Source organism: Mustela erminea, chromosome 12 (genome assembly GCF_009829155.1).
Source record: "Mustela erminea isolate mMusErm1 chromosome 12, mMusErm1.Pri, whole genome shotgun sequence".
Classification (NCBI taxonomy): domain Eukaryota; kingdom Metazoa; phylum Chordata; class Mammalia; order Carnivora; family Mustelidae; genus Mustela; species Mustela erminea.
In genome coordinates, this window is record NC_045625.1 from 28,298,690 (window position 1) to 28,442,868 (window position 144,179).

Below are 144,179 nucleotides of genomic sequence, written 5' to 3' on the forward strand. Positions count from 1 at the left end.
AGTCTGAAGACCTTTGATCAAGAAAGGATGCTATTCTTTGTCAAATGCTTTTTCAGCATCTATTGAGAGTATCATATGGTTCTTGTTTTTTCTTTTATTAATGTATTATATTACATTGATTGATTTGCAGATGTTGAACCAACCTTGTAGCCCAGGAATAAATTGCACTTGGTCATGATGAATAACCCTTTTAATGTACTGTTGGATCCTATTGGATAGTATTTTGGTGAGAATTTTCAAATCTGTGTTCATCAAGGATATTGGTCTGTAATTCTCTTTTTTGATGGGATCCTTGTCTGATTTTGGGATCAAGGTGATGCTGGCCTCATAAAATGATTTTGGAAGTTTTCCTTCCATTTCCATTTTATAGAACAGTATCAGGAAAATAGGTATTGGTAGAATTCCCCCTGGAAGCCTTCTGGCTCTGGGCTTTTGTTTGTTTGGAGATTTTTGATGACTGTTTCAATCGCCTTACTGGTTATGGGTGTGTTCAGGTTTTCTATTTCTTCCTGGTTCAGTTGTGGTAGTTTATACGTCTGTAGGAATGCATCCATTTCTTCCAGATTGTCAAATTTGTTTGTGTAGAGTTGCTCATACTATGTTCTTATAATTGTTTGTGTTTCTTTGGTGTTGGTTGTGATCTCTCCTCTTTCATTCATGATTTTATTTATTTGGGTCCTTTTTCTTTTCTTTTTGATAAGTCTGGCCAGGGGTTTATCAATCTTATTAATTCTTTCAAAGAACCAGCTCCTAATTTCCTTGATTTATTCTATTGGTTTTTGTGGTTTCTTTTTCATTGATTTCTGCTCTGATCTTTATGATTTCTCTTGTCCTGCTGGGTTTAGGCTTTCTTTCTTGTTCTTTCTCCAGTTCTTTTAGGTGTAGGGTTAGGTTGTATATTTGAGACCCTTCTTATTTCATGAGAAAGGCTTGTACTGCTATATGTTTTCCTCTAAGGACTGCCTTTCCTGTGTCCCACAGATTTTGAACCATTGTGTTTTATCATTTGTTTCCATGAATTTTTTCAATTCTTCTTTAATTTCCTGGTTGACCCATTCATTCTTTAGAAGGATGCTGTTTAGTCTCCATGTATTTGGGTTCTTTCCAAATTTCCTCTTATGATTGAGTTCTAGCTTCAGAGCATTGTGGTCTGAAAATATGCAGGGAATGATCCCAATCTTTTGATAATGGTTGAGACCTGATTTAGGACCCAGGATGTGATCTCTTCTGGAGAATATTCCATGTGCACTAAAGAAGAATGTGTATTCTGTTGCTTTGGGATGAAATGTTCTGAATATACCTGTGATGTCCATCTGGTCCAGTGTGTCATTTAAGGCCTTTATTTCCTTGTTGATCTTTTGCTTGGATGATCTGTCCATTTCAGTGAGGTAGGTGTTCAAGTCCCCTACTATTATTGTATTATTGTCGATGTGTTTCTTTGATTTTGTGATTAGTTGGTTTATATAGTTGGCTGCTCCCACGTTAGGGGCATAGATATTTAAAATTGTTAGATCTTCTTGTTGGACAGACCCTTTGAGTATGATAGTGTCCTTCCTCATCTCTTATTATAGTCTTTGGCTGTAAATCTAATTGATCTGATATAAGGCTTGCCACCCCAGCTTTCTCTTGATGTCCATTAGCATGATAAATTGTTTTCCACCCCCTCACTTTAAATCTGGAGGTGTCTTTGGGTCTAAAATGAGTTTCTTGTAGGCAGTATATAGATGGTTTTTTTTTTTTAATCCATTCTGATACTCTGTGTCTCTTGATTGGAGCATTTAGCCCGTTAACATTCAGGGTAACTATTGAGAGATATGAATTTAGTGCCATTATATTGCCTGTAAGGTGACTGTTACTGTATATTGTCTCTGTGCCTTTCTGATCTACTACTTTTAGGCTCTCTCTTTGCTTAGAGGACCCCTTTCAATATTTCCTGTAGAGCTGGTTTGGTGTTTGTAAATTCTTTCAGTTTTTGTTTGTCCTGGAAGCTTTTTATCTCTCCTTCTATTTTCAATGATAGCCTAGCTGAATATAGTATTCTTGGCTGCATGTTTTTCTCATTTTGTGCTCTGAATATATCATGCCAGTTCTTTCTGGCCTGCCAGGTCTCTGTGGATAAGTCCGCTGCCAATCCAATATTTTTATCATTGTATGTTACAGACTTCTTTCCCGGGCTGCTTTCAGGATTTTCTCTTTGTTGCTAAGACTTGTAAATTTTACTCTTAGGTGATGGGGTGTGGACCTATTCTTGTTGATCTTGAGGGGGGATCGGGGTGTGGACCTATTCTTGTTGATCTTGAGGGGGGGTTCTCTGCACCTCCTGGATTTTGATGGTTCCCTTTGCAATATTAGGGAAATTTTCTCCAATATTTCTCTCCAATATACCTTCTGCTCCCCTCTCTCTTTCTTCTTCTTCTAGGATCCCAATTATTCTAATGTTGTTTCGTCTTATGGTGCCACTTATCTCTCGAATTCTCCCCTCGTAGTCCAGTAGCTGTTTGTCCCTCTTTTGCTCAGCTTCTTTATTCTCTGTCATTTGGTCTTCTATATAACTAATTCTTTCTTCTGCCTCATTTATCCTAGCAGTAAGAGCCTCCATTTTTTATTGCACCTCATTAATAGCTTTTTTGATTTCAACTTGGTTAGATATTAGTTCTTTTATTTCTCCAGAAAGGACTTTTATCTCTCCAGAGAGGGTTTCTCTAATATCTTTCATGCCTTTTTTGAGCCCGGCTAGAACCTTGAGAATCGTCATTCTGAACTCTAGATATGACATATTACCAATGTCCATATTGATTAGGTCCCAAGCCTTCAGTACTGCCTCTTTTTCTTTTTTTTTGTGGTGATTTTTTTCCGTCTTGTCATTTTGTCCAGATAAGAGTAAATGAAGAAGCAAATAAAATATTTAATGGGTGGCAAAGACCCCAGGAAAATGTGCTTTAACCAAATCAGAAGAGGCCCAAATCGTGAAGGGGAGAAAGGGGAAAAAAAGAAGTTCAGAAAAAAATTTTTAAAAATGATAAACTAGTTAAAAATGTTAAAAAAGAAAAGGGTAAAAGTTAAAAAAAATTTAGCAGAAGAAAAAAAAATTAAATTAAAAAAATTAAATTAACCAGAAGACCAAAGAATCATGGGGAGAAAGCCATGAGTTCCGTGCTTTGCTTTCTCCTCCACTGGAATTCTGCTGCTCTCCTTGGTAGGTGAACTTTTTCTTCGCTGGATTCTTGTTGATCTTCTGGGGGAGGGGCCTGTTGTAGTGATTCTCAAGTGTCTTTGCCCCAGTCGGAATTGCACCGCCCTTACCAGGGACTGGGCTAAGTAATCTGCTCAGGTTTGCTTCGGGAGCTTTTGTCCCCTGAATGCTTTCCATAGAGTTCCGGAGGATGGGAATGAAAATGGCGGCCTCCCAGTCTCCGACCAGGAGGAGCTGAGAGCTCAGGGCCCCACTCCTCAGTGCGCCCTCAGAGAAAAGAGCCCAATCACTCCGTCTCCCTGGCCTCTGGCCGTGCTCCGAGCTCACCCACCCTGCGATCGGTTCAAGGTAACCCTGAGCTGCGAGCTCACTCCTCGGCTCTGTCTCTGTAGCGGGCTTCCCCACTCTAATACCTGCGAGCTCTGCGACACTCAGACACACCCAATCCTTCTGTGACCCTGCGGGACCTAAGGCCACACTGACCCCGCGTGGGCTTCACCCCGGTTTAGCCTCTAGAGCGATGTCCCTCAGTGGAGCAGATTTTTAAAAGTCCTGATTTTGTGCTCCATTGCTCCACCATTTGCCGGGAGCCGGCCCCTCCCCCCGCGGTCTATCTTCCTGTCGCTTTGGATTCACTTCGCCGCCGGTCCCACCTTTCAGAAAGTGGTCGATTTTCTGTTTCTAGAATTGCTGTTCTTCTTCTCTTCACTCTCTTGTTGGATTTGTAGATGTTTGCAATGGTTTGATAAGCTATCTAGCTGATCTCCTGCTACCTGATGTAGTCTCAGGCAGCTACTTCTCTGCTATCTTGACTCTTCCCTCTCAATTCTTCTTTAATTTCCTGGTTGACCCATTCATTCTTAGTAGGATGCTCCTTAGCCTCCATATATTTGGGTTCTTTCCGAATTTCCTCTTGTGATTGAGTTCTAGCTTCAGAGCATTGTGGTCTGAAAAGATGCAGGGAATAATTCAAATCTTTTGGTACCAGTTGAGACCTGATTTGTGACCCAGGATGTGATCTATTCTGGAGAATGTTCCATGTACACTAAAGAAGAATGTGTATTCTGTTGCTTTTGGATGGAATGTTCTGAATATATCTGTGATGTCCATCTGGTCCGGTTTGTCATTTAAGGCCTTTATTTCCTTGTTACTTGGATGATCTGTCCATTTCAGTGAGGGAGGTGTTCAAGTCCCCTACTATTATTGTATTATTGTTGATGTGTTTCTTTGATTTTGTTATAATTGGTGTATGTATTTGGCTGCTCCCATGTTAGGGGTATAGATATATAAAATTGTTAGATCTTCTTGTTGGACAGACCCTTTGAGTATGAGAGTGTCCTCCCTCATCTCTTATTATAGTCTTTGGCTTAAAATCTAATTGATCTGATATAAGGATTGCCACCCCAGCTTTCTTCTGATGGCCATTAGCATGGTAAATTGTTTTTCACCCCTTCACTTTAAATCTGGAGGTGTCTTTGGGTTTAAAATGAGTTTCTTGTAGACTTCATAGTGATGGATTTTGGTTTATTATCCATTCTGATACTCTGTGTCTTTTGACTGGGGCATTTAGCCCATTTGCATTCCAGGTAACTATTGAAAGGGATTCACTTTTCCTCAGGACCCACCTTTCAGAAAGTGATCAATTTTCTCTTTCTGGAATTGCTGCTCTTCTTCTCTTCAATCTCCTGTTGGATTTGTAGGTGTTCGGAATGGTTTGATAAGCTATCTAGTCTATCTCTTGCTACCTCATGTCATCTCAGCCTGCTACTCCTCTGCCATCTTGACTCCTCCTCCTAAAGATAATTTTTTTTTTTTTTTAAGAATAAAAATTTTAGGGACGCCTGGGTGGCTCAGTGGGTTAAGCCGCTGCTTTCGGCTCAGGTCATGATTCCGGGGTCCTGGGATCGAGTCCCACATCGGGCTCTCTGCTCAGCAGGGGGCCTGCTTCCCTTCCTCTCTCTCTGCCTGCCTCTCTGCCTACTTGTGATTTCTCTCTGTCAAATAAATAAATAAAATCTTTAAAAAAAAAAAGAATAAAAATTTTAAGGTAAAATTTCATGGTTAATTTATTTGGATTATTTAATGTCTTTTTAAAAATTTTAAATTAAATTCAACCTATATCCTTTATGACTTGTAGTTTGCCATTTGATAACAAAGGGAAATAAATAGAAAGTAAGATAACAACAGATAGATATTCTGAATGCAAAATCAGCCATGTAACTTATTGAATCTCCTCCCTTTAAAAGAAAAGTTATATCTAGAGAAGTAAAAGAACAGAAATATGAAACTATTTGAATAGAGTAAAACCACTAACCAAGTACATGTACAAGTGCATATTCCAATGGGATAAGTAAAAATAACTTTGCTACAAATGCCTGATATTCCTTTTCATCAAAAATTCTATAAGTTTTCCATTTGATCTGATTATAGAAAGGGAATTATAACTTATACAGAAATATGCAGGCATTCATTACTAGTGATATAAAAAGAAAAGAAGAAAGATTATTTAAAACCATCAACAATAGGGGTACCTGGGTGGCTCAGTGGGTTAAAGCCTCTGCCTTCAGCTCAGGTCATGATCTCAGGGTCCTGGGATCGAGCCCCACATCAGGCTCTCTGCTCAGTGGGGAGCCTGCTTCCCTTTCTCTCTCTCTGTCTGCCTCTCTGCCTACTTGTGATCTCTGTCTGTCAAATGTCAAAATAAAATCTTAAAAAAACCATCAACAATAATAACTAATATTTAAAGAGTGTTCTGATGTTTACAAATCACTCTTTACATACACTGTTTCTTTAATTATCTAGTTAACCTTTAATTAATGATTTTCCCCAAAAAAGTTTCAACTGATCACCCACCCACTGTTCTCCCCTTGTAATATTATGAAAGTAACATTAAAAAATTAAGAGAGCCTACTGGAGTATTACAAAGCCAATGAAGATATAAAATACATTAATTAAAATGTAAGAACTATAAAGAAACGTAACCCAAAACCACTGAAATCTAATATATAAGCAAGGTATTATGTCTCTGGAATTCACTTAGAGTACACCTCTTCATATATATACAATTAAAGGAAGAAATCTTTTAGAAAATATACTTAATTGTAATCATAACTATATATAAAAAAAGAACTTTATGCCAGTTAATATATCAAACAGAACTGAAGGCAAATAATAGAATAAGAATACCTGCAACACATATAAAGACAATTTATATGTAATTTATAAATTACAAAAATTTGTAATATTAGCTTTTATTTGTATTATGCTTTAACTTATGCTTGATTTTCTCCTCAAAATAGGAGTGCAACGGCCTTAATGTATAAGTAACTTCAACAAAAAACAAAAGTATACTAAACTAATATTCCAGGGAAGAAAGTTATTAGACATGAACAGGAAATATAATAAAAATAAGAGAAATGCTGATAATATATTTTAAAAAGTTCAATCAACCAATAATTAAATACATGAAAATAAATCACTAATAATATATAGATTTCTACTGTAATTATGGAAAAATATCTTATTTTATTTATTTTTTAAAGGTTTTTATTTATTTATTTTACAGAGATCACAAGGAGGCAGAGAGGCAGGCAGAGAGAGAGAGAGAGGGAAGCAGGCCCCCTGCTGAGCAGAGAGCCAGATGTGGGGCTTGATCCCAGGACCCTGGGATCATGACCCGAGCCAAAGGCAGAGGCTTTAACCCACTGAGCCACCCAGGCACTCCAAAATGCTTATTTTAGAATTTAAAAAATACTTCATTTTTTAGAAGATGTATTTATTTATTATTTGAGAGAGAGTAGGGGGGAGGGGCAAGGCAGAAGGAGAAACAATCTCAAGCAGACTCCCCACTGGGCATGGAGTCCATTGAGGGGCTCGGTCTTATGACCCTGAGATCATTACCTAAGTGGAAATAAAGAGATGTTTAACCAACCCTTACAAGGACATTATTGGTTTAAAAAATGAGGAAATAAATCAGGATTTGAAATGTTTAGTAACTTATGACATTGAAATAACAAAAGTTAAGTGAACACAGCACTAAGTAAAATGTTGTCAATAACACAATTTATGTATGTTTATATGTATATGTAGTATATTTAATGTACAGTATCTCATTCATATATATCCCATTATTTATATATTTATAATATATATTATATTTAATATATAGTATGTCATTCATAATACATAGTATCTCATTCATATGTAAATATGTATCAAATACTAGAAGGAAACAAAATCATAAATTTGTATTAAACTAAAAATTTTACTTGAAAAACTCATATATGCTCATTATGACATTCATTTTTATAGTGAATTTTAAACAGTTTCTAAAAGTATAGAGAAAAATAAAATTTATTAATTATTTATTTTAGGGAGCGAATGAGGGGGGAGGGGCAGAAGGAGAGAGAGAGAGAAATTTAAGTAGCCAGTCATGGGGCTGGATCTTACAACCCTGACCCATGACCTGAGCTGAAATCAAGACTCAGATGCTTAACCAACTGAGCCACTCAGGTGCCCCAGATTTATTAATTTTAATCACAAAAGTATAAAAAATACTTTTTAGTATGAATTTGATTAAGATGACACTTTGAAACCTTTAATCCCTTAATTGGTGTTTAAATAAATTAAAAAAAAACCCCAAGATTGGAACATAAATGTCACAAGGTTACCAATTATCCTTTCAAAACATACGGTAGAACCTCAAATATAAGAACAGCTTTTTCTCACATTTTATGTTAATCTTCAAATTGGAAGGCAGAGAAAATGCTAAGTAGAAAAATGCTAAGTAGAAAATGCTCTATAGAAAAACTGACAAGGTAAATAGAAGAACAGATTACAGAATTTAATTTATGCATCTGCAGGTGCTTTAACTGCTATCTGACAGATATCACATTTAAATCTGTTGGAAAGAACTGGCTGAATATCTAAAAGAAAAAAATTTGTTAAATGCATATTTTTTCTGTTAAACACAATAGCTATAGTGTATTTGTGGTTTAGAGCAAAGATTTTTAAATCCTCCATGTCATTATGTTACCTTCAAAAATATTCTTAGAAAACTATATTTATTTTTCTTGTACCAAACTCCAACAGCAAAATGCTGCCACAATTCAAATGGCATATTTTAAAAATAATTCCACAAATAAGCCCAACATGAGCATCTTACAAAAAGTTTTTTCTTGGCTTTAGTGCTAGATTCACTGAGCTGAAGTCTTTTTTCAAACACAATTTATATCCACACTGATTATTCAGAAACAGATTACCTAGTTTATGGGTTTTCCAGGTGTTTGACTTCTTTCTTTTTATAGGTATTTCTCTCTCTCTCTCTCTCTTTCTTTTTCCTTTTTAGGTTGGCCAATAAAAGCTATACTATTGCCCTAAGATGCAGCTGAAACCAAGCATAAATTCTGAGGTTCAAATAGATCTTGTTGAAAGTGTTAAACAGGTCATAAATTAGATGTGATATCTTCAATAATGATTTTGTAGAATTTTATTTGTAAAAAATGGAGTATCTAAGAGATAAAAATAGTAATTATTTATTGATACTTGCCATGTGCTGGTCACTCTACTAAGTATGCTAGGTTAATTCAATAGTCTTCACATGCATGATATTGTCCTCCTTTTTTAGAGATGAGGACAACAAAACAGAGAGTCAATGCCTTGCCAAGGTCACAGGGTAGTAGGTGTTAGTAATGTTTCAAGGTCAGGAAGTCTGACTGAGAACATGATCTCTTTATCATTAAACCTCTTAATTAACATTTACATGGCTGAATGGAAAGCACAAACAACAAATGCAAAAACAGAAAAATCTGACTTCATCAACATTAAAATTTGTGATTCAAAGAACACCATCAAAAGAGTGAAAGATAACCCACAGCATGAGAGAAAATATTTACAATTAATATATCTGGTAGAGATTAGCACCCAAAATATGTAAATGCTCCTAAAACTCAACAACAAGAAAGAAAACTATTCAATTCAAAAATGGGCAAAGGATTTGAATAGACATCTATCCAAAAAGATAAACAAATGGCCAATAACATAAAAAAATGTGCAACATGACCAGTCATTAGGGGAATGAAAATCAAAACCACAGGGGGATATCACCTCATACTCATTATGATAGCTATTATAAAACAAAACTAAAGAAAACAAAAAGCAAATAGAAAATAGTAAGTGTTGGCAAGGATGTATACAAATAAGAAAGCTTGTGCATTATTGGTAAGAATGCAAAATAATGCAGCTGCCATGAGAAACAATTTGGCACTTTCTAAAGAAGTTAAAAGTAGAACTACCATATGATCCAGCATTTCCACTTCTCCATTTATACACAAAAGAATTAAAAGGAGAGGATCAAACAGATGCTGGTAAAACAATCTTCACAGAAGTATTATTTACAATAGCAAAATGTGGAAAGAACTCAAACATTTATCAACAGATGAATAGATAATTAAAATATAGTATATAAGTACAGCGGAATATTATTTAGCTCTAAAATGTAAATTTTGATATGTGCTACAACAACTCTTGAAAACACTGTTAACTAAAGTAAACCAGACACAAAAGTATAAACACTATATTGTTCTACTTATACAAGGAACATACAACAGGCAAATTTACAGAGATAGTGGAGTAGAAAGTATCAGGGGATGGTCAGGGAGATGGAAGTTATTGTTTAATGACTACAAAACTTCGATTTGATGATGAAAAGGTTCTGGAAATGGACATTGGTCATAATTCCAACATATTGGGGATGTACTTAATGGTAATGAATTATACATTTCAAAGCAGTTAAAATGATAAACTTATGTATATTTGACCACAGTAAAGAATAGCTTCTCCTCAAAATCACCCTCAGAATTGTAATTCTCTAAATATTCTCTAAATTCTCTAAATTTTCTAAATTGTTCTAAAAACATCATTTCTCCCTGTCTTATCATTTGCCACCTTACTCCATGGCACTATCATCTTTAATCCACATTTTTTGCAATTAGCCCTAATTGATCTATTTCTATCCTTGGTCATTTAATTCTATTCTCCACACAATATCTAGAGCCAACCACTGAAAATACAAGACAGACCATGTTACTCCTGCTTGAAATCCTCCAGTGACTATTTAATGCAGAGTAGCCCCCAAAGACCTTTCAGTAGTTTTTAAGAACTTACCTGATCTGATTTCCCCATTAACTTTTGATCTCAAATATTACCAGGGTCATACCAAAAAGTAAAAGTGATGGAGGTGGTCTGTGCTGGGGGAGAGAAAAGTATTATCACTGACATTTAGTATCACCAGGTGAAAGTTAAAAGCAAAACCACTTTTGGTTAGTTTTATTATAATTTATACATTTTCTATAGAAAATATACCTCTTTATACTTTCAGCTGGGATTGGGAATGTGTCATGGACTCCTTGATCTCTCATTGGACCCATTCTTCCTTTCATCATTGCATCTTAATCTGTTGATTAAATTCACTAAGCAATGTATGACTCAAAGTCTTTGCATCTGGAATTTAATAAGCTGAAACAAAGGTATCAGTCTGAGTGGCCAGCTCCCTCATGTACATCAGCTATTAACTCATTAATCACAACCTTTATGTGGCCTTTCCTGACTACTCTATTGCAAAGTACAATCACTCTGTCACCACCATATACCATATTCTTCCCATCTTCATTTCTCAGCACTTTTTACTATCTAACATGTATTTTTCACTAATTTATTATGGTTATTGCTTGTCTCTTTCACAGGTATAAATGCTTCCTGAGTTTGAAGATTTTTCATCTGGTGGTTCAATGTTGTGAATCCAACAGAAAGCACTGGCTGGCTCACAGTGAACATTTAATTAATTCTTGCTCAATGAGTGAATGAATGCTTGACTATATATACTGAATACATGCAAATGTCATTATCTGCCTAGCCAGAACCCATATAAAAATGTTTATCATCGCTAGTAATTGAGACAAAGCAAAGTTAAATATGCCTCTGTTTTATCAGTTACAAATCGAGAAACACACAGGTGACCCTTGAACAACATGGGGGTTAGCAGGGCAGACTCCTGCAGAGTTGAAAATCCACATATAATTTCTGAATTCCCCAAAACTGAACTACTAAAACACTACTGTTGACTGGAAGCCTTATCAAAACACAAAGTTTATTAACACATACTTTGCATGTTACATGTATTATATACTGTATTCTTATAATAAAGTAAGCTAGAGAAAAGAAAATGTTACTAAGATAATCATAAGGAAAAGGAAATACATTTACAGTACTATACTGTAAAAAATCCACATATAAGTGGAACCACACAGGTCAAGGGTCAACTGTATATTTTTACAAAAGGGTTAGCAAAGGAAAATGAAACAGTTCTCTTTATACTATTTGTGACAATGATAAATGATAAATTCTGAGGGAAATTAAAAAAGTTTTAAGATGGCTAAAAATATTACTCAAAACTTAATACTCATTTTTAAATTAAAAAACATGAATACTATATTTAATACATTCATATATACATACATACTTGCGTGTGTGTGTATGTATGCCTATGGGCAATGAAGATATATCCTTTCCAAGAGACCCTTCAGTAGTACTCTTTTCATCTTTTCGTACATTTTTGTGTACTAATTATGGAGGTCACCACTAGTTCCTAATGAAAAATACATGCTGTATTCAAGAGTAATTTGATTACCTACAAAGCACTCCATCGTTGACTAAATCAGACCTCTGAGGAACCAACTATTCAGTTCAGTTGCAAAGGGAACCTATGAATGATGACATCAGGAGAAGTTGGACATCTGGAATTCTTCAGCATATTATTTGGCTAGTGCAGTATCCTAGACACCATAAAGACCTGATTCAGACATACCTTTAAATCAAACTGTGTGAGAGGTGTACATCATGTTGATGTGTTTCCCCACATTATTAATGTAGGCAAAAATTTTAGTCACGTGATACTACTTACTTTCTAAGGGCACTGCTTTTGTTTATCTGAGATATTACTGAAATATTTCTAAGTAAGGATAAACTGAAATAATTTAATTACAGATTCAAATAAGATACATGAATGATCTTTGGGACTAGAAAGCTTATGTAAAAATGAAAGTAATTGTTCCAGAAATAAGAGAAAAAGTTCAAAGAGTCAACCAGATAAGAATAAATGAAAACAGGTATTAAAAAATGTATTAATTCCAGTGAAAGATCTCCTTCCAATTAAATACCTTGTGCTTAATAGATACTTGGCAAAGGTAGAGGTCCCTGATCTATGAAATGATCTGGACAAACCAAAACTGAGCCTAACTTATAAAGCACCATACAGAAGGAAAGGAATATTCTACAAATCAGCACAAAGGTACTCTGACTCACAACTGTTAGTATTTAGCAACAATAATTATGTGATTATAAATGATGCCCATATACCATTATAAAGGCCAAGAAATGAGATTGGACCCTTTCAAAAATCTTCAAATAGATTTTAGATGGCCTTTTTGTGGCTTTTTAAAAATTATAGTACTGATGGGTCATTAAGATTGATTTAATTTTGCAAAAATTCCACTTAGAAGCAAATGGTGGACTCACGCTGAATGAATGGATGAATGAATGAATTCATTAATAATCAAATAACAGTGCTATACGAAATTGCCATAGGTCAGGTGGTTTATAAACAACATAACTCATTTCTCACAATTTTGGATTAAAGAAGTCCAAGATCACAACACCAGCATGGTTGGATGAGGAGGGCCCTCCTTGGGCTTGCAGATTTCTCACTGTATCCTCCAATAGCAAAAAGGAAAAGTCAGTTCTCTGGGGTCTCTTTGATAAGGGAACTAATCCCAATCATTAGGGCTCCATCCTTATGACATAATCACTTACCAAAGGCCCCACCTCCTAACACTGTCATCCTTGGGGGTTAGGATTTCAACATATGTATTTTGGGGAAACACATTCAAACTATAGTGATACTTTATCTTTTTTTTTTTTTTTAACAAAGTACTTTTCTGTTCTTTCACAACATAAAATATCACCAATAAGCCTATTAGAGAAGATTCATCCTCTTTCTCTGTTAAAGAAATAGAGGCTTGGAAATGCATCCCCAAAAAACTTCCAGATATTTAAAGGTCTTCTATAGTTTTTGTCATTTAAAATTATTATGATGGTCATTATATTCCATGATTTTCAGAATCTATCCCTGCCTCTGTTAATGACATTATTTATTCCACCACTTATACAATGTAGAACTTTTTCAATTGTTTAAAATTATTTCTAGTTTAGAGGTCCCTGGGTAGCTGTTGATTAAGCATCTGCCTTTGGCTTAGGTCATAATCTCAGAGTCCCGGGATCAAGCCCCACAAGATGTGTGTGGGGGGGTCCCTGCTCAGTGGGGAGTCTGTTTCTCCCTCCCCTCTATCCCTTCCCCCCTGCTCTTGCTTTCTCTCTTAAATAAATAGAGAAAATCTTTTAAAAAGATACTTTAAAATTATTTTTAGTCTAAAATATCATCTTGCCAGGAAATCCTGGTGCTGCCTCTCCAATTCCCACTAAACTATTTGAAAATGAGAAACAAATTAAAATAAATAATTCCAGAAGAGAAGTCTGAAAACCAGCATAGTGCCTGAAATTTTCAATAACTACAAGATAATGGTATCAAAGTCAGAATTCTCAATGATGGATGCAGTTTTTACCACCTAAAAAGAACAAGTTTGTTCAGCTGGAAAAAAAAAAGGAGTGCTGATTCATCTTTCTGCTTCTCCCTGATACCTGGTACAGGCATTCTGAGTCTGAATCAAAGAGATAACTGGGTAGTCAGCCATCAACTTCACAGCTATTCCTCAGATGGCTAGAGTTTGCTCTTCCACCGTAATGAATACTGCTCTTTCTACATGGATTTACTGCCCGAAGTTCTTAAGGAAACAACTGCATAGAAAGTGAATGAAAGGATCAAAAGGAACAAAGTGCATCCTAAGTTGCTAATGCAGAGCGATGTGTATATAGTTCTAACAAGCATATCATTTAGGTAAGGTTGAAATTAGAATGTGCCTATAGCCTTGCAGGCATCCTAAAAATTTTCAAGTGTCAGTCACACTTGCTATAAAGAAAATTTATTGTTTAATTTTAATTATTAAAAAATTCCATACATTACTCAGTGCTTACCGTGATAAGTGTACTCTTAATCCCTTTCACTTATTTTACTCATCTCCCAATCAACTCTCCTCTGGCAACCAATAGTTTGTTCTCTTATTTGAGACTCTTTTTTTTTTTGTGTTTGTTGTTATTTTGTTTTTTTTTTTTTTTTTTTTTTTTGGTATTTTCTTGCCTTTTTCTTCTTTTGTTCATTTGTTTTGTTTCTTAAGTTCCACATATGAGTGAACCCCTATGGTATTTGTCCTGCTCTGAGTAATTTCACTTAGCATAATACCCTTTAGTTTCATGAGTGTTGTTGCAACTAGTGAAATATCATTTTTAATGGCTAGTATTCCATTGTATATATCTACCACATCTTTATCTATTCATTTATGAACACTTGGGTTGCTTCCATATTCTGACTATTGTAAATGCCACAATAAGCACAGAGGTGCGTTTATCTTTTTGAATTAGTGTTTTCATTTTCTTTGGGTAAATACCCAGTAGTAGAGTGGTTGGGTCATATGTTAACTCTAACTCTAATCTTAAGTTTCTGAGGAACCTACATCCTGTTTCCCACAGGATGCATCAGCTTGCATTCCCATAGTTCCTATTTTCTTCACACCCTCACCAACACTTGTTATTTCTCATGTTTTTGGTTTTAGTCATTCTGACAGATGTGAGGTGGTTTCTGGTTATTGTTTTGATTTGAATTTCTCTAATGATTAGTGATACTGCACATCTTTTTATGTGTCTTTTGGCCATCTGTATCTCTTCTTTGGAAAAATGTCCATTGAGGTCCTCTCCCATTTTTGAATCTATTTGTGGGTTTTTTGGTATTGGGTTGTATAAGTTCTTTAAATATTTTAGATATTAACTCCTTACCAGATATATCATTTATAAATATCTTCTCCAGTTCAGGTTTTTGTTTTGTTATGGCTTCCTTCACTGTGTAAAAACTTTTAATCTTGATGTAGAATTAACGGTTTAATATTGCTTTGTTTCCCTTACCAGAGGAAGCATAGCTAAAAAAATGTTTCTATGGCTGATGTCAAACAGATTATTGCTTATGTTTTCTTCTAGGAATTTTATGGTTTCAGGTCTCACATTTAGATATTTAATCCATTTTGAGTTTATTTTTGTATATGGTGTAAGAAAGTGGTCTAGTTTCATTCCTTTGCATGTAGCTAACAAGTTTTCCCCAATACCATTTGTTAAGGAGACTGTCTTGGGATGCCTGGGTGGCTCAGTCAATTAAGGATCTACCTTTGGCTCAGGACATGATCCTGGGGTCCTGGGATTGAGCCCCACAGAGGGTTCCCTGCTCAGTGGGGAGTCTGGTTCTCCCTCTGTGTCTGCTTCTCCCCTCCCCTCATTTGTGTGTGTACTCTCTCAAATAAAATAAATAAAATCTTTAAAAACTAAAGAGCCCGTCTTTCTCTTATTGTATATTCATTTTTATTTTTATTTTTTTAAGGGGACAGAGAGAGAGAGAGAGAGTCCCCCAGTGCAGAGCCCAATATGGGGCTTGATCTCATAGCCCTGAGATCATGACCTGAGCCAAAATCATGAGTCAGACAATCGACTGTGCCATACAGGCACATCCCTTTCATTGTATATTCTTGCCTCCTTTTTTACAGATTAATTGATCATAAAAGTGTGGGTTTATTTCTGGACTCCCTATTTTGTTCCATTGATCTATGTGTCTATTTTTATGCCAGTATCAGATAAGAACATTACAAAAAAGATACCTACAGGGCAAGATTTCTGATGTACATGGTTGCAAAAACCTTCAACAAAATTATTAGCAAAAGTGTGATTTATTCCTGAGATGCAAAGGTGTTTCAATATTTGCAAAACAATCAACATGATATCTCACATCAATAAGAGAAAGGATAAAAATCATATGATCATTTCAACAGATGCAGAAAAAGCATTTAAGAGGAAGAGGAGTAACAGTCAATTCTCCCCACAGTAAAAATGAGAGATTTGATTTCACCTGAGGAAGATAAAAAAGAACTGAAAAGGAAAGCAAAGAGAAGCATGAGATAATCCAGTAAATTTTAGGATACAGGAAGTTTAAATAGGTATTAAAGGTCCTCAGTGGCCAAAGGCTCTTTGTGAAGAGGATTGCTAATACAATCCAAAGGTATTTACTTTGATGTGGTATGACATTCACTATCCCATCTTTTCCCAAATCTTCATCAACATCATTAACAAGTCCACTTCTTGGGTTTGAAAAGGGTGTGAGTGCATGTGCTTGCCTGTGCACAGGTGCATATATGGTTGCAGTAACAGTATTTTGTGTCTTTTTTTCCCTCAAAAGCAAGAGGTTGGCTCATTTTCAAGTCCTTGTTGACATTGTGCAAATCAAGTACTGCATATGTTGGATGGCAAGAAAGCATATCAACTGAGGAAGTGTTTGCACCATGAGAGTATGAACATTTTTACCACCCTCTAACACACTTTAAAATACTTGGGGACAATTTCAGAGCATGAAAATTTCAGTTTAAGTAATCATATCTAGATTTCAAGCTGGCAGAAGGATCTAGGATCCAGATACCTCATGAGTTATAATAAATGAATTGATCAATATTTATATCATTATAGAGACCAGCAAAATCATATAGACCATTCTTGCATTTTACACAAAGGAAGAAGTAAAAAAGATGCGATCCAATTAAATATATCAGCAGGAAAGGGGCAACACCAAAAATATAAACCAGGATCACTGCTTTATAGTATTTAACAAGACCAGAGCTCTTTCTAATATTCCATGATTCAAATCCCTCTTGTTTAATAAGGTTACACACTCTGAATTTGCTTTAGATAAGGGACAGGTTTCAGACTTCCTATTTGAACACATTTAAATGTATAAATGGATTTGAATATTAAAGTCGTATTTCAAAAATCATGCTCAGAGTCCAGTGTTTTTTATACACATTTATACTGGGTTTATATGACACATGTTTAATTATCATATCAACATGGATAGAAATGTTCTTCCCTAGATCTTTTAATATTTGTAGATATTTCTGACCTCTGTTGTTAAATAAAATAATAAATCCAAAATAGCTTTTCTAAACTACTGCTTCCTAAGTTTTAACTTATGCCTTCCTTAGGCAATAAAATTATAAGTAGCTGAAAAGGGAACTAGAGTATAAGTTCTATTATTGGAAATGTTGAAATACAGATAGGGCTATGTTTGATTCTTTCAGAATTACTCATTTTTATATTTTTGCTTCCATTCTTTTTCCAAGCATTAGATTCAGGAATGCTAAGAATAGTATTAGTTATAGCATTTTCCATGAGTGAAAGCGGACCAGATTTCTTTAAATAATGCATTTTAAATTAACTAGCAGGAAGATCCTTGACTTAGAAAATACTTCCTGGTTATCAGTTCCAGATGGCAAATGTGTGTACAAAATATAATCACCACCATGCATTACTACCAAAGAACTTCATTCTCTCCCAATTGATTACTACCCAGTTTATACTAGGAAGTTGTTTAGTTATGGAGTTTGCAGTGTGTTCTTATTTAAATTTCTCATATTCATTTATATTATAGAGTATCAAAAATTCTCCCTTGGAGAAAAAAATTTGGTATCTATTTCTGAAATTATACAATCACTTGAACATTTCTGATACACTGAAAAAAATGAAATAAAACTAATGGATACAACCATGTCTATATCTATAAAGTTAGGGGTTTATAGGTCATAAACATTTTGGATATTTTTACTAGAAACTTAATTCTCTGAGATAAAAGCCCAGATGACTTAACTATCTTTTAATTGCTTCTTTCCTAAAGCCTCCAATCATTTTCTCTATACTTCCTATCTGTACTAAGATTGCAAACATTTGTAATTCTGATTAACCTAGTCCCACATTTCTTCTGTAAAGTAATACTTTAAAAGGTAAATTCTTACAAAGCTGAAGTGTTTTAAAAGTGCCTTGACGAGTAATCTAATTTAATCATTATGATATATTCAGGTATGATATGTTGATTTATAACAAGAATGGTATATTTTTAAAGCTTTTATTTATTTATTTAAGAAAGAATAGGAGGAGAAGGAGAGAGAGAATCTCAAGCAGACACAGCAGTAACCACAGAGCCCAGTGCTGGGCTCAATCCCAAGACCCTTAGATCACGACGTGAGTAGAAACCAAGTCTGGTGGTTAACTGACTGCGCCACCCGCGCACCTCAACAAGAACTATATATTTGGTCTTTTTCTGCTTTTCTGGCACAGAGCTCTTAAAACTCTTAAAATTTCCTAAGTGATTAAAGCAATAAAGGTCTTTTATTGTGTTAAGGAGTGACTTTTGGAACTCACCTAGGGATGGGGGCTGGATGCCAGGAGAACCAATCAAGTAATAAAATTGGAACTTTCAGTCTTTCCTCTGACCTCCCAGGAGGAGAGAGGGGCTGAAGGTTGAATCTGTTTCCAATGGTCAGTGATTTAATCAATTATGCCTAAGTAATGAAGCCTCCGTAAAATCCCAAAAGGAGTGGGTTTGGAGAGCTTCTGGATTGTTGAACACATGGAGATTTGGGAAGAATGGTGTGCTCTGAGAGGGCATGGACACTCTGCACTGTTTCTGTGCCTTGCCTTATGCATTTCTTCCTCCTGGCTGTTCCTGAGTTTTATCCTTTTACAATGAACCAGTTGTCTAGTAAGTAAAATGTTTCTTTGAGTTTTGTGAGCCACTCTAGCAAATTAATTGAACCGCCGACATGGTTGTGGTAACTTCTGGTCTACAGCCACTCAGTCAGAAGCATAGGTGACAACTTGGACTTGTGACTGGCCATCTAAAGTCCAAGGAAGTAGTTATAGGAAGCTCTAATTGTAGCTGGTTGGTCAGAACCTGGGCTTCTGACTGGTGTCCCAGGAGAGTGGGCAGTTATCTTATAGAATGGAACCTTAACCTGTGGAATCTGGTGCTATCTCCAGATATATTAGAATTGAGTTGAATGGTAGGACACCAACTGGTGTTAGTGAGAATTGCTTGTTGGTGGAATTGGCCCCCAAACATTCACTGAAATTGGTTTCAGGCCCCAGTAGGGGCAGGACACCATTTCATAAATGAGAAGATAGTTTTCTGTTTTTCAGTGAAATTTTCATGACCATTGGGTCTTCTGTTCTTGCTTTTCCATGGAAAGACAGAGATTTCGGTGACTCTGAATCATGAAACCCTAAGTTTGTTCAGCCTCCTCAGGTCACTAAAAGAAACACATGAAGGAGACATTCAGGGTGAAGGGCCAATTTATTTCTATAGGGCTTTTGGGAACTTATAATTTTGGTGTATTTAGCAGAAGCACATGAGTACAATGGTTGATTTTAAGATTCATCTTAACAAAAGCAGGCTAAACACTGCATCCCCCTGAGAACCATGGAAGAGTTTAAGGGCAAGTATTCTAAAGGCTGATGGTCTGTGTTCTATTCCCACCTTAAGCACTTGGCTCTATGCCCTTGAACCCACGTTAAAGCTCAGTTTGCTATACTTAAGTGAAAGATTTGATATGAAAGTTTAAGGAAATGAGGCTGAGAAGTGCCTACCAAGGCACGGAATAAGCATTCAACAGTAATTACTACCATTTTCATTTTCATGAACTTACCAGGTCTTAGGATTTGGATGGCAGAATAGAAGTATAAAAAGACACATCTAGGGGCACCTGGGTGCCTCAGTTGGTTAAGTGTCTGATTCTTTTTTTTTTTTTTAATTAAAAAAACTTTTTAAAAGATTTTATTTATTTATTTGACAGAGAGAGAGAGATCACAAGTAGGCAGAGAGGCAGGCAGAGAGAGAGGGGGAAGCAGGCTCCCTGCTGAGCAGAAAACCTGATGCGGGACCCTGAGATCATGACCTGAGCTGAAGGCAGAGGCTTAACCCACTGAGCCACGCAGGCGCCCCGTGTCTGATTCTTGATTTTGGCTCAGGTCATGATCTCAGGGTTATGAGACTGAGACCCACATGGGGCTCCACGCTCAGCAGGGAATCTGCTTGAGAATCTTTCCTTCTTCCTCTGCCCCTCTCCCTACTTGCATGCAGGTGCTCTCTTTCTCTCTCAAATCAATAAATAAATCTTAAAAAAAAAGACACACCTAAAAAAAACAAGGCCAAAGTCTTGAGTGCACATGAAATAACATGGCATTCTCTTGTTAGTTTTAGGACACATCTACTTTTATTCACTAAACAGCCCAAAAGAGTCCCATCACAATGTACCGTTATAGAGCAATCTGACCTCACATGGTAGAGCCAACTTCTGAAATATGGTTCATGGACCTGTCTCAAATTCACATAGAATTCTTGTTACAAAATATTAACTAGCAAACATAATATTATCAAGCAAATTTGGATAAGGAATACTTCAATTTCTCTCTCTGAATGAATTTGAATGTGTATGTGTGTGTGTGTGTGTGTGTGTGTGTGTGTATTTGAAAGTTATTTATACCTTAGGTCTCAATTCTAAACTTGGACAAACTGACAATTCTTATTCTCTCACACAAAAACACACACTCTTAAGTAAACTTAATTATTTCAACTCAGATTAATTTATTATATCTTAGTTATTTAAAGTATAAACCTAAACTAACTACTCTTCTGTCCAGATGGATTCCATATTCCAGTAAAAAGTGCCACTGGGAAAAGACTGTCTAGACCTAATTTGTGTTCTTCCAACAGGCCATCATCAGATAAAATGGATCTTATCATTTTGGACCCTGACATGTTCATATTTAATAGCCTTTAGTGACTCCCAATTTTCTACACAATGACACCTAAGTTCCTCAGTAAGACATATAAGGCCTAGCCTTGCCCTGCTTTCTTCTGTCTCCTTATTTCCTATGTCTCCCTGCTTCAGTTTCTGGGCTCCAGAAACACTTAACTCTTCTAAGATGAAAACACATACTTTTTTTGAATTTGTAACTCTGCTGATTTTTCTCTTTTTATTTATTTTATTTTTTATTTTTTTTAAGATTTTATTTATTTATTTGACAGAGAGAGATCACAAGTAGGCAGAGAGGCAGGCAGAGAGAGAGAGGAGGAAGCAGGCTCCCTGCTGAGCAGAGAGCCCGATGCGGGACTCGATCCCGGGAACTCGAGATCATGACCTGAGCCGAAGGCAGTGGCTTAACCCACTGAGCCACCCAGGTGCCCGATTTTTCTCTTTTTACTTGGGATATTTTTCTCTCGCCTCTTTAAGTGGCTCATTCCTATTCATTTTTAAGATTTAGAACAGAAGTCGGACTTCTTAAGGAATTTTCTCTGTATCCAACTGAATACATATACACAAAGGCATACCCTTGTTGAGATGGTGTTCCTCTCCTGGGTCTCCAATAATACTCTGCTACCAAATCTTCACTATGATTTTTAAATGATCAATTATCTTTTCCTGCCTGCCTGCTGGAGAAGAATCACATTAATGTCATTGTATAGGGCTCAACTCTCAGAAGGGTTCCACATTTGGGTTTCAATGGTCTGCAGTCATTGTCTTGAAATTTTTAATAATTTTAATAATTTTATCTTGAATTTGTGTTTTGTAAGTTAAGTCTTTAACTTAACTTAACTTTAACTTAACTTAATAATTTTATCTTGAATTTGTGTTTTGTAAGTTAAGTCTGATGGGACAATGGAGAATGTGTTGTGCGTGTGTGAGAGAGAGAGAAAAATGAGCAAGTGATGGGTAGGAGGTTTAGAGTCTGAGCTCCTAGATACCTTGCCTCCTATTGCTTCCCACTTCCCCTGAATGGATTCTCAACTGCCCACTCCTTTACCACCTGGTCTTCCCGCTACCCTGCCCCTCCCACACACAGACACACCACATTTCTGTGGTCCGAGTCAGGTATATGCTCTAGGGCATCTCATTTGGGGCAAAGTAGTTGTTTCCACCCCAGGGTTAGTACACCACTGTGTATTCAGAGGGTAACCACTCATCCCTGATCCAGGAATCAAACACTGCATGATGAGAGATTGTAACATGAGAGTAAAATGATCTGTGAAGGGTTAGGTAAGTGAGCCAGTAGAAACAGAGCAAAATTATTTCCAAGGCCACATTAAATAGCAAATTAAAAAAAAAATCCCAAATTAAGAAATATACTGTGAAAAGTGAAAGCCTTTTATATTTTATTATTTTAAAAGGCATCTCTTTCCTATTTTTGAACAAAGGTCCCAGCATTTTTGTTTTGCCTGAGACCTGCATGTTATATATCCAACCCTGCCTGTCTAAGTCTATGAAATCCTTAAGTTTGGGACTCTTCTATTTACCTCTTTAAATGGAGCATATGGCATGGTACCTACTACATAATGAGAACTCATTTATATTTGTTAAATGAGTGAGCAAATGAATAATTATTGTATAATACAATATACCACCTTCCATAAGAAGGTGTGCTTGAATAGTAATAAACTCTGTGATGATGAGATACTTGTAAAAAACTTCTGACTTGTTCATCATAACACATAACAAATAACATATAAAAGCTGTAAAAAACTGAAATAACATTTTCCGCACACTAATAAAATTGACTTCATGCCCTGCCTCTTTTCAAAATATTTTTTTCCAAAACAGTTTTGCTGTCTGCCATATTTTAGTAAAAAAAAAAAAAAAGGGCAAAAAAAAAAAGCTATAAATGTCTTCTCTTTGATTTCGTACTGTGATTAAAGAAGTGATTTTCATTTGTTTGTTTGTTTGTTTTTAACAGTAAAGGGCTTTGAAATTATACCAAGCAACAGTACACCAAGTACTTGGGAGAAAAATGCATTCAGTAAAGAAATACATACCTATACCAACACATGGATAGATTAAATTAATCAAGAGATGAACTACTTTGTGTACTATAGTATCTAAGTCATTTGGCAATCTACTGTGCTTATGATGTCTATTTTAATATTATATATGTTGATTTCAGTCTTGTAGAAAGGGTAAGAAAAAGCTTGAGGGTAGAATGCTTTTGTAAATAAAGTATGTACTATATGGCTAGATAAACCCAGGTGAATGTTAATTTGCATTCATTCAATTTTTGAATACCAGATGCCAACAATAGAATATAGAAAGATATTACAGTTTGGTCTTATATGGAAAAATTCAGGAGTATTACAGAAGTAGGTATTTTGATAAAATGATTTAAATATAAAGAGACCTCTGTTAGAGAAGATAATCTTTATTCAGTAAGTCAACCATTTTTTAAAAAAAGATTTTGTTTATTCATTTGAGAGAGAGATGGTGCAAGCAGGAGGAGGGGCAGAGGGAGAGAGACAAGTAGACTCTCCATTGAGCAGGGGTCCGATATAGGGCTCCATCCCAGGACTCTGAGATCATGATCTGAGCAGTCAGATGCTTAACTGACTGAGCCACCGAAGTGCCCCAAGTCAACCATTTTTTAAAAACATTTTTATATTCCAGGAAGGGAATGAGGTACTGGAGTTGGTGTTACAAAGCAATATAGATTCTGCCCTTACAGAACATATGAAAGGAATTAGGCAATTTATTATAAATACTTTCGGTAAACAGCTAAATGTGTAATATAGAATCTATCCTAATATAAAGAATGAGTGGTACCAGAAAAGGTTTACCTGAGGAAATTATGTTTAACTAGGAACCTGAAGAATAAGGATGACTTAGGTAGGCTTAAAGAGAATACGGAGCAGCATTCCCAACTTTGCAATTTTTACTAACAGATAACAAATCCATTCTTACGTTTATTTACACATTTTTAAAAAGGATCTATACAAAGTTTAAAAAGCAGAATTATTAATTTGTAATGTGTGATAGCTTAAAGAAATTATCCAACTGCCTTTGTACTCATCTGTCAAGAAAGATTTCGCTTACCAAAGTAAAAGGGAAAAAAACTACTTGTAACTGGACCTTATTTAAGAATGTTTTAGTAATTGGAACAGTTAACTACTAAAAAAGAAAAAAAATCAAGATATTTAAAAATTTTTTTAAGTATTTAAGATTGGTTTTCTTAAAATTTACTCCAAATTAGTGAGATACTACATTACATTTAAAAGGGTGTTTGCACAGTTTAGAAGCAGCTTAGTCAAGAGCTCTTCTAAATCACACACCAGCTGTCTTATGTTGGACAAATAATTTAATCTCTCAGACATCTGCCCCTTCATCTGTACTGTAAGGAAGAAATATTACCCCTGGACACATGTGAATTAAATAATTAAATATAAACACAATGTTTAAGATTCTAATTCTAAACCACATAGTAGATAAACAATAAATTTTACTTTTTAAAATCAAGTTATTTATTCTTTTATTCTTCTACCGAACACACAAACAATATCAACTATTTGAATAGCAAAGAATATAATATAAATATTTTAGTGCCTAATTTAGTTTTAAGTAGCAACTGAAACTCTTATTTGTGTTATTATGCATAACTACCTAAAATCATTAGTATCTGGATATATGAAATAGAAAAAACTATCTTTCAGAAATATTTAAAAGCAAAAGGCTTTATTATCCAAAATGTCCATTAACTAAAGAACAGTAGACACTCAACAAATGTTTGTGTTCTCTTCTCCATTATTACATACTAGATACTGTGATACGTACAATGGGGGAAAAACTGATTATAATCTCTTCATGGAATTGATGTTCTTAGATATGGAAATGACATACAGAAATAATATGAATATATCCTATTATATACACTCTCTACTAAGAAAAACACAAGATGAAATTAAGATATTATAAGAATTCAAAAGATGGAATAACTAAAACTAAGAAATAAATTAATACTATCTTCTAGAAATATACGTAAATATTTTAAAGATATTTATTTATCTTATTTGTATTACTATTTTTTCTATAATATCTTTTAAACAAAATGAGTTATACTTCATTAAACTATGCTTGATACAAAGTAGTGTTGTTAATTTAATATGATTTATGATATTTTGCTGCAAATTAAATTGGTGAATTTAAAATGTAATTGTAGAAACATGTATTTAGATATTTTACATTTCACTTGTCAGCTTATTTTTATGTTATTGTCAAATAAAAAGGATCTTCATTTCAATTTTACCAAAAAGCATTAATTTCTTTCTTTATTAAAAATGAACTTCGGGGGTTCCTGGATGGTGCAGTTGGTTAAGCATCAGCCTTCAGCTCAGGTCATTATCTAAAGTCCTGGGACCAAGCCCCAGGTCCAGCTTTCTGCTCAGTGAGGAGTCTGCTTATTTGCCTTTCCCTCTGCCCCTCCTCCCGGCTTGTACTCTCTCTCAAATAAAAAAAAAAAAGAAAGAAAGAAAAAAGGAACAATTTCTACTTCTAGCTGTGGTGTAATAAAATATGGTAGGACAATGCAGTTAATAAGAACTGAAATACAGTGGAGAAATTACAAAATCACACTTTAAAGTCCTAAGAGAACTGTGTAAGCAACAAGAATCTCTACAGTGGAAAGCAGCTTTTAGAAATGAACTGAGAATTTCTAATCCCTTTTTTCTTGGGAGGAATTTATGTACTGTTATAGCAAGCTATGGATTTGGGTTAGCTCTCCTGGAGAAAAGAGAAACTGGGAAATTTTTTGGTGGTCAGGAAGTTATAAAGTAAGAAGTGTAACATTTGAAAGGTCTAGAAAGCATGGCCAACTTTCTCCACAGGTTTTTTTTTTTTTTTTTTTTTAAATGAATCTTGGGGCTGAATGAATGGGAACACAGAGAGCTAGAAAGAAACCCTCTGAAGAAACAGTGAAAGAAATAGTGAAATCTCAGTCTTGTGTTGTACCTATATTTAACCATTTTGGATTGCCTGTATTACTATATATATATATATATATATACATATATATATGTATATATATATATACATATATATATGTATATATATATATACATATATATATATATATGATTTAAACGAAACCAAAAGCCTCATAGCATAATATTCAAAACGTCCAGAAAGAAAATTACTTAGAACACTAAATACCACCTACACTTCTGCTAAAAATGTAAAGGTAATCAACAGATACAAACACAGATCGGACAAACACTTTAAAGTAGCTATTATAAAAACGCACAAATGAGCAACCAGGAACACTCATACTACAAATGTTAGAATGTTACAACAAAGAGAGAGAAGATATAAAGAAGAAAATAAAAATTTAGAACTTAAAAAATGCAACAGCAGAAGTTTTAAAAATCACTGGATAGGCTTAATAGTAGAATAGACATAGTGGAAGAAAGAGTCTACGAACTGAAAAATATATCAATAAAAATTATCCTATGTGAACAACAGAGACAGGGGAAGGGGGGAACATTAGGAAAAAAAGAAAAAGAAAGCCTAATTTACCTGTGAATCCATGACAGAAGCTCTTGTAATTGGAATCTCAGAAGTAGGGAAGAGAGACTGCTGTTCTGAAAAGCTAGTTCAAGAACTAATGGTCCTAAACTTCCCCAGGTTGGGAAAAGACATACATTTTGAAATTCAAGAGACTGACTGAACCTCTAACTGAATAAATCTAAAGAAGTACAGATCTAGATATATTATAATCAAACCTGAGAAAGCTAAAGACAAAGACAAAATCTTTAAAGACGCCAGAAGAAAAAATATATATATACAACTATAGGAGAAAAATGATTTGAGTGATTGCATATTTTTCATCAGAAAATGTAGAGTCCAGAAGGATATGGCACATTTTAAAGGACTTAAAGAAAAAAATATATATATATATTCACTACTAATACCCTTGGAAATGAAATAACATTCTCAGATGAAGGACAACAGATAAGGGCAATGACACAGGAAAGAAGAAGGAACAGAAATGACAAATAATTTGATAAATATAATAAACTGTTCTTTCCTTTTTTGAGTTTTTAAAAATGTTTCTGATGGTTGAAAACAAAAATTGCAAGTTCTGCTGGAGTTTTCAATGTGAATAGATGTATTATACAAGGCAATTACAGAATGAATGGCCTAGTACGGTAGCAACATTTCTGCGTCATAATACTGTTGCTTAGCAAACTGTGAAAGGTTAGGTATGTCTTTTGTAATTCCTAGAGCAACTGTAACCAAAGAAAAACATTAAATATAGTCAAAATCATGATAAATAAATTAAATGGAATTCTAAAAAAGGCTAAACAACATTTTTCTTCCAAAAAAGAAGAATGTGGTAGATCTAAATCCATACATATCATTAATTACATTAAATGTAAAGAGTATATACACACTAAGAAACAGAGATTATCAAAAGGGAAAAAAATATGTTCCATTTATATGATATTTTAAAAATTCACATCAAATTAACAATGCAAATAGATTCCAAGATCTGTCCAAGGACACAAAACAGCTGGTCCAAAAGCCCTAAAACAAACTTAGCATGTGAATGATATGTTAAATGTTTATGACTGTGTATAAAGAACCAGAGTTTATACATGAATATTTTAAAGTCAACTAATTTCAAATAATGGGATTGGAGACCATTTTTATTTTGCTTGAACTTATTTGCAATTTTTACATTTTCTTAAAATAAGCATTACTAAATTATTCCTGAAATAGGTTCTAATAAATGCATTGGGAGAGTAGATGAGAAACAAACATTATTTGTAGTTGAAGTAAGTAGATTTTAGGGACCCACTAAAGAAGCTGAGGGGATATGAGGATAGATAAAATTTGTTTTTTGTTTTTTTTTAGATTTATTTGAGCGAGAAAAAGAGAGAGTGAGCACAAGCATGCACATGGCAGGGGGAGGGGCTATGGGAGAGGGATAGAGTAGACTCCCTGCCAAGCATGGAGCCCAACCCAGGGTTGGATCTCATGACCTTGAGATCATGACTTGAGCTGAAATCAAGAGGTAGATGTCCAAACAACAGAGACACCCATGCACCCTGATAAAATTCGTGTTTTAGAAGATGGTAACACTCTACATGTATATCAAGAATTCATGAGAAAGAAAAGATATATTGGAGAGAGAAAGCTCAATTTATAAAATTGTGATGGATACTTCTGACTGAGAAGTTAGTGATATGAAGTTGGAAGTTTAGGTATGAATTTCAAAAATGCTAGAGCTAGAATATAGAATGGGGAATATATGTAGATAAATGGAGTGTAGCTTTAAAGGGCATAGATTAAAAATCTGTTTATGGAAAGCTTATTTGTTTAAATGGCTGAGTATACATCATGCAGTTTTGCATTCTGAAGGGGTGGCAAGTGAAGATTTATTACTAGCATTAAGCGGGAAAGGCTGATGTTATAACATAAGGGCAGTGGTGTTAATATGCATATTTATAAGAACAAGTAGGTCTTTCTCTATATTTTACCACTTAAATACACTTCTGATTGCTACAGTAATTTAACCTTTCCCTAATTTCACTAAATTACTTGTAAACACCAGCTAGTAAAAGTTAATTGAAGAAAATGTAATTGTGTATTTGAGTATGGCCCTACTATACAATTAGGCAATTCTTTGTGACTGATAGTTTTAATGAGACATCAGTTCCAAGTAAAAGCGTGGAAAATAAAGACTTTCATTGGGCTTCAAATGAAGCAAATCCTAATGGTCAAATAGATTTATGTTTTTTAGTCAAGAAATACTTATTGAGTAACTATAAGGAAGACAGGCATCATTCATTTGTGACATTTTAAAAAAATAAATTGTCATTGATAGTTAAAAATAAATAGTACTAAGAAAGTTAATGAAATATGGGGGGGGTCAAATACTTGTTTAGATGGAATTATTGTTTTTACAGTGTCAAACCTCAAACTCAGGGAAACAGCCCCTCTAATTCATACCTATCAGCTCTAAACTGGGTAATATTCACAGTAGGACCTTGAAAAGATATCCTTTGAACCAAGCTCTCTGGCTGCAATTCCCTTAAATGTAAGACTTTAAATACAGCATCTGCATTGATTGTATTTCTCTCTGTCTGGGCTATATACTCCTTCCATTTAGGACTTTCATCTTATCTTAACCCTTCACTTGCCTTATTCTGTCCTACTCCAAACTACACAATGAAGCAATTCTTTGTAACTGATACTTTTTAAAATCTGAATTCAATTCCTCAACATAGAGTGTATTATCAATTTCAGAGGTAGAGTTTAGGGATACATCAGTTGAATATAACACCCAGTACTCATCACATCATGTGCCTTCCTTAATGTCCATCACCCAGTTACCCCATTCTCCCATCCTCCTCCCCTCCAGCAACCCTCAGTTTGTAACTGATACTTTTTTTTTTTAAAGATTTTATTTATTTATCAGAGAGAGAGAGGGGGAGAGAGCGAGCACAGGCAGACAGAATGGCAGGCAGAGGCAGAGGGAGAAGCAGGCTCCCTGCTGAGCAAGGAGCCCGATGTGGGACTCGATCCCAGGACGCTGGGATCATGACCTGAGCCGAAGGCAGCTGCTTAACCAACTGAGCCACCCAGGCGTCCCTGTAACTGATACTTTTAATGAGACATCAGTTCCTTTAAGAATTGGCGCTGAGATGGACCAAACATTTATTTTTGGTCATATGCGAAAGACAGTTTCACTAATTCCAATGAAGGAGAATTAAAATCACAGTGTATTATTTGCTTTTTGATATGTTAATATTTTTGCCAAACAAATGTGGTTTTCATTACTTACTACAAATGGATTATGATTTGATTCATTATAAAGTCCAGTATTTGTTTTAATTTTTGATTTAAAAATTTCTGTATTTATTAAAATTATCCACATTGAACATTAATGAATTTGCATAAATTAAACATATTGATTAATATAAAAAAGTTTTTTTTAAATTGAAGTTTCAACTGGTTTGTAATCGTAAGTCTAGACATATTTAAACTTGTTTCAAATTATTACTGAAGATAGAAAAAAAAGGGCAGTGAACCTATTAACATTCCAGAAAAAAAATGATGGAATAAAAATCCCACTTTATACCTGTAGAAAAAATTCTCAGTAGAAATTTAAACAAAGTATCTTTTGGGAACCAGGGCAGTAAGGCTTTATAAACAAAAGGCTCATATTTTTCTTCTATAGTTCTAAATAACTGAATAAAGGGGAAATTTGCAGTGGGTTATAAAGAAGAAATACTACATATCTATAATTTTATATCAGCCAATTGGTTTTTCTCTATGAGATAGCAGGTTAACAGTCTTGGATATAAACCAGCTTATTTATACCTCTTAAATAGTTGTCATTCAACAGTGAGTGATTAATTGTAAAAGAAAATCTACCCTGTAAGAGTCTTAATGTAAAGTATCTGCTATTCTTTTTTTTTTTTTTTTGAAGATTTTATTTATTTATCAGAGAGAGGGGGAGAGAGTGAGCACAGGCAGACAGAATGGCAGGCAGAGGCAGAGGGAGAAGCAGGCTCCCTGCTGAGCAAGGAGCCCGATATGGGACTCGATCCCAGGACACTGGGATCATGACCTGAGCCGAAGGCAGCTGCTTAACCAACTGAGCCACCCAGGCGTCCCAAGTATCTGGTATTCTTTTAAAGCATTGAATGCTGCCAAGTGGAAACATGTATCATGAATAATACAAGTCTAGGAACTGAATTTCAACTCTGTAATTTTGAACAAATTACTTAACTTCATTTAATTTCATGATTTATGCAATCATATATCAATGTCACATTCTTCTAAGTTTTATCTCAACGTGAAAGAGACTTTTTTTTTTTAAAAATTGTTTATTATTTATTTATTTGGCAGAGAGAACACAAGCCAGCAAAATCTTAGGCACAGAGAGAGGGAGAAGCTAGTTCCTCACTGAGCAGAGAGCCTGACCTAAGCTGAAGGCAGACACTTAACAACTGAGCTACCAGGTGCCCCTCAATGTGAAAGAGACTTTAAAAATGCTATAAAGATAATAACTACAGTATTTATATGTCACTTAGTAAGGTTGCAGGTAGTGTTCTAATGACTTATATAATTAACTTAGTCCTGCAACAGTACCGTAAGCGTAAGATAGTTATTACTATTACTATTTTATTATTAACTATTTTGCAGGTAATGAATCTCTGGTATAGAAAGGTTGTTTTTAAAGTCACGGGGCAGGAAAGTGACAGAACCAGTATTCAGTCCCAGGCAATTTGGACCTGGATTCCATGTTTTGAACCTTTGTCTATCAAGGAATTACTAACACTGATACAGGAATTTACAAATTACAAAGGAGAAAAAAAAAGAAAATTTTTAGCAATTTTTATAGTTTTTTTTTACATACATTTTACAAATTTATTTTCTTCTTTATCACTACTTAACATAGTATAAACTCTATCAATGAAACTACTATATCTGGATTAAACTAATGAAACAACTGTATCTCACATTTATAAAAAAGTAAACTTTTTTCTCTTAAATTTTGAATCTGATGCTGAAACACTTCAAATTTCCTTCTCCTTATAATATAGTAGACATGGTATTCCCTTCTTTTCTGTTTTCCCTATGTGGTAGGTAGAATTCAAAACTGAACACACAACTCCCATCCCCTGATGTATTAACTCTGCATAGTCTCATTTCCTTGAGTTTAGGAGGAAACTGAATACTATGGGGTATTGCTCCAATAACTGGATAACCTCATACAGTAAATGTGTAGGGATTTTGAAGATATAATTAATGTCCCTAATACATTGACTTTGGGTGAATGAAAAGGGACTTTATCTTAGGTGGGCCTGACCTAATCAGGTGAGCCATCAGAAATTAGTACTACCTACTTCTTCCTATTGCAAAATTGAGACATTTTCTATTTTGTATGAATGGTATTACCAACTATTCTCAATCTGGGTAAGGTTGATGTTCAACATACACAGTTTTATTATATAGTGTTTTAGTGTGGTCTTCACTGTCTAAGCATAAATAATACATAAAAGAGGTATCTATGTAAATTACCATGTAATGCATAGTTCAATACATGATAAATTATATATGGATGCATACACATGGATAAAAGATGTCTGAATGAATGGTCACCAAACTGTGGCTGATGGTTATCAGTATAATGCAATTTGAGGTGATTTTTATTTTCTTCGTAACAGTCGTAGGTATATAGGCTTCATATTATTTACAGTAAACCATTTATTATTTTACAATCAAGGCAGTTCCCTTGTGAAAAAATAGAAGAAAAACTGTGAGGAAAAAATATACTAAAATATTGATAGCGATTATCTTTGATTTATGGGAAAATGAATAGTGTTGTTTTCTATTTTTATTATTGAAATTTTAAATTATAATTTGAGTATATGCTCTATGGTAACAATTTAAACAACAGAGGGTACATAGTTAAGCAATTAAAAATATACTAACACTAGTATCTCTGAACTCAATCCCAGTGAGACTCTTCTTTCTAAATAAAATACAATTCTGAAGTGATTTAATGCAACTTGACTTGTTATAAAATTGGTTTCTTCATTATTCATTTAGGTCCCAGGAAGAGGAAAGGAAGAAATGCTTAGCTAAACTGTACATAAACGTACTGTAATATGTATACATTTATAAAATTACTGTTAAAATTGCGTACAGAGTATTTCCATCATCAGCTGTTACTTTGTACCACTTTACAATCCTTTTCACACTATTTCCTGTCACTATAGATTGGTTTTCTTTTTCTAAATTATATATTCTAACTTCTTTCATTCAGTGTAATGATTTTAAGATTTGTAATCCTTGTTTTTTTTTTGTATCAGTGGCATATTCATCTTTATTGTTAAATAGTTTTTTTTTTTTTTTAAGATCTAAAGATTATTTATTTGTCAGAGAGAGAGCACAAGCAGGGAGAGTGGCAGGCAGAGGGAGAAGCAGGCTCCCCGCTGAGCAAGGAGTCCCATGAAGACTGGATCCCAGCACCCTGGGATCATGACCTAAGCCGAAGGCAGTTGCTTAACAGACTGAATCACCCAGGTGTCCCTTGCTAAGTAGCATTCTTTTTCATGGATGTTCCACATTTTACTTAGACATTCACCAGTTTGATGAACACTTCTGTTATTTTCAGTTTTCTACTAGTATGAATAAGGTTACTATGAATATTCTTTTTTTTTTTTTTCGAGATTTTGTTTATTTATTTGACAGAGAGGGAGAGAAAGAGCACAAGCAGGGGGAGCAGCAGACAGAAAGGGAGAAGCAAGCTCTTTGCTGAGCAGGGAGCCCAATGTGGGGCTCAGTCCCAGTACCTTGGTCACCTGAGTCAAAGGCAGATGTTTAACTAACTAAGCCACCCAGGCACCCCTACTATGAATATTCTTGCCCTGTTTCTTATGTGGACATGTGTTTTCATTTCTTTGGAGTAAATAATGGAATGGCTGAATTTCCTGATAGGTGGATATTTAACTTTTAAAGAAACTTCTAGACAGATTTCCAAAGTGGTTGTACCATTTCATAATCCCACCAGCAGGATCTCAGAGTTCAAGCTGTTCCACTTCTTCACCAATAAATGTGAACTTTAGTCTCTTTAATTTCAGCCATTTTAAGATTTGTGCATTAGTATCACCATGTGTTCTTAGTTTGTAATTTCCTCATGATTAATGATGTTGAGAATGTATGCTTATTAGACATTTGTATATGTTCTCTTATCAATCATCTGTTCAAGTCATTTGTCAATTTTTTTTCTGTATCTACATACATATAATCTATATCATTTTCAATATTTTACTGTTTTAAGAGTTCCTTATGTATTATGGATATAAATCTTTTGTCAGATTTATTAATAATATTTTATTCCAATCTGTGCCTTGATATTTATTTTCATTATGGCATCTTTCAAAAATCAAATGTTTCTGTGAAAAATTCAATTCATCACTTATTGCTTTAACTTTATGTTTCTTGTTTTGTATTACTCTCTAAGAAATAAATATTTGATAATGTCAAAGTCATAAACATTTTTATAGAAATTTTATAATTTTAGCCTTTAAATTTATATCCAGGACTCATTTTATGTTTAGTTTTATGTATGGTATGAGGTAAAACTTAAGTTTCCTTTTTTTTTTTTTTAAAGTAAGCTGTATGGCCAATGTAGGGCTTGAACTCAAAAAGATCAAGCCACATGCTCTACCAACTGAGCTAGTGAGGCACCCCAAAGTTCAATTTTTTCCTATGAATATATACTTCTTTAAGCATCACTTGTTTACAAATCTTTGCATTCCACATTTAATTGCCTTGGAAACTTTAGCAAAAACCAATTAACAATATGTAGTGATTCTATTTCTACACTTTCTATTCTGTCCTCTTGATCTAGAGTCTATCCTCCTGCCAATACCACATTCTCTTAATTACTGTAGCTTTATAATAAGACTTGAAATCAGGTAACATAAGTTCTCCAACTTTTTCTTCTTTTAAAAAATTTTTCAGGATTAAAAAAAAATAGTAATTCTTTCAGAGACTTCCAGTCTGGGTAGGATGGTGTAGACCCATTTTCCCCTTGTGCTCACCATTTAAGTGCGACTATAAACCTAGAAATAGCACAAGAGACAAGAGGAAGCTGAGGAATGAAAGACTATCACAGTGGCAAGGTGTCTTGCATCCTCTCACTCAACAAAGGAAAGATGTAGATTGAATGTTTCTCACCTCCAAGGTAGCAACAGAAGGCAGCCCAGGTCGGCTTATTCTTTCATAATAAAGGGGAGTCCCTAGGGCAACGTCGAGTAACCTTGACCCCACTAGCAAGGAGTATCAATCAGGAGCCCCAAAAATAAGTGGCCAGGGAAAGCACTCTTTATCCCTTGGGGCTAAGACATCCCTTTTCTGTTAAGGGACAAAAAAGCGGGAGAGCAGAACTTCCAAGAGAAACAGATATGGTAGGTTTCTCAGTCTGGGAAGCCTGTTACCTCACAAGCCTGAGATTCTCCTCCCTTGCCAATGGACACAGAACAAGAAAAAGGGATGCACTCACACAAAGTGCCCTAGTCTGAGAAGCGCATTTATATCCATAGGCTCAGATATTTCTTTCCACACTCGGGCTATTAGGGCAACCAGGGGCACTGATAAAACCATCCCAACACATGTTTTCCCCATAAAAAGCATTCATTCCTGTTCCGAGAAAACCTGTTCTGCCAATCAGGCAACATGAATAGAGACCAGTAGGAACCCAAGCCATACAACATAAGCCAAGCAGACCAAAATAAGATTGCAAAATCTCTAAAAATTAAACTGTTACTGGAAACACAGCCTCCTCACCTCAAACACATAATGATAAAAGGTCCAAAAGTAAAAGACATGATTCTAAATGCATACAAACCAAACAAAAAAAAGCTCAAACTGCATGAAAGAAAAACTGATAGCGCTGAAAGGAAAAAGAGACAATTCTGAGATTGTAGTTAGGGATTTTTCAACCCACCTATTCCCCCTTGAAAATTGAAGGAACTCTCAGAAAATCAACAAGGACATAAACGATCTGAACAATGCCATCAACCAAAAGAATATGTTTTATATAAATAAAATATTCCACTTAACATAAAAATGTACATTTTTTTCAAGGGCCCTTGAAGCATTCAATAAGATAAACTGTATCTTAGACTGTGAAACAAACTTTGGTACATTTAAAAGAACCGAAATCATAACAGAACATGTTTTCTGACCATAAATCAAATAAGAAATCAATAAAACAAGGACAACTGTAGGATGGTTTTGCATCTTGATTATAGTGGTGGACATATGATCTACATAAGTATTTAAACTAAATAGTTTTTAGGCACATGAACCAAGTCTAAATACTTGAATACAATGTTAAACAAGTGTGAGAAAAGACATTATTAATAGTCGCTGTTGTAGTAACCTTAGAAGAAAACCATTAAATATTTCAACATTAATCATGATATTAGTTTTATGTTTTCCTAGATGTCTTTTATCAGATTGAGGAAATGTCTCTCTCTCCCTTGTTTGCTGACATTTTATTTTTGTCATATTTTCTCCATCTATTGGAATAATATGTTTTGTGTACTTTACTCTGATAATATGATGAATCGCACTGATTAATTTAAGCAAGTTCAAATATCCTTCCATTCCTGGAATTGAATCTATTTGTTCATAATGTATTTTCCTCCTATATTTTTGGATTCAGTTTGATAATACTGTTAAATAGTTCTGTGCCCATGCTCATGGCGAATATTTGTCAGCAGTGTATCTTTCTAATTTCATTGTCAGGATACATCTTTGAGTTAGCGAGTCTCAAAAAATGACAGGGAGATTTCCATGCTCCTCTCATTTCTCTGAAAAACTTCAGGATCAAACGTTTGATAAAATCCTCGGTGAAAGCATCTGATCATAAAGTTGTTGCTTTTTTTTTTTTTTTAAAGAATGTTTTTATAATTCCATTTCTACCTCTGTTCCTTAGAGAGAGAAAAAGAGCAAGTGTGGGGGGTGAGAGAAACACGGAGAGATGGAAATGGGAATCAAAGATCTGCATTTGGAGTGAAAGCTAGAGCAGAGCCATTGGCAATTCAATGACCTGACGCTCTTTCAGCGGCTCCTGGAGCAGAAGCTCCTGATTCGTCTGGGCTCTAACTATGAAAACCTGGAGATGAGGCGCGAGTTCTGCTGGATGATAACTTCTGGAAGATTCCCGAGCCCACTATCATAAAAACCAGTAGTTTCGACACCGTCCCTGAACAAGCAAACCAGGCACACGCCTCAGCAGCGGAGCACAGCGACCCAGGCCGGTGGGAAGATAAGCACCAAAAGCGATGCCTCATGAGGTCAGAGCTAGCGTGAAAAATACAAGGGGCTACTTCCGGTCGAGCAGGCAGCCACGCCGTCACGGAAGGAGCTCAAGCCTCACAGCTCACAGGCACGCCTCAGCTCCCACCTCAGTTCCCGCCTCAGCCACAGCTCTGCCGTCCTGCACACCCAGGCTCTTGAAAGGCCCCAGCCCATGTCCCTCGGCCTCAAGTCCCAAAGACTTCTCTTTTGCTGAGGCCGAGCAGAAGGAAAACCAAAAGCAACTTGGCAGTGAGCCTCTCAGAACATGGCTGCCAGCAGTCGCTCAACGTTTGGGCTTTTGCGAGCCTGCAGGGGTGTCCTCCCAGGAGGGTGTCCTCCCATCGGGGCCTCCCACATGCACGGGGACGACACCTTCCATTCTCTGCTCCGCAGAGAGCCCACCTGTATCCGCAGGGTGAGCTTGTCGGAGAGGCCAGCTCCAGCGGCTCTCCGGGCCTCCGCGGCGTTCCAGTCAGCGGGTCCTGTGCGCCCGCCCGCCAGCGTGAGGCTGTGCCTGGAAGGGTCCAGAAACTGCACTGACACAAGAGCTTCTCCAGCAGACGCCACCCAGTGGAAGCTGCTTCTGGGTGGATCCCATTCGACGTCCTGGCGGATGAAAATGGTGTCCGGATTGCCTGGCTCCGCTGGCTGAGGTAAGACCTGCGACAGGGGCTTGAGGGGACGTGGGGGCACCGGTGCCCTGCCACCCCCGATTGGGGTCATTAATTTTAGACCTTAAACAATTTTGGTTTAGTAAGAGAGCTTCAAGGTAAAAATTTCCCTCTGATAATTTTTTAGTTGTTTCTCCAAATTTTTGTATGCCGTATTTGTGTACTCTTAGTTCAAACTATTCTGATTTCTCCTTTGATTCTCATCCTCCAGATTTGGATTATAAGTGTGTTGTTTAATTAAAAATATTTTCGGTTTTCCTAGATATGTTGTGGTTATTGATATCTAATTTAATTACTTTGTGATCAGAGAATTTATTTCCTCTGATTTCAATTCTGTTAAATTGATTCAGACTCTTTATGGCCCAGTTTATGGTCCGTTTTGGTAAATTAAGTATGAGCACGCAGAAAGAATGCGTGTCCTGACATTTTCATACGTAGTGTTCTATAATTATTAGATCAGGTTTTTTGTCTTAGGGTTTTTTTTTGTTTGTTTGTTTTTGTTTTTGTCTAGTGGTTCAATCAGTTGTTCAAGGAACTATTAAAATATTCTGTGATCGTGGAATTATCTAGTTCTTTAGTTTTGTAGTTTTCACACCATGTTTTAAAGGTTGGTTGTTGGGTCATACACATACTTATGCTTGTTTATGTTCCTGATGAATTGAGCCTTGTATCCTTCTTAAATAGCCTGCTTTGTCTCTGGCAACAATCTTTTCTTGATGTCTGTCTACTTTATCTTATTAAAGAAACTAATCCAGCTTTATGCTTAGGGTTTGTATATGTCATTTCTATCCATTTGCCCTCAACCTGTCTGAGCTTTAAATTTTATGACATATATAGCATAGAGTTAGGTCCTTTTTTTATTGATTCTTATAATCTTTGCCTTTTAATTATAATCTTTTTAATCCATAAACATCCTATGTAGTTTTTCATATTTGTTTTAGGTTTGCCATTAGGCAATTTCTGTATGTCCCCTCTACTTTCCCCATATGTTATTTTCTAGATTTCTTATTATGTGAATGAATTTAAGAACTCCATTTTAAGTTACCCATTGACACTTTTTTCAATAGTTGCTCTAGGATTAAGTTGTTGCGGTCTATATAAAGTTAAGATTGTAGTACTTCATATGCTATATAGAAAACTTGCAAACATGGACCCATGTACCACAACCTCAGCATTCTACATGTTTTCTCATGCTGTGGATGTTATAAGCCCCAAAAATAGCATTATAGGTTTTGCTTTAGTCATGTGTATTTTAGCTAAACTAAGAGAAAAAATTATTTTATATTAATACATAGGCTGTTCTTCATTTTTCCTTGATGATTCATTTTTATCCCCCCTCTGATTGTTTGTTATTCCCCCAGGTAGAAGAAATTCCTTTAGTATTCATTGGTGCAGTGTTCATGACAAAGTTCCTTTTTCTCGTATCTGAACATAATTCTGGGTTTGCTTTTTTTTTTTTCTTTTTTCCGCTTAATAATATGTTTTCACCCTCCTCTTGCCACCTCAGCTGCTCATATGAAGTTTTTGACAATATGAATTACTCTTTCCCTGTGTATGATATGTCACTTTCCCTAGCTAATTTTAAAAATTTCTCTTTGATTTTCATAACTCTTCTGTGCTGGGGTTTAGTTTTAGTTGTATTTTTCCTGCTTGGGATATACTACCCCTCTTGTTTGTATAAAATTATATGTTCCACACATCTGGGAAGTTTTTGACTGTTATTTCTTAATTTTTTTTCCTGCTCTATTCTCTTGTCAATACTTCTTGGGCTCAAATTATGTTTACTTTATACTGTTGGTAAGTTCCACAGATTCCTGAAGCTCTTTTTTATTTCCCAAACATTTTTCTTGGTCTTCTTCAGACTGAATTTTTTCTATTGATCTATCCTCAAGATCACTGATTTTCTTTCCTCCATCATTTCCATTCTTCTTTTCCAAAACAATGTTTCATTAGTTATTTTCCTGGAATGTTTATCAAGCTTTTGTTTTATCTTTTTATTTTCTTCAGAGATTTTTTAGGTTTTTATACATTATGTGTGTTTCTCCTTAATTACATCATATGTATGTGCATATACACATATTCACACATATATATGAGCTCTTTTAAAGTCTTTCTATGATGATTCCAACATTTGGATAACTCAGGGTTAAAGTCTGTTGATAATTTTTACTGTAAGAATGTCTAGCATGTTTTAAAATTTCTCATATCTAATTAATTTTAATTGTATTCCTTTCATTGTGAAGGTAGTAGTATATAATTTGCATTTAATTATATTTTTATAAAGAGTAGAGATTTTTTGTTGTTTTAACAGGCAATTTGGTTAGATTCAAATTTTAACATTTTACTAATCTCAAATCCCAGTTTACTTGTTATAGCATTCATTGAAAGCCACTTTGAGTCTGTACCATGCATGTATGATTCAGAAACCACCCAGAGATTCAGGTACGGTTTATACTCAAGATTTAGGGCTCCTTCTCTGTGGCTCTCTCCTTTCCATGATTCTTGTCTCAGTTTTTAGAAGTATAGATTTTTTTGAAATATGTTTTCTGGTTTTTAAGGTCAGGAAGTCTTCAGTTTCTCTAAGAGTTATAGCCATTTCACACATTGAAAATGTTGGCCTAACTTCAAACTAAAAGCCAGGGAGAAACCACATAGCTTTCATGGCAGTATTCTTTCTTAACAAGTGTCAGCTCAGCTCTAGAATGTGCCTGCATTTGATCACTATCCATTGCTTTGAAGTCATTGCTTTTTTTCTAGTTTGTCTGGACTTTATAGTTATGTACAAGAGCACTGGGTTCCAGTAGAAGCTATTTGACCATGCTGGAAGTAATAGCCCCTGTCGCCATTTTTTTTTTTTTTTTTTAAATTCTTTCATAACTCCATTCAAAGAGATAGGACATGAAGAGCCAGCAACAGCAGTGCTGGGGCTGGCTGGGTCTCCTGCTTGCCAGTGAATGATGTAGGCCCTGGTCTCCTGCTTCCCAGTGAATGATGTAGGCCCTCAGTTTCAGTCGATACTAAAATATATTTGCACATAGGATTTCATAATTTTCATGGTTTTTAAACATATATGGGAAAGGAGTTCTAAACAGTATCTCACAACATCTCTTTATAATTTTTTAAAGACTGGTGTATTTGAGAGAGATAGAGAGCACGTGTGAGTGCATGCATGCCCACTCACAGGAAGACGGGTAGAGGTAGAGAATCTCAGCTTAGTGTGGAGCCCTACCCAGGATTCCTACCCAGTATCTCAGGACTCTGTGATCATGACCTGGGCCAAAATCAAGAGTTAGATGCTTCATCAAGTGAGCCATCCATGCACCCCTTACAGCATCCCTTTATGGGCCTCTGTCCCCAATACATTACTTCTTGTTTAAACTGTGATTCATGGGAGAGTTGTAACTTGAATATATTTAAGTGCTCTGGAAAAAGAAAGACTTCCAATCAATCATGTCCTTTTGTCTCCTATTTTACTATTATTACATACAATTTAATAATAAGTAGTTAACTTTATTGAAATTATATAATGTTACTGTTTCATTATATAATTTTTAAATTTCAGTAAGCTCTTGCAAATGTATTCAGTGACAGTGCATTGTAGAAATGTTCAGAAACCATATGCTGGATTAGTTTAGATCTGTAGAATCAACAGAAAATTCAAAATTACTTTCATAAAAATTGAAAAGGAATTTCAAATTTTATAGGTCATCTTTATATTGCCATTTTATTCTTTAGAAATGCATGTGCTTGCTAATTTAAGATAAAATACATACGTTAAACTTGCTTGTGTGGGCAATTATAATCTGTGTGTCAGTTCCTATGGTGATTGATTGAATAACAGAAATTAAAGCACATACCTGTTTTAATTACTCGAGTTAAAGATGAATAGATAAACCAAATAAACTTTGCCAAATTTACTGATACAGGTATGTCATGCACAAAACAATTTATAGCTATCATTAAAAAAACACTGGTTCTGATTCTATCACATTTATGGGGCATTTAATATTCTATTAAAAATACCTGGTTTTAGTTCTTGAGTGAAACAGTGAAATAACTCCCTAAAAATTGAAAATGAGGGAAATAAAAATTTACTGACCTTTGACAGTTAAACTAGGGAACAAACATTTAACAGGGAAATTTGGTAAATTCTAAACTCCCAAATTTTTACAGTGAGATGTAGGAAAAGCTTATGGATTTCTCCTAATCAAGTTATCAAAATCTAGCTTTAATGCCAAGTAGGTCTAGAAGCAAGACAAAATTAGGCCATAGAAAATATTAATACAGAGGGAAAATTAAAGATATTCAGAGAGGATAAGGTACCCCAAAGACTATTTGATAAATATTGAAATTTTCCAATAAATACTGAAAACATTTTCAGTTGCATTGAAATTGCAGTATTCAATGCATATCGAACATAGTTAATGGGCAATCAGAAATTCAAAGAAACCATATTTGTAATTTTAATGTAACTAGAAAATAAGAAAAATGATAGTAACTGATACAAAGCTTTCAGTGTTTTAGGCTTCACATAAGAGGATCTCTCTCAATACTAATGGCATGCTTTTAAGTATGCTTTTTCTGACAATTCAGTAGCTCAGTGTTAACTAATATGTTGGGTTTCTGTTGTCTACTCTGGTATTGGTATCCATCTTTTTAGTTTAGATTATATTTGCTAGATTCGGGTCTTAAGGACCGATTATTCTAAGCATTGAACAACAAACCTAAACCTTTCAAACTAACTTTTATATTAGTGAACTTGTCTAACTAGTTGAGATAATGTTTTGTGTTGCTACTTAAATTCATCATTCCATTCCTTGCTGTTTAACTCACCACTGAAGCTTATTTAGAATATATACTAATGATATATAGGGCCTAAAATTGTATATTACTAACACATAAGTAAATCTGGAAATACGACTATATATGACTTGCCATTTATAGAATAAGCTAAATGGTGAATTCTGGAACACCAATAATGTCTAAAGTCATTAGCAATACTGTATAGAAGAGACAAATTAAAAAAATTAGAGGAGGGCAGAGAATTTCATTCTTTTGGAACAGGGACCACAACCAAAGGAGAAAATGAGAGGCAAAACTGAACTTTTTCTGAGGAGTTAGCTGAGGGAGGGGATGATGATACACTGAGAGGGAAATCTTCACTGGTTCTTGAAGGGAGATGGAGAACAAGCACTTGAGTAGAAGAAAGGGCCAGGGTCTGGGCACTGCATTTAGGTAAAGGAGTTATTTCCTTTAGCAAAGACAAATGATTTCCTAGGTAAATAGGATTAATCTTTCTTATAAGGAATGTAATTTTTTAAATTAATGAAGTATACTATATTAAATATAAATTATTCATCTAAAAGGGAGAGCTTGGCTGTTATTTTAATGCATATATCCTGCTGGAAAGAGAAACACAAACTTATGTTACTACTGCTAGGTAATTTTTATCAGTGAGGAATGATGATTATTAATCTTTCAAATTATATATGTACATATGTGTATATCTATGCAATCTGAGAACTGTTGATTTGTCCAAAATCACAGTTATCCAGGATTCACATTGAGAGCTTCTGACCTTTGTCTTCTTTTCAATTCTTTATAATGCAGTGGTAGTGTTAAATTGGATGGTTATTGACTAGGATATTAAAATATACTGATCCCTATCCTTCTTGAATTCTTAGTTTTTGTCTCTTGTAAGATGGCTGCAGAATATAGGTAATAATTTTGTCCTATGCAATGAAAAGGTGTGTCACTGTTTCTAAACATTTATATATTTGAGAAATTCTCTGTGTTCTCTATGTAGGGAAAACAATAGCTAGATTTAAGTTACTAGTTTATAATATTTTCATATCAGTTTATTAACAATTCATTTTACTCTTGAATATTGCAGAGGCAAAGTCTGAAACCAATTTAATAGCTGTTTTTTTGCATGTGACTTACTGTTAGGATATCATTAGTGTTATTGTTTGTTCTTCTTTACCCTGTTTTGGTTTTGTGGGTTTTTTGGTTTTTGGTTTTTTGGGTTCCTCTTTCTTTCTTTTTTCTTTCTCTTTCTTTCTTTCTTTGTTTTGTTTTTATTTATTTGCTTGTTTTTGCCCCCCTTCTTTGAGATTCTACTGCTTGTATTAAGCCATCATAAATTTCAGAACAAGTTTCAGTTTGTGGTCAAGTAAGTATACATAAAAACATTTCTTTTTTACTTTAAATTTATGCCATAAAATGGTCCCTGTAAACAAAAAGTTCATGAAGAATTAAGTTTTAAACTTTCTTGATACATAGCAACACTTAAATCCCTATTTCCTTACTACATACACATCTTTTTTCAATCTAAAACTGAAATTTTGTCTGCCAAGCCCAGGCCAGTCTCACATTATCTTGGAGGATTCTATTACAATTTCTGCACACTGATGGAGATACATATCAGATGCCCATTAAATTAAATAAAACCAATCTTTCTCTGAAATTAAGTTATTTGCAGCTAACACATGGATTTCTTGTACTTTGTCCCAGATAGAAGTTTTTTATAATCAGGAATTATACTAAATCATTTAAAATATCTCTAGAGCATTGTGCTTAATTAATCTATTTGTGTACATATGCATGCATAGATCATCTCATCTAAAATAATTAAAAATCTAAAAATATTTTTAAATGCATCGGGAACCATGGTATTGAAAGACATTAGCTAAATTTCTAGTAACTCACAGATGGGAGAGGAACAGAAGGTGAGCAGAGATTTAATGGTAAGGTTTTAAAAGAGGTGCAGATAAAGAATTATGGACTTGTAGGGGAGGATTATCATTTACTTGAAATGAGCAATTGTTTGCATGTCTTAAGCAAACTTTTCAATTTTAATATTACTAAAGAAAAAGATCTCTCATGGGAATTCAATATAATCCATTTACCTACCACAGAACTTACTAGAAATAATTTTTATTTATTTGCCTCCAATATTGAATTAAATTTCTATGTGATCTCTATTTTTGAGAATAAAGTAAAATGTGCCATTTACTTTTTTCTTTAAATGAAGTAAATTTTTAATAAATTCTATAGAGAAGGAATATATATACATATATGTGTGTATGTGTGTATACGCATATACACACATATATATATATTAAAGTTTTTTCCTTGAAAATCAATACTGATATAGTAAGAGGAAAGGCAGGGAGAGGATTCAAGACCTCTAGTCTAGTCTTCCCTCCCTGGGTTCATACAAGACCATACTGCCCAAATGCAAGCAGAAGTATCATTGTTAGTAATAACTCAGAATATAATGCAAAGTTCATCTATTTGTACATTTTCTTATTTCTTCATTTATTATTATTAATTTTATATTAGAAGTCATATTAAATTATATGAATACAAACCTAGATGCTTTATCTCTATTAATCCATGAATATATTAATTATAGTTCAATGTAAAACAAGCTATAGAAACATACAAAGCACTGTTTTAGCATTTTGGCTAGAGCTGTATTGTAGTAAATGCATGTGTTAGGAGTCAGGCAAACCTGGATTTAAATTCATATTTTAATTCCGTGACTTCCACTTTCTTATTTGTGAAGAGCACCTATCTAATTATGCTATTTTAGTAACATTAAAAATAAAAGGAAAATTAATTAGTATTACTGATGCTTGAATTAGGGTGCAAGGCCAAATCCACTAAGAAAAATATAAGTTCTTTCAGGTGAAATTGTTCATAGATAATTGACTACCAATTATTTATCCCCTTCTGGAGCATTTTAAAAGCAAATGTTGAGGGGACCCTTGGGTGGCTCAGTCAGTTAAGCATCCTACACTTGGTTTGTCTCAGGTCATCATCTTGGGGTGGTAAGATCAAGCCCTGTGTTAGGCTCTGGGCTCAGTGCAGAGTCTGCTTGAGATCCTCTCTCTTCCCTCTTCCCATTCCTGGCATGCATGTGTGCTCTCTCTTTCTCTCTCAGGTAAACAAATAAATAAAATCTTTAAAAAAAGCAAATGTTGAGAGTTAATTTGTATTTGTTTAGGTTGGACTCTATCAAAAAACAAAAGTCTACTTTAAATAGTCTAACTTTCCATGCTTCCTTCTTGAAAAATACAAGCCAAATCTGTCACCCACCTCTGGCAAATATGCAGGTTATTTTGGTCTGGCATATACCAGAAGCTTTATCCTACCTTCATCTGCATCTTTTGTCCTGGTAGTAGGATTTTAAATCACATAGACTCTGCTATAGTTCAGATTTGTCAGTTGACAGCTGTGTGAACTTCAGGTACTCAATTTCCTATCGGTAAAATAATGTTAACAATATCTACCTAGAAATATTTGTGAGGATTAAAATATACATATAAAATGCATAATGAAGTGTATAGTAGGCATTCAATAAATTGTTACCACATTTTAGGCATCTGCTACTTTATATCCTTATATTTATATTATGAAACCCTATCTTAAGGGACCAAATAGGTAACAGATGAATAAGTAAGCTCAATGTTATAATGATTTTACTTCAATTTGATATCATTCATAATTTTAAATAGTCATTTCTTTTTGACTCAGTCTATATTAAAATTCTTAATTTCACACAAAAACATTAGAGATCAATTATTTAGCTCAATATCTAAGGCTTTCCTGATACCTCTGGTTTCTGAACTTGAATAAGGCAAAAATTTCCTTTCCTCCCAAGCACTGAGAGCTAAATCTCTGAATGAAAGGAAGTAGGAACTAAATGAAAAGCCAAACTAATTTTACTTAAGCAGTTAAAGCTTTCACAGTGAATGATTTGGAGCTCTTCAGTGTTACTTAGTGAATGTAATCACACATATTTGTCTTGTTGAGAATTATATTGTGACATATGCATGGTAAGCAGGACTGCTATTATATAAATTACCCAAGATTTGTTGCTTGAAGTTGTAGGGTACAAAAAAGAAATCATGCATGAAGTTTTCTCAACAAAAATTTCCATTTAAAGAGAACTTAATGTAAGTTGTTAACCAGTAAGACTAACCACAATCTGATTAATATTTATACATTATTTGAGTTCAGTAACAGAAATGTAAAACGTCTAAAACAGAAGAGAAGAACTGGTTGGTACTCTGAAGAGTAGGATTCAAAAGATTCAACATTCTGAAGGACAGTATTTGAAGTTCTTAGACAAGTAGATGAAACACCAGTTTCTTCACGAGTATATACAAAAGGTTTCTTCTATTTCATTCTGCAGTTGTTTCTTTAGTTCTTTTCTTCCCAGTTCGAATGTGTATGTGTTTAAATAATATACACATTCCTTTTAGAGCTTTCAGGTGAGTGGGGGAGATAGATAATCAGACAAAACAATTTAAAGCTTATATAAGGGGGCTATAATAGTATGTAAGAGGAGGACTGATCTAGTTTGGATACATTAGGGAAAGCTTAACCAAGGATGTAGTTGAATGGAGATTTCAAGGGTAACCAGATTATATTTGGGTAAATGAATGGGAAGATGTTTAAGGTAGAGAAATACTTTATGGAAGTCCTAATAGGGAAATTAGCATGATACTTTTGAAGATCTGGAAAATCTCTAGATTTTTAGGCTAGTGTGGCCAGAGTGCAGATACATGAAGGATCAATGGTAGTATATGAATCCTCATAAAATATTTTTGAAATTTTATACCAAAATTACCCAAAGTATTGTAGAAATAAAATGTTAAATATTTTATGTTTTCAGAATCTTTACCATTCTGTAAAACATTTATTCCTGGAATAAATATTAATACCATGGAGATTTATATAGAAAAGCTCATGAAAGAGAAAAACATGACTCATCTCAACAGTCCTCTATATCCTAAAAATGTGACTTAGGATAGAATTCATTGTCAATTCAAATGGTAAGATCATTACAACCGCATGGTACAATTGTAGCAACTTTCATTAATCCTCAAATAGACTGTACTGTTGTCAAATTTTAATAGTTTATGAGAGAACGGTGTACTTATTGTTACATTGACCAAATCCTGCAAGTCAACTGTAGCTTGGCTGATGTGATCAAGGCAGTGAAACTTCTTCAAATTGCTTCAGAGCTGAGCTTGGTTTCAGCTGCAGTTTGGATTCAGGTCTCTTTGAAGTATCTCAACATTCTTTTTGTGCATAAGTGTAAACATCTGGTATCTCTTTAGACCTTGATCTTGAGCTGCCATTCTGTCACTTCTACCCACCCATATTCCACTGACCAAAAGCAAATCACATTGCCAAGCCCACCTTCAGTAGGGGTGAAGATTCTTCTGCACTGGTGAGAGGTACTGTAAAGATATAAAAGCTGAGAATGAATAATGCTAATACAAAAAGGATAAGAATTTTATGATTTGGTTCTCCTCAGAGGTAAAATTGAGGGAGCAGAAACTATAACCTCTGAAGCTGCTAGAACCCTGAATTAGGCAGCATGCAGTTTTAGTAGGTATTGCCCTTATGTCCTCAGAATTTGTAAACTATGTGGCAAAATCAAGGAGACCATGTTGCTTAAACACCATGTTCTAATTTTTTTTTTTTTTTTTTTTTTTTTAAATTAGAGGAGAGAGAATGAGCAGTAGGAGGGGCAGAGGGAGTTGGAGAAACAGGCTTCCGGCTGAGCAGGGACCTTCCTCCCATGCAGGACTGAATCCCAGGACCCTGTAATCATGACCTAAACCAAAAGCAGATGCTTAACAGACTGAACCACCAAGGCTAGAGCCCATCTTCTTTTTTTTTTTTCCTGACCCCATGCTCTTACTGCTGAAACTGTCAGTCAAAACCAATCAGAACTTCATTGGTCAATTATTTCAGATCCCTTATATTTTCCAGCGTATATTTTCACATTTCCTCTTGTATTTTCTTCTTGTTGCATTTTTCTTGTTAGGGTTACATTTTCTTTTAGGTGATGGTTCAGTGTTAATGCTTTTTTCTTGTGTTTGTGAAATGGCAGCTTTGGATGCAAGCAGAATGAGGAGTTTCCTGGAGTGGTGGTGGATTGAGAAAAATGATTTGAGTTATATTAGACACATAAAAGTACTACTCAGTTCCATGTTTGGTAGGAACACTAGCATACCTAAATCAGAAAAAAGGGAGTGGTGAAGAAAAAAAAAAAAGGGAGTGGTGAAAGGGGGTAAATAAGAGGAAGGTATTGCTATATTTTCTTGTTTTCCTTATGGTCTTTCAACTGATTTTTTTTCTTTCAGTGGTTAACTATGTCATTAATACTCATCAATGATGATTATATTTTAGCACAGTTGGTTCTATAACTATCTGAAAAAGATCCAGGATTTGGATGATAAGTAATGAGCAGTAATTAGGGATTTTTTTTTTTTTTGAACTAGTATTAATCTAGGGTGCCTGGGAAGCTCAGTCAGTTAAGCGTCTGCCTTTGGCTTAGGTCATGATTCCAGAGTCCTGAGATTGAGTCCTACATCAGGCTTCCTGCTCAGTGGGGAACTTAATGCTAGTAATTAAGGGGCAAGTAAGTATTTAACGGTAAGGTATCATCAGGGATTGGAGCTCACTTGTCAGTTTTAACTAGTAAATTGTTGGATTCATTGGTCCCATATAAATTCAGTTAATAGTTTGTTTACATATTTTAATAAGTGGGTGTTTAGAATAGATAGTTTCATTCTCAATAATATATTAGAAAATATATTCTTTGTACAGGGAACTGTTACTTCCTAGAAAAACCTCCAGAATGGGGTCACTGATATTTCCAAGGTTGAAAGTTTAGTCTATTATTTGTTATATTGCCTATTTTCTTGATTAAACTGATTAGCAGAATAGCTTAATGGCTGTAACTTTATAATCTTCTTTATATTCACAGGACCCTCTGAGCCAGGGAAGTAATATTATTTTCACTTTTCATGTGAGCAAAGTTTATCTTGGTAGTACATAAACATATATCTAAAATACTGGTGGGGTATAAATAAAATACAGGTTTTATGACATCTATGATATGTATGCCTTTCATAGTAAAACATACTTTTATCTGCTTATAGAATTAAGTCTTTTATTTTATAAAACCAATATCTTAGCACTCTGCTCAAGCAGTAAGTGTGTAGTTGATTTTGTACATATTCTGCAAATCACTTGGAATATCAAATCTCTACTTCTAAATGTGAAATTTCTTATAAAAAGGTTTACTTTTTAAATTTGCTACTTACTAGCTATGTAACCTTGAACACGTTACTTAAAATGTCTAAGTCTGTCTGTTTCCCCATCCCTAAAATGGAGATCATTTTTCCAGCTTCAGACAATTGCTGTGTACATTGTATGAATCATATATATAGCATACTTAGCATAGGGCCTGGCATGTACTATGTATTACATAAATGTTAGCTATTGCTAATATCATCATTAATCTTTTCTTTCTTGTTTTTTAAGCATGGTGTCAATGTTTGAATCAGGACTAAATGTTGACACTGTGTTTACCTGTTCTTTTAAGACCAAGAGTAATGAAGTCATGTAGGAAGTGAATAAAACTGGTTTCAGCAAAGGAATAAGAAAAAAGTTATTAAGGGTTAAATCTAGGCCTCAGCTCTCTGTCAGTAAATCAAAATTAGGAAACAAATTGTGTTTGTTAATGTCTGAAAAATAGAACGAAATCTAGTTTGAGAATGTTACCATAAAAGAAATTAAGTGAGGACCATTGCACAGTAAATACTAAAGTTCCTGTTTATATTTAATCTTTAGTCTCCAAATTGTACCCAAAGACAAGGGGAAATAACATCTGATATAGGTTGCTCCTAAGTCTTTACAGTAGATAAAAGATTGGCACAGTTATTTGAACTTTAAAATGAAAAAGGGAAATTACAGACTTCTTAGAGTTAGAACATAATCATAATCACAATTTCACTCTCTTTTCAGCTATAGTTGTACAGAGGCTTTGAAGGCTTATTGTCTTGGGTGCATTACAGTGATATCCAAATTTTTAATAAATTTCATGGCAATATCTGAATTGGGAGTAAACCTCTGCAGTTTTGGTAGTTTTAGGAAAAAGACTTTAAAGCCACTTCTATAGCTGTTCAAGAAAAAATTTCAAGCTTGAGCAATGCAGAAGAACCCAAGAGGATGAAGATGAGTTACAATAAAGAAAATAATTAAGGGGTACCTAGGTAACTCAGTGAGTTAAGGGTCTGACTCCTGGTTTCAGTTCAGGTCATGATCTCAGGGTCATGGGCTAGGGCCCTCTGTCAGAGCCCCTTGTTGAGCTCTATGCTAAGCAGGGAATCTGCTGGAGATTCTCCTTTTCCTTTTCCCTTTCCCCCAATCCCTGCTCTCTCTCTCATGTGCATGCTCTCGATCTCTCTCTCTCTCTCTCTCTCAAATAAGCAAATCTTTAAAAAAATAGAAATAAAGTTGAGCAGAACTCTGGAGGAATCTTAAAACAATGTCCATGAAGAATTCTTAATGTTGGCTTTCCGGAAAAAAAATCTTGGTTCTAGGTACAGGTTGTTTAACAGTTCATTTATTTTTCAGATTTTTTTCCATCAAATATTCAAGAGAGATCTCTAGGGTCATAAGTAAAATGGTTTTCTCTGAGAGTTGCACATGTGCTGCCTCTTGAGTTCAAGAATGTATCTTGTGCTCCTAGCTTTTGATCCATGGTCTTTCCAATTTTGATTACTTCTCTAGTAAACAGATCAATTACTTCAGTGATGTTATCCAGGATTTTGGTAATTGTTTTCACTATATCATACAAAACTCTGTGTACTTTGCATGTTCCTTTTATGAATAAAAGAGAACTAAAATAAGGCAGAGAACAGCATTTTTTTTTAAAGATTTTATTTATTTATTTGACAGACAGAGATCACAAGTAGGCAGAGAAGGCAGGCAGAGAGAGGGGGGAGCAGGCTTCCTGCTGAGCAGAGAACCCGATTTGGGGCTCGATCCCAGAACCCTGGAATCATGACCTGAGCCGAAGGTAGAGGCTTTAACCCACTGAGCTACCCAGGTGGCCCCAGAGAAGAGCATTTTAATATTTTCTGGCAGTGGCTAGTTTGCTCAAATTTTTATATAATCTTTTAGTCTTTCTTTTCCAAAGTTTGCTGGTTCTTATTAAAGAGAAATTTGTCTACCTTGCCATAATCTGAACTCTACATTGACATTGTAGCCAGAGGACTGTGAATCTTTAAGAAAAGTTTCAGAGATATTGAGAGTATAATGTTGGTTAAATGAACAAGAAGGAAAAAAACAAAACTCTTGAAGTTTCACTTGAGAAATTAAATAGTTCTCATGACCAAGTTTCACTTGAGAAATTAAATAGTTCTCATGACCAAGTGGAATCTTCCAGCTATTGTAAAGGTGGCCTGAAAAAGTAGATATTTTTATTAAGGATTTAAGATAGTTTAAGAAAATATTATCTTTTGTGTTCAAGTAATTAATATTTTTCAAAAGTATTTGCCTCTATTACACATAATTTCTTCATATATATACTCAAAAGTGAAAAACTTTTTTAGTTCTTGTTCTTAATCTACAAATGGCTTTGCAAACATTTTAGTAATTGTTTCCCTTAGCAGTTGATAAGATTGAGTACAATACCTCCACTGTTTCTTAGTTTCAGGTTTCCATATAATTTCAACATCAATTTATTATTTATGAAGTTGGCATGTCTCCAGACAAATGGATTTTTTAGAGATATCAATGTATTGCATCAATTTCCTAGCCAATTTCAGCCATGGAAAACACACAAAACATCTATAGCAATCAGTGCATACACAGATAATCATGTTATACATATATGTTAAATAATATATAAAAATATGTATATACTTTACACATAATTATTCAACAGAGTAAATAATATATTACTACATAGGTATTTTCTCCACAAATCTTGACCAAACACACTTAGCGATATTCAAAATTGGTTATAACTGTTCCTTCACATTGGTTGTTATTGGCCTATAGGAAGATGTGAATTTCATGCATATCGCCTAAATTTCTCTTTATTCATAACATACATAATAGATATAAATTCAATCATATAAATAGTAAAAATTCCATTCAAATGATTCTTTATTCATTATGTATTTTTTTGTCTATGTCCATTCATTACTGAAAAGGAAAGAGTTAGCATTAGGCCTATGACGTATTTCTCCTCTGTTTGGGACATTCAGGAAAAAAAGATGAGCTGTAAAATCTACCATAAACATGTTGATTACAGAAATTCTGAAAAACATACTAATAGGGCTTACTGGAAAGAGTGAACTTTCCTATGAAATGCTCTTAGCAGTATGCACCTGCATATTTGTTACTGTCAAGAATTTGAAATCCAAGGGAAAAAAAAGAAATTGGAATCCTTCTGGTCTAGAGAAGATAAGAAATATTAGCTTACATGTTGTTACTGTGCACCCTATGGAAGACCACGCCTCTAAGCTAGAAAAGCCCATTCGTGGTGGGAAATATGTGGACCAAACAATCAGTAAATGGAAGTGGAGGAAGTTGTGGAAAACAAAGGATGCTCATAAGTGAGTCATGATCTCAGGTAAGAAAGCAAGCACACTATTTCCACAGAAGTGTTTTAGAGCAGGAGAATAATACTGTTAGCTCTTTGTCAAATCTCGCATTCACTAGTGGCAGATTCTGGGAGAAACCTCTGAATCTCCTTTTAATCTCAATTCCAAAAGAGGAATTGGACTTTTGATTTATGAGCTCTGTTCTAAAGCTCCACCTAGATAATTTGGTGAAAAGATGTGACACAGCACTCATGATAACTCAACTTATCAGTAACTACCTACTACTATTTGATTCACATTTATAGTCTATATTTACCATTCTGGTTATTTTTCTGATGACTTGAGAAAAATACTACCAATGAATCATAGAGGGTGGAGAACGCTGAACAGCAGAGCTTCTGTCACTCTCTGTGGCTATTAATCAAGGTGATGCATTGCTAAGACAGCTGCCTGGGTGTGACAAAGGAGATTGCTGCTGCCTTCCCAGCATGTCAGAAGTTTATTTGCTACTTTGAATATATGGAATGTGAATGTCAATGGAATGCATTTAAAGAAGGTGCAAATGGAACCTGAAGAGCCTCAAGGGAGGTCAGTTTGGATGTGATTTATGTCTTGATATTACCAAAAATATCCTTCTGGAGATACGTAGGGGACATTTATGTGATACCTTATATCACACCCAGATGGGGATATAGTGTAGGACTGACAATACCTAGGTGACAGTTTCATGGGGCATATAATGTTTTTGGATGCATATAGTTTCTCAAATTGCACACAAACAATGAGTATTCAGTGGCAGTAATATAAGCTGTGGCTTTATCAGATCTATCCATGCGTTCTAAGATATTCCATGAAGATTCAAGGAATTGGTCTTGGAATTGCTCAGTGTGGCCAAAGCAACATTCCTAGAGCTTTGTCAACAAGAATAAAAGATATGCTAAACCAGATAGGAACACTAGAGGGACCTCTATCTCAAGAGGATGATCATGGCTGGACTCTATCTGGAAAATTTAATGAAGCGCTAAGCAAAGGAACTAATTGGACAATAGTTCTCATGGAAAATCATTAACAATGTTGAGAAAAGCTTTATATTCTCATACATAAAGACTAGTAGAAATTCTAATATTTATGGAATCTACTATTTTTTAAAGGTCAATGATTGAGAGTGCTAGATGGGAATAGGTTTTATTAATGGGATTTGTTACAAGTTTATAGCAGGTTGTCACTGGACAATTAAGCAAATATTGTTGTTCCCTAATGGCCTTGGTACACAAAATAACATGGAACTTCTCTGTACCGTTGGTTGGGATTGGAGAGATCAAAGAATGACACTGTGTTTTCACTGTTACAATATTACATAATGGCACCTGTACCTGTAAAACTTATACTAGGATATGTGGAATATGGTTATAAACACAAAGCAGACAGAGTCCAGAATTTACTAAAATATGGCCTCTGTCAGCACAGCTGTTAATGAGAATATGTGATACATTAAGAAAGATCATTTCTGTTGGAAAAGAAGGAATAATTCTGCTGGATTTTTTTTTTTTTTCTGTTGTATGATAAGTTAAACATTAATCCCTCTGCACAAACCTATGATGTTATAAAAGGGTTGGTAAGTTCATTGATAAAATGGAATGAAAACCAAATTTAAGTAGATGGTGGCTTTAAGAATGAGAAATAGTAGGGGAGATAGCTATTCCATCAATTTTGTGCTTTAGATTTATGAATTAGACCAGTAAAATTGACTTTGATCTTAGAAATAAAAAAGACACACATAAGTAAATGCTTCCATCAAAATATAAGATATTTTTTTGCATAGGATGTAGGAAGAACACCTGGAAAGACATCACTTCCAAACTAAAAACAGAAAGCACTAGATAATCTACAAAATCATAACCTTTCATGAACCCATAAGACAGCTGAAGGAACAGGGAAAATAGTTGGAATCCAGAGAGAAGTAAGATGGAAACACATGGTCATCTCTTACAGGATATAAGAGGAAGACATGCACACTACAAAAAAAAGAGAAACATAGAAAAAATTAAAAGCTAAGTCTGGTCTAGTGTATAGATATAGTACCCGTAAGAGTCAAAGAAACATGCATAGTTTAGGCTCACAGTTTGGCTTTTCTCTGTGGACCTCAAGAAGGCATTCAGGAGAAAGATTGGGGTTGGTTAGGGTGGAGGAATGAATAAATCATGTCAGTCTTGTGCTGGAGGAAGGTAACAATTGCTATTAAAAGATAGGAAGCCCCATCCAGACGCTGCTCTGCTATGAAGTTTTTAAGCCATTTTGAGAAGGGCAGTAAAACCTGTAAGCCCCAGAGCATAGGTGAAGACACATTGTGCCTGGAGGAAAGATTAAAAATAATCCCTCTATTTATTGAAGAGAGGAGGGAAAGCATCCCTTACCACCAGAAGAAGGTTTGGATCTCTGAAGAAGCACAGCCCTTGAGATTTAGGGAGATAATATTTTTTAAATCTTGTTTCCCACTGCCAGCTTAGCAAATATAGAAACAACTCTCAAGAATTTAGCTAAGCCTGATGTAGTTAAACTGCCAGGAGTCAAAGTCGGCAACTGAAACAGTATGTTCAAAGAAATAGTCAAAGATTTAATCACTTAATTTAGACAAGAAAACTGGAAAACGTTCTAACTCCTTGTTTCATTTTCCCACATGGAATGCTCACCTGCTGATAAGGTGAATCAACATAGATATGGGGGTCATTTCACTGTGGGGAGAGCCCTGAAAACAGTGCTTGTAGTTGTATGGACCTAGAGGCTGGAGGAGAGCAAGCTAGGATTAGAAAAGAAGTGAGTAAATTGCTTTTAAGGTTCTTGTCCTCCTCCTGTGCTCCAATAAAAGAGGTCTTGACAGAGGCAACGGTGAAAGGCTTTTGCCAAATGGCCCAGATAAAGAAGATTTTGAATGGGGGCTCTTAGGCTAAGAATGCAGATTTGTGTAAGAGCCTTGTTGCACAGGGGAGCCTGAGTCCTTGATTATATCTCTCTGCAGAAACTTTAGTGTATGGACTATGTCTCAAGTCTTGTATGGGGAAGACAGCTTTCCCCCATAAGCCTGCCAGATACTGTTACGCTGAAAAGAAATTAAAAAAAAAAAGAAAAAAAAAAAAGCCTCTGTAAGTGCTTGTGGTTGAGCCTGAAAAAGTACTTTATAGCCAGGAGCCAAACCCATCACTAACAAGTAGTAGTAGTTTATCATTGGTAGAATGGCAGTAGTATGAGGAGCGATCTCTGAGACCTACAAAATGAAAGCTGAACATGGAGGAGAAACTCTCTAGGAATCCAGCCCTTGCCTTAAGTGCAAGGTAACACTTGAAGAATTTGAAGACATTGATGCAATAAGAACAAGACCCAACAACAGTTGACAAAGTAACCCAGATGTACCCAGCTCAGTTTCAATCAGCCCACACACTAAGAATGGCTAGATGCCCAGTAACAGGATGCCCATTCCTAGAGAAAATGACTATTTCCTTTTTTTTTTTTTTTTTACTGTATTAATCATGTTTGACTTCTAATTAAAAAAAAATGACGAGACAAATGAAACAAAGCAAGAAAAAGCAATCCACTGTCAATAGAAAGAAGCTCAGAGATAATACCTATTAATCCTATCAGACAGGAAATATGAAATATTCATGACTGATATCCTAAAAGCTTCAGTGAAATAGGAAGACGCATGCACTAATAAATGGGAAACTTCAGTAGAAAGGTGAAAACTATAAGAAGAATTCAATTGAGGGGCGCCTGGGTGGCTCAGATGGTTAAGTGGCTGTCTTCGGCTCAGGTCATGATCCGAGGGGCCTGGGATTGGGCCCACCTTGGGCTCCCTACTCAGCAGGGAAGCCTGCTTCTCCCTCTCCCTCTGCTGTTTCCTCCACTTATGCTCTCTCGCACTATCATTCTATCAAATAAATAAATCTTAAAAAAAAAAAAAGGAAAGAAGAATTCACTAGGGAACACTAGTGATAAAGAATAGAGGAACAAAGATTAAGACTATGTTTTTTGATGGGCTTGTCAGTAATCTTGGCATTAGCCAAATAAAAAAATCTGTGTACTTAACAGTAGGTCAATAGTAGTTACCCACAGTGAAACTATCCATAGAAAACAGAACAGGGAGAGAAATAGAACACTGCATCCAAGAGCTGTGAGAAAATGCCACACAACTTAATATATGTGCCACTGGAATCTCACGAGGAGAGATGATGGGGTAGAGGAATATTGAGGGATAATGACTCAGAATTTACAAAATTGATAAAAAAAAAAACAACCCTACTGAAAAACAGAGCTAATAACTTTAGAGAACTTCAAGTAGGATAGATACTTGAAAATAAACACAAAGCATGTTATATTCAAATTGCTATTAAGCAAAGCGAAGGAAAAACTCTTAAAGGCAACCAGAGAAAGTAAGAAAGAGTACATAAAAAGAAAAGCGGTAATAAATAAATGTCCTTATATTGTCAGAATCTGCAAATGTGGTGGCCATGGCGTAACTAAAAGAATAGCAAAAAATCTGTCAACTAAAAATCCTATAACCTGTGAAGATATCTTTCAAAGTTAAAGGTGAAATAAGGGATTTTAAATAAATAGAAACAGAACTGAGACAATTCATTAGTAGATTAGCACTATTAGGAATATCTTAAAATATTTCAGACAGAAGGAGTAATATTTTAAGATACAATTTGAATCTATACAAAGAAATGAAGGTATCTGGAAATGATTCAATTAAAAATGAGTAGTTATTTTTAATTACTCTAAAACTGATTATATGGTCTAAATCAGGGATTGGCAAATTCTGTTGGGAGAGCAAGTATATATTTTAGATTTTGTGGACTGGCTGGCTTCTCTTGCAACTACTCAGCTCTGCTGTTTCAGTGTAAAATCAGTCACAGAGGATAGGTGAACAATGGGCATGGCTCTATTCTACTAAAACTTAAAACAGGTGGGAGACCAGATTTTGTCTATAGGCCATAGTTTGCCAACTTATCTCTAGTAAAACTCATTTCATTTAGATTTAGAGCATATTTAAAAAAATAAATGACAAGATTAATACAAAAGATGAAGTATACTCTATGTAAAGCAGTGTAATACTATGTAAAAGAAGACCCTGATTAGTTAAAATGTGTTTTTTAAACTCTGGGGAAACTACTATTTTTAAACAGGTATACAAACAGAACTCTAGTGGAGCTAAAATGGAAAGTGGAATCACAAACCTAAAACAACAAAGAGGAAACACTAAGAAATAATAAGGTCAAATAGAAAACAAGCCAAACCATAGATAGTCATGCATCCATATCAATGAGCACTTTATATGGAAATAGTCTAAATTACCAAATACAGAGATAGCTAGACTGGGTTAAAAAAATCAAACCCATGTTAAATAATAGAAATTCAAGTAAATTTTAAAGATCTAATAGGTATGGTAATCTATTCATGAGTCAGGCAGCATCCTGTTTAGCAAATACAGGGGAGCACCAAAGGGCTATAGAAAAGAAAAGGTTTTTAAAGGTACAGAGAAATGAAAAAGAAATTATTAGCGAAGAATCCTTCATTTTAGACAATGTCACCCATCCAAGGGGAACAGAAGCAGTCTAAATATCCTAGTGTCAATCAGGAAATTCCCATGTTACCTGGTTAAAGGTTATATTTATGGAGGGTTGAATCTTAGATATTAAGTCTTGGAGTGCTGTCTTGAGACCTTAACCTAAGTGACACCATTTTGGACTTTGGCTTTCTTTTTAACACCCAAATTACATGCTGTCTTTAAGTATCACACTTTTAATATAACAACATAATAATGTAAGAGTAAAGTTATAGACAAAAGTATATTACGTAAACATTACTCAGAAGTTCTTAATTATTTGGATTATAAAACTGCACATTTCTAAAAACTCAAGAGTTAAATAGAAAGTCCAAAGTAAGATAGTACCCCACTAACAAAGAATTACTTAGCACAAAATGTCAATCGTGCTGAGATTGAGAAACCCTCTTCTAGAAAATAGAAGGGTAGGAAATAATATAAAAATAATATTTTATATTCTAAAAAATTAATGCCATCAGTAGTACCAAAACTTAAAGGGGAAATCAGAAGAGAGCCAATAACTTTAAGAACATAGAGAAAAGGATGCTCAGTGAAATTATGAAAAATTTAATTTGGCATTATGAAAAATTAATCATGTCAATGCAGGGTTTATGGCAGGAATGCAAGATTAATTTGCCATTTAAAAATAAATCCAGAGGGACGCCTGGGTGGCTCAGTTGGTTGGACGACTGCCTTCGGCTCAGGTCATGATCCTGGAGTTCCGGGATCGAGTCCCACATCAGGCTCCCAGCTCCATGGAGAGTCTGCTTCGCTCTCTGACCTTCTCCTCGCTCATGTTCTCTCTCACTGTCTCTCTCTTAAATAAATAAATAAAATCTTTAAAAAAAAAAAAATAAAAAAAATAAAAAAAATAAAAATAAATCCAGAGGCATCTGGGTGGCTCAGTCCTTAAACCTCTGCCTTTGGCTCAGGTCATGATCCCAGGGTCCTGGGATGGAGCCCTGCATCTGGCTCCCTGCTCCATGGGAAGCCCACTTCTCCCTCTCCCACTTCCTCTGCTTGTGTTCTCTGTCTCACGGTGTTCTCACTGATGAAGTTCTAGAACCTAGGTGAGGTTAGGTGGGCTGAGGTCCGGAGCCGATGACCAAGAAAGAATTCTTGAGACATCTTTGGTGCAAAATGGAGGTTTATTAAAGCACGGGGACAGGACCCATGGGCAGGAAGAGCTGCTGCCCTGGGTTGTGAGGGATGGCAGGTTAAGTACCCTGTGGTTGGGGGAAAGTGAGGGGAAGGAAGGTTTCAACTGAGTTTTTGTATGCTAAAGAGGGCCTAGGAGGTGTCCAGAGACCAACATTGTCTTTTAGCAAGCCATTCACATTTTTGCTATCAAGCGTCTTTGTTAGTGAGATTTGGGTTTAGAAGAAATTTAACTTTTATTTAGGACTGAGGAACTCTGGAAATTGTGCTATTGATAAGGTAACTTCTTTGTTTATAGATCTCTAGGACATTTGTAAAGCAAGGGAGACTCCTGTCTAGCAGGATGTGATCTCTGCAAGTTAACTATTTCTTATGGCGGTCAGGGGTGCCTGAGGAATGTTACACATATTACCAAGGGGAGCGGGTGGAGAGGGGGTGCAAGGTGCCAGCTTTTGCTTTGTCCTCAGCCAGCCTCCTGCTCCCTCATCATCACTATTAGTGTTTCTCACTATTTATTCTATCAAATAAATAAATAAGGAAAGAAAGAATATTTCTTAGAAAAATAAAATATAAATAAATCCATATAATTTTCCATATACACAAACTAAATAAAAAAAACTGACAATTTTGGATATTTTATTGCTTATATGTTTAATTGGATACCTTTTGAACTAAGGCATAAGGCAGTCTACTTTCTGAATGGATGTCTTGAGCAAGACTTACAAAATGAGGATAAAATGGACTTTTAAGACCTCAGTGTTGAGCTTTAGCTAAAGTCCAGACTCAGTTTTTCTGATAACTTTATTTCAGGCAAGTTGTTGTTCTCCCCTATTTCTGTGCTTTTTCACAGACACTTTGGTCCACGATGATAGGCCTCCTTAACTTTAAATTTAAAAGGCAGAGTCTGGAGTTTTTATTCCTTACATCTCAAAAAGCCTGTGTCTGTGAAAGATGTTGCAGACTTTACGCTCTGGTCCCCAGGCCCCATAGCCAATGTTGAATATCAAGAAATATTTTGGCATCTCAGTAATGTCCTTGATGAATTCACCAGCCTCTTTTATATCTTTCTTTGTAAGTCAATGGATGCTGACTCACCCAACATTTACATAATTAAGGGGGAATGGGCTCAAGTGGATATTTACAAAACATATACAATCTCCTTCAAGGTGATTTCTGTCCTTGCTAAAAGATAAAAGCTAATGACAACTTGTAGCTAGTGGTTTCATTATCATAATCCTGAATGTCAAACAGGATGTTTTGTTATGGATTGGAAAGTTCAGAAGACAAGGTGAATGGTCTGAATTCAGTATATATTTGTTGAGCCACTAGTATGTATCAGGCACTGGTAATATGAAATTAATATATCAGGTCCATATTTTAGAAACATTATTCTGGAGAAAGTATGGAAAGCTAGTGTAAGAAACAAATTTAGGGCCACCTGGGTGGCTCATTGGGGTAAGCCTCTGCCTTCGCTCAGGTCATGATCTCAGGGTCCTGGGATCAACCCAGAGCACAGCTCCCTGCTGAGCAGGGAGCCTGCTTCCCCCTCTCTCTCTGCTTGCCTCTCAGAGAGCCTACTTGTGATATCTCTCTCTCTCTCAAATAAATAAGTAAAAATCTTTATTAAAAAAAAGAAACAAATTTAGAAAGCCTTTGCAGGTATCCGAGTAAGAGATGGTAGCAGGATAAACTATTACACTTAGTCTAGCCTTTCTTAGTTTTGACAGTGTAAGAAAATACAGTTTGGCTAAGTTTTGGGAATTAGAGTCAACATGATAGATAAATTGATATGACTGTTGTGGTAAACAGTCAATATAATCATATATTATGCAGTTATCATGGTTACATAATATGGAAGAAGGAACAAAGTTGGTTAAAAGAAGAAATAAGTTGTATTTTAAACAAGCTGAGTTTTACATATCTAAGTTTGGAACAAGTGCTAAAATTTTAGAGATACAGAATTAAGAGTAAGAATTAAAACCAAGATTACTACTATTAAGACATAAGAATGGAGAACATTTCAAGGCAGAGATTACAGAAAGAATGGGAAGGGTCACATACAGATCTCCTGGGAAATAGAAACCTTCACAGGACTAGATAAAGGGACATCCACAGAAGTACCAACAAATGTGCTTTAATGGAGTGGAATCTTCAAACCCAAGCCCCAAAAGAGGAGAGAGAAGGTTTGTTTTGTTTTGTTTTGTTTTTTAAAGATTTATTTGGGGGAAAGAGAGAGAGAGAGAGAGAGAGAGAGCATGAGTAGGGGAGGCACAGAGGGAGAAGCAGAATCCTTGCTGAAGAGGGAGCAAAATGCGGGGTCTCAGTCCCAGGATCCTGAGATCATGACCTGAGCTGAAAGCAGACGGTTAACCTACGGAGCCACCCAGGTACCCCAGGTTTGTTTTTTTGTTAGAGAAATGATATAAGACTTTTCAAAAGTCAAGGGGGATAAGAAATAAAAGTGGGAAATGTCTTTGAAAGTCAGGAAGTCTAGAATGACTTGCAGTAATGGCAGTTTTTTTGAATTTGAGGGTAACAACAGTGAAAATCTGGTTACATCATTAAACAAATTTCTTTTTCCTGCTCTCTCAGATCTGAAATTTTCAAGGTTTGTCTTTATTTTGGAAATAAAATGATTTTGAACAACCAAAAGACGAGGAAGAATGTAATCCAAATCACTAAAATTACAGAGAAAATTCATTTAAAAGAAAAACGTTTTAACATATGAATTTTCTATATATAAATAGTAAACTACAGTGCTGAAAGGAATAGTGCTGACCATCTTGAAAGTACATTAGAAATCTAGTTTTGCTAGTGTAGCAATTATAATCCTCAATTTGTGAAAATTTGCCAGCAAAAATACTTCAAGTATTTAAAATCATAGTCCTAGACAATTACCTCTGATTTCTTTTTTTCAAGCTACAATTTTAAGAGTGTGAAACACTTCTCAAAGAACTTTTTCTTTAATTTATCACACTTAAAAAGCAATTTATTTTCTTGTGAAGATAATTAGTGGGCAGATCACTCAAGCCCTTTCTGTAAGCAAAATTTTGAAGTAGACATATATAATGTCACCCTACTAATTTTAACATGATGGTAGAATTGTTTTACATTGATAATACTGATCAATTTGGTCCTGAGAATTTATTAAAAATTTAAACGAAGTAATATTTGTCTTTAACAAGAAAGAATAGTAATTAGTCACATATATACATTCACTTCAATCCCGTGTAACCATTGATAATTGAGAATATTCATTAACCCTTTTCCTAGAGGAGGAGAAAATCTTAATTTATGTATGAGTTGTTGGACATGGAGACTTTAAAGAAGATGGTAGGGGAAAGGGAGAAGGGAAATAATAATTTGATACTAAGATGCACACTCTGCCTGTTCTGGAAGAATCACTAAGTTACTGAAGGGAGGGGGATACAAAGCTAAGAATATGCCTTAAATGAGATAATTCTCAAAATTGTTATAAATGAGAGTATGGGTCACAAAGAACATGTAGGTAGCCATTCATAGAAGCCCCAAAAGATTTTCTTACCCTCAAAAGATGGATTGTAAGTAAGATATCAGATATTTGTGTGGCCTGATCTTCAGCGTAAGTATATCATCCTGCGTCTACATTTTGCCCTAAAGTTTTATTTTCCCTTAAACTATTGTCAGTTTTCTAAGTACTGTTTATGGAGTAGGTGTCTCTAGTTTTCTGGGTTATTGTGTGCCTCTCAGAATATTTGAATTGAAATAGGAAATACAGTTTGCAGTTATTTTTTATAATAGCATAGGTTGCATTTTCTCTAATGTGATCATTCACTGTGTAGGAGCTTTTTAGTTTGATGTAGTCCCACTTGTCCTCATAGAAACAGAGAATGAAGTGGTGTTTCTCAAGGGCTTGGAGAAGAGGGACATGTGGAGTTGCTATCCAATGGGTATAAAGTTTTGGTTATATAAAATGAGTAAGTTCTAGAGACCTGTTGTACAGTGTTGTCGTATAGTTAACAATATTGTATTGTGCATTTAAAAATTTAAGAGGGTAGATCTTGGGAAGTGTTCTTATCACAATATATGTAAGCACATAAATTAATTAAAATAAAAAAGACTTAGATCTAGACACCAGAAAAAAAAAAAAAAAATTGTTTTTTTTTTTTGCAAGGAAATAATCAGGCACGAAGATCTTATAACCTTTGTTCAAATGTGCTGAAGCCTAAAACTCAAGACTTCAATGAAAAAGTTGAATATTATGAGTAAACATTAATGATAAGATGAAAATTTGGAGAGGGAGACTAGTAAATAAAGGGATTGAACTCTGTAGATAGAAAAGGGATTTGGTATATGTGTATGCGAGCTCAAATCTGTGATGTCACTATAGTTTCTGTGGCTTTTGTGTAGGTAACCCTCACTGGATTCCCAACTTTGCATGCACTGTTTTGTGGAAGATTTTCTGTTTCATGCCTTCCCCTGCATTTCAGTAACTACTTCTTATCCCTTATCTTTTCCAAAGAGGTCTTAAATCTCAGATCATAATATATTTTTTTAAAAGATTTTATTTATTTATTTGACAGAGAGAGACACAACGAGAGAGGGAGCACAAGCAGGTGTAGTGGGAGAGGGAGAAGCAGGTTCCACCTGAGCAGAAAGCCCCATGCTGGTCAGGATCCCATTTCTTATGACAATATGAACTTTTCATTTTAACCTTATCATACTTTACTGTAGTTAGATTGTTTTAAATACTAATTCTGAAACTTTATTTTAATATTTTTGGGTGCTAATAATCATCTTACTCTTTATTCTTGTCCTAGTAGTAGCAAATTAGTGCTTAAGAAATAGAATTGAATAATTGAAGGAATTTAATGAAATAATTAAATTATTATCTACCTTTTTTTTTGACATGGAACATCAAACAGAACAACAAACTTCATACCAATAGAGGGAGTGAGTATATTATCTAAGATTACTTTAGTTTTGCAATAAATCTATTAAAATAAGGTATCAAAATTGGAGCAGATATAGGATGTCTTAAGGAATAATTGAAATTTAATCTTTGAATCTTCAGCTGTATGGTAATTGCTTATGGTTTATTTATCGGTTTGGCAATTTGTTGAATATTGGACAATTTTTGGTTTTCAGATATTTCCTGGATAGGAAATCAGAGCTGTTGAAAAATAAGTTATTGGAAAATCAATAGTATATTTATAACTAGAACATTCTATGTCAAGTCAATATTTTGGCCTCTTAAAAGATGATATTGTCATGTTCAAACTGTTGATTGCTCCCTGCCATAATCAGGTGTTCAAATAAGATGTTAAAACTTTCATCTTTGTATAAGAATTAACTTTGTAGAATAAATCATATTTGTATTGGTGGATGAAAAGGATGGGAAGTCTAACAAGAGTCGTGAAAGATAATTTCACATTCATCTTTTAAAATTCTATGAGGTGAAAGTTAGGGAAACAAAAACTGGGCCATCAGAGGACTTTTTGTTTGTTTGTTTTAATTTTAGCAATGAAAACAAAAGTAGCTAGAAAATATCCTGCTACTCAGTTTTGCTCAATTATTGGAACTCCATAATAAGTCGCATAAAATTTACTCTCTCTACCAGTGTCTACTTCCTGGGAAAGTCAGGCTAAGGTAATTTATATGAGAAGTGGGGTCCAGGAAAGCAGATGATAGGGTAATGTGTTGTAGTTGGATTACTTGCTGCCAGAGTGGCAATAAGGCTTCTTACTGATGTTTCTAGTTGGTGGAATACAGAGACCGTAGCACAAGATAAAAGTGCAGTTGTTTAAATTTTCACTTTCGGTGAATGGAATGATATACTGCTAGGAAGAAATGTATTAGTTGGTAGGAAATATACTTCATTTGAAAAATATGGGGAAAATAGTAACTATGTGGACTGGGGAATTGACTAGCTATGATGAGAATAATTAATTGGCAAGTGAAATCTAAGTGCAAAAGGCAAACAGTCTCTAGTTGCGTAGAAAAAGGCTTTCATCCCTTTAAAGGAAGATCAGAGAAAACTGAGGTCCTGCCCCAGATATATTAGGTGAGCTCCCGAAGAGGTAGGTGTGATACGCCAAAGTTAGAGTCATGTTTGGGAGAGAATGGGATCTGGATCCATGAAATAAGAAATTTGAATTGATGCTCTGAAAAGTCTTGGATGTACATATTTTTTTAGGGCTCCCGGACTTGTTCAAATGGCCCAATGTTTTCTATAAAATGCTGTCACTGAGACTTGGTTGAAGAAGACGAAGAGACTTCCCTAAGACAACGTGTGTGTCCCTCATCATATGTACTCACTTTCCCTCCTTGCCCAAATCCCAGAATTAAGTTACTTCTTATATTTAAGGATAATGGAGTCTGATAAGAAATGAAAAGAACTATAACCCAAAAAGGTATTACGACCTTGCTTGTGTACTTCTACAGAAGCTGGGAACATGTACAAGGGATACCAGGGGGTCTTGAAACTAAAGTTGGATAAGTTTGAGGTTTTCAAATTGTGAGGGTCTCCTAGGATACAAATTTAATACACTGCAAGAACCCTAGGAGATGGTATAGACCTGACACTGGGCTGGCTTTTAAAAACATGAGAAAAATGGCCCTATCACCCACAAACTTCCTAATTCAATAATTAGTTTTAACAGGTTATTTTATAGATTACCTTGGATTTTCTACTTCCTTGCTGTTAAAATATATATATAATAAACTCTCCTTTGATACCCAGATTTCATGATTCATCAAGTTAATTGTGATCTTTTCAAAACTAAATTCTCATTGCTTTCATTCTAAATTGTTTATTCTGTCCATTTTCTTTGAGTTGGGAATTTCTAATGTCTTAATTTTTCTGATTTACCTGGCTTTCATTTTATCCTTTTTTCTCATTTAACTCATTAACTAGGCTAAATCATACCTACTATCCTTTGAACAAATTTTCTCCTGCACAGAGATTACTCCCTCAGTCTTCTGAATATTCAACTACTCTTTCTAAAATGAATATTTCATAAAATGAATATTTCCCACTGGATTTTAAATACACCAACACTGCCCTTGGAAAGAAAATAAAGGAATTAAAAAAAAATTCCTCCCACCATCCTCTTATACCTTGATACTATTCTGTTTTTATCTGTTTTCTAGCAAAACTTCAAAAAATTGTTCTAAGCATTGCTTTAATTTATTTGCTATTCACTCACTCTTAAAAACTATAATTTTAGTTCCAAACCTCATCACTCCACCCAAATTATTCTCCTAAATTGGCAGTAAACCCTCATGTAACTAAATACAATGAGTCTGCTTTATTCCTTATCTTGATACTGCCTTGATACCTCCAACTCTTTCTCGCTAGGCTTTTATAAGGCAAACTACTCTCTAACAAATCATCTGCTGCCTTTTTAGAAGTGCATAGCTCTTTATCTAAATGCAAAACATTTAGGTTCTTCAATATTAACTTTCTGTCTACCCTCTTCTCATTTTGCAGTTTCCCTTGGAAATTTTTGTCCATGTCTAATATCAAATTTCTATATATACAAAGAAGCCATGCCTGTTTTCATTCCCAGCATCTATCTTTTCCCTTAGTTTGAGGCTCATATCCAGTTGTTTACTTGAGTTCTCTTAGATAAGGCAACTAAGTTTCAACATGTTCAAAAATTGAGTTCTCCTTTTTCACTCACATGATAGAGTTTTGTTTTTGTTTTTATTTTGTTCCTTATGTTCATTAATGGCACTACCATTCAACCAATAATACATAGAAATGATGTAAATATAGAGATCATTCTGAACTCCTACTTCTCCCATTAACCACCAAATTGTATGCATAAATTTGGTAGATTGAATTATTGTTCAAATTCTTTACTCCCCTATAATGGGATTATATATCCATAGCATTTCTTCTGTTATTTTACAGTATTTCCCTCATATCTTCCCATTCCACTGATGTGATTAAGCTATACCTCTTGCATTGTTTTGAACCACCATGAAAACAGCATGTCCCAGAATAGCTTCACACTCTCAATCCTAACCCTCAGAATAATAGCACATGGAGCACAGACCTGAAACCAGCCAGTAGCCTGGAGTACTTTAAGGGTCAGACAAGTCCCGTTTAGATAAAGTAAACGGTATATATTTGCACACCTGCAAATCTGAGGACTGTGAGCATTGAAAGCATGTATTTGTTGTAAGCCAGAAGGATTGTCAAGTTTTCTAATATGCTACAGGGCCTGATGATTAAGATGATCACTCCTATTAATTTTACCTTCTAAATATCTCTTGAGTTTATTTACTTTTCAACTTCTCTTCTGTCCTATCAAAGGTACTGTTATCTCTTGAATACTGAAATGATTGCCTAATGACTCTACCTGTGTCTATTCCTGTTTCTTTGTGTCTTGTCTCAATATTGCTTCCAGAGCCCTTCTTTTGAGTCATGAGTTTGATCAAAATACCTTCATTTTCTTCCAATGCTTCTTTATACTTAAACACTTCAAATGCTATTCTTTCCTTTTAAAAAGAGATAAAATTTTCAAAAGCTTTTTGTAATTGGGCTTATTGGTCTCATTTTCTTTCAAGCTGCCACACGCCCTCTGTTTCAATCAAATGGACTTTGGTTCCTTCACACTTGTGTTTTCCTGGCATTGAAATTGTGCCCACATCGTTTCTCTTGAATGGCATGCTCATCCAGTTTTTTTTTTTTTTTCCTGATTAACTCTTTACTACCATTCAGATCTCAGTCCCTTCCTCAAAAAGTATTTCATATACTTCCTGACCACGTCAAAACTCTATCATACCCTTCCTTTATCCTTTGGTTTTGTTGAACTTACAACATTTGAAAGTATACATCTATTTATTTCATTTATTTCTACCTTATATGAGAATGCTAAGTTCTTGAGAACATGACTATGTCAATAGGACAATGCTTGGCGTATAGAGGTTGCTCATTAAATAGGAATAAATAAATTTTATTTCAGTCATTGTCTCCAGAAGCAGTCATACCAAAACTTAGTAATGTTAAGAACCTTTGCTTTGATGTCTCACTTAGCCACATCTCACTTATTTTGAACTGAAATAACATATTTGTTGCGATTGCTGCTTGGTTTGCAGGCATATGGATTTGCTACATCTGATCTTGCATATATGCAATCAAAAGTTTTTCCACTTTGCACATCAGCCAGTTATGTTTTATTGTTGCCATTGATTGCATTGGATTACTGTTATTCAGTTTTAAAAGAATACTGTTACATCTTTTAAAATAGGACTCTGAGTGAAATGCTAAAACTTGAAGTTAAAGGCTAGCTCATTCTATTTCCATATTTGTTGACTCTAAAGAAGCAGTTTTACTTCCAAAATAAGTTGTTTGACTTTATTATTTTTGATAGTTTTGAACCTTATATAACTTCATAATAAAATAATTTTAAAAAGAAACAGACAAAATTTGTGAAAAGTATACTATAAAAGAGGAATATTCAGTAAGTGTAAATATAGATAATATTTTTATGAAATAAATTGAGTTCTAATTTTATAGTCTGTAAAATTTTTTATTTTGTCTTTATACTTGTTTAAAAAACAAGTGGTTACTCTTTCAGGAGAAGGATTGATATGTGCCAGAATAAAAATGTAACCGCTTAGCTTTGACTGTCATTTGAAATTATTTTTTAGTTCTCAACAAAAAATAAATGTCCTTTCTTTGAGATAAGAGCTTTTTAAATTACTTCAGCTCACTTGAGCGTAAGAGTCCATCTTCTCATTCTAGCATACTTGAAAAATCACTGTCATAAACTATAGGGTAGCAGAAACTCAAATATGACATAAAATGTTCCATTCAAATCAAAAGAGGAAGAAGTTCCTTTATTTTTTTTTTTTCTCCTGGGCCATTAAGAATGGAGAAGAAGGCAAGGAAACAGAACTGGGCAACAGAAGTAGGGCATTGGTATAACAATCTCTTTAAACCAAAGTCCAACATGAGAATACATTAGAAACATTAAGGGAAAGGTAAAAGTAGAGAGGATTATACCTGCTTCTGTTTGGAAACTTGAGAAGGAAACATCAGAAAGATAAATATAAGACTTTCGGTTTTGGTTTCACACATAAAGCACATAGATGTCATCACATTCTTCCTCATAAGAAAAAATTGGGGAAAAAAACCCCCCAAATCCTGAAAATAAACAAGTCTTCTTAGACCCTTCAGAGAATTGAGGTCACAAGGAAAATCACACTTTACCAAACTAGAAAGACAGATGAATATGGAGAATTACAGCTCAACCTGAACAGTTGCTTGAGTCAGCAACTGGTAGGAATACCTAAAGGTAATTACTTATTGCTAGAGACTGAGCCCTGACTAATTTGAGAGCTAAAAATCCTGGAAGCCCAGCCTTGGTGGGCTCTAACACCTGTTGTGAGTTACTGTCAGGTACCCTACAAGGTTCTCAGAATGAAGACGGGAGAAAAATCTTCTCCAACCACCGAGAAGAGGAGGGGGAGAGGTAAACTTTTTAAGTACATGCAAATCACTTTGTTCTCCTTAAGAGACTGCCATCAGTAGAAACTGTTTTATAAGGACCTGTCTTGAGAGAAAGGAAATATCCAACAACAACCTCCTTTAGCTTTCAATACAGGAAGAAAGAAAACCCAATTCCAGCCTTACCAGTCTTCCTGTTACAAGGAAGGGGAGGAAAAAAATACTGAGAAGCTCTTGTGAATGTCATAGCCCAGGGGCACAGACTCAATAAAAGACCAAGATTTAATCAGATGATGATGGAATGCTTCACCTTTTCCATACTTTACCATTACATCAATAGTGCTTCTTTATAATAACGGGGATTAGCTGAAATAACTGCAAAGCTTAGACCTTAATCAACAAGGAGTCTTTTGGGAGACCAGAAACCACAGGAAAGACCAAAACAAGAATATTAGAAAAATGTTAGTTTTGATAGTATAGGTACAGCAAACACAGCCTGACTTCTAGCTAGATAAACAAAGCCGCCTCACACTAAAGACTTAACTAATTTCAGTTTTTTTAAACCTGATATATTATGTCTAGCTTTCAATGAAGAATAGCAAGACCTACTAAAAGGGGAAAAACAAAACAAGCAATAGCCCTGGACATATATAAGACAAATTTTGGAATTCTCAGAACAGGAATTGAAAACAGCAATCATTAAAATGCGAAAAACTATAATAAGAAAAGTCAATAACATGCAAGAAAGGTAATGGAAACAAAGAGAGAAAACTCAAAAGAATCAAAAAAAGATGCTGTAAAGAAAAAGAAAACTGTAATAGAAATGAAGAATTCTTTTCATGATTTCATCAGCAGACTGGACAGGACCAATAAAGAATCAGTGAGCTTGAAGATACGGCAAAACCAATACCAAATTGAAAAACAAAGAGAAAACAAAAATTTGGGGGGGGAAGCAATAGGATATTCAAGAACTGTGGGACAATTAAAAAATGTGTAACAGACATAATGAGAAGATAAGGGGAAAAGAGAAACAGAATATTGGAAGTTGTAATAATTGAGAATTTTCCAAAATTAATGACAGATAGTAAACCTCAGATGCAAGAAGCTATGAGAACACAAGAAGACAAATTCCAAAACATCTAAAACTAGGCATATCATATTCAAACTATAATCAGTGACAAAAAATGTTGGAAGAGGGCAATGAAAAGTAGTAACACTTTATTTATACTGAAACAAGGATAAGAATTATATTGAATTTCTCCTGAGAAACCATGCAAGAAAAGAGTGGAATGAACTATTTAAAGTATTGAAAGGAAAACAAAAAACAACAACAAAAAAAACCTTAAACTAGAATTCTGGGTGAAGTTTTCTTCAAGAATGAATAAGAAATAAAGACTTCCTCTGAAAAAGAAAATAATTGAGAGAATTTGTTTTCACTAGACCTGCCTTGCAAGAAATGTTGAGTTTCCTCAGAGAGAAAGAAAATGATGTAGGTAAGAAACACAAATCTACATAAAGAAAAGGAAAATGTTACAGAAAGAATAGATGACGGTAAAGTAAAATCATTTATTTTCTCATTCTTAATTGATGTAACAGATAATATGTTCAAAATAATAATAGCAATAATATATATGGCTTTTATAATTTATTGATAAATGTATGATAGCAATGTTGTAAGGGACAGAAAAAAGGAATCAGGAATACTTTTCTATTAGGTAGCTGCATTACCTGGGAAGCAATTAACTATGTGAAAGTGGATTTAGGTTAGTTGTAAGTTGTTAAAGTGTTTATTGTACTCTGTGACACAACTAATGAAAAATTTAAAAAATGTGCTAAGGGAGGAAAGTGGAATTATATAATATGCTCAATTAAGACCAAAGAAGGCAGAAAAGGGCAAAAATAAAGAAAAAGAACAAAGTCAGTGAATAGAAACCAGTTACAAACTTAATCAGTATTAGTTCACATATATCATCAATCATTTCAAATATGAATGGTCTAAATATAAAAATTAAAAGTCATTGTCTGTTTGGATGGACAAAAAACAAAAACTGTCAGTATTCTGTCTACAGGAAACCCATTTTAAATATAAATACACCGAAATTATTAGTGGAGGGATGGAGAAAGATGTACCATGATAACAGTAATTGAAGGAAAAGTGGAATAAATATTAATTGCAGACAAAGCTAACTTCAGAACAAGAAAAATGATCAGGGATGAAGAGGACATTAATAATGAAAAAGTGTAAAATTTTCCACCAAAACATAACTGTCTCTAATGTGTATACCCCTAAGAAGAAAGTGTCAAAATATGTAAGGCAACAACTGATAGAACAGCAAGAAGAAATAAATGAATTCACTATTATTGCTTGTGACTTCACATATCAGCAATTGATGGAACCATCAGGCAGAAATAATTAAGGGTATAGTTGAAATGAACAGAATCATTGATTAACATATTGACATTTATAATTAATATAATTGACATTTAGGAGCACCTGGGTGGCTCCAGTCAGTTAAGCATCTGCCTTTGGCTCAGGTCATGATCTGGGAGTTCTGGTGTGGAGCTCTACAATGGGCTCCCTGCTCAGCTGGGAGTCTGCTTCTTCCTCTACACTTCACCCTTCTTGTGCTTGCTCTCTCACTTTCTCTCAAATGAATAAATAAAATATATATAAAATTGACATTTATGGAATAACTCATCCAAAAATAGTAGAACACACATATACAATGCTTCTCAGGCTCAGAACATTTGTCAAGATAGGTAATAATCTGGAACAAAAAGCATTCACTAACAAGTTTGAAAGAAAAGAAATTATTACAAAGTAAGCTCTCAAACCATGATGGAATTAAGCTGGAAATCAATTACAGAAACATAGCTAGGAATTCTCAAAAAATTTGGAGATGAAACAAAATCCATTTAAGTAACACAGGGAACAACATCAAAAAAGTTGAAGAGGAATTTAAAAAATAGTTCTAAATTAAATAAAAATGAAAACTTACCAAGAATTGTAAGATGCAAGAAAATCAGTACTTACAAAAACTTACAGCATTTAATGAATGTATTAGGACAAAAAGATGTTCTAGAATAATCTGTGTTTCCACCTTGTAAAAGAAGAAAGAATTAGATCGATGCAAACTTAAGCAGAAGAAAAACCAAAAAAACAAAAACAAAAACAAAAACAAAAACAAAAAACCTCAATGAAATTGAATACAGAAAAAGGATATCAATAGAGAAAATCAACAAAACCAAACAATGGCTCCTTGAAAAGATCAATAAAACTAATAAACTTCAGCCAAGCTAACCAAGAATAAAAGAGGAAAGACACAGTTTAGTAATATCATAAAGGAAAAGGGGGCATCACTGCAGATCCTGTGAACATTAGAGAGTAATAAATACCATGACCACCTCTATGCCCACAAATTTGATAACTTAGATGAAATGGACTAATTCCTTGAATGATACAGTAAAGCTCATACAAGGAGATAGAGAAAATCTCAATAGGCCTATATCTACCAAAAAGCTGAATCAGTAATTAACAACTTTTCAAAACAGAAAGCACCGAGGTCTAGATAATTTTACTAGTGAAGTCTACCAAACATTTAAAGAAAAAAAATTACCAGTTCTCTAAGATATCTTTCAGAAATAGTAGAAGAGAATATTCCTAACTAATTTTACAAGGAAAGCATTATCCTAATGCCAAAGCCTGACAAAAACATTATGAGAAACAAAAACCAAAGAACAATATCTCTCATTAACATAGATGTAAAGGTTCTTAAAAATATTAGTAAGTCAAATGCAATATTGTATAAATATACACCTTGACCTAGTGGTACTTATTCTGTGCATATACAATTCAACATGTGAAATCCAATTAATATAATCTATCACATCAGTAGGGTAAAGAATTTAGAACACAAAGAGTGAATCCTAATGTATATTGTGGATTTTGGTTAATAATGATGTATCATTATTAACTAATCAACTATAACAAAGCTACCACACCAATGCAGTGTATTAATAATAGAAAATATGGACAGGGATTTTCATTCATATTTTTTTCTGTAAACCTAAAACTGGTCTAAAAAAAGGAAAAACCTATTTTTTAAAAAAGGTAATGAAATCATGGTGTCACAAATGGAGATGTAATAATTGGGGAAATTATTATGGATATGTAGTAAGTCTTTTATGGATATGTAAATCTTATGCTGTTTGTGGTGGAATGGTAGGTTGTGACTAGCCAGTGATTCAATGGAAAAACCAGGAGGAACAGATTAAATTTAATTATACAGGTCATTTTTTGTAATGAAATCAAAAAGCTTTGGGAGCAGTTAAAACTAAAATGAATTAGAGTTGCCTGGATGCTTGTTTGGTTGAGCTTCTGACTCTTGATCTCAGCTCAGGTCATGATCTTGGGGTCTTGAGGACAGAGCCCACCTTGGTTCTGAGTTCAGTGGGGAGTCCACTTGAGGTTCTCTGTCTCCATCTCCCTCTGACACTACCCCATCATGCTCATGCTTATTCTCTGTCTCTCAAATAAACAAATCTTGAAAAAAAAAAAAGACTAAAATGAACTAAACTTTTTTGGAGGTATTTTTAATGTGAACCCACCAAGACAATCTCTAAGCCATTTTACACTTTGAGAATATATGCAGATATAGGATACATACCCAGGTAGAGGACTTCTGCTTGGACAAAAAGAGAAAGACAGGTTTTATGAGGCTGATAGAAAAGTTAGAAACTTGGAGAGAATGAATGAAGTACATGTATAGTTTTGTTTATAATACGTTGCTGGATTTACTGTTGAATGGGAGCTAGCTGGATATGGAGAAATCTTCTAAAAGGCAAAATCTCCCACAGTTGCATGTGATTTGAGGGGGAAAAAACTGACAGGAAGAATACCTGCCTTAAATATGTCTCTGCTCTCTTTCTTAAGATCTATCAGATTTTTAAGACAACCCTAAATGGAGGTTAGAATGTCATGGAACTCAAAAAGGTCAGAGCTGAGTCTACTTAGCTTTTAGGGCTGGAGTCTAAGAGACCTAGCAGGCTTGTAATCAAACGCCCTGGAGGGACATACTCTAGGAACAAAGGTGAAATGGAAATAGATTTAATATTTGTAAAACTGAAGTTCAATCCCAATTTAGTTATATATGATACTTGATTAAGTTAATCTCTTTATCTCCTTGTTAGACTAAAGGTCTGAAACACTGGTGAAAGATGAAATGCATTAATACAGTGCTGAGCATAAACATATTTAAAAAGCATTTGGAAATATGAGTGATAGTCACAAGGAAAGACAATAGATGGAGATGCACATATGATCTAAATGTTTCAGCTAGCAAAGAAGGATTTTAAAATAACTGTGATTAATATGTTGAAGACAAAAGAGAAAAACAAAATGACAATATAAAAACAATTTTCAATACAGAATTGCAATTTAGAAATGAACTAAATCATTGTTCATAAATTGGAAGAATCAGTATTATAAAGATAATTTCCCCCAAATTGATGAATACATTCATTACAGTTCCTTCAAACATCAAGTAATTTTCTCTGGACATTTTCTCTGGTCATTGCTGTATTTTGACATACATATGTCAAAATATGTACATGTATGTGTGTGTGTCTGTGTTTGTATATTTATATGTTTATATGTTTTGTTTTGATATTTTGTGCTTAACTCGTTGGGGAAATAACAGTTAAAACCAGATAGTTGAAACCAAAATCTCCCAAACCAGAAAATATTTCTACAAATGTAAGGTAGAAGAGATAGAAGAGTTTTATTACTGATTAAGTATCATTCAGAATATAGCATGTATCAAAGGCAATCCCGTAAATGATTATAAAGACAGAAATTTCAACCTTTAGTGGTTAAGCAGATATAGTTCATTACACACATGTTCTCAAGATAAACAATGATTAGGCCTCAACATAAGCATATTTAACAAGCCCTATTTGTTACATATAATTCACACTACATTTACTTGGTATTTGAGATGACTGTATTAGCTAATTTGCTTTTACATAAAAAAAGATCATTTTGTAAGTTAGAATGAAGTTAGAATGAAGTTAGGCTCCTGCAGAAACTGGGAGGTGGGGACACTCTCCTTCTTGATTACATTTTAAAGAGATGGTTTCTAGATCCTTAAGAAAGACAATCCTGGGTCTTATAGCTGGCAAGAGGCTTGTTTAAAAAAAAAATTATAAACATTTCACTTTCTCTGACAGACTTACTTTGCTTAGCATAGTACCCTCTAGTATCCATGTCACTGCAAGTGACAAGAGTCCATTCTTTTTGATTGGTGAGTAATACTCTATTACACACACATATACACACCCCTACATCTTTTTTATCCATTCATCTGTTGATGGACATCAGGGCTCTTCCCATATTTTGGTTATTGTGAACATTGCTGCTATAAACATCAGGGTGCATGTGCCCCTTCCAATTATCTCTCATATGTGGAATTTAAGAAACAAAACAGATGAACATAGGGGAAGGGAAGGGAAAATAAAATAAGATGAAAACAGGGAGGCAAACCATTAAGAAACTCTTAACTGTAGGAAACAAACTGAGGGTTGCTAGGAGGGTGGGTGGGAGGATGGGGTAATTGGGTGATGGGCATTAAGGAGGACACTTGAAGTAGTGAGCACTGGGTATTGTATGCAACTGATGAATCACTAAATTCTACCTCTAAAACTAATAATACACTTTATGTTAATTAAATTGAATTTAAATAAAAAAAATTTAAAAAATTAAAAGCTTTATATACATTTCAGAGACAGAGGAAGAACTAAAACTTTTCTAGGATAAATTTTCTGAGAAAAGTCAGGGTGAATTAGGGAGATAAGGGTAACTCTTTCCCCTTGCCTTTTTTTTTTTTTTTTTAAGGTTGTATTGCCCTTAAAGTTTCCTTCCTGTTTTAATACAAAAATAGTGACATTACAATTTTTTAGTTTCCATTGCTGTTTCTTTCTCTGGATGGGTTGTAACCATCTAAGTATCTAGCAAGTCCATGGTAAAGAAAAACAGTGATCAGAAATACCATCAAATAATAGATTTACTGAAATTTTAAAAATTTGCCTTGGGGAAATAACCTTTGAATATGGCATATCAGTATGAACTGTTAAATATGATATTTGATTAGCAGTACACAAAATTTTTTAGTCTTACATTAGTTTCACAAAGTTGTTGTGATGCTTTAGTTTCAAATGACTAACTGAGTGGTAATTCCTTAAGAAGTTTTACCAAATCCAAGTTTAAGGAGTACCTTTACTCTGATGACTGATAATCTAAATTTTTATTTAAGAATTTTCCTTCCAAAGCTCAATAAATTTCATCTGAGAGACAGCCAATAACATAAGTACCATTTCATTATGTGACAATTTAGGCTTGTTAGTAGTTCTGTCTTCCCCATAATTTTTTCCAGATGTGATTCACAAAAACATCCAGGGCTTTCATCTAGCATCTGCATCTTATGAGGCAACCAGTGAAAGGTTTTTAATGTATATGGCTCTGTTTTAAATCTTTCATCTAATCTAAATCTGTACTTTTATAGTGGTCAACTAAATTGCATATAGTAGACATTCATTTTTATTTATCTATCTGTACTGGGACTGGAGAAAACTTGAATCTTAAGGTTAATCTAGTGGTATTAGATCAGTCTGTATCTGTAAATGTCAGATTTCTATTTGTTAAATAGATAACATTTTTTTTTAATATATCATCCTTCCAGTAAAACCAGTTAAAATATTTTTACGTCATTTTTAGGGCTTGAGTACCTAGATGCATATTAATCACCTTTACTTGGTTATTATAAAAAGTCACTAATGAATATGGTCCCAACCTTACTGTTAATAATTAACCTATTGGATTTATATGTCCAGACTCTGTTTATACCAGGAGAATAATTTAGATGTAATGGGAAATGAGATTGTGGGAACTATTACTACTAGCACAGAATGATAAAGTGATGTAAAAAGTATCATATGAGGGGTGCCTGAGTGTCTCAGTTGGTTACACATTAGCCTTTGACTCAGGTCATGACCTCTGGGTTGGGTTTCCTAGTCAGCAGGGAATCTGCTTCTCCCTCTACCCCCTCCCCCAGCTCATGATCTCTCTCTCTCTCAAATAAATAAATAAAATCTTTTTTGTCAAAATGTATTTATTTTCTAGTGAATTGCAATTTTTAATATAATAACCCTACTGTGAACAGAATGTAATATTTTGCTAGAATACCTCCTCTTATTTCACTACCAATACTGATATCACTATCAATACCGGTTATTGTAGAAAACAGGTTTTAGGTCCTTTTTGGGAAACCCAGTCCAGTTCTCCCTCAGTGCTGGCTTCACGTGAGAAGTGCGAATCCAGTTGTTCTTATTATCAGTTTTTCCATTTTGATAGCCTGATGGCTGATCAGCAGCACTTGAGAGGGTCTCTCCCCATGGGGTGAAAGCAGGTCTTTTCTGAGTAATACTTTTTTAGATAGACAGAATCTCCTGGTCAGTGGAGGTGGTAGGTTTCTTTGGCAAGTCCTTCCAGGTCCTTATTATTTTTATGTCATAAAGTTTCTAGGGAAAAGAGTAGTTTTAAGCACTGGATATGATTTGAGAGAATTCAGTTAAAGCAAGCATAGGATACCATCTCAGACCAAAATTCATGGCCCTCCCACACGTAAGTTTAAAGGGAGAGATTCCATACTGGTTTTTGTGTATCACTCTAATATATAACAAGGCTAGTGGTAAAACTCTAGGCAATTTTAACATAGTAGATCAGAAACTTTTAGCCAATGAGGGCCTTTTTTGGACTTCCTTTTTTGTTTAGTTTGATTCATTTAATCTGTTTGTCCAGAGGACTAAGGCATAAAGGAATCTACAAATATTTGCATAATTTTTGGTTGAGAGTAGAAATAAAATGGCTTTCTCTGTCCTAGTTAATGAGCTCTGATATCTCCAAAGTGGGAATTATGTGTATTAAGAGAACCTTTACTACTCTCTGAGTATTAGTATTTATTTTTTATTTTATTTTATTTTTTGAAATATTTAATTTATGGGGTGCCTGGGTGGCTCAGTTGTTAAGTATCTGCCTTCTGCTCAGGTCATGATCCCAGAATCCTGGGATCCCAAGGCCCTGCATCGGGCTCCCTGCTTAGTGGGAAGCTGTTTCTCCCTGTCCCACTCCCCCTGCTTGTGTTCCCTCTCTTGCTCTCTCTTTCTGTCAAATAAATAAATAAAAATCTTTTTAAAAATTTAATTTGTTTATTTGAGAGAGTGTGAGAAAGAAAGCATGGGTGGTGTGGGGCAAGAGGAGAGGAAGAGGGAGTTTCAAGCAGACTCCATGTTGAGCATGGAGCCCATCACTGGGCAAGATTCCATGACCATGAGATCTTGGCCTGAGCCGAAACCAAGAATCAGTGCTTAACCAACTGCATCACCCAGGTGTCCCTGAGTATTAGCTTTTAAAGAGGGGAAAGACTTCATGCCATATGGACACATACATATCCTAACTGGATACGTCGCGAACCTTTTATAAGCATTAGTTCTATGAAATCATCAAGTTCCTAGTAAAATTTGTCAGGGAGAACTTCCTACATTTATCTTGGGAGTAGCCTGTAAGGATTCTCCTGGCATATAGTACATTTCTTTAATGTTTTGAGTAATCTTTTTGTTAGGCATTGTGATAGTCTAGTGCCTCTCAAATTCCCCTTTATAAGATGATTTTGATGAAACAACAATCCCAACTGAATAAATAGGGAGTGTGGTATAGTAATTATTTTGTTAAGTAAATATGACAATCCAGTCATATTTATAATCCATTTTTTATAATCCATTTGTCCATTTCTTTTTGTCAAGAATATTTTTGAAAATGAAGAAAAGTTTCTTATGTATTAAAAGTGGAGTTTTTTTTTTTTTTTTAAAAGATGTATTTACTATCTTAGAAAGTGAGACAGCAGGTGAATGTGTTTTGGGTTAGGGGGACAAAGAGGGAAAGAAAGAGCAAGAATCCCAAGCAGATTCCCTGCTGAGTGTCAACTCAATCTCATGCCCCCAAAATTATGACCTGAGCCAAGACTAAGAGTCTGATACCCAACCAACTGCGCCACGCAGCCATCACAAAAAGTGGAGTTTCTAAGTTTGGAGTCTGCTGTGTTTTAATATTAGTTTTTGCAGTTCTGTCATCAGGATTATTACCATTAAAAACTTTGTCCTTCTGGCCTCTGTGAGCTCTATAATGAATTACTTATATCTGATGAGCAGGCAGAGTAAAGCCTTAAACAAATAAGCTATCAATTTTTCATGAGATATTTTAGTTCTCATTGAAGTAAAAAAAAAATCCTCTTTTTCAAAAATTAATCTTGTTGCATGACAGACAACAAATATGTATTTATTGTTGGAATATATGTTCACTTTAGGTCCAGACCAAGATTTGTAGCTTCAGTATCTGTTATTAATAATCTACTTATACATACTTAATTCCAGACAAAACACAAGCTCCTCAGGTTTTATGGTAAGTCACTACATATAGCCTTAACTGGGCCATTTTTATCCCAAGTACATGACCATCAATAAATATTATCAAATACGTAATACAAGTAGAAATATCAGACAAATCATCTTAGGCTTTTAATAAATTTAGAATCTCTAAATATGGGAGAATTTGTAGCCAATTTTAGTTGTTTAGAGACTCTTCAGGGACACTTGGGTAGCTAAGTTGGTGAAGCATCCAACTCTTGATTTCTGCTCAGGTCATAATCTCAAGGTTTTGTGGTGGAGCCCCACACTAGGCTCTGCACTGGGCACATGGAGTCTGCTAAGATTCTTTCCTTCTCCCTCTGCCCCCCACCCTGCCTGCTCTCCTGCTTTCTCTCTCTGAAAACAAAACAAAATACTCTTCCAGTTCTGAGGTCCACAATTATGTCATCAGAGACTGTGCTCACTCAGCAAATGATGGAATCTACCATCTTCAGTACTGTACTACTGCCATAAATTGGCGAAGATTTTGTTATTGTTGTTTATAGTAGGCTATTTTATCTGAAAAATGAGCTCACGCCTAGATTTTAACACTCTGCAGCTTATAGTTGACAAAAGATGTACTAAATATTTTACTTCATTCTGCCAATATTGAAATTTGTGTGGTACGGCTTTATGCTCCCTTGGAGCAAAGATGTGTGTGTGTGTGTGTGTGTGTGTGTGTGTGTGTCCTGAAGTAAATATTCTAAGAAAAGAAAATAGAAGGCTCTTCCCTGTTTTCAACAGGGAACTGGAAACTGTATGAATAAATCTTTACTTTAATATAAATGGTTTAAATTCTTCAATTAAAAAATACTGGCAGAATCGATAAAAACAAATGAGCCAGTTGTATGCTGTCTAGAACTTTTGGATTTTGGATTAGCTATGTACACTTTAGATACACAGACACAAATAGTTTGAAAGTGAGGATGGAAAGGGTTATTCCATTAAATAGCAATCCTTATTTTTGCTTCCAGATTCTTTTTTTTCCCCAAGTATGTTTGTTAATAATTCTGAGACATAGAATCTATGAATATATTAGTTTTCTGAAAATTTTTTCGACTCAATTATACCCTTCAGTGAGAGAGTTCTGCTAGATATACAATAAGTTGATATTTATTTATTTATTTTTTGGCATCTGAGGGTAACAATTTATACGTTTATGGTCTCTATTGGGGTCATAAAAATATGTTATCAGTTCAGGTGCAATTATTCAAAATTAATCAACTTTTTCTTAACTCTTATTTATTAATTTCTTTATGTTATTAGGATTTTGTAATAGAGTGTAAATCTCTCTATAATGAGTAAGATATGGTATACTACTTTAAAATTTTCACTCAAGTCTTTAATATAGGAAAATGTTAGCAATTACTTTTTGGAAAATTATTTCCCTCATTTTCTTCTACAAATCCTACTCGACATATACTGGATCTTCTCTTTCTACATCCTATGCCTCTAAAGTGTTCTTTAATTTTTTTTTTTTTTAATTTCTCTGTGGTTTAGGGACGCTTGGGTGACTCAGTAAGTTAAACATCTGCCTTTAGCTCAGATCATGATTCCAGGGTTTGGGATCAAGTCCTGCATTGGACTCCTTGCTCAGCAGGGAACCTGCTTCTCCCTCTGCCTGCAACTCCCCCTGCTTGTGCTCTCTTTCTTTCTGACAGATAAATAAATAAAATCTTTAAAAAATTTCTCTGATTTATTCTGAAAATTTTCTATGCTTTGCATATCATTTCACTAATTGTTTCTTTTGGTCATACATTTCTGATATGCTACTTAAGTTTTACATTCAGGATTTTTGAATTCTGGTGACTCCTTTTCATTTTATTTCATTATTTTTTATTTTTCTGATTTTTAAAATAAAATAATTTGGTTTTCATTATCGTTTATCCTTCTATTGTAATAATTTAACACATATTTGGTAATTTCTCTCAAATTTATTTTTTCCTCAATTAGTAAGTTAATTTTTTGTCTTTGTATATGTGCAAGTTTTATCTTCATGTTATTTTTTCCCATTGTATAGAGTATAATTTTTATTTGGAAGTTTCTCTTTTGCGGAATTGCTTTCATCTGTCTGTCCTCAACCCCCACAAATGGAGTCACAAAATGCTTTTTCTATTGTGGTGACAACTGCTATGCTCCCAGAGTTTTAGTTGTTTCCAGAGCAGTTCATAAATCAGTTTGATTTGTCTGGGTCTCTTGATTTATCAGAAATACAGATTCATATCCCAGGCTTACCTTCATTACTGAAGATATTAAAAAACAAACAAACACCTGGATATCTGAGCTGTGACAAGTTTCCCTGATATTTCCTTGGTTAGTGGAGTACTTTCTTTAATCATTTTCTTTCCAAAGTTGTGTCAGCCTTTTGCAAGGCTTTATTTAGTTGAGAGTCTTTAGTTTCAGCACTATACTTTATGTGAGCCTAATTCCATCTTTCCTTTATTCTGATAGGTTTTAAAGTGTAGCTCTTTGGGTCATTATCTGAGCTTCTTTTCCACAATAGAATCAGCTGATATGTTTACCACTGACCTTCACTTCTGTCTTCGTTGACAGTAACTGGAGATGTCCTTTTCCTTTTTTTTTCCAAACCCAATTGTGGGTTAAAAATTTTACTTTCAATTTATAATTTCAATATATATGTGTTTAGACTGAGGATAATAGGAGAAAATGTGGAGAAATGTCTGTAACACCTCAGTAGATCATGGAGTCAGAAGAAACTATAAGCCATTTTCTGTATAATATGAGGTGAAACTTTTAAATCCCTGTGGAGTGGATTGTTTCCCAATACTTGAGGGTCAAGGAAAGGACCACTTAGTCATACTAATGTAAAATTATAATTGGGACTAAAATTGAAATTGAAAACAGATGAGGAACTATGATTATAAGGACTTCACATAATTTATGTAATAATGAAAAAGGTTGGCTGTGTTGTGGTAATGTTCTGTCTTTCCTTAGGAAAAAAGGCTTCTTTCTTAGAGTGGATTTAGACTGCTGTGCCTGTAAACTAATTTGTTCTTCTGGAGAAGTGTATGTTTTTTGTTGTTGTTTTCTTGTTTGTTTTTGAGCACTTGCAGTAGATTACAGGGGAATTATGCAGGTCTTATTTCCACCAGAATCAATATGAGAGATTGTTTGAAGTATCTGGATGTATGTAATAAGTGCTGTCTTCGATTTAACAGATATTGCCCTTAATGTAGTATTGTTTAAGTTTTTGAGGGATGGGAAATATTCCTGGGGTTTACCACTTAATTTGGCAAGGGTTTTAAATAGAAGCTATTAATTTCCGTTTTTTTTCCTGATTACAAATAAATTATCCCCGTGAATTTTCTGATCAAGTTATAAATTGGGTAGTTATAGAAAAAAAAGAAAGAAAACATTCTGTCAAACATTTTTGAGATAGGAATTATGGCATGGGAAGTTGGGCAGTGTTTTCGGTTGGTAAGTAAATCTCTTCCCTTCTAAGTGCCTCATTCACTCTGAACTGGATTCTGAGCAGATCAGGTGTGCTTAAGGGCACCTTGGGGTAAATCTGGATTTTGACACAGAAGGAGTGACAGAGGATGTCCGTAAGCTTGTTAAAAAGGCATCTAGCAAAGAGATTCTTAACTATAGGAAACACACTGAGAATTGCTGGAGGCGGGAGGTGGGTGGTGGTTGGGGAAACTGGGTGATGGGCAAAGGAGGGCTCGTGATGTAATGAGCTATGGGTGTTGTAGGCAGCTGATGATTAACTGAACTCTACATCTGAAACTAATGATACACTGTATGTTTATGAATTTAATTTAAATAAAATAAGATTTTTTTTAAAAAGGCATCTTGGAAAATTTTGCCACTCACAGTGTGATGAGCAGGGCAGTAGTAGCAAGCAGCAGCAGCATCACCTGGGAGCTTGTGCCCCATTCTTGAGATTTCCTGCAGAATCTGGATCTTAATCAGATATCCAAATAATTTGTGATGGACATTCAGATTTGAGAAGTGGTGTTGTAAAGAACTGTGCAAGATACATCAGGGGATGTAGATTTTAATATCTGTCATATCTATTTGCTAATTTTAATTATTTACATAATTAATACTATATTTGCATTTAATACTATAGTTTGCTATTTTTGAACCTATAGTAAAGGGCTATTTTCCCAGCAAGTCTTAAGGACAAAAGAAAATTATGCCATGTACATGCATCTGCCTTGGTCAGAGTGGCAAAATAGAGAGAGGGAAGTGTCCTCACAGGCCACTGTAGTAAAAAAATAGGAGATTCAATATTAGGTGTTAAATGTCCCAAAGTACAGAATATAATGAAAAGCTATATGGTCAGGAGTCCATAGATAAAATAGTTTCTTGAGACCAGAAGTAATGGCACAGAGATCTGAATTGACTGAATGCTGTGCTGTATTTATCTTTCTATCTTAGATCCATGTACAGTGTGCGGTAGTGTCTGTGTTTGGAACTGGGTAATTGTTCATTGAATTAAATCAAAATACAGTGAATAAAAGCTTCTTGATGTGTGGATTATTTCATATTTTATTCATTTTATTCTTCAATGTAATTCTAATCTACCTCTTTGGATCTTCTATAAATTAATCTTCATTCTGTTCTCTGGTACTTTACATAATAAACCTGTGTTCATTATATAAAACAGTCCTTAAATGCTTGAAGCTTTCCATTTTGATATCCCAAGCTCTAATGATCAACATCTTCTCTCTACATGCTGACAGCACTCACCTTTTTTCTAATATCTCCCCCTGGGAGTCATTTATCTAGACCCTTCATCATTATGACTCTAGTACTATTACCAAGCGTAAATGTGTTAGTGTCTCTTTTGAAGGGGAGAGACTCTTTTCCTTTTCATCTCTCAAAAGATATTCTGAGGATTTCAGAGCTACAAAGAGTTGAGAGAATTAAGCTGAAGAAAACTCATCTAAAGTATTTGAATAGACAAAATCAATGATTGCTGGTTAAATGAGAGGCACATAACAAATACACTGTAAAATGAATTAAATGGCAATGAAAATACCTGCAGAAAATTTGATTAGAATCTGGCAAATCTACAAAGGTATCTAGATAGTAAGAAATGCATTTCCAAAACCTATTTAATTCTGTCAATATAACTTAGTAAATTTGCAGTTAGTCTCATTAAAAGAATTGATTTAAATACATCAAACTTTTCATATTAAAGGTAGTGTTGTGGAAAACTTTGGGTACACCTGAAATTATTTTCCTTGTGGGTCTACAGAGATGGGTCCTTTAAACTATCTTTTAGAAGTTTAAAAGATTTCTTTTTTAACTCAGTGTGCCATACTTTGTAAAACTAATAGAGTGCCACATATCTCACATGAATTCAAATTAAAAACTATGTTTCAGGTAGCTGTGCTATATGGAAAATATTCCAAAATATTATCTTGAAGCCTAGAGTTATTGAGGGTTAGATCACTAAACTCTGTCAAAATGAAGGCACAAATGTTTGGTAAATACAAAGTCAAGTATATAAATAAATATAAAGAAAAATCTAAATATGATATAAGGATGTCAAGGATTGGAGAAATAGTTGAGAATTTCATTTATACTTGGGTATAAGTTTCAATCAGCTAATCAATGCATGGTAGTCAAGCCACTTTAATATGCCTAACAAGAAGGTCTCACTCAATACAATGAAGGTCTCAGATGGCCACAAAATGAGACAGATTGTTTCCAACATGATGAAATAATAGACTGTGATATAGATCCTCAATGATATGGACAAAAAGAGCAGAAAAACCAAGATTCACAGATCCAGGAAAAGGAATGGAAATTATAGTCTTAAGAGAAGACATAAGTAAAGCAATGTGGTGTTAAGATGGAAGTTGCAAGTAGATGGTTTTTATCAATGGTCATTTTAGGTAGACTTGGAGACCTGAAAATCTATTAGCAATGTCTCAAAAGAATGAAAAATGTTCAGAGAGTCTGGCATCTGGATTTAAATTCGTGGATTGATTGGGGGGGTGGTATTAATAGCCAGAAAATCAGACTTTGAGCAACAGTATATAGAGGTCAAACTTCGGGTTCTGAGTATGGGTGGAATTGATTTAGTTGTGACCTATGTCTTTATAGAAGACTGAACTATGGATTAAGTAAATCTGCTTTGCTTGTATAACGTCACATGGTTCCTATCTTTGTGTAGAGGAGGAAGGTGAGGCATACAGAATAATGAAAATGCAATTTGTGTTAAATAATTTAGAATTTAATTAAAATAGATCTAGAGAGAAGAGACCAAAGTAACTATTAATGTGGCTTGTTTTACCAAACTAGGCTGATAAAAGCTTTTATTTTATATATTTAACTGACAAATATTTCTAGGGTAGAAACTGCCTTTTGGAAACAGATCTAAGCAGGGGTATTATTAAATTTTGAGTCACTTGTGACAAATTACTTGATAATGTTGATCAAATTGTCTATGTCCTTCACTGAAAAATTAGAAGTAAAAAAAAAAAAAAAGTATAAAAAATGTGTTTCCAGCTAGTCACATTGTAGTTTCCCTTTTGGGTCCTATATTTAAAAATTTGAGTTCTAGAGTTAAACTTACTGTTTTTAAATTTCAGCTCCAACATCTAGTAGCCATGTGATCTTAACTGAATTCCTCAGTCTCTTTATGTCTCTGTTTCCTAATCTGCAAAGTGGGTATCTACTTAAAATGGTTCTTATGAAGATTAAATGTTGTATGTGAACTGATTAAAAGCATGCCTAGTGCATGATAACACACCCAATAAATGTTGGATATTATCATTTTAGCAGTCAAAAGAAAGAAATTATCTTGAATTGGTATTAAGTATTATATTTCACATTTATCTTATTATACTGTAATACAGTTTAAGGAGCCATAACACATTGAACCTTGACTAAATTCCATGGCTTATTAAGATTTTCCCTAAATCTTATTATTTCCCAAAATTTTATATCATGTCATTGCTGCTGTCATATTACTGAGTATATATAAAATATTTCTCATTTTTCTATCTTTTGTATCTTGTGATATAGGATATCACATATCTTCTATGTGATATAAGATAAAAGATATAAAATATCTTTTATATCTTGTGAGTTAAATAGGCAGTTCTTATATAAAATTGTTGTTCCTTCCAGATAATATTTAATTATTATTAGTGCTCTAAAACTCCAAAGAGGCAATTTAAAATAAACAGCAGTAGCTAGGAATATAATTAAGGAAAATTATTTCACTTCTGCATTCCACCCCCCCCCCAACGCACACATGCACACTTCATACATAGCTTTCTCTTCCCACCTCTTCCAGATTTCATCAAGGGAAATAAGTACTGACAACTATGCATTTTTGTCAGGTGATTTTGTAATTCATTACTTTCTTCCCACAAGTATAGTTTGTTGGCATATATAGAGCTGTTCAGTGACTAGTGAAATATTTCCCTCAGGTATCTATGTGTGTTTGTGTGTAAGCAGCATTTCATGTTATTTGTTATTTTTCTTTCTTTTTGAGTGTCAATGAATATTTTGTGAATTCTGTAGGATAAAAACAAAAATTATACTTAGCAGTATTCATTAAGGGATATATTACAGTTAAACCTGATTAGATTCTGATACAACAAACTACATTTAAAATTGAGTATGTTTATTTGTTAAAATAGGAATAATCAAAGACGGATGATTCTTATTGTCATTTTTATTTTAGTTTTTCTCAAATCAGTAAACTTCGTTTTAGAGGAGTTGTAGGTTCACAGCAAAATTAAGCAGAAAGTACAGAGTTCCCAAATGGGCAAACATGCCTATGATTAACATCTAACATTACAGTGTCTACTGTAATGATCAGTAAACCTGCACTGACACAACATTATCACCCAGAGTCTATAGTTTACTTTAGGGTTCACTCTTGGTATTGTACATACTATGGGTTTTGTCACATGTATAATGATATATATCTACCATTGTAATATTTTGGTACATACCATTGTAATATTTTAGTTTTGATCCATAAAAATACTTTAAGTTTATACTTAAATTTTTATCCGTCTTCTCAGGACCTTAACTAGACATTTCTCTACCCATTGAAAATTCATTCACCCTACTGTTACTACTTAGGACCTATTATAGGGAATGCAAATCCAAGCTGCCTTTAAGATGCTAACCTCTGAAGTTCATCAGTGGCTTAAAACTACAATATCCATTTCAGTTATATATTATCAAGTAAAACCCCCACAATTTAGTGTCTTAAAATGACTTTGGCTTATTATTTTTAGGATGCTGTGAGTTCAATAGGCAGTTCTTTTTCTGGTTTCACCTGAGCTCCTTTATGGGCTGAATTTGGCTTCAGTGCTGTATTGGCTGGAGGGGTGAAAATTGACCATTCACAAATCTCACAGTACTACTGGACTGGTCACCTGAGGCAACTCAGTTTTCTTTTATATGGCTACTAATACTCCAGTAGACCCAACTGTTTCTTTACAAGGCATTCTTAGGACAGCATTCCAAAACAGCAAAGGCAGAAGCCACAAGGTATCTTGAAACTTTGGCTTGAAAACTCCCACAGCATCTGGTCTGGTGCATTCTATTAGTGAAAGTGAGATTCAGGGCCAGCACAAATTTAAAGAGGTGGGAAAATAGACTCCAACAGTCGGTGAGAGGAACTACAAAGATTTGTGACCACATTTAATCTACCACACTGTTGTATTCCTGATATTAAAATATCTTTGGAATGATCTTAGAAACGTTCGTGAAATAAACAGGGCAAAATTTTCAATGAATTTGTCAAGAATAAATCATACATTGTCAAGTCTTAAACCTCTTTTTGGTTGTAAGCTCCTCAATTGATAATGGTTCTTGCTATTTCAGTCCCTTTTATTTAGTAAAGATCCTGAGACACAGTATGCATTGAAAAGCACTTGTTTTATGAGTGACTTATTTAAATAATTTCTACAAAAGTCATATAATACCTAAAGAGCAAATGCTGAAACCTTATCTGTACTTTTTAGGGCAAAGGCACTCCATTGTCTTAGTTATGATTAACCTCAGAACATTAATAAGTAAAATTGCAATTCAAAGATTTTATAAATTCAGCGAAGTATGTTTTAGATATTTAGTGAGTTATTGCAAATAAGCTTTCAACTTAGTTTTCTTTTTCAAGGTGGACTAAATGATTGTTCACATTGGGACACATCATGGAAGATGCTTTTCAAAATAAAATTCTTTCATGTGTAATGTCATAAAAATGACTAAATGTATATTATTGGGATCTAAAAATCTTGTATCTTTTTGTAAGGTTAGTTAATATATGCTCAGTCTAACATTCAAAATAAAGACATTTACTTTGTTTTCCTTTAATCATTAATGAATATGTTGGTAGATATGTAGAGAAATTACTATATTGAAAACTTAACGACTTTGAAAACATATATTTATTAAGAGTACAGTGTCAAGAGTGAGACCATTTATTTGGAATCTCAGACATTTGCTGTTTGTATGATTTGAAGTGAGTTATCCTACATTGTTCAGTTTACATTGTTCATCTGGAAAACTAGGATGACACCAGCTATTACAACATAAAGTAGGCTTACAGAATAAATCAGATGACTGATGTTAAGATCTAATCAAAGTGGCCAGTAATATTTACCTGAATTTTTTTGTTATATTTGTATTAACTCTTAAAAGACAATTGATAGATTCTGTTATCTCTAAAGTGGTGACAAGACAAGAGGAATCTCTAAAACTAGATACAAATTTAAAATGTGTATATCATTTTTTTCTTCCATATCCTATTTGGAAAACGGTTCAGTGATTATGGCGCTAAACTAATTATGTGAATTGAGCAGTAGTACTTGGCAGGCAGTTCGTTTCTGAATGATAACAGTACACCTCAGGTGGCATTAAAGCATACCAAGCTGAAGGCTATCAATTTTGCCACCTGAGAAGTGTTCTAATTAACCGAAAATGCAGAGCCTAAAGTGGCTGCTCCATTACTGCCAATAAGAGAAACAGTTGGGTCCTTAGATTTATTAGTCTGCAAATTGCTGACTGTCAATTCCAAAACACCAACTGTGCCTTCTATTTGCAAGTCTTCTCCAGTATGTAGTTGAAGTGTAAGGTCAGTTAATTATAGAAGGAGATATATTAAGTGGTAATAGAAGTGCCTGGGCATCAAGGACAAACTTATCCTGCCTGGAAATCCAGTTCCTTTACATTTTTCCTATGTGACCTTGGAGAATTAATTAATTAAAGCATACTTCCGTATCTATAGGTTGAGGATAGGTATATTCTTTTTATATATTGTAGTGAAGATTAGTAAAGATCCACTTTATATGCCTAGAGTAGTTTTGATGTGTATTATCCTGGATGTTGGTTTTTTCTACTTCTGCCTCTCATCCTTTGTAGTATAAGAAGCACTTAGTCAAATGAATGATCCCAAATTAGGCCGCTATATGTGTTAGTCTTATTTTATGTATTTATTAAGGAATACAATGATCTAATCTTCAATAGTACAATGTTATTTATTCTATGTAAAGCATAACTATATTCTCACATTCACATTTTTTTTCTCTTAAATGTATTAACAGGTTAATGGGTTATCTACTCAGGCCCAAGGAATTTATAGTGTTTAGCAGACAGGCCCTTTTGCCTTTATAATAAAACTTTCGTTTTATTGGGGAGACAAGGTGAATAAATGTGATGTCATCTCCACTACTGCATCTAAAATGTTTACAGTGATACAGTGACACCTTTACTTCATTGCTGTTTTCAATGATCCATATTATGGAACTGTTTCATAAAAGAGTATGTTTTAAAGTGTTTCCAAGTCAGTAACCAAATTCTTTCCTTTGAATGGAAGGCAATGTGCATCTACTTCTAGCTGGATTTATTCAATATAATGAAGTCAGTTTTATGAAGTGGTTTAAGTTTATGTTCAGGAAAACTGGGAATGGTATTATTGAGGGTAATCCTTAGAGGTAAGTAAAAATGTGGACTTATGGGATACCTGGGTGGCTCATTTTAGTGTCTGCCTTCAGCTCAGATCATGATCCCAGGGTCCTGGGTTTGAGAGCTGCATCGAGCTCCTTGCTCAGTGGGGAGTCTGCTTCTCCCTCTATCTGCCGGTTCCCCTGCTTGTGTGCTCTCTCCCCATCTCTCTCTGACAAATAAATAAATAAATATTAAAAAAAGGGACAATGCTTTTGGATCCCCGTTGTCCTCAAAAAAAAAAAAAAAAAAGTGGACTTATATACATGGTTACCATAGTCTTAGGATAAAATAATCAGAAATTTACAAGGATTTATAACTCTTTGTTGTAATGATGGTATGTAGCTTTAAGTCTGCATTCTTTGTTCCAGTATATAATTTTCTTAGAGATTCAGCATGAGGTAATGCATGGGTAACTATATGAAAGCTACCCATTCTAACTTCCGTGCAGAATACAGATCCTTTCCTTCCTGCTCTGTCCTATCCTGAGGAGGATGTAGCTTTGCATCAGGTCAAATGAAAATATCATTAGTTCTGCTGGAAGGTCAAGTGTAGTGTTAGTTTGTTGTTTTTGGTGTGTGTGTGTGTGTGTGTGTGGAGGGCAGATCTGTTAAAATTCTACTCCAAGGTGGGAATGGTAGTGAAGAACGAAGTAGTACAAAATGTATGCTTATTGTAGATTTCACTGTGGTGTAAAATATGGTCAACGCTAGCAATATCTGACAATTGAGCACCTAAAATTTGGCTCCAGATTGAAGTAGGATGTTTAAAAACTATACACTGGATATTAAGGACCTAGTATGAAATACCTGAAGTATCAAAAATACCTTATAATTTTGCATGTTTTTTCCCTTTTGATGCCTAATATTTTGGGTTAAGTAAAAACACATTTTTAAAATGAGTTTTGCCTATTTTTATTTACTTGTTCAAAATGTGGCTTCCAGAAAAATTAAAATTACACATGTGGCTCACATTATATTTCTATTGAACACATATGTATTTGTGTATGAATATATATATGGCTAGGATATATCTTATTTACAAAGCCTGTCCTCCATATTTTTCCCATAGGAATTTAGGACTGATATCCTAAGTCTGTGTTTTCTCTTTACATTTTGGTTTAGAGGTTTAGTTTATAGCATCTGTGGGGCACCAAATAGAGAACTAAATATTTAAATATTTACTAATATTTATTATTATTTATATTATATTTTATACATTATATTATATATATTTATAATATATATTATATTTATATTATATTATTTATATAATATATATTTTATATATATTATTTAATATTAAATAATAAACTAAATATTTAAAACATGTAAGATATAGGACTGAAGCATGTGTCTTATGTATAGAGTTCTTCAGTTCACATACAGTAATGTGAATAGCATATTTAAATGATCAGAAATGGCCCAAGGGTATGTTTCTTGACTGAGTGAATCATTCCTGTGGCAGATAAAAAAAGACAAGCCCAGAATCTATCCTTATAGGCTGCATAAGGCATTGGTAGATTAACATAAAATGTCTAAACAAGCTCTGAGGAATGTATAATAAAAGGAGAGTGCTGGGGCGCCTGGGTGACTCAGTGGGTTAGAGCCTATGCCTTTAGCTTGGGTCATGATCCCGGGGTCCTTGGATCGAGCCCCGCATCGGGCTCTCTGCTCAGTGGGGAACCTGCTTCCTCCTCCCTCTCTGCCCGCCTCTGCCTACTTGTGATCTCTGTTGGGTAGATAAATAAAATCTTTAAAAAGAATGAAATAAAAGGAGAGTGCTGGAACTCAGAAATCATCAAACACACCCCTAAAAAGAAGATGCTACTGTAAGTGGAATCTTCAGAAATGGCTCTGACAGTGACTGTAAATCAGGGAGAAGGTTAAGAAATCATTGTCAACATTGGAGATTGCAGTGGGACCAGTTCATTATTTTTGAAACTGATTTACCAAAAAAATACAAACAACACATGAACAGACACATACAATTAGACATTGACCTTTGACTCTTTGCTGTGATCTGTATGTCAAGGTAATCACAAATTGATAAGAAAAAGAATAAAAGAATTCCAACTAACAAATTTGGAAGAAATGACAGAATAAGGATAATAACTGTTGTTGGCTGCAGCAGTCTCCACAATTATCCACCATGGTTTTTTTCCAATGATACTTAACAGACTTTTACCTCAGGAAGGGAAGTCTTGTTTCTCTACTCTGAATTTAGCTTTGTGACTTTTTTTGATCAGTACAACAGGTTAAATAGGTGATGGGAATTAAAGAGTCCATTTGTTGCAGTGAGCACCGGGTATTGTACGTAAGTGTTGAATCACTAAAGTTTACACCTGAAACTAACACTATATTGTATTAGTTAACTGGAGTTTCAATAAACACTTAAAGTACAAGAGTACAGTGAATAAGATGTTATGCCCGTTCCAACTTAACCCTTAAGAAACATTGCATGCTTTTCATCTCACTTTTTAAACTCTGAGCCACCGTGTAAACAATCCCAGGCTAGCCTGGTGGATGATAAAAGATATCTTAGAGCTGCCAGCTCTAGCCAGTGGGCCAGCTGCACTCAAATATGTGAGTTAGCCCAGCTGAGATCATTTGTGCCTATCCCAGCAGAACCATACAGCTGACTAGAGGCTCATGAGCAGTAATATGTGGTTATTATTTTAAGCCATTTGGTTTTCAGGTAGCTTGTTAAACAGCAATAGATGACTGATTGAATAACCATGTTGAAACCTCTACTGACATCAGGGGTCTAGGCAATAATCACTAAATTATTTTTAATTTAAAGCCATAGATGTAAAATGAAAATGATGCTAGAAATAACTCTGGAGATACCCCTGGAGATAGAGGTAGAAATAATGGATTTGTATAGTTAAAACCATAAATAGTTTGACATAAATATAAGTTTGGAAAGGTGCAGTTATCTGATACAATGTGACTTAATTTTTTTTAAATTCAGGAGTAGAACAAATATATATAATAACTTTAGACTTTAATATCTTAATTCAGGTAGAATTCCCAGAATAGGGGCACCCGGGTGGCTCAGTGGGTTGGGCCTCTGCCTTCGGCTGGTGTCATGATCTCAGGGTCCTGGGATCAAGCCCTGCATTGGGCTCTCTGCTTGGTGGGGAGCCTGCTTCCCACCTCTCGCTCTTCCTGCCTCTCTGCCTACTTGTGATCTCTCTCTCTGTCTAATAAGTAAATAAAAATCTTTAAAAAAAAATCTTAATTCAGGTAGAATTCCCAGAATAAATAAATATAAAATACCTCACAGTAAATATACTAAATATAAATTCACATTATTTATGAGAAAAAAAATATAAAGCTTTACTGAAATACCTAAAAATTTCTGAAGGAGGAATTGTATTATGTTTATGAATAGAGGTTTACACAATCATAAATTCTAATTTCTAATTCCAAATTCACTTACAGATTGACAAGCTAACTTGTTTATGTATAAAAGATTTTTTTTTTAAGGTAAAGGAATAAAGTTAGTCATGCCATTCCTTAAACAAAGAAAATGAGATCTTTCCCTTTGAAATTTTAAGACTTACCAAGCAACAGTAGGTAAAAGAATTTAGGGTTGGTACAAGGATTAGCTAAGCACTTTCAACTATATATTTCACATACTTTGTACATATTAGATGTATCATTGTGATGTGAGAAACAAAGCAAAAGAAAAAAGTAACTTTCCTTACTACCTACAGCCCATTGGCAAGTCTTTATAACAGGTAGAGCGACCTCCCTCTGGGAGCTCAGCTGTCCGGATGCTGACACTTAGCCAAGGGCAAAGGGTAATCTTAGCTTAACATTATCCCAACTCCCCCAGCATCCGGATCATAAGTCTACTTTAACATACAAAAATTCCTCCAGAAACTTCCTTTATCTTTGTCCCTCCAAGATACATGTTAACATAGTTATTCTCCAACTGTTCTCCAATAACAGTATATCTCCCACTGATATACATCTGAAGGGTCTCATGACTGAGGGTTTACTAGGCTGTAATAAATGACATTTTCCTAACAATATCTAGTTTCTTCAAAATTCCTCAGAGATTAAAGCTATCCCTAACGCTCTTCCAACTTGAGAGTATATAATCAGTCATCTATCACAACCCCAGTGTAGCTCTTTCTGCCCCTGGGCCCTGTCCCTGTGCTTTAATAAAACCACCTGTTTGCACTGAAGACCTCTCAAGAATTCTTTTTTGGCCATTGGCTCCAAACCCCATTTCCTACATCAATTGCAGAAAAGGGCAATGAATAATTTAAAAATAGTAATGTGGTGTAGGGAAAATATTTTTTTACAAGGAAAGGTGAAAGTAGATCTTTGTATTTACAAGAAACTGTTATCAATTCCACTATAAATTAGGGAGGGATTTTAGTATTCAGACAAGACTTTAAAACAATATAAGATATTGGAGCACCTGGGTGGCTCAGTGGGTTAAGCCTCTGCCTTCAGCTCAGGTTGTGATCTCAGGGTCCTGGGATCGAGCCCCGCATCGGGCTCTCTGCTGGGCGGAGAGCCTGCTCCCCCCACCCCCCTGCCTGCCTCTCTGCCTACTTGTGATCTCTGTCAAATAAATAAATAAAACTTAAAAAAAAAAGATATTACTAAGTAGTGTTTTAAGACTGGAGAAGGAGGACAAGGAAAATATTTTTTTTTTTTTTTCATTAATAATTTTTTTTTTATTTAATTTATTTTTTATTTTTTTTTATTTCCAGCATAACAGTATTCATTATTTTTGCACCACACCCCGTGCTCCATGCAATCCGTGCCCTCTATAATACCCACCACCTGGTACCCCAACCTCCCACCCCCCATCCCTTCAAAACCCTCAGATTGTTTTTCAGAGTCCATAGTCTCTCATGGTTCACCTCCCCTTCCAATTTCCCCCAACTCCCTTCTCCACTCTAAGTCCCCATGTCCTCCATGCTATTTGTTATGCTCCACAAATAAGTGAAACCATATGATAATTGACTCTCTCTGCTTGACTTGATTATGCTGAGTGAAATAAGTCAAGGAAAATATTTTTAAACAAAATACACACACACACACACACACCCAAAAAGGAAAATGTTGATAAATTTGACTATTTTTTAAAAAGGTTTTATTTATTTGTCAGAGAGAATAAGCACAGGTAGGGGGAGCAGCAGGCAGGGGGAGAAGCAGGGGCCCTGCTGAGCAAAGAACCCTGTGTGGGACTTGAACCCAGGACCCTGGAACCACGACCTGAGCCGAAGGTAGACGCTTACCCAAATTTGGGATACCCAGGCATCCCAAATTTGACTACTTTAAAATTAACTTCTGTTATAAGAAGCCATAAAGAAAAATAAATGACATAAACAGGATATATACTCAGTCTAACAAAGGATTAGTATCTAGAATATAAATGTTTCCAGATTTTCAATAAGAAAGACCAAAACCAAAATAAAAACACTTCAACAAAAATGATATTTGTATAGAAGGCATACTAGGCATTTAATTGAAGGGAAAACATGACTGACTAATATGTGAAATAATGCCTACACCCATTTTCAGTCAGGATAATGCTAACATTAACGATTTATCATACATATCATCCCACCATCACCAAAAACAATTCAAAAAGCTATTTGCAAGGTTTGGCATTGATAGTAAATCATAATATTATCATATTCTGTTATTAGGTTTTCTAATGTAAAAAAATAAAAGGTATACATAATCTTTGACAGTGAATTTTTTCCTATAATTACTCATGTATATGTGAACCAAGAGACTGATATAGGACTATAAATAGCATTCTAGTTTTTAATAGAAGAAAAACTGGAAAACAATCCAAGTATTCATTTACCAAAGAATAGAAGGCAAAATTATGGTGATTTTACACAATGAAATATTATTCAGTAATGGAGATAAATTAACTGCATTTTTATACATCAGTATGGTTGAATGGGCCATGCATAATAATGAGGAACAAAGCAAGTCACAAAGTAATTTTATGCAGTATGAATTCATTTATATATAATCTCAAAACATGAAAAAGTAGACAATACTAAACAAATTTCAGTTCACACATACAAGGAGTACTATTTAGCAATAAAAAGGAATAGACTATTACATGCAACTAAATGAATAGATGTGAAAACATTGTGCTCCATGGGAGAATCACACAAAAGACTAGACGCTGCATTGTATAGAAACTGAATTTTGGAAAAAGCAAAATTACAAGGACAGAAATCAGAAGTTGTCAGAGACTGTAGGAAAGGAGAGAGAGTTGACTTGAAAACATCAAAGGGAACTTTATGGAGATGGAAATGTTCACTATCTTTTTTTCTGGCATTGGACGCATGAAAAATATATATTTTTAAAATTTACCAAGTTGTGTATTTGAGTAAACCTGACCTTAAACAATTAAAAAATACAGCATTCCAGGAAATACGTGATTGTAATAAAACTATAAAGATGAGAGTGATAAGCACCCGTTTATCATAATAGTCACCAATGTGAAGGATAGAAGGAAGAAGGGATCAGAGGAAACTGATTTTATTTTATTTTTATTTTTACTTAAAGATTTTATTTATTTGTGAGAGCACTTAAAAGATTTATTTGTGAGAGCGAGCGAGCAAGCACACGCACGCGCTGGGGAGAGAGAGAGAGAGAGAACAAGCAGGGCGAATGGCAGACAGAGGGAGAAGCAGGTTTTCTGCTTAACAGAGAGCCTAATAATGGAATTCGATCCCAGGACCCCAGGATCATGACCTGAGCTGAAGGTAGACACCCAACTGACTTAGCCACGCAGGCATTCCAGAAATAGTGATTTTAAAGTTATTGTTTAATCTTCATTTCTTAAACTGATTTGTTGGTAAACAGTTGTATTATTATTAAAATTGTATGTATTTTATGTGTGAACTAGTTCATGAAAATATGCAAATAATACCTAGGATGGGACAAAAAAAAAAGAGTACCTATAAAAACTACATTTAGCTATTATTTAGTTAGCCAAGAGATTATGCAAGGTATTTCATAAATTAAAATCAAAATAAAAATAACCATATCTATGCATGAGAATGACTTTTAAAAATGAATACCAAGTGTTAGCAAGGATAAGGAATAAAGGAACTCTTTTTTTCATTTATAACATAAATCATTTTAATGTAAACGTGCAATCTTGGAAAGGCATACATATTTAATCCATCAGTTTATAAATTCCAATTTATAAACTGTCTAAATCATAACAATATCCTACTACAGGAATTAAGACTGGTGACTGTGGAAGTCTTTTGGGTATCTATGAACAGGAAATCACACATAGATGGCTAGGTCTGAGAAGTGTCTACAGTATTAAGAAAAACTTTTTTTTTTTTTTTTTTTTGGTGACATAGGTCTCAGTAGTAACTCTGGAAAATTGTGAAACATTATTTAAAAATATATATGTATAAACTGCATAGTTTCAAAGATGTGGTTTAAAAATAATGTTGGTTACACTGGTTGCAATTACTGTACTTCCAAGGTGCTGCAAACACACAGTGAGTTATACTCAATATTAGACACTAATAATATCATTCAAGTGTACTACAGTTTTATGTTGTATTGTACATATGCAATTTTAAATGTATGCATTCATATAAACTGTATATTATGTATGGGATGTCAGAGATATATACACATCACTGTTATATAATACACCCATCATTATTTTCCATACTAAGATAGTTTTAGTTTAGGGAATGCCATTGCATTTCATTCTATGTGTTTAGTAAACAGTTTGTCAACATTTCAGATTAATTTTCCCATTACATTCTTTAGATAGTGCATTTGAGTTTGCATTTTCACCTTGAAAGTTTCCAAAAATACTTGTTTTAACCCACCCCTCTCTTTCCAGGCATAACTTGTACATAAGTCTGATCTGTGTAGGATAATAATAAATCCCAAATTTTGATTAGGAATATATATGTGTGAGTTTCAAGGATGACACTCACATCATGATAAAAGATGGCATCCATTCCAGTCATGGAGGGATAGTGTCAGTTGAACTTGTGTTGAACCTCTGAGAAAACAGTATGTCTTCAAAAAGAAAAACAGGGGGCGCTTGTGTGGCTCAGTGAGTTAAAGCTTCTGCCTTTGGTTCAGGTTATGATCGCAGGGTCCTGGGATGGAGCCTCGCATTAGGCTCTCCTCTCTGCAGGGAGCCTGCCTACTTCCCTCTCTCTCTGCCTGCCTCTCTGCCTACTTGTGATCTCTGTCAAATAAATAAATCTTAAAAGAAAAAGAAAAGAAAAGAAAAGAAAAACAGAATGACTTTAAAAAATGAGTACCAGGTGTGAGCAAGGATTAAGGGAGCTTTTTCTTGTGGTATAAAACACAACATAAAATCTATGCTATTCATAAATTTTAAATGTACAGTACAGTATTGCTGTATATGTACATTGTCACACAACAGATTTTTAAGCACTTTTCATCCTGTATGATTGAAACTCTGTACTCATTGCAGGACAACTCCCCGTTTTTGTCTAACTTCAGTCCCTGGCAACCATTATATATATTTTTTTTCTATGAATTAGGCTATTTTATCTTACATAAGTGGATTCATGCAATATTAGCCTTTCTGTGTCTGGTTTATTTCACTTAGCATTTATCATCAAGGTTCATGCATATTTTAGCATTTAACAGGATCTCCTTTTTTTAAGCTGAGTAATCATATGTATCACATTTTCTTTATTCATCCATCAATGGATATTTCGTTTTTTTTTTCTCACCACTTGGCTATTATCAATATTGTTGCAGTGAATATGAGTGTGCAACCATTTCTTTGATATCTTTTTTCAGTAATTCTTGGTAAATAACCAAAAGTGGAATTGCTGGATTATAATCATAGTTACATTTTTTTTCCTTGAGTTTTCTGTCCTGTTTTTCATAGCATCTGTACCATTTCACATTCTCACCAGCAGTGCAAGGATTGTAATTTCTCCACACTCTTGGCAACACTTCTTTTTGTTATTGTTTTTTTTTCTTTTTGTTATTGTTAATGATCATCCTAGTGGATATAATATAACTCACTGCAGTTTTTTTGAGTTACATTTCCTTGATGATTATTTGGATCAGTGATGTTGAACATCTTTTCATATACCTATTGCTGTTTTCTTTGGATAATTTCCTATGCCAGTCCTTTGTCCATTTAAAAAATTAAGTTATTTACTTTGTGTTACTGCGTTGTACAGGTTGTATATATTTTTTGGGAAATTAATCCTTTATTAGCAATATAGTCTACAATTTTTTTTTCCATTATGTAGGTTGTCTTTTCACTATAATATTTCCTACTTCACAGGAAAAATCAACAACAAAAACAAAACTGTGCATATAATCATAGTTTGCTATAATCTCACTTGTCTATTTTTTCTTCTGTTAGCTCATCTTTTGGTGTCATATCTAGGAAATCATTACACAGATACAGCAGAATATTATTTTGTTGAGAATTTTTGCTTACGTATTCATTTTGGATTTCCTCAGTTTTCTTATATTGCATTTGGCTAGCTTTGGTAGAGAGTAATGCTGGCCTCATAAAATGAGTTTGAAATTTCTTCAGTTTTTTTGAACTTTGGGAAGGATTGGTGTTAATTCTTCTTTCCTCCAGTGAAGTTGTGTGGTCCTATACTTTTCTTTGCTGGGAGGTTTTTGACTACTGATTCAATCTCCTTACTAGTTATGTCTGTCACACTATAGAAAGGTGGTTCTGGTGAGTGAGCACCACAAATTTTTCTGCTGGCTTAAGCATGGCTGGATCTGTGGTTGCTTGGAATGTAAAAGCCTCTTAACTGGTTTCTAGATTTTTCATGGAATTACTCCATGTATTATTGTTTAATCAGCATCTCTATGGGGGAAGGAGGTTGTGGGGTGTTCTGTTCCACCATCTTATTGACATCACCCCTGGAACACAGTGTTGGGAGGAGTCTGAATTGGTATAGCCCATAATTAAAAACAAACAAACTTATTTGTTATTAATGTGAATATTTGTTTAACCTATGATCCTGCAATTTCATTCTTAGTTATATATTCAAAATAAATGTGTATATATGTTTAAATACTGGCTATAGCATCATTAATAATTGTCCCAAACTAAAAGTATACCATAAAAATTGGATATATAAATTCTGGTGTTGTCATACAATGGAATTTTATGGACTCTTTCATACTATAAAACAGCTCTATCTTATAGACATGATATTGTATACAAATAAGCTTATTATTATATGGATCCATTAACTTAAAACACAAAGGAAAAGGCTTTGGTAATAGATCAGAATTATTGGTTTCTTTTGGGGGATAGTATAGAGTAGCAGGGAACACAAAGAAGGCTCAGTGCTGGCAGTGTTTCTGTTTCTTGATCTAGGTGTCATTATATTGGTATGTTGTCTTTGTGTATAATTATCAAGATAAATACTTAGGATTTATGTATTCTGTTGTGTGTACACAATATTTAAATAAAAAATAAATTTTAGCCAACATATTGGACAATGTGGGAGAAATAGATAAATTCCTAGAAACGTCTAACCTACCAAAAGTGAAGTAGGGAGAAATGGAAAATTTGAACGGACTGATTACCAGCAATGAAATTGAATTAGTAATCAAAAAAAAAAAAAAATCCCAGCAGCAAAAGTCCAGGACCAGATGGCTTCACAAGAATTCTCCCAAACATTTAAAGAAGAGATAATCCCTATTCTTACCACCTATTCCAAAAAATAGAAAAGGAAGGGAAGCTTCCACATTCATTCTATGAGGCCAGTGCTACCCTGATACCAAGGCTAGGTGAAAACACCCCTAAAAAAGAGAACTACAGGCCAATATCTCTGATGAACATAGATGCAAAAATCCTAAACAAAATACTAGCAAACCAAATCCAATAATACCTTATAAAAATCATTTACCACAATCAAGTGGGATTTATTCTGGGACTACAAGTGTGGTTCAGTTTTTGCAATCATTCCATGTGATACTTCATATCAAATAAAAGAAATGTAAACAACATACGATCATTTCCAATAGAGGCAGAAAAAGTATTTGACAAAGTACACATCCATTCATAACAAAAACCATCAGCTAAGGAGGCCTAGAGGGAACATATCTCAACATAATGAAGTCCTTACATGAAAAACCCACAGATAACTTCATCCTCAATGGGAAAAAAACTGAGAGCTTCCCCCTAAGGTCAGGTACAAGACCTCACCTCTTTTATTCAACATAGTACTGGAAGTCCTAGCCCTGGCAATTAGACAACAAAAAGAAGTAAGATACATCCAAATTCGTAAGGAAGAAATAAAACTATCACTCTTTGCAGATGACATGATACTATGTATAGAAAACCCTAAAGACTCCACCAAAGAAGTATTAGAACTGATAAATGGAGTCAATGAAGTCAAAGGATAGAAAATCAATAACAGAAATATATTGTCTTTCTGTACACTAATAATGAAGCAGCAGAAAGAGAAACTAAGAAAACAGTGCAGTTTATCACTGCACCAAAGATAATGAAATACCTAGGAATAAACTTAACCAAACAGGTGAAAGTCCTATACTTTTAAAACTATAAAACACTGATGAAAGAGATTTAGGATGACACAAAAAAATAGAAAAACATTCAATGCTTAGGTTGGAAGAACAAATATTGTTAAAAAGTCTGTAATACCCAATGCAAACTACACATTTAATGCAATCCCTATCAGAATACTGATAGCATTTTTCACAGAGCTAGAACAAATAACCTTAAAAATTGTATGGATCCACCAGAGATCCTGAGTAGCCAAAGCAACCTTGAAAAAGAAGAGCAAAGCTGGAGGTGTCACAATTACAGGCTTTAAGTTTTATTACAAAGTTGTAGTAATCAAAGAAGTATGCTACTGGCATGAAAATAGACATAGAGATCAATATCAAAAGAAAACCCAGAAATTCACGATGACATGGTCAATTAGAGTTTCACAAAGCAGGAAAAATATCCAGCGGGAAAAAGTCTCCCGAGTAAATGGTGTTGGCAAAACTGGACAGCTTACATACAAAAGAATGAAACTAGACCACTTCTTTATACACAAAAGTAAATTTAAGATGGATTAAATACCCAAATGTGAGAACCGAAACCATAAAAATTCTAGGAGAAAGCACAGGTAATATTTCTCTGATATTGGCCATAGCAACATTTTCTAGATATGTCTCCTTGAGGCAGGGGAAATAAAAACAAACTATTGGACTACGTCAAAACAAAAGCTTACTCACAGTGAACAAATAAAACTAAAAGGCAACCTCCTAAATGGGAGAAGATATTTACAAATAACATACCCAATAAAGGGTAGGTATCCAAAATATATTTTTAAAAAAAGTCTATAATTCAATACCCAAAAAACAAATAATCCAATTAAAAACTGGGTAGAATCATGAACAGATATTTCTCCAAAGAAGACATCTAGATGTCTAGCACATACATGAAAAGATGTTCAACATCACTCATCATCAGGGAAGCAGATCCAAACTACAATGAGCCATCACTTCATACCTGTCAGAATGGCTAAAATTAAAACCGTAAGACACAGTAACTGTTAGGGAGGATGTAGAAGAAAAGGAGCTCTCGTGCATTGCTGATGGGCATGCAAGCAATATAGCCACTGTGTAAGACTGTATTGAGGTTCCTCAAAAGGTTAAAATAGGGGTATCTGGGTAGCTCAGTTGGTTCAGCATCAGACTTATGATTTCAGCTCAGGTCATGATCTCAAGGTCATGAGATTGAGCACCATGTTGGGCTTCATGCTGGGCGCAGGGCCTGCTTAAGAGTCTCTCTCCCTCTCCCTCTGCCCCTGCTCACTCTCTTAAAAAATGCTAAAAATAGAACTACCTTATCATCCAGTAATCCCTCTACTGGGTTTACCCCCAAAATACAAAAACACTAATTCAAAGGGATACATGTACTGCTATGTTTACTGCAGCATTATTTATAGTAGCCAAGATATGGAAGCAGCCTAGTGTCCATCAATTGATGAATGAATAAAGAAGATGAGATAAAAATATATATGATGGAATCTTGCTATTTGCAGCAATATGGATGGAACTAGAAAGTATAATAGTAAGTGAAAAAAGCCAGAGAAATGCAAATATCATATGATTTCAATCATGTGGAATTTGAGAAACAAATGAACAATAGAGGGAAAAAAACCTCTGTTAATTTTAACAAGTGTATATAGTGTCTAGCAGATAGTAAGTCGTCAGTAATACTATCTTTTTTTTTCTCTGCTATAGTACTCGTTTCCCATTATTACATTGTTAAAATGTCCTTCCTGTTCCACTGTGGTTTTATGTCAGTCTTTTTATTTCTAGTGCTTGGCCTAACACCAGCTGATTATTCAATAAATGTTTGCTCAAAAAATAAAGAAATTAATAAAGCAGTTACAGAGTGACAAAAGAAATTTACAGAAAATGGATCATGTATGTTAAATGACTTTCCATTGGAGAAGAAATCTGATGAAGAAAAATTTCATTAAAGATGAACTTTTTATAAGGCTGTGAGTAACTACTTTGGGAGTGACGCTTTTGCAAGTAAAAAAAAAAAGGGAAGGTCACTTTCTTTAAGAAAATGGGGTAAAACAATCTGCTGTTACTTTAACTCAATTCTGTAAAATTTAACTGATCTTCAACTAGTATATCACACTGTGTTATGAGAGTGTCAGAGTTGAATAATATTATGACTTAAAATTTCTTCTAGAAAAAATATAAATGTAGAAAAAAATTAAAAACAAAACAATAAAAGTTTATTTCTATCATTCTCTTCTGTTTATTGGAACACAAAAATTGATGATCAGGGAATACTAAGAAAATTGGGCATAGAGCTTTCCCTTAAGTGAAATTTTGCTTTTTATTTTGCAAGTTCCTTAAGGGAATTGAGATTATATTATTGCATGTGTGTTTACATACATTTATTATGTATGTTTGTGTATGTATATGTATGCCTATGCCTATGTATAAATATTTGCTCAAAATAGCTATTTGATATAAACTCTGTTTATATGGATGCAGATTTTTTTCAAAATAAATTTTTTTAGGGGTGCCTTAGTGGCTGTCAGTTAAGTATCTACGCAGGTGATAATCTCTGCTGAGATTATCGCTTGATACCGTTCCTCTAGATATTTATTTCGAGATTTCAGAGGCAGCAGAAATGCCCTGACAGCAGGGACTGACTTGGCCGGTGTGGGTGGGGGAGGCGGGGTGGGACATTCAACACTTCTTTTTCCATTTCAGAAACTTAAATGTCCAAAAAAAAAAAAACAAAGAACCAACACACACACAGAAAAACGCATTAAGAGGTTTATTTGGGTAAATGGCCCGTAGTGGATTTTCCCAAAGAAAGGGGGAAGGAACAGGTGGGTAGACCTTTCTCTTTGGACAGAAGCTAGAAGGCAGGAAACTTGGTGTGGTGTCACCGTGAGCACCTCCAGCTGTATTCGTGCCATTGGAATAATAAATTTGATACAGTGGTGAAAAAAAAAAAAGGTGACTAGAAGGTAACTAGAGCAGAGAGCCTGCTTCTCCTTCTTCCTGTGCTGCTCCCCTGCTTTTGTTCTCTCTCTCTCTCTCTGTCAAATCAATAAAAATCTTTTTTTATAAAAAGATAATTTTTTTTACCAAATTACACACATTTTGTTAGATAAAATGGATTTATTATTTGCAACTGAATATTGTTTTGCTTTTAGCATAGAGAACTCTTTCAAGTATTGTTATTCTGGACCTAAATGACACCCTGATCTCAGGAATGAGATGTCCTGAGTTTAGGTTAAGTAAATACTGTTTGGAAGGCCATATATTAATGAAGTGTAGCAGAAGGAAGCCAGGCTCACAGTTATTGTGGAATTGGATATGTTTCTTAAAAGGTAAGTCCTGGGACACTAGGGTGGTTCAGTCGATTGAGTGTCTGACTCTGGATTCTGGCTTAGCTCCAGATCTTGAGGTCCTGAGATCCAGCCCTGTATCTGCCTTCCCACCTGGCAGGGATCTGCCTGAAATTCTCTCTCTCTCTCTGCCCCTTCTCCAGCTCACATGTCTCTCTCTCTCAAATAAATCTTTTTAAAAATCTACTTAAAAGTTTAGGTCCTGTGGAAATTTTCCTAACTTTTTTGCTCCTCCAAATTGAAAGTGCTTAATACTCATGGGTTTGAATAAACAACATCGCCTCAGCTAAGAAATAAATAGCATGGCTTCCATCCCATATAGTTCCATCAGAAATGAGAAGGACTCAATACTAAGTGAAATAAGTCAGTCAGAGAAACACTAAGACCATATTATTTCACTCATGTGGAATTTAAGAAACAAAATAAATGAACAAAGGGAAAAAAATAGAGACAAACCAAGAAACAGACATTTTTTTAAGTATAGAGAGTTGATAGTTACTAGAAGGTAAGGTCAGTGGGTGTCGGGGACAGGGATGGGGATTGGGGAAATAGGTGATGGGGATTAAGGAGTACACTTACGATGAGCACTGAGTAATGTATAGAATTGTTGATTTACTGTATTATGCACCTGAAACTGATATAATACTATTAACTATGCTGGAATTAAAATAAAAAACTTTAAAAATTACTTAACCTGGGAGCAGGAGGCTTTGCATATTTTGTGGGTATTGTTGTTATTGTAATTCAGAAACAAATCAATTGAAGTTGCAATGGAAATCTTCTGGAACCAATATGTAATGGCAATAAATAATTTTTTTGTGCAAAAAAAGGAAGGACTCTCCCATAAGAATTTGTTAGAATGTGCAGGCTCTACAGCCATATGATTAGACAGCTGAAGTGATTTCTTTAATACCACTGCTTTCACATTCTTTATTTTAGCCCTAGAAGTTTATCTTGCAAAATTATGTAAATTAGTCTGCCCAAAGGCTGCTCATTGAAACTTCCCCCCTTACAAATCTTCTTCTCTTTACTAAGTATGTATTTAATTTATGAAGAGGAAGTAGGTAAACTTTCTACAGGCTCTTGAATGATAGATCAAGTCATTAAAGATAAAACAACCATATATACTAACTTGCTCAGAAAAGTTCTGGTATATGCCTGTCAACCTCGTAATTATTAATAGCACCTCTATTTATTCTCTAACGTATCTCAGTTTGGACAATAAATTATATGGCCACTATTTTTATAGACCTACTGGGCATTTCACCTCTGAAGTATGTTTTAAGAGGTGAGTGATGCTCTAGTATATTATGAATAGACTAATTCAGAGGCATCCCGTTTGATCTAATTCCAAAGATTCCTACTTTATTTTTACACATTGTTACAAAATTTGTATTTCCATATTACAATCAGATCATGCCAGTCTCCTGTTTATAAAATGTAAAAGGTTCCACTAAATTTTAAGAATAAAAGTTAAATTCCATTCTTTGCATATGAAGATGTAAAAGATCTGATAATAATCCATGTTTCCTGTTCCATTCCTAATACTTCCCTACATACACATTTAGTGTTAGTTATGTTAAATTTCTTGTGATTTCTCATGCCTCTGTGTTTTTACGCTTGCTGATCACTATCTGGAATTGACTATAGTCCTTATTTGTCTAAATTCTTTCTCATTTTCACCCTTTTATTTATTTATTTATTTTTAAAGATTTTATTTTTTTGACAGAGAGAGACATCACAAGTAGTCAGAGAGAGAGGGAGAAGCAGGCTCCCTGCTGAGCAGAGAGCGCAATGTGGGGCTCCATCCCAGGACCCTGAGACCTTGATCTGAGCGGAACACAGAGGCTTAACCCACTGAGGCACCTAGGTATCCTTCATTCTCACCCTTTTAAAACTTAGGAGTAAAAGAATGATCTTAAAACCAAGTCAAGTATGTACATACTTTTCAGGCTAGTGCTTATAATATCACTTAACTTAAAATTTACACTTTGCTTTTCATTCTAAACTGAGCAGTTTTCAGGATTATATATTACTTGTTAGTATTTTACTTTTCTAGAACTTGTCATTATGTCTGACATATCAAATATTTAATAAATATTTCCAAATGAATAATTTTATTTCTGTATTCCATATTATTTGTCACAATGAGATAATATGGACAAATATATAAATGGAGGCTATTCATGTATAACCTACAAATTATTTTTTCAGTGACTTTAGTTAAAATAAACAACATACAAAAAAGAAACTAAGGAAATTTATTAATTTATTTTTGCTAATTTATTGATGGTAATTTTAGTCTATGTTTATGTTTTTGTCATAAATTCTATCAAATTATTTTGGCCAATAAATATGGATGAATAAGTTATCTTCATAATGTGTGAAACAAATGAATTTTTCCCTTTAATATTCTCTCTATAATTGGAGAGTGAAGGATGGACCATTACTCACAAAAATTGCAAATAATGTAAATATCCTTGAAGTTAATCTTCAAGGAGAGAATATGAACAGTATGAGCATAGAACATCAGTAGGAAACTTGGAAAAGAGCTGTTAAGTCCCTAAAAATTATATGAAAATATGAACAACTTCACTAGTTATTGTAGAAAAGTAAATTATCAGAATTTTAAATAAGTGCCATTTAATGCCTATTAAATTTGCAAAATTAAAAATCAGTGGTGGGACGCCTGGGTGGCTCAGTTGGTTAAGCAGCTGCCTTCGGCTCAGGTCATGATCCCAGCGTCCTGGGATCGAGTCCCACATCAGGCTCCCTGCTCCGCAGGGAGCCTGCTTCTCCCTCTGACTCTGCCTTCCACTCTGTCTGCCTGTGCTCGCTCTCGCTCGCTCTCTCTCTGACAAATAAATAAATAAAATCTTAAAAAAAAAAAAAAATCAGTGGTGATAGATGGGATCAGGAGGAAGACACACCATAAGAGAATCTTAATCTCACAAAACAAACTGAGGGTTGCTAGTGGCAGGGGGAATATGAAGAGGGTGGTTGGGTTATGGACATTGGGGAGGGTATGTGATATGGTGAGTGCTGTGAAGTGTGTAAGCCTGATGATTCACAGACCTGTACCCCTGGGGCAAATAATACATTATATGTTAATAAAAATAATTAATAAAAAAATAAAGATCTCTAAGGATTGAAAAAAAATCAATGGTGATAACATACCATCAAGTATGTAGTAAAACTGATATAGGGCTGTTGGTAGGAAAAATTGTTACAACCTTCTATGGGTCTTGGGTTTTCTTTTGTGTTTTAGATTCCACATGTAGGTGAAATCATTTATTTCATTTAGTGCAATACCCTCAAGATCCATATGTGTTGCAAATGGCAAGATTATTTTTTCATGGCTGAGTGGTATTCCATCCTATCTATTTATCTATCTATCTATCTATCTATATATATTATATCTCTCACATCTTTATCCATTCATCCATTGGTGGATACTTGAATTGTTTTCATATCTTGGCTATTGTAAATAATGCTGCAGTGAACATAGAGATTCACGTATCTTTTTGAATTAGAGTTTTTATTTCTTCGGATATATACCCAATAATTGAATTGCTAGATCATATGGTGTCTCTGTTTTTAATTTTTTGAGGAACATCATTCAGTTGTCTACAGTAGCTGACACTATAAATCTAACAGTGTTATTCTGTTTCTTATTAGAAGTTCTTAATATCTCATTAAATTTTGACCTTATGGTTTGGCCTTATTGCTTTACAGTTTCCATCACTGCACGATTTGGTAATGCAAGCCACTATATACCACTTCTGATAACTTTCTTTGATTTTAATGGACCTTTTCATGATCAGAGTATGTGATACAGCAGAACATAATTATAGAGTTAAATTCTCTGCAGAGCATAGGTTGATAGACTGAATGTATTGTCATATTTATTTTGTATGACAGTTTTATGTTCTTAATCAATTTTATACTACATATGCATATTTTATTCTCTACTTCAAATCCTTCTTTTAAGATTGCACATTTCTTACGTCTACTATATCTACTATAGGTATTATGCTGACATTTAGCCTTCCATGGGGTTTACCACCTACTTTGGACTGCATTTCCAAGCAATACAACTTGAGAATTTCCCCCTGTTACCAAAATCATAAACTATTTGATTGCAAGGATTGTTTTTCCATTATCATGTGTATCTTATAATCTTTGCTCACCGATTTTTCAATAAATGCATCAATAAGACTAAAAAATCACAAAATGTTTTAGGGACAAGATTGGAATTCAGAACACTTATTTTTTAATGTTTGAGAAGGTCCTTGGCAAAAGTAGGAAGCATCACTTACACAGGCATAATAAGGCTTTTATCCCAATATTATTAAAAATAGCATTGTTTATATTCTTAGAAGTGTTTAGCCATCAGTTATGGTGGAGCTATTCTTCCTTACTCATTCTTGGCACATGCCTTATATCTGTGGAGTTATGAGGGAAAAATCAGCAATATTCCACTTCAGTTAACAGCTGAATCTAATTGTCTTAAGGAAACTGAGAATGTCACACTGTTCCTACATTTTGAAAAGTTCCCATACCTGAGAAACAATAAGTACTCCTGAGAGGCCCTTACACAATCCTTAGCTGATTAGCCCACTTGGAGTTTGAGGCAGCTGTGCGGGCAAATTATTTTGCATCTGAATATGGATTTTTATGAAGCTACATAGTTTTTGTAAATAAACCTGAAGAAATGCTACACCTGTGCTCCCAAAATTTTGTGAAAATTCTCAGATGGCTGTTCTTTTTGATTAAAATGTATCATTACAAACTTGTTTTGAGACAGATTCTTGCCTTGGCATTGTCCCATGTGTTTGAGAAGTATAAACTTTCAAATGAAGTGTTCAGCAAATCTTGAAAATGATAATGATAGGAAAAAAATCACAAAATTCTGGAGGTAGGATAGGAACGTACTATGTTGGGAATTTTTTTTTTTTCAGTACGCAGAGTAAAATTGCAGCTATTATAGTGTTATGACTTTGTTAAATTAACATTTGTTAAGTAGTGCCCAAGGTGAGAGTTGATTAGCTAAGTTTAAAAAAAAGACCCCCAGGGAATTGAAATAGAGAAGTTTTCACTCACAGGTCCTGGAGTAGGTGCACACAGCATTCCTGGAGAGACCATGTGGGGATGTCAAGGCAGATTGCTTCTAGAGAGAATGGCAAGACTTAGGGTCCATGCGTGGAGTGCTTTGGGGTTCCTAGGTTAAAGCCAGATTGGTCCATATAACCAAAGAGCAGAGCTTTGGTAAACTTCAGAGGGGCCCTCAAGGGGAAGGCTCTGGGTGGGAGAGACTGTTTATCACAAAGACTGTTGAGGGTTTCATATGAAGAACTTACACTTATTTGTGTCTCTGGACTGTTATCTAGGGCATGTGCTTGCAGGAGGGGATAGTGGTCATTTCAAGGCCCCTGTCTGCCACTTGGACATATCAAATTGATGCTGAGCAGCAATATTATGAAGTAGTTTAGGTAAACTCTCGACAAGTAGCATTAAACAAGTAGATTGAAAGGAGGCAAAGTGGTGTGGTTCTGGGAAAATAGCCTCGTTGAGGACTTAACTAGGTTCAAGCACCCATCATGCACTAACTACCATTGTGACCTTGACCAAGTTAATTTACCTTTTTTTCTAAACTTACTTTTAATCACTACTGTGAATATAATGGTTGTGACTATTTTATGTTCTATTAAAACAATGTGTATTAGGGCACCTGGGTGGCTCAGTGGGTTAAAGCCTCTGCCTTTGGCTCAGGTCGTGATCCCAGAGTCCTGGAATCGAGCCCCGCATCGGGTTCTCTGCTCAGTGGGGAGCCTGCTTCCACCTCTCTCTCTCTGCCTGACTCTCTGCCTGCAAATAAATAAATAAAATCTTTAAAAACAAAACAAAACAAAAAAAACCCCACCAATGTGTATTGAGTCTCTAACTCAACTGTGGTCTGCTATAGGTATGCTTAACATAATCACTAAAGTCCTTTAAAACCAGAGAGATTTCTTCAGCTGGTTTTTAGAAGAGGAACTCAGATTTAGAGAGTTAGAGGGATTTGATCTGAGGTAGGTTCTCTTTTGGTGGCTTTGAACTGGAGAAGGTCATAGAGCAAAGACCTACTTGCTGAGAGCTGTTCCTGTCAGTAGAAACTGGGGACTTTTAGAGCTGTAACAGCAAAGAATATAATTCTGCCAATAATGGGAATGAGTATAAAAGTGTATTTTTTGATAGGGTCTAGAAATCAAGGCTGAGTCCTTGATTTCAGCCTTATGAGAACCTATGCAGAGAACTGGTGAATACTTCCTGTCCATCTGACCTGCCATACTATGATATAATAAATGTGATTCCTTTTAAACCCTTAAGTTGTGGTAATTTGTCATGAATCAGTAGATAGCATACCTTTAGTGAAGTTTCTTTTAGTGTTAAATTCTCTGTTTTTCTGTATTTATTTTTGATATTTATTGTTCCCCAAACTTTGAAGACATTATTGCAATTTTTCCATTTTTAAAATTTTTTATTGTAGTTGTGTTTTTTTCTGCTTTAAGACATCAATTTGGACTTAACTTTGGCTCCTTTATAAATAATCTTTAGCTGCTTTAATAGTCTTCTTTAAAAAAAAATTGACAGACAACAATATGTCTAGATATAGATCTATTTTTCTTTTTTCTTCCCTTCTTTACTTCCTTCTGAATTTTTTTTAAACTAATCTTTTTTTTTTTTTTAAGATTTTATTTATTTATTTGACAGAGAGAGATCACAAGTAGGCAGAGAGGCAGGCAGAGAGAGAGAGAGAGGAGGAAGCAGGCTCCCTGCTGAGCAGAGAGCCCCATGCAGGACTCAATCCCAGGACCCTGAGATCATGACCTGAGCCAAAGGCAGCGGCTTAACCCACTGAGCCACCCAGGCGACCCTCCTCCTGAATTTTTATACTTTAGCTCAGGAATTTCTCTGTCACAGCATTGTGAAAGAAAGTGAACTATATCATTTAAAAATCCTGGTTTAATAAAGGAGGAGAGTTTCTAAAATCAACTTAGTTTCATGGTCATTTATAAGGTTTTGCTTATTGGTCATTATACAACCAAAATAAAAGAAGATTTAGATCAGTAGGGACTGGTAGATTTCCATTAGGCAGTTTCATCTTTGCTCACTATATACCTATACAAATATGTGTCTTCATTTTTTTTTTAAAGATTTTATTTATTTATGCGACAGAGATCGCAAGTAGGCAGAGAGGCAGGCAGAGAGAGAGAGAGAGAGAGAGGAGGAAGCAGGCTCCCTGCTAAGCAGAGAGCCCGATGTGGGGCTCAATCCCAGGACTCTGGGATCATGACCTGAGCCGAAGGCAGAGGCTTTAAACCTGAGCCACCCAGGTGCCCCTGTGTCTTCATTTTTGATCTCTGAGGATATCCCTTACTATCTTGGTAGCTGAATGACAGTTTTATAAAAATAGTTTCCTAAAATATTATTGCATTAATTCTGTGTTTTCACATAGAGAGTTTTTCAAGGTATCCAGTTTTCTATAATAGCAGATATATAAGTAGAAAAGGTCTGATATGCCATTTAGTTTGTAAGGTAGGTGATGCAGAAATAATGAAGGGTGTCAGAAAAAGAAATAATAGTTTTATTTGCATTTTTTTAACGTCATACCATCAGTAGAGTAGGAGTTTGTTATAGGATGTAATGAACTGAAGGAGGAGATGAAAACCTTATTTAGAAAAATGGTAGTGTAGGGGCATCTGGGTGGCTAGTGGGTTAGGCATCTGACTACTGATTTTGGCTTAGGTCATGATCTCAGGGTCCTGGGATTGAGCCCTGCAGCAGGCTCTGTGCTCATGTGGAGTCTGCTTTTGTTCCTTCCTCTCCCTCTCCCTCTGTCCCTTCCCCCATTCTCTTTCTCTTTTCCCCATCATCCTCAATCTGTGAAATAAATAAATCTTTAAAAGAAGAAACGAAAAATGGTAGTGTAAATGGAAAAGGAAGGAGGATGCAAGAGAATCTTGGGTGACAAACTCAATAAGAATTTGTAAATTGCTGGAACTTAAGGGTCAGAAAAAGGAATATGGCCATATTTTAAACAATTCTTTATTAAAGTTTTGATGGGGTTGTTTCTCACCAACTACAACGGAATCAGAAAAGGAGATAGATTGGGGGATGGTAGTGGCCCAAAAGTATTTTATTACGAGTGGTTTGAGATTATGTGGAGACAAAGCTGTTCCACTAGACATTTGGACTTACTGATTTGAAGTTCAAAAGATAGATGGAAGCCATTCTCTCTGTCTGTCTGTCTCTCTCTCTCTCTCACACACACACACACACACTTTAAAATAAATATGAACAAATAGCAAAACTTGAAGCTTTTTTACTGGGTGATATTGCACAGGCACAGTTTATAGTAAACCAAGGAGGGGAATACCAGGGTCATCACAGTTAATTGTTCTATTACAGAACAGGGATTTGACCTGTGGAAAATGAGAACTTTCAATAACATGTTCATTTCAGTTTTGCCTCCTGATTTCTCTTTTTTAAATGCATTGTGATGGAGAATAGACTGTGTTAATTTCCTACATTGTCATGCTATTCTTTATTGAATGAAGACACATTCCAAAAGTTAGTTTTAAAAATGTCACTGCTCTTCCTGATATGATTGTGGAAAAACATGAGGTTGTAGGTTTTAAAAGTTGCAACCTGATCTACCTCAAGGACATTTTATTCCTAAACAGGCTTTTGGAAATGTATTCTACCTTGTTATTCAGAGGTTCAGGTCTTTTTTTTTTTTTTCTTCAGAGTGAAATCTATAAATTATATTTCTATGGAAAGTTATACTCAACATGTATCTCCAGTCAAAGAAATAACATACCAAATGTGGAATGGTTTTCATGGAAGCACTTTGATTCCATGCTTATTATGAATTCTGTGGTGTGGAATTACTAGACATTGCTCATAAGAAGCAGAATAATTCATCTATGCTAAAAATACATTGAAAGTATTTCCCCCATCTGTATTCATTGGATATGTTTTAGGGAACATTGAAGCTATGAAATAAAACAACCCTTAGAAAGTAATGATAAAATCATACATGATGATGACCTAATTGCAGAGAGATATACTGAGGGTTTCACTTGTTACTATATATGAATTTAAATAACGTAAGTTCTGGGATGCCTGGGTGGCTCAGTTGGTTAAGAGGCTGCTTTCAGCTCAGTCATGATCCCAGTGTCCAGGGATCGAATCCCACATTGGGCTCCTTGCTTGGCAGGGAGCCTGCTTCTCCCTCTGCCTCTGCCTGCCACTCTGTCTGCCTGTGCTTGCTCTCTCCCTCTCTCTCTCTCTCTGACAAATAAATAAATAAATAAATAAAATCTTATAAATAAATAAATAACATAAGTTCTTATAGTATAACTTATTTGCACTATTGCCAGGAGGATAATTTAAGGGTAAAGGTATAAAATTGCCTGCTGATGTCAACTTCCAAAATTTTGAATTTACTGCATTGTAGTGAAGTGCAGTAGACAAAACTTAGTTTACTGTATTATCTTTCAAACTTTTTCATGATTTCAAAATTTTCAAAATGAACATTGTTAGTAATAAATAGCAAATGAAAGCAAGCATATCTATGTATTATTTTTCAAGTGTAATACCATGTTTGTAAAAAACAAATTTCAATATTCATATATTAGTCAAAATAATTAAAAATAGCAAGTGAAGAAAAATCAAGTGATGAAAAATGGTGTTTACAGTATTAGTTACTTTTACTAAGGTTTTACTTTTTTAAATTGTGAGTGAATGTTATATCACAGAAACTCCTTTTTTATCTGAATTATTCAGGTTTTCTGAAATTTTTCACTTATAATTTCTACTTTATGAACCTAATATAATGACTTGAATAGATTAATTTTCTAAGGTTAAAAAATCGAATGTTCTTTTTATAAAACTTACACAATTGTCTTTTTAAAATATATGTTAGCCTTTATGTGATAACATTTTAGTTTTTACTCTTATAACTGTATTTATGGTTGTTTGCCTTGGGATTTTCCTTAATTGCCTTTCCTGGTTTCATATCAAGGTGTAAACTAATTCTCTGACATATTTTGTTCAAATTTAGAATTTTTTTGGTAGAACTTAGCAGTGAAGGCATCTGATTTCAGAATTTTGTTTATGAAAAGTTTTTGTTCAGTAATTAAATTTCTTTAATATTATAGGTGTTTTCAGGCGTTATATTCTCTCTTCAATGTCTTTTACTATTTTTTCCCTAGGAGTTTATTTATTTCATGCATATTTTTAATTTATTAGTATATAATTGTCATAATCTACTCCAAAAACATTTTAATATCTGTAGAATCTGAATTAGTGTCCTATATTTCATTTACATATTTAAAAAAATTTTGTGTCTCTTTTTTTCTTTTTTTTCTATAAGTCTTACTAGAGATTGATTTATTTTATTAGAATCTTTTTCATTTTATTTTATTTCTTTTCAGTATTCCAAAATTCATTGTTTATACACCACACCCAGTGCTTCATGCAATACATGCCCTCCTTACTACCCACCACCAGGCTCACTCAATCCCCCACTCCTCTCCTCTCCAAAACCCTCAGTTTGTTTCTCAGAGTCCATAGTCTCTCATGGTTTGTCTCCCTCTCTGATTTCCCCCAACTCACTTCTCTCCATCTCCCAGTGTCCTCCATGTTATTCCTTATGCTCCACAAGTAAGTGAAACCATATGATAATTGACTCTGTCTGCTTGATTTATTTCACTCAGCACAATCTCTTCCAGTCCCGGCCACATTCATAGAAAATTTGGGTATTCATCCTTTCTGATGGAGGCATAATACTCCATAGTACATATAGACCATAGCTTCTTTATTCATTCGTCTGTTGAAGGGCATTTTGGTTCTTTCCTCTGTTTGGCGACTGTGGCCATTGCTGCTATGAACATTGGGGTACAGTGGCCATCTTTTCACTACATCTGTATCTTTGGAGTAAATACCTGGTAGTGCAAGAGCAGGGTCATAGGGGAGCTCTATTTTTAATTTATTAAGGAATCTCACACGATTTTCCAAGTGGCTACACCAACTTGCATTCCCACCAACAGTGTAAGAGAGTTCCCCCTTCTCCACATCCTCTCCAACAGATGTTGTTTACTGTCTTGTTGATTTTGGCCATTCTAACTGGTGCAAGGTGGTATCTCAATGTGGTTTTGATTCAAATCTCCCTGATGGCTAATGATGAACATTTTTTCATGTGTCTGTTAGCCATTTGTATGTCTTCTTTGGAGAAGTATCTGTTCATGTCTTCTACCCATTTTTGACATGATTATCTATTTTGTGTGTGTTGAGTTTGAGGAGTTCTTCATAGATCCTGGATATCAGCCCTTTGTCTCTGGGGTAATTTGCAAATATCTTCTCCCATTCCCTGGGTTGTCTCTTTATTTTGTTGACTGTTTCCTTTGCTCTGCAGAAGCTTTAGATCTTGATGAAGTCCCAAAAGTTCATTTTCGCGTTTGTTTCCTTTGCCTTTGGAGATATGTCTTAAAAGAAGACATGCTGTGGCCGATGTCAAAGAGGTTACTGCCCATGTTCTTCTCTAGGATTTTCATAGATTCCTGCCTCACCTTGAGGTCTTTTATCTATTTTGAGTTTATCTTTGTGTATGGTATAAGAGAATAGTCGAGTTTCATTCTTCTACACATACCTGTCCAATTTTCACAGTATCATTTATTGAAGAGACTGTCTTTTTTTTTTTTTTATTGTATATTTTTTCCTGGTTTGTCAAAGATTATTTGACCATAGAGTTGAGGGTCTATATATGGGCTCTCTACTCTGTTCCCCTGATGTATGTATCTGTTTTTGTGTCAGTAATATGCTGTTGGTGATCACAGCTTTGTCATAAAACTTGAAATCAGGCAACGTGGTGCCCCCGGTTTTGTTTTTCTTTTTCAACATTTCCTTAGCAATTTAGGGTCTCTTCTGGTTCCATACAAATTTTAGGATTGTTTGTTCCAACTCTTTGAAAAATGCTGGTGGAATTTTGATCAGGATGGCATTGAAAGTATAATTGCTCTAGGCAATATAGAAATTTTAACAATATTTATTCTTCCAAACCATGAGCATGGAATGTTTTTCCATCTTTTCATGTCTTCAGTTTCTTTCATGAGTGTTCTGCAGTTACTCGAGTACAGACCTTTACCTCTTTGGTTATGTTTATTCCCAAGTATGGTTCTTGGTGCTATAGTAAATGGAATCAATTCTCTAATTTACCTTTCTATGTTTTCATTATTAATGTATAAGAAAACAACTGATTTCTGTACATTAATTTTGTATCTTGCCACATTACTGAATTGCTTGCTGTGTGAGTTCTAGTAGTTTGAGGGTGGAGTCTTTTGGGTTTTCCATATAAAGTATCGTGTCTTTTGTGAAGAAAGAGAGTTTGACTTCTTCATTGCTAATTTGAATACCTTTTATTTCTTTTTGTTGTCTGATTGCTGTTGCTAGGACTTCTAATACTATGTTGAAAAACAATAGTGTGAGTGGACATCCTTGTCGTGTTCCTGATCTTAAAAGGAAGGCTGTCAGCTTTTCCCCATTGAGAATGATATTTGTCTTGCCAGCCCTTTCTGGCTTGCCAGGTTTCTGTGGACAGGTCTGACGTTATTCTGATGGACCTTCCTCTCTACATAAGGGATCTCCTCCCCCTACCTGCTCTCAAAAGCTCTTGTCTAAAATTATGATTTTTCAGTCTCACAATCAAGTGCCTTGAGGTTTTTCTAGATTCTTTGATCTTGGGGGGCTGTCTTTCTACGTCTAGGACACAAACGCTGGTTCCATTACCCAGAGTGGGAAAATTTTCAGACAGAATATGTTCTACTATATCTCCTAGTGTTCTCTCTTTCTCCACCCCCTCAGGGATCCCAATAATTCTGAAGTTGGAACCTTTCATGAAGCCATTTATTTCCCTAATTCTGCTTTCATGGCTTCTAAACTGTTTCTTCCAAGCCTCCTCTTGATCTTTTTTCTCTATCAGTTTGTTCTCTAGATAACTAATTATCTTCTGCCTTGGTTATCCTAGCTTTTAGAGTATTTAGATTAGATTGGATCTCATTGATAGCATTTTTAACATCTTCCAGGGAGACTTTCACTTCTGCCCTTAGAGAGTCTATGTTGTCACTAATGGTTTTTCTAACCTAGCTATTGCCTGGATAATTGTTGCCCTGAATTCCCTCTCTGAAATACTTTTTATGTCCATATCCAGTAGTTCTGATGGAGAGGGAACAGTATCTGAATTTTTCCTCTGTTGGGTGCTCCTCCCCCTAATCATTTTGGTGAGAGGTGGTTGAGGGGATATGTAGCTGAATATATCAACCGCAATCCAGGCAAGTTGCACCCTGGAACACTCTGAGCAATTGGAAGTCACTACCAAAAAGAAAGAAAAAAGAAAAAGAGAGAGGGAAGAGAAGACTCAGCCGGTATGGGCCCCAAAGGTAAGATTTATAAGGTACACACTACACTGGAATACTGACAGAAGGAAAATATGGGTGGTGGTTATAAATCCTTGATGTGGGTAAGAAAGGTTATTTTGATTCTTCCTGGGTTTATCTTTGTTAATGGACTCAACTTTCCAGAGATAAAGGGAGATTAAAACTAGTTTATATATAAGGGGTAGTATTGATTAGGTAAAGAGGATTGCCTTGAAGCTTTTATCTATATGTATTAAAAAAATAGAAAAGAAAAAAACAGGTATATGTATGGAAAAAGTTCAAGTTAAAAGGTTATTATGGAATATGTTATATCAAAACTCTAGTTATAATGGTAAGTAGGTTATAAAAAAATAAACAGAACAAGAATGGTTGAGAACGAATTGAAATAAAAGTTGTGTCTATGAAATATACAGGTTTTAAGGCAATACCATTAGCTTAATATATTGTTTTCCCCTGATACTAGGGTTATACAGTTTCATGGGGATCCTGTGGTGGTTGTTCTCTTCTTCATTTGCCTGGCTTTCTGGGGGAGGGGCTTGCCACGTTATTTTTTGTTTGGGTTGAGTCCTCCTGCCCTCTATCAAGGGGCTTGGCTCTGTGGAAACTGGTTTTTCAGGCTTTTGTTCTCTGGCAGTTTTTGTTCTTTGGTGGCTTTTTGTGGCCCTTTGGAGGTTTAGTGGAAAGTAAACTGCACCAGACCTATGTCTCAGAGAAAAGCCTTGGTCTGCTCCCCTCTGGGTGGTCCAGAGTACACAGACTCCCCCTCTGTAAACTCTGCTGAACAACGCATTCTCCAACAGGCAATACGCACCACTAGCCACCATCTCAGTGGTTGTCCGAGGCCCCCACTAGTCTCTGCATGCCCTGTGCCATGAGCAATATTGGTCCAGGGAGCCCACTTCCGGTGGCTGCCTTTACCAGGACTGCTGTCTGGCATCCAGACCTCAGGTTACCTCCACGGATCGTGACAAGCGATCATGCTGAATTCCTTAAGGCGCGGGCTGGCAGAATCCAGATCCTCGACCAGTCCTAGAGACCACTGGCTAGAACCTGCATGGAGTTTTCTCAGGCATGGTGGGGTGTGGGTCAGACCCCAGTTGCGCAGTGTGCAAAAGGACTAGAGAGCATTGACTGGAGCGGCGGGAATGTGCCAAGCTGAGCCGTGGTGCCAACCACGCAGTCCGGGGGTGCTCAGCCACACTCTCTGGCATGGGTGGTCGTCGGGGGTGTCTGTCCTGGGACTGTGGGCTTAGACCCATGCCCATGCCTGCTCGATTCCACCAGTTGCCCCTTAAGATATTTTGCTCTTTTTGAGTGTTTTTAACCAGACTCCAAGTTAATGCTCGTTCCCAATCACAGGGCACTTTCATATTGGGGTATTACTCTCCAGTGGGTCACTTCTGGAGGCTCCCTCCCCCTTCTGTTTATCCTCCGATGTGAGTCCAATTGCTCACACTCTTTACCTCTCCACTGGTTCCTTCTTTCCCTGTAAAAATCCAGAAGGGTATAATCTTACATCTCAGGCTGATTTCATGGGTGTTCTGGTAGATATTTAGCTCACTCTAGGAGACTGATTGAAACAGGGTCTCCTATTTCTTTGCCATCTAGCCCCTCCCCCTCTATTTTATTAGAATTTTTAAAGAATTAACTTTTGAGCAACCAAACTTCTCTATTTTTCTCTTTTATTAAATTCCTTCTATTATATTTCATGCCTTCTAATTTATTTTGCTGTGTATTTTCATTATTTTTCTAACCTCCTGAGGTAGAAATTTAGCCTGTAAATTTTAGTATTTTTGGTAATACGTGTATGTTAATTTATATATTCTATTTATTTTATTTTAATTTAATTCTATTTTGTTTTATTTTATATTTTATTGTTAAAAAGGTTTTATTTACAATTTGAATCCTGGGATGTTTGTTTAAAAAGCCTCAGAAAGTTATAAAGCATATACCTAAATAGGATTACAGATCATTGCAAAACTTAAAACTTATTTACTTAACCAAGGTGGAAATCAGAGGTTCCAGTGGCAAATATGTAGGGTTATTCATTTAGCAAAACTTAGCTCTTTTAATAGTGAGAAGTTTTAACTTTAAGTAGTCAAAGACCTGATAAAGACAAAACATAAAAGTTTTGGTTTTCTGAATAGACAAAGGAGAAAAAAATCTTTGTTTATATTTTATTATCAAGAGCAGCTATTTACACTCCATTAAAAGTCTGACTATGCAACGTTTTTATTCAATTAAAATGGTTTTCAAAATCCTGTAAGTTTTGTCAGCCTATTGTTACCTAGGATTATGTTTATATTCTCCAAACATATGAGGATCTTCTAGTTATTTTTTGGATGTTGATCCCTAATATATTTGCACTGAAGATAGAGAATATCCTTTTTTGAGACGTTTATCTTTTTGCATGCGCTCCTTCCAAGACAATTTCTTTACCAGCATACCTGACCTCAAGCAACTGTCTGTCCCTGCAGATTGACCTTTTACTAGAATTTCATGAGAATAGAATATACTTTTTTGGTGTTTGACTTTTCTAGTTATGTAATGGGAATGTTAATCTGCTACAGTTACTGAATCATAGCCAGAAGAAAAGATGTTTTCTGGGGCACCTGGGTGGCTCAGTCAGTTAAGCATACGACTTTGGCTCAGTTCATGCTCTTGGGGTCCTGGAGTCAAGCCCCCTGTTGTGCTCCAGGTTCAGCAGGTAGTTTACTTATCTTTCTCACTCTATCTCTTCCCTTCCCCCCTTCTTGTGCTCTCTCTGTTTCTCTATCAAATAAATTTTTTAAAAAATAAAAAGGTCCTTCCTAATAATTTTGAAAATCAAAACTTTATTAATGTTTAAATTACACATAATAAAATTTGTCTATTTTAAGTGTTTCACACTGATGAGTGTTGACAATTTTAACACATAATCAGCTCACTATTCAAGTTATAAAAAATTGTCATCCTGTTTAGAAAAATTCCCTCATGCTCCCTTGTAGTAAAAATCCCCCTGTACCCTATTATTTTTATGGCTGAGTAATATTCTATTATATACATATAGTATATATATGAACATATATATATGAAATATGTACTTAAATATATGCATCTTCTTTATCCATTTATCAGTCAGTGGACACTTGGGCTGTTAAATAATGGATGGGGATTAGAGAGTGCACTTGTGATGAGCACCACAAGTTGTATGGATGTGTTGAATCACTAAATTGTACACTGAAACTAACAATACATGGTATCTTAATTAACTAGAATTTAAATAAAAACTTAAAAAATCTCCCTGTATCCTTAGAAGCAATTTACCATGAACTTTCTGTATGTCATTTTAGATCAGTATTAATTGTTTGAAATTTTATATAAGTTCCATTTCAAGTTAAATTTTTTGGAATGAGGTTTTTTAAAAATATGGAGATCCATTTGTTTTAATTCCATTGCTAAGAGACTATTTGTTCTCTTTTGGATTAACTTGGTGTTTTGTGAAAAACACAAAAAACTATTCTAAAGTAACTATTTGACTTCATGCGATATATAAATGTATATTTACATCAATATCAAACTGTCTTAGATATTTTATTTATCCCTAATCTAGAAAAAAAGATGAGATTTTAATAATTTCTTATGATTATTGCTGTAGATTTTTCATAGTTGCCTTTTACTGGGTTGAGGGATTTTATTGAGTGATGTGCTGGTAAATGTTTAACAACCAGTTTTCTGCCCTGATTCGTAGAATTTGCCAGTTTTAAAAGCATAAAAATTTCCCACTCTAGCTATTTAAATTATCAGTATATTAATTGAAACACAGTTTCAGATAATTTAACAATCCATTCTGTTGGGCTTGCTCTAGCATATCATAGCATCTATTTCTAGATTGCTGAGAATTTTTATCGCTCTCATTAAATACACCTATATTTAGAAATGGTATATCTTTTTTTTAAAAATTATTAATAAATTGACCTCTTTTTATTAGACATCATGCTTCTTTATCCTTTGGATAACCATTTGCTTTTGTGTTTGATTACCTCTGTCAGTTTTCAGTAGGTTTTTTTTTTTTTTAAATTTTATTTATTTGAGAGAGAGTGTGTTTGTATGTTAAGCAAGGGGAGGGGCAGAAGGGGAAGGAGAGACTATCTCATGGGGACTCCATGCTAACTGTAGAGCCAGACTTGGCTTGATCCTGATCCTGAGGTCATAACCTAAGCCTGACCAACTCCACCACCCAGGCACCCTATAGTTCTTTTTGATTTTCTACTGAAGTTCCTTGATTTCATTTCAAATACTGTATTTTAAATATTTGTAAAGCTTACAGATATTGGGAGTATCACTTAAAAATGGATTATCCAGAAAAAAGTATGATCATTGTTTATTCATTAATTTTTAGTACATGCTTTTTAATAATTAAAGTGTATGATTATAAATTTTCCTCTGAGTATAGCTTTTACTACCATTCCCAGGTTTTGTTATATTTTCTTTTCTTACAACAATTTGCTTTTTTAACTTTTATTTTCTCTTTGGTAGAAAAATTATATAGGAAAAAAATAACAGAGAATGTTGCCTGAGTATATATCCTTTTAAAATGTGTTTGTGTTTCTCTTATAAATGCTTTGAGTATTTTTCATATATTTTCCATAGGATTGATAAAGATTGTTTACACTCTAGTACAGGAGTATAGATTGATTCATTGACTATATTGTTAAATTTTCTTTCTTTCTTTTTTTTTTATTAACATATAATGTATTATTAGCCCCAGGGTACAGGTTTGTGAATCACCAGATTTACACACTTCACAGCACTCACCATAGCACATACCCTCCCCAGTGTCCATAACCCAACCACACTCTCCCTACCCCCCTCCTCCCGGCAATGCTCAGTTTGTATTGTGAGATTAAGAATCTCTTATGGTTTGTCTCCCTCCTGATCCCATCTTGTTTCATTTATTCTTTTCCTATCCCCCAAACCCCAAACGTTGCCTCTCAACTTCCTCCTATCAGAGAGATCATATGATAATTGTCTTTCTCTGATTCACTTATTCACTAAGCATGATACCATCTAGTTCCATCCACGTCATTGCAAATGGCAAGATTTTATTTCTTTTGATGGCTGCATAGTATTCATATATATATATATATATATATATATATATATATATATATATATATATATATATATATATATATATATATATATATATACCACTTCTTCTTTATCCATTCATCTGTTGATGGACATCTAGGTTCTTTCCATAGTTTGGCTATTGTGGGCATTGCTTCTATAAACCTTCAGGTGCAAGTGCCCCTTCGGGTCACTGTATTTGTATCCTTAGAGTAAATATCCAGTAATGCAGTTGCTGGATCATAGGGTAGCTCTATTTTCAACTTTCTGAGGAACCTCCATGCTGTTTTCCAGAGTGGTTGCACCAGCTTGCATTCCCACCAACAGTGTAGGAGGGTTCCCCTTTTTCCACATCCTTGCCAGCATCTGTCATTTCCTGACTTGTTAATTTTAGCCATTCTGAATGGTGTGAGGTGGTATTTCATTGTGGTTTTGATTTGTATTTCCCTGATGCCAAGCGATGTGGAGCACTTTTTCATGTGTCTGTTGGCCACCTGGATGTCTTCTTTGCAGAAATGTCTGTTCATGTCCTCTGCCCATTTCTTGATTGGATTATTTGTACTTTGGGTGTTGAGATTGATATTCTTTATAGATTTTAGATACTAGCCCTTTATCTGATATGTTGTTTGCAAATATCTTCTCCCATTCTGTCAGTTGTCTTTTGTTTTTGTTTTGTTTTGTTCATCTATTGGTTTTGATAACTGTTTCTTTGCTGTGCAGAAGTTTTTGATCTTGATGAAGTCCCAAAAGTTCATTTTTGCCCTTGCTTCCCTTGCCTTTGGCGATGTTCCTAGGAAGAAGTTGCTGTGGCTAAGGTCAAAGAGGTTGCTGCCTGTGTTCTCCTCAAGGATTTTGATGGATTCCTTTCTCACTTTGAGGTCCTTCATCCATTTTGAGTTTATTTTTGTGTGTTGGGTAAGGAAATGGTCCAGTTACATTTTTCTACATGTGACTGTCCAATTTTCCCAACACCATTGGTTGAAGAGGCTGTCCTTTTTTCCACTGGACATTCTTTCTTGCTTTGTCGAAGATTAGTTGACCATAGAGTTGAGGGTTTAATTCTGGGCTCTCTATTCTGTTGAATTGATCTATGTGTCTGTTTTTATGCTGGTACCATACTGTCTTGATGATGACAGCTTTGTAATAGAGCTTAAAGTCCAGACTGGTGATGCCACCAACTTTGGCTTTCTTTTTCAACATTCCTCTGGCTATTTGGGTCTTTTCTGGTTCCATACAAATATTAGGATTATTTATTCCATTTCTTTGGAAAAAATGGATGGGATTTTGATAAGGATTGCATTAAATGTGTATATTGCATTGGGTAGCATAGACATTTTCACAATATTTGTTCTTAAAATCCATGCGCATGGAACATTTTTCCATTTCTTTGTGTCTTCATCTATTTCTTTCATGAATACTTTATAGTTTTCTGAGTACAGATTCTTTGTCTCTTTGGTTAGGTTTATTCCTAGGTATTTTATGGTATTGGGTGCAGTGACAAATGGGATTGACTCCTTAATTTCCCTTTCTTCTGTCTTGTTGTTGGTGTAGAGAAATGCAACTGATTTCTGTGCATTGATTGCATATCCTAACAATTTACTGAATTCCTGTACAAGTTCTAGCAGATATGGAGTGGAGTCTTTTGGGTTTTCCACGTAAAGTATCATATCCTCTGCAAAGAGTGATAGATGACTTCTTCTTTGCCAACTTGGATTCCTTTAATCTCTTTTTGTTGTCTGATTGTTGAGGCTAGGACTTCTAGTACTATATTGAATAGCAGTGGAGATAATGGACATCCCTGCCATGTTCCTGACCCTGGCAGAAAAGCTCTCCGTTTTTCTCCATTGAGAATGATATTTGTGGTGGGTTTTTCGGAGATGGCTTTGATGATATTGAAGTATGTACCCTCTAACACTACCCTTTGCAAAGTTTCGATCAGGAAAGGAGGAAAGGATGCTGTACTTTGTCAGATGCTTTTTCAGCATCTATTGAGAGTATCGTATGGTTCCTGTTCTTTCATTTATTAATGTATTGTATCACACTGAATCGATTTGCAGATGTTGAACCAACCATGTAGCCCAGGAATAAATCCCACTCGGTCATGGTGAATAATCCTTTTAATGTACTGTTGGAACATATTGGCTAGTATTTTGGTGAGAATTTTCGCATCTGTGTTCATCAAGGATATTGGTCTGTAATTCTCTTTTTTGATGGGATCCTTGTCTGGTTTTGGGATCATGGTGATGTTAGCCTCATAAAATGAGTTTGGAAGTTTTCCTTCCATTTGTATTTTTTGGAACAGTTTCAGGACAATAGGAATTAGTTCTTCTTTAAATGCTTGGTAGAGTTCCCCTGAGAAGCCATCTGGCCCTGGCTTCTTGTTTTTTGGGAGATTTTTGATGACTACTTCAATCTCCTTACTGGTTTTGGGTCTGTTCAGGTTTTCTATTTCTTCCTGGTTCAGTTTTGGTAGTTTATACATCTGTAGGAAAGCCTCCATTTCTTCCAGATTGTCAAATTTGCTGGTGTATAGTTGCTCATAATATGTTTTTTTAATTGTTTGCATTTCTTTGTTATTGGTTGTGATCTCTTTTCCTTCATTCATGATTTTATTAGTTTGGGTCCTTTTTATTTTCTTTTTGATAAGTCTAGCAAGGGTTTATCAATTGTATAAATTTTCCAAAGAACGAAACCTAGTTTTGTTGATCTGTTCTACTATTCTTTTGGTTTCTATTTCATTGATTTCTGCAGTGATTTATTATTTCTCTTCTCCTACTGGGGTTAGGCTTTCTTTGTTGTTCTTTCTCCAGCTCTTTTAGGTGTAGGATTAGATTGTGTATTTGAGACCTTTCTTATTTCTTGAGAAAGGCTTGTACCGCTATATATTTTCCTCTCAGGACTGTCTTTGCTGTGTCCTACAGATATTGAACAGTTGTGTTTTCATTTTCATTTGTTTCCATGAAATTTTTCAATTCTTTAATTTCCTGGTTGACCCATTCATTCTTAGAAGGATGCTGTTTAGTTTCCATGTATTTGTGTTCTTTCCAAATTTCCTCTTGTGATTGAGTTCTATCTTCAGAGCATTGTGGTCTGAAAATATGCAGGGAATGATCCCAGTTTTTTGATATCAGTTGAGATCAGATTTATGACCCAGGATGTGATCTATTCTGGAAAATGTTCCATGTGTACTAGAGAAGAATGTGTATTCTATTGCTTTGGGATGGAATGTTCTGAAAATATCGGTGATGTCCTTCTGGTCCAGTATGTCATTTAAAGCCTTTATTTCCTTATTGATAATTTGCTTGGATGATCTGTCCATTTCAGTGAGGGAGGTTTTAACGTCCCCTACTATTATTGTATTATTGTCGATGTGTTTCTTTGATTTTGTTATTAATTGGTTTATGTAGTTGGCTGTTCCCATTAGGGGCATAGATTTAAAATTGTCAGATCTTCTTGTTGGACAGACCTTTAAGTATGATATAGTGTCCTTCTTCATCTCTTATTATATTCTTTACCTTAAAATCTAATTGATCTTATAAGGATTACTACCCCAGCTTTCTTTTGATGTCCATTAGCATTGTAAATTGTCTTCCACCCCCTCACTTTAAATCTCGTGGTGTCTTTTGCTCTAAATTGAGTTTCCTGTAGAGAGCATAGTGATGGATCTTGTTTTTTTAATCCATTCTGATACCCTGTGTCTTTTGATTGTGAGCATTTAGCCCATTTTATTCAGGGTAACTATTGAAAGATATGAATTTTGTGCCATTGTATTGCCTGTTAGCTGACTGTTACTGTATATTGTCTCTTTTCTTTTGTGGTCTACTACTTTTAGACTGTCTCTTTGCTTAGAGAACTCCTTCCAATATTTCCTGGAGGGCTGGTTTGGTGTTTGCAAATTCTCTTAATTTTTGTTTGTCTTGGAAGGTTTTTATCTTTCCTTCTTTTTTAATGATAGCCTAGCTGGATATAGTATTCTTCGTTCCATTTTTTTCTCATTTTGTGCTCTGAATATATCATGCCAGTTTTTTCTGGTTACCCAAATTATTTACAATTTTTATATCTGATTAATATTTACCCAATATGGGGGCATCTGGATGGCTCAGTGGTTTAATCCTCTGCCTTCAACTCAGGTCATGATCTCAGGGTCCTGAGATCGAGCCCCACATTGGGCTCTCTGCTCAGTGGGGAGCCTGATTTCCCTTCTCCCTCTGCGTGCCTCTCTGACTACTTTTGATATCTCTCTCTTTCAAATAAATAAATAAAATCTTTAGAAAAATCTATTTACCCAGTATGTTTTTTGGTATATTCAGTTTTAATATTTTTAGTGTCGCTTCATGTTCATCTGAATAAAAACATGTATTTATTACATAATCAGCATCTGTATAATTTATAAGAAATATGTTTTTCTTTGTTAATGTTTTTGAAACAGCAGCCATATTTTAATCTTGACTACAACCTAGAGGGTCTCATATCTTGATATTTTATTTTAATACTTTGAGGGAAGGGCCATAGCCTGCTATGTTGTGGATTTGGCATGTATTTGGTGTTCTAAAATATTATGGTGTTAAGGTAGAGAAAAGTATTTAGATATATTATTATAATCTTTTTGTGAAAGGAACTGTTGGACCTGAAATATGCCTAATTCATAATTTTATCTTTCTTTTTAAGTACTTGCTAATGTTTCATATTTCTCCAATTCTTCCTTCTGAATAATTTTACTTTTTCCCTATTTTTTATACTTATATCTTCCTACCTCTAGTCAGAAAAGGTATTTTCTTTTTTTAAAAAAAGATTTTATTTATTTATTTGACAGAGATCACAAGTAATCAGAGAAGCAGGCAGAGAGAGGGGGGGAAGCGGGCTCCTGCTGAGCAGAGAGCCCAATATGGGGCTCGATCCCAGGACCCTGAGATCATGCTGAGGTGAAGGCAGAGGCTTTAACTCACTGAGCCACCCAGTCACCTCAGAAAAGGTATTTTCGACACAAGGAATTCTAAGCCTAATATGAAATTAGGCATGTTCCTTTAAACATTTTGTGAAAAAATGTGGAAACTTCATTTTCTGGTTATGTATTACTCAGTGAATCCCATTTTCAAGGATAGAGCCTTATATTAGCCAGGATTTTAGGATTAAAATTTTTTAGTCCATCTATATCTATCTTATTTTTTCATATGAGAAATATTTGGTTATCTGTTTTTGGTAAATTACTGGTTTGCTCATATTTAAAGATTGTTTCAAAACATAGAGGTAGAAGTACTGTTTATCATAACATATACGACTCCCTGCAGGATCAGGAAATATAGCTAAAACATGCATTGCAGAAAATATGGAAACAAGTACATTCCCAATTTTTTATATATAAATTTTTAAGTTATAGTATTAAGCAAGTATCATAATGATTCTTCTCTTTGGTGGTCAGAGAAGAGACTCAATTTGATGGGGAGATGGTGTAAAAAATTGAATCTGCCACATTTAGGAGACTTTTACTCTCTAAGCTTTATTTAGTTTTACAACTTTCACTGAGGGGGGTTTACAATGCATTTGGTATTGGCAAATGCTTGATAATTCCCTAGCATGTATGGAAGTACAAAATAACACTTCCAACCTTTAAGACCAAACACTTTGGTAAATACCACAGATGCCAAATTGCTCTAGCAGGTGCTAAATTGCTACTAGTGTATCACCTTGGGATATGATGAAGATAAATGGAACACTGTGTATTTTCCCAGTATTCCTCAATTACTGGAACACCTGTGCTAAACGATGTGGGACTAATGCACCATAAACATCCTCACAATGCTCAAAGGACCTTCTACTTTCACATTTCAACTTGCTTACAGGGCCTTAATGTAGGTGTTGGAAGTGTTTCACCTATCCTTGACACTGTTACCACATAGTGATGTATCAGTGCCATATTTATGGCAGCTGACTTTTTCCTTTCTCTGTCCAGTTTTTTTTTTTTTAATCTCCTCACCTTAATTTACTGGTTTTTTTTTCTGTCTATTCATATCTCATTTTTGTTACAGGACTATGTATGCCTCCTTTTGCTTCATAAATTGTCTTCACTCTTTGTTTTAACATCAAAGATTTGTATCATTGAAGTGATGTCAGATGCTCTTATCAGTGTAGTTCTAGCACTTCTGCTTTTCAGCAGATGACCTTTGCTGTATGTAAACCTTGATAGGCAATATAGAGGTTCTAAAGTTGACAATAATGCTTGTATGGAAGCAAGATGGAATATTATAAGATGGAAATGCTTGTAAATATATTTGTGGTAGCTATGGATCTGGCAACTATTTTTTAATATTTGGATCTGTTTTTATCCAATTTAAATATTAAAAGTCAAATGGTGTGTGTGTGTGTGTTAATTTATTTATGAGAACCATATCCATAGTTATTGTAAATTCAGTTGCTATTTTTTTTTGCAGTTGGCATAATATTTATTGATCTGCTTTTCTTTTTTTTTAAATTTTTTATTTTTTATAAACATATAATATATTTTTATCCCCAGGGGTACAGGTCTGTGAATCGCCAGGTTTACACACTTCACAGCACTCACCAAAGCACATACCCTCCCCAATGTCCATAACCCCACCCCCCTTCTCCCAACCCCCCCTCCCCCAGCAACCCTCAGTTTGTTTTGTGAAATTAAGAGTCACTTATGGTTTGTCTCCCTCCCAATCCCATCTTGTTTCATTTATTCTTCTCCTACCCCCTTAAGCCCCCATGTTGCATCACCACTTCTTCATATCAGGGAGATCATATGATACTTGTCTTTCTCCGTTTGATTTATTTCGCTAAGCATGATACGCTCTAGTTCCATCCACGTTGTCGCCAATGGCAAGATTTCATTTCTTTTGATGGCTGAATAGTATTCCATTGTGTATATATACCACTTCTTCTTTATCCATTCATCTGTTGATGGACATCTAGGTTCTTTCCATAGTTTGGCGATTGTGGACATTGCTGCTATAAACATTCGGGTGCACGTGCCCCTTCGGATCACTACGTTTGTATCTTTAGGGTAAATAACCAGTAGTGCAATTGCTGGGTCATAGGGTAGTTGTATTTTCAACATTTTGATGAACCTCCATGCTGTTTTCCAGAGTGGTTGCACCAGCTTGCATTCCCACCAATGGTGTAGGAGGGTTCCCCTTTCTCCGCATCCTCGCCAGCATCTGTCATTTCCTGACTTGTTAATTTTAGCCATTCTGACTGGTGTGAGGTGATATCTCATTGTGGTTTTGATTTGTATTTCCCTGATGCCAAGTGATATGGAGCACTTTTTCATGTGCCTGTTGGCCATCTGGATGTCTTCTTTGCAGAAATGTCTGTTCATGTCCTCTGCCCATTTCTTGATTGGATTATTTGTTCTTTGGGTGTTGAGTTTGCTAAGTTCTTTATATATTTTGGACACTAGTCCTTTATCTGATATGTCATTTGCAAATATCTTCTCCCATTCTGTCAGTTGTCAGTTGCTATTTCTGTTACATATTTTTTTTTTAAATTTAAGCTACTAGGTTTATGAGTATTTATTTTTAAGTAGGTTCCATGCTTCATGTGGAGCTCAGCACGACACTTAAACTTACGACCCTGAGGTCAACCCTAAACTGAGATTAAGGGTCAGATGCTTAACTGACTGAGCCACCCAGTTGCCTCTATTTATTTTTTTACATACACTTGTATGCGCTTTTTTATTGACATACATTATATTAGTTTCAGGTGTACAGTGATTTGACATTTATATACACTGTGAAATGATCATCACAATCTCTAGTCATTGCCTGGCACCATAAAAGATTACAAAACGTGTGTGTGTGTGTGTGTGTGTGTGTGTGTGTGTGTGTGTATGATGAGAACTTTCAAGTTTCGCTCCAGTAACCGTCAAATATGTACGAAAATACCACTGACTATACTCACCATGCTGTATATACCATATCCCTATGACCTATTCATTTCATGGCTAGAAGTCTGTTACAGATTATTTTTAAGAGCCTTAGATAAGCTCACATATGATACAATTCAACATTTGAAAGTCTGTAACACAGTGTTTGTAGTATGTTCATAGGTTTGTGTGACTATTACCACAATCTATATTTGGAGCATTTCTGTTCCCTGGAAAGGAAGTTCTTAGTCCCACTAGCAGTTGATCCCTCTCCCCATACACCATATCTCCTCCAAGCCCCATGCAACCACTAATCTATTGTGTGTCTCTATAAATTTGTCTTCTTGTTATTTCACTATTTTAAAGATAATGACTTTACATTTCAGGAATTTTAATTTTATGAACTTCAGTGTGGATTTCTCCCTTTCTGTGGTGTTCATAGAACTTTGTAATTTATGGCTTCATTTTTTTTGTCATTTTGCAAAAGCTATCTTCAGTTATTATCTGCCCCACATGTCTCTCTCTCTCTTTTTTTTTTTTTAAAGGCTACATTGCTTTGCCTCCAGTGTTTGTATATCTTTATATAACTCTTCTTTTATAGATTGAGGTCTCTACAGTTTATCTCATAGAGATCTTTATAATTTTATCTTATATTTCATGTTTTAGGTATGAGATGTCTTATTTCTAATGATCCATCACTATCAGGATTTGGAGCAATAGTGGGGAAGACAAGGGAAAATCTAAGAAACTGCATTTTATGTATGTTAGAATCTCAACTGTTTTTATGGATTTATTTTGTGTTTGTGTCTGTCTCTGAAATAAACACAGAGGGATCTCTATGAATCTAAAGCATATCAAGCTTTCACCTCTACAACTGTGTAGTTGCTTGTTTAGTTTTTTGTTTTTGTTTTTGTTTTTAGATCCTGATTAGAAAATAAGAAGCCCTGTGACTTTCCATTAAAAAGTAAGCATGTAGAGAGAGGCATAAACTACTTTATCACAGTGGCTTTCCATGCCTTTGAAATATGAAATGTTATATTATTATTGGGTTCAGAAGTCACTATCCAGGCTTATCCAGAAAGTGATTATTATTCAGAAATGATGACATCAAGTAGAGGCAGGATAAAGAGAGATTTGATAATCCCTGAATGTACAGTGCTACTCTAAGCTGACAATTTTAAACTCCAAAGATATCATCCAGAATCTACAGGTATATACAAAACAGACCCTAATATATGGAATAACCAAAAAGAAACCTTTTAAAAAATTATTTAACAACACGAACTACAGTATTGGAAACTTGCTCTGTGAATTTATTGTTTGGAATGAATATGTGGAGATCAGTTTATTAGTAAAAGAAAATATTTTTTCTTCACATATCCATGCAAACATAAAATAGTATGACACATCCATAAAGTTTAATGAAATTTTGTTTGAATAAGGTATTTATTGATATTTGCTTGAAGGCAAATACTTTGCTCTTTAAAAAAATGAATAATAAGGTCAGTGCCATCTCCTTGAATTTAAAATACTCAATAAATAAGGCAACTTAAAGTACATTTACCTCACCACCATTCACTCTACAAATGTTTATAGCAAGGCCTTATGACTCACATTTTAGCAGCCAATCTATTCTGCCAAATTATTGGTTTTTGGGGTCATATAAAGGCCTGTGAATAAATAAGTAGGAGACCCTAAGCTAAGTTGTCAGAGAATTGACAGAGCTATCCAGTATTTTGTCATCACAATGCTGTTTTTTTATCTGATGAACAGTCCAATTCCTGAATGAATTTTAATGGCTTAATCATGCTAAAGAATGACATGAGTCAAAATAACCACCTTAGAAAGTTAAACATATTCAACTAAAAAGGTAATGAAGTGAAAAGAAGTGGAGAATTCAGTTCTTGTCTGGGATGGATACCCAAGTTTTTAATAAATGAATAATGGAAATGCTTGTATAATAATAATTAATCCTTCCAATAATGGGTGTGCTGTCAGTTTATAGTCATGTTGAGAAATTAATTAATTAATTCATTTGCTAAGTCAGGCATACGCTTTGAGTTATCAGTATGGGCAAGGACTTCTCCCAGGTGCCTGCCTTGAGCAACTTCCCTGGGTCAGGTTAGAAGAGTTTTTTCCTAATTGCTACAGTTTCCCTCTGTAGAGACTTTGCTACTTAAATCAGTTACTAAGCAGGGCCTGCTATGAGAAGGCAGAGAAGTATGAGCCAGAGACAGAATCTGTTAGTCTAGCTATGAATGCCATCCTCCCAGGTCATAGATCTCTGCCCAGTCTGCATTTTTAGTTCTGTGACATGGCTCAGAATGAAATAAATACTGTTCTCTTACTATCTTCCTCTTACCTCTACCAAGATCTCCTCAAATTCTTATTTATGGAGTAATTAAGTGTTCTCCTTTTCCCTCCTTTCCTTTTTTCCCCCCTTTCCTCTTTTCCTTCTTCTTTCCTTTTCTCTCATTTCTCTCTCTCTCTCTCTCTCACTCTCATACACACACACAAATATCCATGTGCACGCACATGCATTGCTTTTTCTCTTGTGAGTATTATAATTTAGTGTACTATCAAATTTTCACTCTAGAATTTCTGTGGAATAATGTAATCAAATATATTCCTAGACAAAATGGATCCCACCCAAGGAAGAATGCTAATAGAAGCTATCAAAGGTCCATCTCTATTTGTGTACAGCTTTACTATAAACATGTAAAGGCATTCTGAGAAAGACAAAAACCATATAATTTCACTCCTATGTGGAATCTTAAACAAATGAATTAATAAAAAGCAGAATCAGACCTATAGATAGAAAAAACTGATGGTTGCCGGAAGGAAGGATGGTGGAGGCATGGGCAATATGGGAGAAGGGGATTGGGAGATACAGGCTTCCTGTGTGGAATAAGTCACAGGAGTAAAAGAGACAGAATAAGGAAGATAGTCAATGATACTGTAGTAGCATTTGTTTGGTGACAGATGGTAGCTACACTTGTGGTGAGCATACCATAATATACAGAGCAGTTGAATCACTATGTTGAAAATCACTATTCTGAAATAGAATAACATTGTATATCAACCAGACTCAAATTTAAGAAAAAAACTCAAAAGTAAGAAAAAAAACTAGGAAAAAAAATCCTGGAAAAGCCATAATAGTCAATAACATGGACTTAGATGTCAGACAGACCTCAGTTGAAATCACTGTACTGCATTTCCTAGGTGAGTGATTTGAAAAAGTTATTTTATGGCTTAGTAATAGTCTGCTGTGCATGTATACTACATCTTTTTCTTCACTCATTAGTCGATAGACACTTGAACTGTTAAATAGGTGATGGGGATGAAAGAGTTCACTTGTGGTGAGCACTAGGTGTTTTGGTTGTATGGAGGTATTGAATCACGATATTGTACACTTGAAATTAATATTACAATGTATGTTAACTAACTGGAATTTTAATAAAAACTAAAGTTATTTCACAGACTCCCTCAGTTTCCTTCAGTGCATTGTTGGGAAAATCGTACTATCAATCTTGTGTAATCATTTTGAAAATTAAGAGTAATTATACATGAAAGTGCCAACCTAGTATATTACTTGGAACCAAGTGAATACTCAGGTATCTAATACATTTATTTAGCTATTTCCAACTATTTACCTATAATATGAACATGAAAGTCACTCATAGAAAATGTAATCAAATTTTATTTTGGTGTTCTTTCTTAGCAATGCATAGTTGAGGATATTTTATAATTGTAAATCATTAAAGTATTAGGATGCACAGTTTCTCTTCTCTGACCAAGACAACCATTGGCTTTTTCTCATACTAGATTGCGTTTTGACTTTCCTGGAAAATTTCAATAAAAGGCTTATATGTTATGTGGTATTCTTTTACATCTAGCTTCTTTTGCTCATCGTATGAAAAGGGACATGGAAGGACATTTTTGGTATGATACTACTGTTCTATATCTTAATTTTTGTGGTGGTTAAATAGGTATATACATTTGTAAAAACTCATCAAAATACATAATCAGAATGAGTTCATTTTATTATATGGGAAATATCTATCAATAAAGTTGTTTCAAGAAAAGTCCAGCAAAGAAAACTCTAGGTCAGAATACTTTCAGCAGTAAAATAACTTAAAATTTAATGAATAAATACTATAGCAGGACTTCAAAAAAGAAAAATACTTCCCAAGAAATTCTATAATGCCAGCAAAATTTGGAAACCAAAACCTCAACAAAATTATAAGAAAGAAATTTTCAGACAAATCTCATTCATGAACACAGGTGTAAAAATAAAATATATATATTACTAAATCAAATTAAGGAAGAATGAATTACAATATATAAAGATAATGTGTGTATGCATGTGTATATATGTGTACATACATATATATACACACATGTTTAATGTATTAACAAAATTATTATGACTGCAAAGTCTTATTCCATAAATGCAAATCTGATATAACAATAGAATATGTAACACTGCATCTCAGCACTTTAAGAAATAGTAGCATGATATGACCATATTGATAGATACAGGAAAATGGTTTAATAAAGCACAATGCATTCATTTTAAACTCCTAGCCAATTAGGAATATAAAGGACCTAACTTTCTTTTTTTAAAAATTTTATTTATTTATATATATGACAGACAGAGATCACAAGTAGGCAGAGGCAGGCAGAGAGGGAAGAGGAAGTAGGCTCCCCCCTGGGCAGAGAGCCCAGTGAGGGGCTAGAGCCCAATGGGGGGCTTGATCCCAGGACCCTGAGATGATGACCAGAGCCAAAGGCAGAGGCTTAACCCACTGAGCTACCCAGGTGCCCCAGAGGACCTAACTTAATTTGGTAAGACATATCTACAAGGAACTTAGAGCAAACATTATGCTTAATGGTGAATTTATTACAGCTTCCCAATTAATATCTGAAAAGCAAAAATTACGCCTTCAGTGCAACTTATATTCAACATTATACTGATGACTCTAGACAGTCTGATAATAAAAATAAATAAGGAAGTTATGATTTAAACTATTTTATAGATGATTATGATATATAGGCAAAAAATAGGTAACAGAATTAGAATCATTTTTTAATTAAATATAACAAGTTCATTATCAATTAGTTCCTTTATGTTCCACACCTGTCAGAATAGCTAAAATCAACAACACAAGAAACAGTGTTGGCAAGGATGTGGAGATTTTACAGTACTGGGTTCTCTGACTTATTTTGCTTAACACAATCTCTTTAGGGTGTATTCATTCCATTCATGTTGTCACAAATGACAGGATCTAGTTCTTTTTTATGGTTGAGTAATATTCCATCACACACACACACACACACACACACACACACACCTCTACCACATTTTCTTTTCTTTTTTTTCCTCAAAGATTTTGTTTATTTGTCAGAGAGATCACAAATAGGCAGAGAGGCAGGCAGAGAGAGAGGGGGAAGCAGGCTCCCTGCTAAGCAGAGAGCCCCATGCAGGGCTCGATCCCAGGACCCCAGGACCATGACCTGAGCTGAAGGCAGAGGCTTAACCCACTGAGCCACCCAGGTGCCCCTCTATCACATTTTCTTTATCCATTTATCTGTCAGTGGATACTTAGGTTTCTCTGTCTTGACTATTGTAAATAAAGCTGCAGTGAACATGGGGATACAGGTATCTTTTCAAATTAGTGTTTTTGTTCCCTTCAGATAAATACTCAGAAGTGGAATTCCTGAATCGTATGATAGTTCAATTTTAATTTTTTGAGGAAATTCCTTGTAGTTTTCTGCCAATTTACATTTTCATGTATGCAAAGTCTGATGCTCACTCTTTCTGACTTTTCCTCCCCAGTATTTTTCTTCTTACTTTCTAGCACTGGACTCACCATAATTTCATGTTCTCTTAGTAACTCAGTGCAGCATACTTTTGTGTACGTGTTGAAGGCCATGTGTGACACTGACTGAGGCCTGCCCTCCCATTTAATACTGTAAAAACAAGACATTCATTTAATGCCTATTTCTTTGTTTAAGAAAACAGTTCTTGGTTTTGTTCACTAGACATTTCATGGGTGTGTACTTTTGTAGTTTTGTTTTTAATACATAATTTGTTGTTATTTGTGGAAGAGCTTGTCTAACTTGAGCCTCTCTGCCATCAGTGAAAATAGAAACAGTTTCTGTTAAAATGGAACATTATTTATAACCTATGACTGAATAATTTTATTCTTGGTTACATAGTCAATAAAATAAGTCTGTGTGTATGTACTGAGAGAGAAAAAAAGAAATGCTCATAGGAACTTTATCTTATAGGTAAAAGCTGTAAGTCATTCAAATTCAACTAATAATGTAATAGATGAATACATTTTTATGTATTTTTACCTGGACTGCTATACCTTAAAAGCAATGTAATGATTACAGGTACCTATAACAACATAATTGCTTTACAAAAAAATTTTAATAAAAAAGATGCAAGAGTATATACTGCATGAATCCATTTATAAAAAATCAAAAAGTAGAAAAAAAGTACAGCATACAGTTTTGTAGCTAGGACTTGGGGCCTTTTGGAGAAGTAGGATGGCCATTGTGATTTTGAGTGGCCTTAGAGGTACTTCATTTCTATATAGTTTGTGATGATTAATGACATCACGATGACTGTGCTCTGAATTACTATATATACATTTCTTATGTATGCCACATAAAAGTTAAAAATTAAAAATTTCAGAAATACAAAAAGGCCACAGTATCATATAACTAGAAAACAGATACAAAAATATTAAATGGAAATAAATAGATATCCCAAACATACTGCCACTTAAAAGTAAATCAAGCAGTGGGGTGCCTGGCTCAGTCAGTTGGGCTTCCAATACTTGATTTCAGCTAAGGTCATGATCTCAGGGCCATGAGATTGAGCCCCACATTCGGCTCTGCCCCAGCATGGAGTCTGCTTGGGATTTTCTCTCCCTCTTTCTCCACCCCCGCAAATAAAATAAATATTAAAAAAATAAGCAGAATAATGAGGATATGTTATTTCACTCTTTAAATAACTGTGTAATGTGTCTGTAAATGGGAAAGAAAAAACTTGAGTGATATGTAAGTTGGATTTTAATTTTTCTCCATTTTTTCCTGCTTCTTAAATATTGTACAATAATATTGAAAGATAAAGGAAAATATATTTAATGATTCATGTCTACTAGAACATGAGAATGAGATGGACATGTGAGTCTACAAAGGGGATAGTATTAGGAGGTGCCTCTGTGTTGATGCAATAGTTCTCTATCTTTTATCTGTGAAGATTACATGAATTTATGTGTGCATGGGATGAAATTGCATGCAACTACACACATACACACATGTAAATATATGTATATGTAAAAACAAAATGAGGTCTGTAGTCCAGTTAAAAATACTATATCAGTATTAGTTTCCTGGTTTTGATATTGTATTATAGTCATTTAAGGTGTCACCATTGGCAAAACCTTGGTGTGGGGTGCACAGAACTCTGTGTACTCTTCTTGGAACTTCCTTTAGTATGTAATTATTTCAAATTATTTAGTATATAATTATTTCAAAATACACGTTAAAAACAATGACATATCTGTACTTAATGACATATCTGTACTTTAAGTTGTGTATTTTCCATACATGCTGTTAGAGAATGTATGACATCACGAAATTATAATAAGCTTTGACATAAGTAAATGACAATACTGAACTGATGGTATAAGAAATAGGTGATGGAAAATTAAAGTTGGTTAATAAATAACTATAGTCCACGTTTTTTCAAAGGAAAAAAATATATTGAATTAGAAGTCCAATAGGTATATTTAATCTCTTTTAACAAAAGTTTTCCCTCCTGCTCTACCACATGTACATAGGAATCTATTTTATTTTTATGATTTCAAATTATTTTCATATCGCACAATTAATGGGACTTGATCCCATAACTGTTTTACTGTTTTATGATCTCCTACACTTATGAATGCTGTTCTTTTTATTTTTGATCATTTTAAGCACAATCATTTAACTTTTGAAACTTTGATCTATTAGTTCAGATACTTATGTACAAGTCTGTGCATTTATTGACTTTGGTGTGTGTCTTTCATATCATGACATTTTCTCTGTTATTTTAAAAGTTATTTTTAGCATTTGTGTTTCCTGGGGATTTGTCTTCCCTTTTCATTCACATCTTAGGTTTCTCACTGCTTACAGTTAGCTGGTTTTACATTAATGGCTTGGAGCTCTAGGCTCCATCTACTTAGAAGGCCTTTAGATCTTTAGTCCACAGGTTTCACTGTAGTTTTCCCTATTTCTTGCCCTCAACACTATTATTTCAATCATGTTCATGCATTTCATAAGATCCAACTACATTTTGTGAAAAAGTTTTGTATTATTTTTCTCTACTAAAATACAATCCAGTCTTAGTGCCCTGAAACCAGGAAACTTTTTCCCGTACAGAACGTGCACACATTGCATTGAGGTTTATTTGAGGATAATTGTGATACTTTATAAAATATTAAATAATGTTTTAAAATAAGAAATAGTATATGGAAATAAATTGAAATGAGGTAACAAAAATATTTAAATATATATGTTTAAAACCCATTATTAATGATAAAATTAAGTCACTATCATACAGATAATTTAAGTCATCATATTGAATAGAAAGAACTCTATTGGCTACAACTTTTTGGATTCTCTGAGGGAAAAACATTATTTTACATGTTAAACATCTGCACAATGTAATTGTCACTTTATTGTTTTTTGGAGTAAAATTAATATCCATAGGGTGTTTATGAAATTTTGACAATTTTATGCTTCAGAAATGAATGTGGGGGCACCTGGGTTGCTCAGGGTGTTGAGCGTCTGACTCTTGATTTCAGCTCAGATCACGATCTCAGGATTGTGAGATCAAGCCCCGCGTAAGGCTCCGCATTGGGTGCTTAAGATTCTCTCTCTCCTTCTCGCTCTGCTCCTCTCCCCCACCCTGCTCATACTCTCTCTAAAAAAATGAAAATTAATGTGATATTTATTACAATTTTAATTATTTTAAAAAGTATGTAATTCAAGGGTGGCAAGGCCTCTGTATTGCATTCGTCTGTTGATACAATTATTAAAGATAACAGATTCTTTTTCAACTTTTTTCTAAGTAATACATTCTCAGTTATCTCTGATGTATTTACTGATTCAAGAATGTGCTCTTAGAATATGTAAAACAATGTATTTTCACAGTTTTACTTAAATGTGATGAGTTATGCAGTAAGCTAAAGGTAACCTTCTTTGGAGAAGGTTTATATGCATCTTAAATATAATGTGTAGGACAAAATTTTATATCCTTATTACAGTTAAAAAAACATTTTAATCTATTATTATTCAATCTGGATTCTTACCATAACTCACTTTCATTACCATGAAAACCTGACTTTTATAATTAAATTATGTACATTTTTTATAATTAATATTCTATTTTAATATTTTTTAATAGAGCTTTTTTCCCCTCTAACAAATGTCTTTAGGAAACCGTCTACCAAATCTGATGAGATAATGAGTTGTTTGCTTTAAGACACCATCAGTGCCTGACTTTCCCATATTGTGTATACACACATAAGAAGCTATAGTCTTTTTGGTAAATCTAATACAGTATTTTCAGCTCTATGGATTTTATATTCATATTTCTTGAGAGCAGCATTATTTTTTCATTTAGAAGAATTAGAAGTTAGTTTCTCAATTCTTTAACTGGCGAAGGACTTGAGGACATGAAGAACATAACTTTTCTGGACTGTCTTTTTGCTTCAGGTATTACAGATGTGGATCTAAAGAAGCCAAAAATCTGGAAATGCCAGTGGGTGACACTACCTACACCCCCAACTCCAAAACACCCCCAGCAACACTGTGTAATTATCTCAGAAATCCACTAAGATTGATTTTTAAAAGTCTTATTAAAGTATTTGGCTGAAAAAAAATTCTCATTTTGCTTGTTTGTTTTCATAGGTTTTACTAAGCAAAATATATGGTGCCAACAAAAAAACAAAGCATTCATTCAACTACTATATTTTATTGAAAATTATATTGAGGTAATTATAGATTTCACATGCAATTATCAGAATACTGCATATAGGGGCGCCTGGGTAGCTCAGTGGTTTAAGCCTCTGCCTTTGGCTCAGGTCATGATCCCAGGGTCCTGGGATCAAGCCCAGCATCGGGCTCTGTGCTCAGCGGGGAGCCTGCTTCCCTCTCTCTATGCCTGCCTCTCTGCCTGCTTGTGATCTCTGTCTGTCAAATAAATAAATAAATAAATCTTTAAAAAAATAAAAAGAATACTGCATATAGATACCATATACCCTTTAGCAGTTCCTCCCAGTGTTTTAGCATTTTGTAAGACTTGTACAGCTCGGATACTGATAATGATAACATCCACTAATCTTTTTCAGATTTCCTCAATTTTACTTGTCCTCATGTGTGTGTGTTTAATTCTATACAGTTTTAACATGTCTTTGTTCTTGTGTCCACTACCACAGTTAAGGTACTGAATAGGTCAGTCATCACAAGGATCCTTGATATTGCCCCTTTAAAATCGTAATTGTTTCTCCCTTCTTTCCCTATCTGGACCCTAACACCTGACAATCACTTATTTCTTATGCATTTCTAAAATTTGGTCATTTCAAAATGTTCTGTAAATGGAATCATACAGTATGACCTTTGATATGGCTTTTTTTTTTTTTTTTTGGTAACTCAAAATTCCCTGAGCATTTACTCAAATGGTTATATGTATGAATAGCTCATTCCTTTTTATTGCTTTGTAGTATTCCATGCTTTGTATGTGTCTGTTGAAGACAATCTGGGTGCTTTTCAGTTTGGGTTTATTAAAAATAAAGCTGCTATGAACATTTGGGAACATAAGTTTTACTTGTCTAGGGAAAATGGCCAAGAGTCTCATTGCTAAGTCATACGAGAGGCTCATGTTTATTTTTGTGAGAAACTGCCCAGCTGTTCTCCATAGTGGCTCTATAATTTTACATTCTCATCAGCAACATATAAGTGATCCAGTTTTTTTTGGCATTCTTGCCAGATGTGGTGTTGTCACTATTTTTTTTTTAATATTAAACATTCTGTTAGGTGTATG